The following is a 143,584-nucleotide window of genomic DNA, read 5'->3' as shown; positions in this document are numbered from 1 at the left end:
TGGAAGAGTGGCTCAAAGAGGCAAAGGCTTTCGGAGAGCACGACAAGGTAGTTGAGTGCTTCGGTCTCGAACAGTTTTACCGCCGTCTACCAGAAAACCTGAGACTCTGGGTGCAAGATAGGCCAGGGGTAAATACTATGGATCATGCAGCTCAGCTAGCCGACGAGTTCGTCGCACGTCGAGGTGCGCAGGCGCCGAAAGACGGCCAAAAAGAGTTTAGGCCGAGGCCTAATAAGTCAGGGCCGAAAGGCAGAGCTTCGCAGGAAGACGGTGGAGCTAGCAAAGTTGTTTTCTCGGGTAGTGAAACCGACCGGGAAAACGAAAAGAGCGCAGACGCTGAGGAGCAGCGCCGAAAGAAAGCTTTTGTTTGAAGCGCGCAAACAGGCTGCGTGTTACAACTGCGGCGAGACGGGGCATTTCGCTGCGAGTTGCAAGAAGGGAAACTCGTATTTCACGTGCTAGATCAGAGTGAGGACATCAGGCAGTTCCTGGAGCCGTACGTGCTTGAGCTCGTGGTCAACGGTAAACCGTGCCGAGTTCTTCGCGACTCCGCGGCGACGGAAGCCGCTGCGGAGACCTCCTCTCTCCCCTCTCTCGGACTCAGTGTGCGCCGCTACTACCGACCGCTCACGAACTCTGGAAAGAGTGTTGTGTGTGTCTGTGCCGTTCGTGTCGTGTTCACAATCTAGAGGGAACGCTTGTTTGACCATTAGCGCTTTAGGTATAAATAAGACCCCCCCCCCCAAAGCGCTGTAGTTCATTCCTGATTGAGCAGTAAATCAATGCTGTCACTCTGCTCGAGTCCTGTACTGTAACCTCGCCCGTCGGGGCATTGCTCTTGCCTGGCTTCGGCTCATCTCTCGCCATGAAGTAAACAAGCTCAGTTTGCCTTCGGCTTCTGCCTTCTTCGAGGCCGCAACATTGGCTGGCCGCTCGCTTCACCACGCTAGCACATGCATGCCGGGCGCGACGGAGCTCGGCTCGGGTACGCCTTCCCATACACAACACTGTCTATCGCTCGATTCCGCCGTACAGCCAGTTATGGAAGATGTCGAACGAAACGTTTATATACCCACAGCCATTTATAAGCATCTAATTCCAGGGGCAATGTTCATACATGCCCACATCGTTGAGCCAATACGAAACATTGCGGATATCTGAGGCAAAGCAAATACACCGGTGACATTTGCGTGTTCCCTTAAGAAAACTGACATTAATGCTTCATTGTTGCGATAGGAAATAAAATACCAGCCACTGCACAGGCGCGACATAGAGTTTAATACAATATATGAGGCGCGAGCCACTCCGATAGACAGATACTTGCGGTCGTTCCCTTTAGAGCGGCCGGGAGTCCAAGAAGAAGTGGATATGGAGCCGTCATCTGGCAGAGGCCGCGGGCGCTTTAATTGCCAAGCCCTGAACCTACAACTAGATCGCACCCCCAATAAATGTAAGGAACACACATAGGTAAATATATACCTGACCAATTACATGTATGTGGGTTTTACACGTACGTGCTCGCGCGCGCGTGTTTGTGTGTGTGTGTGTGTGCGTTGTGTGTGTGTTTGTGCGTGTGTGTGTGTGTGTGTCTGTGCGTGCGTGTGCTTGTGTACCTCCATTTGATAAGATTACCATATGACAAGATTGATGATATTTCGTGAATACCTCCCGTTTGTTTGCGATTTTCATCTTGAACTGCGCCTCCCGCAACGAATAAATCGACTACAGCACACGTGGCGTTACTGTCCCTTAACTGGTGGGAGAAGTTACAGACTGAGCTGCCTGTCTCTGCTTAACGAGTTCCACCTAGTTGAACAAAAGAGCTAGTATGACGAAGAAAAAGATATATATATGGTGTAGCAGCTATAAGTCCATCAGACGATGCCCACACAAGCTCTCCACTGATATGTCACGACGCAACCAGTACCCGCCGCCTGAAGAAAAATGTGGGCAAAAAAATTCCCTCGCACTTCCCCGAGGGGGAGAGTGTGTAAGTGCGAATGCACGGTTGTTGATTGCGCGATTACGGTGGATATCGGGATCTTAATGAGTAGTCGAGAGATTACACACACGCACACAACTACAAAGAAAGATATTTCACTCGTTATTGCTGGTACCGTTGCCCGGTCCGCCATCATCGTTATCGAGATGCAGGACCAGCGACCGCTCTCGACGACGGCGCGCGCTCGACTAATATTCTCCCGCGCCACGCGGCCGCTACACGAGCGCCCTCACGCGTCGGAATGCGGAGCGCCCGCTACGCGAGCGAGAGCTCTCCCGCCCGAAGTGGAGAGGAGGCGCCCAACACCCGCAGTCACTGAGCGGAGAGAGGAGGAGAGTAGCGCCCGCCGTTACGGCGAGGGCTACACGAGCGCCCTCACGCGTCGGAAAGCGGAGCGCCCGCTACGCGAGCGAGAGCTCTCCCGCCCGAAGTGGAGAGGAGGCGCCCAACACCCGCAGTCACTGAGCGGAGAGAGGAGGAGGAGAGTAGCGCGCGCCCATCTCCCCCCGTTGCTAGGGAAGACGAGGAGCGCGCGCACCCGCAGCTGTTGCTATGCGGACGACGGCGGCGGACGATTCAGGTTCGCTTAAGAAGTGCATTCGCACTTAAAACCTAATGCACAAAACAGCAACTAAGAAACAAAAAAATTCAAAACTTGACCGAGTCAGTTCTATCGGCTGCTTCATTGAAAAACGTTAAAACATAGATCGTGTACGTTGCTCAAAGTGCGAGAGCTCCTGTAGTCTCCGGCGATCAAAGAGCTTTAATTGAGTGGCTTTATGGGGCGCCTCGCTTTAGTCACTAAAGGTAAAGCCACCGTGCAACAAGCTATAAAATGCCGAGTATAAAACAGTTGATGCTAATAAGACCACGGGTATGCAAGCATGCGCATTAGTGAGACTAACAGGCTGTCGTTACTCAGTCGCTTCTGCGAATTTTTACAAGCCTACATGCAAACGCGGCTTTAACCCATTTTTCCTTTTTTTTTATCTCGTTACGCGTATTCCAGCGTATATATAAATACCACAATAAAATGTGATTTTGCTTGTATTTGTCTGCTTGTCGGTTTTTATTAAAAGAGAACTGTGCAACTGCAGACAGCCGTTGTATGGGGCCAAAGTGTTGAAAACAGAAAAGCAACGTTACATAGTAAAGATCACAAAAAACACAATGCCCTTCTCACCAAATTAAATCCTATTTCAAGACGAGTTTGAAGCGGCACCGATTTCGTTAAACGCGGTTTTTACTTTGTGTAGTTCTTTCTTTTGGCTTCTTTCGTTCAAATATTCGTAATAATATGAGCCGGCCATTCGCGCGCACATTGCCATATAAATTATGATATAATAAAACAGCCGTCACAGTTAAATTCACCGATACAGAAGCACCAATGCTTTGTAAGAGAACCATTTAAATGTTTTAACTTTTCAAATGCAAGCGAAGTTAGTGCGTATCAACACGGTTTTACCACGCTGCGTTATTTCCATCAGTAGCAGACGATGCAAGTCGTGCGACGGCAGCGCTTTTCGTTGACCCCACTGACATTAAAAAACACAAAAGTTACTGCTTAAACTAGTGTGTTAAAAATTTAAAAGTTGAATAAAAAATTTTTATTAATTTTTGGTGGTCTCAAAAAGTGGGTTTTAGAGCCTGACATACAGTTGCCATGGAAACTTCGACACTTCTCCCTGTCGCTCTGTTTTCAAACATGGCCGCTCTCGTCATGCCGTAAAGTACCTGGCTTGCAAAAAGTCCCACAGATGTCGGCTCTTCGCGTACTTTTCCTCAATTACAGCCTCCGAGAGCGGCCAAACTTTTCCCGCTTAATATGACGTCTCCTTTACGCTGTTTCGGATGCCACTGAGGCACCGAGCGTGTTTCGTTCGACGTAAGGGAGCGTCTCTAACGTTTACAGCTACGTGCGACTCAAAACCGCGCACATCACACGTGTCGCTACCGGATGTAATGAACGTGTCGCTCGGCGAAAGTTCACAGTTGTTTGCGAAGAGTGAGAACGAGCGCCTACGCGCACCTGCACGTGTTGGGCGCTTTTGAAGTGATGGCGCTCAGGAAAAGAGGCCCCTTCGCCGGCCAAGCGACGGACACCGGATCACCGCCGCCGTCGCCGGCGAAGTCCGTACTGTCCGCCAAGCGCATTGCCTTGCGTATCGCTCTGCCCATCGCATTGTTGGGCGCCCTTTACATCTCGGTTTGGTGGAAGTCGTCGCCAGTTAAGGTGTTCGCGTCCCGAGATGAAGTGTTGGCGATCAAATCGGAGACCGTGGCTTGCTCCAACGACTACGTCGAGGATCGCCGCCTCTTCAAGGGTGCGTTATCCGCGCTAAGTTCGCAAATCTGTTGGAGTGGCGCCCTTTCGTCCTAAGTGTTCCGGGTTTGGAGGAAGTGTTGGCGATAATCTGCGCACTCCGGAGATGCATCATTGAGGTCTATCTGGAGCGCAAGCAGTGCAAATGCGCTGGCTTTGTTAGTAGTTCTGTGCCTACCTAATATTAGTTCAATCCCCACTCATAAATTCACGCTGTGTCGCCTCGCCCACTTTTAAACTGGCCCGCCTCAGTACTGGACTACGTTCCGCTGTTGCAACTTTTCGAACACCTCAGCAGCAGCTATTATGCTCAACACAGCCTGTTAGGTTGACACTTTAACTAGTCTAGAATCTTTGCCAAGTTTTGTGAGCTAATGAATTACTGCACTGATTCTCACTTGGGGAATATTTTAAGCTTAAAGCCAGAGCACCACTGGCAGATAAGTTTTGTAACGTTGGTTACTTGTCGGATGGACAGTAGATCGAGTAACTTGCATATCATCAGTGGAAGTTTCGAATGGTGTTTTAACCAAAACCTTATAACAGCTGTTAAAAAGACGCAACCTCGATTGCCCATCTCCCTGGTTACATCTATGAATGTGTTGTATTAGTCTTCCTCTATTTCTTGTGATGTCCACCAACTTTTTTGGTGTGAAAAACATAAATGGCTCAGTTAGTACAAAAGCCGGCATTGAAAGCACAGAGACCTCTCCCACGCGACTGCAAAGCATTCTATGCCGTGAGCTTCGTAGTAACAGAGACACTGCACTGCTAAACAATACCTGGGCTTCCGCAAAGACGCGCAGAAAGTGGAGTGTGCACCTGTGGCTGTCAGCACAAAGTTTGACGGCAGCGACACATCATGTCAAGCACAAAGTCCGCTGACCTCACGCAGCGGCACAATAGTCGCCATTACTCGCAGCGCAAAGCTGGAAGTCTGGATTTTTTCCTTTTAGATATCTCGAGTTGTACTGCAAGACCTTTTTACACGAGGACATATGTGTACAATGCCCATGGGCGTTTGTTTTATGACGGGGAAAGCTTGCAAATTTATTCATTTTAAAACGAACAAGTTTTTTTAGGTTTTCTCAAGTTTTCCTTTTTATGTAATATACATTGCAGCTAGTTAGGCACCATGTATACACAACACAATGAGCACCCTACACTGCAGGGGTTTTAGGGGAAACTAGCTGTCATGGATTATGAGGTATAGATTGCACAGTGGGTGATGGCGCCATTAATGGTGCGTCATTTGAACTGTTTCGTGTGAAAAGGTTGTAGCAGTCAAGTGTTGTACGAAACTTCAGCTACTCGGAGTTCATATTTTGAGGTGTAAAGTCACAGCTACTGACCTAGTTAAAAACAAAATATTTTAATGGGTCGATGACTGCGATTTTATGCTTAAAGAAGTCAATAGCTTTTGTCGTGACAGCGTCAGGGGTTTTTGTGTTTCCCTGGCAATGCAGGTTGTGCGCCTCTGAAATGTGGACGGGTGGTTTCGGATGGCGTTGTGACCGCTGAAGAAAGCAACGCGTTGTTAAGGTAAGCTCCTGTCACATTTGACAGTCTTAGCAACTCCATTATGCATCAAACGAAAGGGAAGCGATGTAATGAACGCGTGATTCAACTTCTATAGAAGTTAAATTGATGCTAGAAGCGTCGTCATTGAGGTACACGCAAGAGCAGAAGTTTACGGACCACGAAAGCATCAATTTTGAGTTATTTCTCTGCCGCGTGGCAGTCTGGAGTACTATGTGCAGTAGTTTTCATTAGTTCAGTACTTATACGACATCTTGTGTGCATTTGACAGCTTGTGGGGCTGCTATAGGGAGAGCAATAACCTAAGATTGTCATTTCCTTGGTCCGTAAAGTTTTTATCGTGGCTGTACATACATGCGTCATGGTCCTGCCTTTAACGAATGAAGAGTTGAGTAGAAAGCCCCCGATAGCACATTGGCTGTTTTGCATCAATCAGGCGAGGTCGCGGGTTCGATTCCCGGCCGCGGCGGTCGCTTTTCTGATGGAGGCGAAAAGCAAGAATGCCCATGTGTACGAGATTGCGGCGCACGTTAAAGATCCCCAGGTGGTCAAAATTAATCCGCAGCCCTCCACTACGGCGTGCCTCATCGTCTGCGTTGCGTCGGCGCGTTAAACCCTACAATCAATCAATCAATCAATGCATCAATCAGGCATTTATTTCATTCTGAAAGGCCTGTAGTGCTGGAATTTGCTGATGCCATTAACCCCCTTGTAAATGTGCATTAGCAGAAATCAAATTTTACTTTAAGATTTTGTCTCCTTGTTTGTGGCGCTGTTGAGATTTTTAGATTTGGGAAATGAGACGAGCCACTTACTGCAGTTACTGGTGGAGAAAAAAATGCCTAAAGAGGATGGAGGCAAACAAGTGGACACAAAAGACAAGTATTCTTGCTCTAGGCAGTTAGGCTATCCACATGGCCATACAGAAACTTCTTTTATACGGCTTTTTCAGCTACAGTAAAATGCGAACAAGACTGGAATGCACATATCTATTTCTAGGGGCTGCAAGGCTTGTTTCGTGTGTTTTGAGCGCCAACTTTTTTTTAGTTTTTGTTTGGATTTGTGTCACAAAGGCACTGTAGTGTGCTTAAGACTCAATGCGTGTTTGTATCCTTTCCTCGTCTTTATGGTTGAATGGCCAGGAGGTGCAGAGATTGCGTTTCACTGTAAGAAAACTGGCGAAATATGTGCGCTGTTTAAGCAAACCTGACAGCCTTTGCTTTTATTTTGTCATGATTTATCCACGAACCCTGCACTAGTGATGCGATGCCACATTGTCTTCTTTCTTGTTTCTTATGAGGGCTATTTAATTAGTGCAATTATATTAATTGTGTTTGTAAATATTGATCAATTACTGATTGCAATGATTGATTAGAACCTTGCAGGTCTGATTTCCCTTCTCTAAAAGGCCTGATTTAGAGCTTCTTTAATCTCAAATGTGACTAGGCATACTGGTTGATAAGCTGACGTCACAAAGGACTTGCAATTTTTTCACAAAAATAAAAATGAATCCGGACGCTCTTAGGTTCTGTTTGTTTAGTTTGCTATGAAAATAACGTAATAACAGTCGGGATGGCCTTTTTGTTTTTGTAGGTTTGCGAATTATGGAAAAAAGTACAAAGCAGAAGTCAGTCCTGCCATGTGTAGCAGAGAAACATGCACAAAAAAAAAAAACTACCAGAACTTACCTGATTACAGCAAGGTTAGGAATGTTGGCTCTTGGACATTGTGAGCCTGCCTTCGCAGCTTGCTGCAGGTTTGAATAGATACGTGACGACATGAGTGAACTGCACCACCACTACTCCATAGAACCGTCATAATGTGTAGCTGCACAGTAGCACCCAAGCAAAGCTGAAGGCTGCCATTGCATAAACTGGTTTTCGGGGGTATGCAGTCAGTGTCTTCACTGTTTTTTTTTTTTTACATTGTCGCTGTTGCTGTTTTGATAGAGAGCTGGGCGGGTAATTTCACACTGCTTGCAATCAGTCATTGGGAGTGTTTTTTATTAAACCAAAGCGTTCTATGTCTCACTGATAGCATACTATATCGCATCGGAAATGCACTGCAGGAAAGCCAACTTTCCATGACGATAATGATGATTGTGGGTAAAGTGAAAAAAAATAAAAATGCTTCTTGTGGTTGGAATTGAACCTGGTTCCCTCGTGTTATGAAGCAGTCCACCTAATCGCACCATTCCATCACAGTCGAGGCAGTTTGGTTTTGGGAAGGGGTGCATGGACGTTCAGAATGAGACAAAAAATCATGCACCCCTCTGTCTAACGACAACAGTGGTTGAACGCAAAGCTTTCTTCTGCGAAATCAAATGGTGAAGGGTTAATAAAGTTAAAGCCGCTGCAATCAGAAGTCCATCTGCGAGTCAAAGTCCAAACTCAGAAGACAACCAAGGAATCCCTCTTGAGAAAGCTTCGCGTTCAACCGTCGCCATTGTTAGACAACGGGGTGCATCATTTTTGACACGCATTAGATTATGAGGACACACTGTCAATTGTGCTTTGCAGTCTAGCCAAGAGGGGGCTGGCCTTGAGTCATTCCACTGGTGGAGCATCCATTCTGGACTTGCACTCCGGGTCCATTTCGCTCGGGGAGAAATTCGTCAACGTCTACAGGTGAGTTGTGCTGTACAATGGTACAAATTTTTCGTGGCGGTTGCCTGGTTGTACGTGCGGGAAATATTAACTTGTGGTTGCAAGAATATGTGTACGTGGAGTGTGTGAGGGCCACGGAGCAGGAATAAAATAGGAGGGGAAACTGAGCTTCCTGGGGAGCCTGATAACGTCACAAGCACTTGGCGAACGTCAAGTTTCCGGCATCTGGCGGCAAGCGAAGGAAGTGCGCGGTCATCGCCACGGCCGGCGCACGTTCTGTTCGTGCTCGCCCAGTCCAACCCGGCCGCGGCATCGCGGTGACATTTCGCCGGGCCGCCGAAACATTCCGTTGCCAAAGCAAGAATGTGCGCGCTCTTCTGCGCTTTCGTTGGCTGAAGAGCCCGCCTTCGCGATTAATTTTCTGTCAAATTTAAACCGGCAGTACGAGCGAATAAAAGGGACATTTTCTTTTAATGCGTAAGCAATCTTGCGCGAGCACCAAGCCCAAAAAATATAAAACCTGTAAACGCACGGCCTTATCTCGCGTGTGATACGCTTGAGACGAGTTTAGTGCACTGGCCAATTTATGACGCGCGCGCGCTACGTTCAAGATGAACGCGCGTTCCGTCACCGCGTCGCGCAGCAGCTCGAGCGCATACCGATTCACGCCTTGTGGCGAATGCTGCAAACAACAGTATTGCTTTTAATACATTCAACCAGGGGCCGCTGTCAAATTGTTCGCCGCCGCAGCTGCGGAGCTCCGTAGGTCGCCGTAGTTATCATTGTGACATTATCTGGTTGCTCGATCGCGCCGGCCGCAATGGGCGTTTCCTCTCTTATCTATTCTTGCTCCGTGGTGAGGGCACATGTAATAAATTGAGACTGTAGGCTGATAGCGTTGATTTTGCTTTGGGATACAGCACCTAATTCTTGCGTCAACTTGTGTGGGTTTTTTTTTTTTTGTTTTGTTTTGTTTTTTAAACTGGTTTTTCTGGTTCCTATGCACCAGTTGCTTTTTTTGTCTGAAGTGGCCAGATACAGAGATGTGCTTTCGTTCAGCTTTGTAGGTCTTCAGAGATGGGAGGTATTGGTCTCCTATGTGGGTGGTATAAAACACACGAAGCCGAGCGGCAGAGAATCAAAGTAAGAAGAGCATATGCTGCCTGTTTGGGGAATTTATAGGGATGTTACTCCCTCCTAGGAGATTCTGCAGTGGCACTTCCCTACTACTTTACAGTCTACCGTGACAGGCATTCTGCATTCATGTCCCCAGTGAGCCCCGGAGGTCTAAGTAAATCTTTAGCCCACAACAAATTGTCCCTCATGGACCACTTCGCAGGTAAAACGAAGTGGTTTGCCACTTTGATGGCCACAATGCTTGTATTGCTTAGTGCCAGACCACTGGGCAGGTTTTTCAAAAGTTAAAAAGGATAAAAACAACAGTTATGACATCATACATCGTAAGAATCTCGGTAAAACCCCGCAGTTTATTTCATCTTGCCTTCACGCACTGGCCTTTACCTACTGCACTGTTACAGAGGTCAGTGGTCTTTGGATCCTCTGCTCGGTGGCCAATCCCTTAACGGAGCTGAGGGATAGTGTAACCCAGTGCTTCTCAATCAACCATGGATGTGCCGAGGACCCCTTTCGGGTTTGCAAAAGTGGTGGGGGACCCCACGAGAGTGGTGTAGCCAAAATGATGTTCCGAAAGGGGGTGGGGTGTATATGCCATCAGTAAAAAAAAATCTTAGAAGGTAGGGAGCCTGTCTCAAACATTGTTTGAACCATTTTTTATGCTTGTCATTTTTGTCTCGTTTTTGCATATTAACATATCGATTCGGCGTGTAAAAATGAAAAAAAAAAAAAAGAAAGACTGAAAGTGGTGGAGATGCGCCGATTAGGGATGTTCTGACACCAACATAACCTGGCACCAATATAACCCCCTCCCTCCCCCCGCCGTCTTGTTTCTTGCTACGCCCGTGCCCCACGATGAAGTGCTGTTGAACGTCTCATAATGTCAAACAATTGGCATTTGCAGCTAGAGTTGCCAACATACTTATTCAATGCCTGCCTGTTGTGTCGGACTTCTGTGCTTATGCGCGTAATATTTCCGAACAATTTCCACTCGCAACCAAAAGACACACAGCTTTTCACGTGTCTGGCTTTCCCGCATAGCTTGCATGTCGTGAAAAAAGCCAACCTTAAAACTTGGCCTACGCGGAGAAACTAAATACGCAATTAAGTCATGCAGTGGCGGCACCTTGCTGCATTTCCAGCAAGGTTTAGCGAAAAAAAAAAAAAATGTGGTGGGAGGGCTGTGGGAGCGCACTGGGGAGGGCTTCACAGACGCCTAAAATGCCCTCGCGGAACTTCTGGGGACCGCGGACCCCTGTTTGAGAACCACTGGTGTTACCATTCCTGGCAGCTTGCGCTTTCTACTACTGAAGCTGGCATCACAACTGCCGTCTCACTCCTACAGAGAATTATGGGAAGGAAAAGTATCGTTATGCACCCTAGCACCTGCCTTTAACCCTTTGTTGTCCGTTGTTGGGCCCTGCCAGCAACGCAACACAACCGTAGTGGTCCGCTGTCGGGCACCACCCGACAAGTGTGTTCAGGGATAAATTTCGTGGTTTCTCTGACTGCAATGCGGAGGCATTTTTTGTATACATGATGCACCATCTCTTGAGGGATAAGTGAACTTTGTTTGTAGAAGTTTACTTCTTTTTGCACTAGGGTGCAGCGCAGTGTGTTCAGCACGGGCTTTTGGTTTCCAGAGCATTCTCTGCTGAGGAGCATGGCTGCTTTTCACCGCGTGCGTGTTGCGCTGATGCAGCAAAAGTGATGTTGACTTAAGTGAGGGAGAGAATTCATGCTTCCACCAGATAGTGATAAGAGTGATTCGACAGAAGCGAGTGGCGAAGACTGTGACGGCAGTGGAGACAACACCTCTGTTGACAGACGCAAGAGAAAAAATTAATATCCTGGGTGTTTTTCTTGCACAGTTTTTTTTTTTTTTTTTTTGCAGTGCCATAAATGTCGAAATAGTTTTGGACCGGGGCAGCCGGAAAGTGGGTAAAAGTAGCAGACCACGAAGGGTTAAGCAATCAGTGACCAAAAACGGAACTGATTTGAGCTAATGCCATAGTAATATGTCACGTGTGACTCTCTGGCAAGTCAGAAGTTGAGCATTAAATGTAACTTTCCACTTGCAATGTTCTGGCTAGCAATAGATTTTTATGCCAGCTAACACAGATGAGATTAATGTTTTTCCCCCTGCAGGCTACTCGAGAAGAAAGGCACCACGCTGTTTTCCGACCGAGACCTGAAAATTTACAAGTAAGCTCAAACTCTGTTCATCTTTTTGAAGTTGAACCTGGTTTTACGCTTTCGTACACGAGGAAAATTCTGTGTCTGGGGAGTTTGAGCCAGCGCAAGTGGCACACATGCACATCTACTGTACCATTGAAGGAGAAATGTTTGGTATACTGCTGCTCCCTGCTGCATGCTGCTGGTGGCAAACTTTTTACAAATGTAAACTGCAGGTTGTCCTAAAACAAATCAGTTATTTTTATGAGATAAAAATGTCAAAATGAAATGAATTCAAGAGGTGACGCAAAATGGCATGCCAAGAGATAATGAGTGTTGTGAATAAAAGGTTTGCTCTGTACCATGAAGCCACAAAAAATGTTTGGGGTAACCAAGTCAGCATATTTTTGAAAAGCGGAGCTGTTGTGCAAGCGGTGAATTCAGTTTGCCATTGTAGAAATAAATACCGAGAAAATGCGGAGCACTCGTGAGCGCGTGCCTCACAGCGACCGCCGAGCGTTCTCGGCACATGCAGTGGTGGCTTTAGCAAAAAAAAAAAAAGTCTGGCAAAAGAGTTGAGGAGCAAGAAAATGGCGAGCGCTCCTGAGCACGTGCCTCTCGGCTACCGCCAAGCCCCCGGCTCTCGCAGTGGCTTTAGCAAAAAATAAAAAATCCTCCAGTGCTCTCGTCAAGGGCTACTGCACATGTAATGCTTGGTATGAAGAACACGACATTATCGATGCATATGATGGTGACTACTACTATACTCGGTTACAACTCAAGAACGGCACCAGCTCATGTAGTGTATCACTCCGCCAAAGCGCCGGACCCGTGACGTCAGTGCTTGCGCGTTTTGAAAGGGGTTTGCTATGAATCCGCGATATCGTCTGCCTTGTCTCACGCAGTTTGTTTGTCGTCACTGGAGTCGTTTATAAGCATATTAGGTCCAAAAAGTCACGGGAACGGCTCACGCCATATTCAAAATTTTCCCAGTAACGCCCTACTTGCGCCACGCGGGGAAACATCCGGCTACGGTGATAAGGCACAGCGGAAACTTCCGGTGCCGTTCTTAAGTTGTCACCGAGTAAAGCACAGTGCAAAGCAAGGACGGAACTTGCAAACAAACAATTTCAAACTTGTAGATACGCGTGGTGATGTGTTCGTCAGTGTTTAAGTATAAAGAAATCCTGCAGCTTCGCTATGGTTCAAGCCTTGCGCGACTTAGTGCAAGCTTCGCCGGTTGAGCTGGTGGGAGTCAACAACGCTGAGGATGACTTTGCATCCACCACTCTCCACGAAGAAGACGACGGCCTCTTCGATGCATATGACGACGATTACTAGCACCAAACTATGCGAATAAACAATGATAGTGAAACTTAACTATGTCTGCGCCAATGCTCCCCTACAACAGCGTCGCCATTCAAGTTTTGCGCGAGTAAAAGCTTCCCTGAATTTTTTGAACCTGTGATTGCGTGAAGGGCTTCCTTCAAAATTAGCTCACGTAATAAGTGAATGATAGCAAGAGTGGAAAAGCGATGTGGTTTGATTATTTAATCACGACATTACATTGAGCGGGGACAGTAACGTTACGTTAGCTGCTGAGCTATGCGCATTGAGTATTGTTGAAGCCCCCTCACATTTTTGCGCATCTGCCCGCCAGTGGTTAAAAATCCTTCCAATTGCTCTTTAGGTTTGCCCTGTACAGTCAAACCCATTTATAGTGAACTGCAATATGCACCGCGATTAGTTCGATATATCCAATAGTTCAATATAGCCGAACCCGCCTATAACGAGCTTATTGTTACGAATTCGCAATCCGCGGGAGCCCCCCCCCCCCTCTTCCCCCCTTTTCACCAACTCCGCCATCCGCGTATGCAGAAACAAACACAGTACAGTAGCCATTATCATACCAAAATAATCCATTTATTGCTAGTAATAAAGCTACTTTCCGCCTTAACTGCCCACGTTGCAAAACAAAAAAAGCGGCTATTTTTGTTTTCACTTTCGTTTTGGCGGCTTCAACTAGCAATTTTCTACACGAAACATTGTTTGCACCAGTTTTAGTCCGCGTCCTAAAAAATCTAAGAAGCATTGGCGGAGCACATCGACTGCCGAAAGCGCTTCATTATAGGCGTCGGACGGATTTCACTCGCGACATCATCGGGAACGTTGGCGAACTCTTCCCGCAGTTTACCGATGCTGCTGTCTTGGTCCGGACTCGCTGACTGGGCGCGTTCCATCACGAGTCCCACGCGTCGGAAACAGTTACGGAAAGTATTGGGCGTCATGTCGCTCCGTGCGAGGCGCAATGTCTCAGTCACGGCTCTTGCTCCGTGGTCGCGGCCAATCCACATCTCAATCGCCGCTCCGAGATCATGCATTTCGGCGGCCATTCTAGGCGCCCAGAGTTCGATATATCGGATGTGAACTTCGTTATAAGGAATATGTTTCCCATGTATTTCCGAAACTGAATTATTTTTGTTCGATATATAGCATAATTCGCTCTATCCGGGTTCGTTTAAGTCGGGTTTGACTGTATCCAGCTGTTGATCCATAAAAACAGTTGCGTAAATGTTTACATGTCATTGGGTTCTGGCAGCAAACTGGGCGAGTTGGCTATTACTTGAATGCATTTCACTAGCGAAAACAAGAGGAGGATGAAGAAAGATGCGCACAGGAGGCTCACTAGACCTCAACTGCAGCTTCAACCTCTCAACCTTCCTTCTCTGGTGCTGTGTGCAGGCAGGTGAAGGACAAGATCCGCAGCCTGATCGCCTTCCAGTTTGGCGTGAAGCCGGAGCACCTCCACCTGACGCACCCGACGTTCTTCTCCGAGATGACCGTGCGGCCGGCGGTCACGGTGCACGACGAGTACTGGCACACGCACGTCGACAAGGTGACACTCCCTCTACTGGCTTAATTGAGTGACTTGTCATAGCAAGCAGAGTGTAGTATTGGGTGAGTTGGTGATTCTTCTTGACAATACAGCGCAACAGAAACAAAGATTTCAGCTGAGGCTCGCAGGACGTGTGCTGACTTCCAACTGTTGATATAGATTACTTATCGGGTCAAATGTTTTATCGTAGGTGCGTGCACGCGTATTTATAAATACGACATGTTTCTGTAATAAAAGTTCAGTTGGAAGTTAGAAATAAAGAAAGGTCAGGGCGAGGTGGCGAAGCAGTGTAAAAAAATGAGAAAAACGCTAGTTTATTCCCGCCAGGGTCCGTCGTATGAAGCATACCACGTGCGCCCGAGCTTTGTATAATCGGGGTTTTTAATGCATTGTTTCTGTGCGGAGTCCGCCAGGACCACAGTGATCCATCGTAAGAAGCGGGGCGTTGTAAGACCGGGAAACGTGTCATCAGGGTTCCACTGTACTACAGGTCAACTACTAATAGCACACCACCGCTTGCCACTCTTCCCCCCCTAATTATAGTTTGATTCTACCTTGGCTGCCAACAGTTTTACATCTCAAGTGTCTGCTCTACCTGGTTTATGTCCGCATATTGATCGGGCCTGGTCCAAGTGCTTTAAAGGGACCCTGCAACACTTGCCATCGACTACTAGTACTGTATTTTGGGATAAAGTCTATTGTCCCAGAAATCTCCTCCCGCAAGAATTATGGAAATCCGTTCACAATTAACGAAACTACGCGCGATGAGAAATCGCGCATAATCGTTCCCTCTCAACTCGAGCGCGGACAAGGCGACGAAAGCTGCGCGCTCTCTCCTGGAGAGGGGGGCGGCTCGCGGCGTTTTTTTCGGCGGCCTTCGATATATCACATGCCGGGTAGTTTTCTCCTTTTCTCCGCAACGCGGAGGGGCCTATTTCCGGTCTGGTGCCACAAAAAAGCAGGTATGGGTGCCTGCTCGCAAGTGCGCGCTCGGGCTGGTAGGGCGTTTTTGAAGCAATAAACGTTTGTAGTCGAGTGGCCCCGTTGAAAGGGAAGTATTGAGCTCATCACTCAAACTCCGCGTGCACTCAAAACACAAAATAAACAGCAAAACTGTGCCTACAGGTTCAGGCATAGAAGAGGTTCGTACACAGCGATGACGACGACGGAGATGGGAGAATCTATCCGCGAAGTTGACCAGTGACAGCTGATCGGGCAGCCATGGCCTATGTGACGTCCCTTAGTCCATGCATAATGAGGACAACTGAAGAGAGAGCGGTTTGTTTTTCCGCGTCTTTCACATCGATTTGCGCGCTCATCGCTTCCCGTGCACGTGTAATATTTGGCTCAGGTATTCCTGGCAGTGTAATCTAAACGTCGCGCAGGTTTACTTGCACTGCTCGAAGAGTGTTGCAGGGTCCCTTTAAGTGTAAAACATCAATGGCATCAATTTCATAACTTCGTGGTTATTTTTTTTGTTGATGTCGCTGGCCGGACGGGCCGTAGAAAGCCTTGTTAGCAATGCAAAGATGGCAAGGTTGAAGATGTTTGCCATGTGCTGCCACAATACAGGACCTCGCCATGTGGTCTCACCAAGAGAGAAAACAGTCCAAACTAGCCTATTGTGTTCAATTTCACACCAAACAGAGTACTTGCTTTGCTTCCTTTCTTTTTTCTTCACGAGCAGATTCAATTACTCGTTAGATTGCTCAAATGCAGGTGCATAACTGCCGCGCAGCAGTCTTGAAGGTAGCACAGGAGCAACACATGTGTAAATAGATGTATTGTGGAATTTATTTCTCCATTTACGTCCCTGCTCTGATAGCAACTTATTGATTAGAGTTCGAGTCATTCCACTGCAAAGGCTGGGTGTTTGTTACCTGAAGGAAGTGGTAGCAACGTTGAGTCCAAGACTGACCGACTTCTGGAGCCTACTGTGTGTATCAAGCGATCATTGAGTTGCTACAAATGCTACAGAACCAGGCACATCTTCTCACCCATTGCCGTTTATCTACTTTGAGGGGTGAAGTTGTGTAGAAACTGCATTTTAGACATCGGACATTCTTGTGACATTTGAGGTATAGTAGCATAATGTTTTTTCCTTTACATTTTAACACGAAAGTGTTTTATGCCCGGGTACACCAAGATCTCACGGGCATCATATCCGTCACGGAAATGACATCGCCAGAAAAAGTTCCACTGACGCGGCTGCGCCCGGATTCGAGCCACAAACTCTCTCGCCGCAAGGGGAGGTACACAGCGCTTGGCCCACTGCGCTACGAATTCAAGCACAAGTAGGTCTACGAACGCAGCTTATATCTTTCCCACTACCTTATTCATTCAGATGGTGCTGCCGTCTAGGAGAGGCGAGGCGAAGTAGTTCATCATGACGCTAATGAGCGCTGACTGTTGGCGCCTCAATGCCAGCGTCTTCGTGTACGCGGGACACGGGTGAATTGAGGCACCCTCCGCCACCTACTGCTTTCGGTTTCGGTTTCGTTTGCATGGTTTTCAAGGGGCTGTGGTTTAAGTCGGATTTACGCAATGTTCCGGCACGTGCAATCCAGTATCTAACGTTGATGCATCTAACGGTGCCATACCGACGTAATATAAATAGCGATGTGCAAGTTCATATCAATGCACAGTAAACATTCAACTGCTCCTGTGAAGGCGCATTCCACTTCGTGTTTTACCGATTCCTATGAAAGAGGCATCAACCACAGTTTTTCATCCTAACACCATATCTGTGCATGTCTTCCTCCTTGCCCACTGCAACAGGAGCAGTACGAGTCATTCCACTACACATCACTGCTGTACCTGTCGGATCACGGATTAGATTTCGGGGGAGGCCGACTGTTTTTCGTTGACGGAGACAGAGGCAATGCTACGGTGGAGCCCAGAAGAGGTATGTGCTTTATGCCCGCCATAGGCTTGCTGTTTTCTTGTTGTAGGATATGGAATGTGCTTGGCTGAAAGCAGCGATTTATTGGTACGTACGTGTGTATGCCAGATTTCATCATCATTACCATCACTCATGATAAGAGGTATCACAGTCTCGCTTCTCATATGAAGCAGTGGCTTCTCAGAACACTAGACGGACAGGCTTTACCACATTTACTGCAATGCAGATCACTGAATTCTTGTTTAACTCTTCTATACGGTGCCAGTTGACCAACGGCCCACTAGCAGTCGATTCAAACCACAGGTTGTAAAACCACCTGCAGCACTTCCAGGCCCATTACACCATCTACAGTTGTCAGTTGTTGTTGCTTTTTTTTAGTTTATAGTATTTTGAATTCACCAGTTTGTGCTGCAGCATTCATTGCTGCACAAGCAAGTTGGCAGATTGTGTGCAAACTGACACTTCCATGCTGGCAAGTTCTCATTCACATGGTGTGTACATAAGCACCAACTGCATGTGGGCACAGTGCCAAATCAGCTAACCCTCGGCCTGGTGCGAAACACACTCTTGTGACACAAGAACGAGCCAGGCAGGCTTCAAAGAAGGGGGGGGGGGGGGGGGGGGGGGGGCGTTCAACCACTTTGTACGCCTTGGCTAGAGAACGTCATTATTCGAAGCGGTGCTGGCAGGCTTATTTGATGCATTTTACAGCCGACAACATGGCAGAAGCGCAGTATGCCAACACTGAAATATCGGAAATGCCTAGCCAATGATAACACTGGATGCCAAGCATGTTGTTTCACAGAAATGATACCGAAACTGGTTTGAATCCCATTCTTAGTCATCGTCCAATCACGTCACTGCCGTTAGTTGTTGCGACCACCACAAATGTCACACGGTGTTTTTTTCTTCTTTCAGGATTTGTAAATAAATACTCTTTTATCGAGCAGATAAGGGATGAAAAGTGTGCTTATTTGAACCAGTCTATGCTATGCAAACAAAAACAGGTTTGACGAATTCACTTAAGGAAGCTTGGTATACAATGCTGGTAACGAGGGGTACAAGAGGATCATACGGAGGTATTTAATAAAAGGCCCTAGGGTGTTTGTACAGCTCAGGATTTAGATATATTTAGATAGGAGCTCAGTGTATTACAGAGCAGAGCAGCTCAAGCATTTATTCGACAATTCCCACTTAGAAGTTTCTGCAAATGTTTTTTAAGTGACATTCGCTTGGTGGTCAGATCAAACACCTCGTATGTGCACAACATTTTCAGGTCGGGTGCTGGCCTTTACTTCTGGCTCCGAGAACCCCCACTTTGTGGAGAAGGTCAGCAGGGGTGTCCGGTACGCACTGACCGTGTCCTTTTCCTGTGACCCCTCCAAGGCCATTCGGGACCCCGGAAGGCCACGACCAGCCGGGTTTGAGTCGAACACTGCGGCCACATCACCGTGATATAATTACAAGTCCCCCCCCCCCCCTCCCCCTCCAAAACAGCTCCTATACCAAACATACCAGCTCCCGTATAAGCTCCCGTACCAACCATACGGGTCTTTGGGGCTGCTTTCTTCTCCCGTATGCAGAGATTCATGCGCAGGCCAATCTGCTTGGCTGCGGTGGTAGTTCGACATGTTTCATCACTCGATTGGCCGTTTACTTTTTTGTGGAATTGAGATGAGTGTGTTCATGTTCCTTCACGTGTACATTGTTCCATACGCTACATTCATCAAAGTTATTGTTCTCAGGTTATCTTGTTTTGAAGACAGCCCAATTTGTTTGTTAGGGCTTTACTTTTGTGAAGCGATAGTGACACAGAAGGTTACACTGTGTGACTTTTTTTTTTCGTGATCTTGCACTGTGTAGGACTGTTGTCGTCCCGCATACTGCACAGCAAAATGTGTTGAGTTTGTTATTAGTGCTGGAGTGTTTATTCATTATATAGCACTGTTTGGGAGAACAGAGATGACATATACCAGGCTGTGCTTCGTGTCAATTCTCTGAACCTACATTGGACGTTAAATTGTTAATGATCTCTTAGTATTAACTTAGTATTGACTGCTTTATTTTTAGTAAGCCAGGGATTGTAAGTGCAATATGCAAAGGGTACAGCGTAATGCAACCTGGAGCTTCAATTACCTTAAGCAATGCAAGCACTATGAAACTGATACCGGTTACCGTTTGTGTTGTTAATCTGTCACTTTGTTGCAGCGGCATCTCCTAACCCAACCACTGTCTCAATTCGTTGTGACTAGCAACGTCGCACTGTAAATAATGGCGTCCGCTTTTGCCAAAGTTGGCGTAATCTTATGCCAGTTGCAGTAAATTTTTGTAGTTACTCCGTAGAAAACAATTGAACATATTGTAGAGTTAGAAGCATATGTGCCATGGGTTTTCTGCCATGCTATATGACAACTGAATTGAACTCGTTTAGCGTTTTGTACAACTAGAGATGTGTGACCTTGTAAAGAAAGTAAAGACACCGTTTATGTTTACAATAAACGCATTACAAAAAAATCGACTCTGTCTAGTTCGTATGGAAGATGTTTGACAGTTCATGGTGAGTTGCTTTTGTTTACCGTACAAAATTGGCTCTTATGGTCAACTCTTCATGTTGTCATTAAGGTATTTTTAGGTAGGTGCAAAGAGCTAAATGGCTAAGGAACATTGCTGGCAGCATGTTCTTTTTTCACCTTTATTAACTAGACTGCTGAACAAAACAAAAAGTATTTACTGTCTTAGAGGCAAAGCCCCTTAGGGGCTCAGGCTGTCGGCATCATCATTTCATGTAGTCACGGTAGTAAAACAGCGGGACACTCGTGTTCCAACGCCTCGGGTTGGAACGTAACGCGTACTAAAGAAACACACCCGGACACTCGTTCTCCAACACCTCGAGCTAGAACGCTTTTTGCTTCAAAGACACGAGACTTGCAGCAAAGCTGTATACCTCTACTTTTCAACAGTTTCGTTTCCGTGGGCAAAAACGTCAAGGCACCAAGAATGCACTTGTACACTGCATGCTTTGCCCCTCCACAGGTTCCACATTAGAAGAAATGACCCGGGATTTTTTTTTTTTTTTCGTCTTTCAGCAGCGATGTGGCTTTGTGTAGTTTCCTGCTGTAATTCTGCATACAGCTCAGTGTGCAACTTTAGTCATAACAAAATTTATTAATTAGAAAGCACTGTACCTTCTAAAATTTCCTCCCACTATTTTTACACCACTGATGGTATCCCAGCTTGCTTAGTCTGAAACTCAGTTTTAATGTTAATCAGATGTTTCAGCTCATCGGACGCTTGTGAAATTAAGGCTTGATGTGCGTGCTTTTTGTTTTCTCTTTTAACAGCGGAGCTGTTTTAGGACTGGCACTGATGACAGTCTCTGCTGGTATCGTGTCACGCGCTCTCTGCTGCAGGTTCCTCCACTGCGCAAGACTGGTTCCCAGTATAGGAAAAATTCATAAAAAAAAGGACACCCATGACGAGCGCTGCCATCCTGTTAGTCTTCTGTCTTTAGTCGAGTGCTTACCGCTTTGGTTCGCCGGATCTCGCTACATGCATCACAGGGCCAGTAGGCCAAAACATCCCCCTCGCGAGGGGCACGATCAAATGCAAAGCATTTCCGGGGGCGCACGACGTTAAGTAGTTTGCGTTACGTTAATGTTGTTGCACTTGTGGCAACTGCTGACGAGAGAGCGCTCGTCAGCAGCAATTTGAATGAGTCAAGGATATAAGGCGCGTGCGTAGCCTCCCATTCTGTGTCGGCTTTGTGGCGCAGTGGGTAGAGCACCATGTACATTGCGTTCTGCCCGCAGGGTCGAGGGATCGAAACCGGGCGCCGGATGGTTTTTTTTTTATGTAGTAGGGAGGGGTGTGGTGCGGACTACGGACGTCAACGCGGGTGACATCGTGAGTGACTGAAATGCTCTGCATTTAAAATAAAAAAGGTCCTAGGGCCTTCATATTTTAATATAAGGCAGCTTATATTGCCCCTGAAAAGTTTTCTTGTCAGCAATGCCTTTGTGTGTAGAGGTAAAGCCGACTTTAAAGAGATGGGTGTAAGCGTGGAGTTCGTAAGCTGGCTTTTCCACATTGTGTGTTGCGCAGTGAAGTACGGCTATCCACGGAGGGAATATGATAACGGAAAACGACTCTAACTTTTTTCTTACCGAAAGTACTCCAAAACATATTGTTACATGAATGTTACATGAGTGTCCACCGAGAAAGCTACAAAGCAACACAGAGACGTCGCGTGACGATGTAGATGTATTTCCAAATGGTAAAGCGATAAGAGGTAGTGTCGCAGCAAGCGGTTTGCCCAACCGAGCACCCAGTGTTCTCTTTGTTGTCGTTTTCGAGCGATCACCGCACGCACTTCAAGATTTCTTGTCTTCGTTGTCTGCGATGCTTCCTCCAAAAGGGTATGTTACAATATTGTAAGTTTCATTTACTTATCATAATTTTTTAGCCCACAGTGAAGTTGTAAATGTTGCATAATTGTACTGTCTGCTGTCAATACATGTCCACCTACGGAAGGAGCATGGTTACAGAAAACGGCTGTAATTGTTTTACTGAAACTATCCAAAAAAACGATATAACAATTAGCCACTTAGATGACTCTAAAGTTATGCACAAGAAAGAAGCCGAAGATAAATGGAATCAGAACACCCACAGCTCCACTGCTCTGGCACTGGGTATAACTTCTTTTCTGATTTTCTTCATAGTAATCTACTTCCTTGGCTTACCTCATAAGACGTCTTGCTAGAATGCTTGCTGTGTTGCTTTTAAATGCAACATGCCAAAGACTGCAAATTTTTTTCGAGGGCTTGTCGAAAATGCACATTGCGAAATGAACCCGAAGAGGTTCCAAAGTAAAATCTTTCAGTTGTGTTCTTGTCTGGCAACTTGGTCGAAAACAGCCTGATGAGCAAGATGGACCACAGCTTGCCTTTTTTTTTTTTTTTTGTTCCCCGACGCGGTTTTTTGTTGTTGGAGGTGAGATTAAGCCTTTAATGTGGCAGATAATACAGCCACTGAGGTATCTGAGTGGGTATGGCACTGGGCCCTACCCTGGGTGTGTGTTTTTCTCCACTTCCGAATTTTTCAAACAGTGGCTGTCTTCATCTGAAAAAGAGTCCCAGTACCTGCCCTATGTTTTCCTGAGCATGCACGGCTGCTGGCTTCCCTTTCTGCGTTCATTTAATGAGTCCGTCGTTCCTGATTATTAGGCACTGAGTTTTGGTCTCAGAATGGACATGAAGCGAATAATTTAGCTTGAATATGTTCAGAGCAAAAACTAATGAACGGTATACTTACTCAAGCAAGCTTCAGTAACTAGCCCATAGAAAAAAAAAAGGCTCATTTACAAAGGTTTGCTGAAATATTTTGTGGAGTAACACAATCATACAGAGGCTATAGTGATGCTTCTAGCTTTATTTATGACACAATATTTAATGTCGGGTCAACTTTGATCTTATATAGTGACCTACCCACAAATGTTTCACCAGATATTCACCTGCAAGTACAAGGGCACACTATTCCTCGAGTCCCGTGCATCAGGGTACTAGGCCTCAGAATACAAGCTGATGGCTCCAACTCAGAAACTATTCGAGCACTACACTCGAGCGCGACACAATAAGTCACCTCATCTCTCGGATTGCAAATAGGCATCATGGGCTCAAAGAAGTAAACCTCGTACGGCTTGTACAGGCATTTATTATCAGCCGAATTACTTATGTCGCGCCATTTCTGGCTCTCAAAAAAGCTGAACTAGATAAACTTAACTGCATTATTAGGAAAGCTTACAAACAGGTGGTTGGGATTCCCATCACCGCATCTATTGAACATTTCGAAGCAATGGGTATCCATAATAGCCTTGAAGAGCCTCTTGAGGCGCACAGAATAGCACAACGTCAACGGCTCTCCAGTAGCAAAACGGGGCGCACTATCCTTCAACAGCTCCACATTCCTTATGCCTCCCAGCATGGGGAAAAAGTGATTCTTACTGACTCACAGCGTACATCTCCCCTTCCTCGAAATATGCACCCGGTATACAACGTTGATCGGCGCCTAGCTAGGGCGGCCGCGGAATACCCAGACAAAGTGGCCATGAGCATAGTGGCAGTGGATCAGCAGGGTAATTCAACTGCCTCTGGTTCAGTTTGTACAATTCACCCAGAGACCGGGGAGGAAGCAGCCATTGCACTTGGCATATCCTCCACACCCGCAAAAATAATTGTGACTAATTCGAAAACAGCCATTAAAAACTTTGAGAAAGGTAGAATTTCACCCCAAGCGCAGCGCCTTCTTCAACCCTTTACTGGGTCTAAACTCCGCGAGGTCCTTATATGGACGCCAGCACATTCGTCATTGCCAGATAATGAGCATGCTCACGAAGCGGCCCGAGGTTCCAGCTACCGGGACCGCCTCGATCTTGATGAGCAATCGCTACATACGGGGGGCAGGGACGTACAGGCTTGTGACATATAGGGACATCACCGCTCACTATCGCTAATACCCGGCGGCGCATCCCTCCCTCAGTCGGTGGCAGTCCAACACCTTTCCGAACCCCGCAGCCTACAGCTGTAGCAATGTAGATGGTGCTCGGAACGAGCAAACCTGCGGCACATGGTATGGGCCTGTCCCGAGAAACCACAACACACATTACAGACAATAGTGATCAGAAATCTGGAGCAATGGGAGGCCGTGTTGCTCAGCTCCGACCAATTAAGACACTCGACGCAGCCTTGTCCAACTGGCCGAAGATGCCGCTTGGTTCACGGCATGGAGGGAAAAAAAGCTTTTTTTTCCTCCATGGTTCGCGGGCTCCTGGCCGCCATCTGACGGGGAAGGACCGCCGAACGCTCCCTTTCGTCGCCTTCCCTCCCCCAGTTTGAGAAAAGTAAAGTTTTCTTATCATCATCACTGTAATGAGGGCTGTAAGCTGGGATTAATTACGTATTTCTCCTTGGAAAACGGAAATGGCAGTTATATGGGTGGTCATGTCAGTTCTGAGAAGAAAACTCGATGTATAGGGCAATGCAAAGCACAAAAAAAAAAAAAAAGTCGCCCGTCATGATATCATCTTCTCGTTTCACTTGCTCGCAGGTTCCTTTCTCAGTACAAACGATGCGTAAAGTGTATTAAATTTTTAAGAAACACGTGCGCCGTGAGTGTCCAATATGCACGCACAAGAATATATGGGTTCCACTTAATTGAGGCCAAATGTGCAAGTATGGCTCAAATGTGTGACATTACGTTTGGCAAATTATCTGCCCGACCGCATGGCGTCAACGTCATTTTGTCAGGAAAATTTTATCTCGGTGTTCAAAAACACGAAGCTAGAAAAGGTCTTTTTTTCTTTCAGTGCTGTATGTAAACAGCAGTACAGGTTCTTAAAAATATCCATTTCTCGCATCATTCCATAAGAAAACCGCGTACTAGGGGACTATTTCAGCAGATGGCTAGGCTTTTTTATCTAGGTAGTGTTGACCGGCGCAGCTTGAGCGCAACCACGTATGAGAATCCGAAAAAGGAAGCCGGTGGAGGGCCGAGTTGGACGGTTGCCAAGGGGGATAACTTGTGTAGCCCCGTAAGATACCTTCCTCTGGTATCTTCTATCCCCGTACTGCAAAAACGGGCCCGAAAGGACGATAATACGTGAAAAGTGGCGCCTACACTGATGTCCTGTGTTCCGTGCAACCTTTTTGTGGGAGAACAGAACCCCTTCCCTCAACGCCCGTCTTTTGTCAGCACGGAAAAGAAAGCATGCTTTTGTCGCACGTCACCGGCGCATTGCAGGAAAGCCAGTCGCCGCTAGCTCAGGAAGCCAATGCCTGTGAGCGGCGCTCAAAGTGTGATACATACGGTGCCGAACTAGTTCAAACTCATTATATACAACGCATTTTAATTTGCTCCAGCGGGGCAGTTCTCGTTTTCAACAAGGCAATTTTATATAACAGTCCGTTGGAACAACTGTAGGCGCTTTAAAACTTCGGAATGTTTCAGAAATATTTGGAGTTTTGAAATTCCTCGCGCGTTCTTCTCTGCTGCCAATGCATAATCTTCGTCGGCCACAATTGCGGAGCACTAGAGCATGCACCGTGTTTACCACCGCCGCGCTGTAATAAAATGTCATTGTCACTACCCACGAATACTAACCTTAGGGAACTGCAACCACTTCCCGTCTACCACAGTGATCGAAAGGAATTTATTAAAATGGTCGAGAAACAAATTATGACAATGGGGATTTTTGAGAGCGCGGAACAGGGCTCCGGCTCGAGCTGCGCCTCGCTCGTGTTGTTTTTGAGCCCGTTCCAAATGCCACGAGCTAACCCGCTTTGCCTCGCTTCGTGTCTCCCAATGTGCAGTTAGACATCATCTGCTAACCGTACAATAATCAACTTATAATTGCCAAATTCAACATAATCATTCCCCACTATAGCTAAACCCCAACAGAAAATCCCACCAGAGTTCGCTTCCCAGCCACGGCAGTTGCTTTTCTAATGGAGGCGAAAGTCGAAAACGCCCTTGTGTTCGAGATTTCGGCGCACATTAAAGGTCCCCGGGTGGTCATAATTAATTCGGAGCCCTCCACTACGGCGCGCCTCATCGCCTGTGTAGCATCGGCGTGCTCACAATCAATTAATCAAATCCCACCAGAGCGCTAGACTCCCCTCTTAACAGGGCGGAAGGGCTCTGGTTTTTAAATGCGAATGCATTTCTTAGTCGGGGGTTGTCGTGCTCCGTCGGCGTGCGCCGGCAGGTGTTATCTCTCCGCGCGACCTAGCTCGTGTCGCGCCACATCTTCCTCTTCACCCGGCACATGTCCATCCTTAGGGATTGTCCCCCGCCACTGTTGCCCAATTACCACAAGCTATAACTTTAACTTCCACGCAGACTCTCCCATAGCAACAGCTGCGAGCGCGCGCGCTTCTCCTCTCCCCTAGCAACCGGAGCAGGTGGTGCGGGCGGATCAGCGGCGAGTGAGTGGAGAGGAGGAGCGCGCTCGGGCGTGTGAGGGCGCTCGCATCGCGGGAGCTCGCCGGAGCTCCCGCGTGTGTGGGAGAGTGTAGGCGAGGGTAGGCGCGGTGCTTCGGTGCTTCTCCTCTCGACGCTCGCCCCACTCTCCCACGCCCGCATGCTTCTCAAAGACCCTTTGACTGTGCACTTTACCGACCACAAGGCAGTGATCGTGGCCGTCAAGTACAACGACAACACAAACAGGTGTTAAATAAATGGTTACGCTACGAATCACCGTCTCCTCATTAATTATAAATTCCGCGCACTCTCGCGCAAAAGAAATGCATTCGCATTTCCTCACGATTCCCTTCGGGGAGGTGGGGTGATTTTTTTGTGTCCTTGCCGTATCGTTCGGAATAGGGTCTGGCCCCAGAACTAGGGGCATATTTAGCGCGAATGTGTCCTATGCCCGAAAGCAGAGTAACGCATTTTTTTTTTTCTTCCTCCGTACAGCAAAAATGGGCCCCAGAGTAAGCAGTTCCGTACTTCCAAAAAGCGGTCATACGGATGAATTCGGTCGAGCAGCGACTTTAAAAGGCAAAATCCTTATATCTTTATCGAATAAGGCCGAGTTGTGATGGTAAGGAAAGGCATTGTGAGGAACTAAACATAACGCGCAGAAAATCGGACCGCGCTCCGGGAAAGGGAAACAGCGCCGGAGGAAGGTTTTGAGAAATGGCGACAACCGTAGCGTGTTCTGGACGCTCCGCTTAGCTTGTCCATTTTAAAATAATTTTCGCCCTTAAGGGGTCTCTTCTCTGTCTATAAATATTACACCCTAGCAAAAGAAACAAAGGGTGTTTTGTCGTTTGTAACACCCTTACACCCTCGCAATGACACAAGAATACACCCTTGTAAATGGAGTGTTTACTTACAAGAACTCCGCCACACTTTCGATTACGCCCTAGCAAAAAACAAAGGAAACACCCTTTTAAGGGTGTTTTGTCGTTTGTCACACCCTTACACCCTCACAAAGACACAAGAATACTATACCCTTTTAAATGAAGTTTTCACTTACACGAACTCCGCCACACTTTTCGATAACACCCTAGCAAAAACAAAGGAAAACACCGTATTAAGGGTGTTTTGTCTTTTGTAACATCCTTACACCCTCGCAAAGACACAAGAATACACCCTTTTAAATGGAGTTTTCACTTACACGGTCTCTCCTACACTTTCGATAGGCGCTTTTACTCTTTCCTTCCTGTCTGGAAGCACTGCGAAAGCTATAGTTATCGCCAGCACGGAGCGGCACTGCGTTATTTTCTCGTCGCTGCAGGTACGCCTTCCGTTTCTGCTCTGCCTTTGAGGCGATTTTCTTTAAAAGTGGCCATCGAGTCTGCGCACTGCTGCAGCTGAAGGAAAGCCGGCCAATAGCCGTTGAATAGCTGAAGGCTGCGCTTCGTTAAATATGCGCCCACTCGCGCCCTATAGCAAAAACCAGGAAAATTAATGAAACCACGGAAAAATAAATGGTCTGCAAGTCTAAAAGAAACAGAATAGTTCGTATACGGGAATTAAAAAACCCAGAGCAGCTTCGGAAATGCTAGAAACGTTCGCAGCGAAATCAAACAATGAACGTTTCAGTAACCACACACACAAGCTGCGCGTTCACTTTTCTTAGTTTTTCGACTTCAACGCACAGCTGATCACTCGGTGGGCGCATTTTTTAAAGTATACAGTTGAGATATAACGTGCCGTTGGACGAATGCGGTACAAGCCCCTCTGATTTCAGTTTGTGCTAGATTCTGCAGGTTCCCTGTCTCATATGATAATGTTTCGAAGAGGCGTTTAGTCGCGGACGCGGATTAATTTATAAGCCCGTCTCCGCGCTGCTAGCGGAGGATATATGAATGTTTGCGAGCGCTCACCTCGCGACAAGACCACCCAGAATTAAATTTTTTATCGTGTGCTGATTCCCGAGTATAATTTTGCATTATCCAATCCACTTCTTCCGTAGAATGTTCGTGAAATCTATGCCACATTGGCTTGCCCAGGGTAGTGATCAATATCTGAAGTATAATATTGGCAAGCGTAACTGGCGTGCTGTCAGGTATATGAGTGCTCCGCTCGATTATGTAAGCACGCAAAACGATTTACATCGTAGTGTATAGCCGTAGCATGACCAAATGAGGAAACGCTGCTTACAGAGACACCGTTAGTAGATTTCAGAGCACTGGAATGACAATCAGCTCCATGCATATGCCGGTTTCGCGACACCGGCCTGTGACACGCTCCTGGCTCTTATACAGACCGAGTGTACCACACTAAGATCGCGTCAGTGACATTTACACTCTCGTAAATACACTACATTTGCGAACAGAGTGACTGCTCCACATAAATATGTATTTCCAACCTGTACAAGCGGTAAATCTCAGTCGTGAACGTTCAGCAAAAGCAGCGGCGACAGTGGGGAGCGGGCCGGAGCCTCCCGCGGCTGCTTTCGAAACGGGGCGCTAGGGGGATTTCAGTGGCGCCCCTTCTGAAGTTCTAGTGACGTTAGCCCCTACAGGCAACGCTCGAGGAGTATAGATGAAGCTTCGGCGTAGGCCAGACGAGGGAAACGTGCAAGTTCAACAGAAGGTTCAACAGGAGGCTTTCCAATCAGGCTTTCGCCTTCGCCTTTACGCATCCTCCGTAATATTTAACTGAACCCTGCTTCTTGAGGTTCGTTTTCACAGACAGCGATTCTGGTGCCGACTGAACGCACCGACGTATGACCCAACAATAGAGAGCTTTAACATTTCTTGTGTTCCGTACGTTCCGTACCGTGCGTATACCCGACTGCGCCTGCGCGCGCGGTCACGGCGTGGAGGGCCGCACCCCACCAGAACGAATGCTCAAGTTCTCAGTCGGGCCCCGGTACATACAGTACACACGGATCGTAATGAACACACCGAATGCTAAAACTCCTTAATACATCGCTCCCACTGCTATAATTAAAATATACTCCATGAGTTAACTAAAACTTCATTATTCCGATCATGCATGCGTTTTCCGTGACACGTAAGTCCGGAAAATGATTCTGCAGCATTGACTTGTAAAAACGCAGCGTCGTAATTACAGTGAAAAGAGGAGGGGCCACGGAAAAATAAAGGACATAATATAAACCCTTATCGTCAGCCGCTACGTAGCAGCGCGGACAATGCTTACTTTCGATACCAGTGCTCCATCGCACCTCTCCCGGAAGTTTCACCAATAATGTCGTATTCCGTCTGGTGCACGCATAATGTGAAAATATCTCGACGGTTAAAATGTAAAAGAGGGTTGTTCATGACGATACAAAGCGAAAGGTCTTCTGCTTCTTTGAGGTGTTTGTTCTGTTAGCGTTTTATGCACGCAGTTTGAGCAATAACAGAAGATCTCCAAATGCGCACAGTGGGAGACACGAAGCGAGGCACAACGGGTTAGCTCGTTCGTTCCGCTTGGAACGGGCTCAAGAACAACAACACGAGCGAGTCTTCGGCTCGGGCCGGAGCCCTGTTTCGCGCTGCCAACACAACGCACAGTCGCTGCCTTTCGCCCTGAATCGTTGTCTTTGAAACGGTCCTGTAAGGCCTGACCTATATTTGCCTACCACGTGCGTGTCAAATGACAGCCGACACTACGGCGCGCTCCGTACAGACGACTTCTAGCGTATAAGAGCCTAATGCATTCACAGAAGCGCGGTGTTACGAGTTATACTTGTGCCGTCCGAAATCCCGAGAAGGAGCTGTGAAATCTCAAAAGAACCTCCTGCTGCTCTCAGCGCACTTTTTCGGTCCTGCGCCCCGTGACGTCGAAATAAACACGAACGACTTCCCGCGCTAACATGGCAGAGAGAAATCTCCTGTAAGGCTAGGAATAGAATCAGGATGCGTGGTGCTGTGTGCTCAATGGGAACGGAAGCGGAGTCCACGAGACATTCGTCGAGATTTACGCAGTATTCGTGGTCAAACTGGGTTACTTTCTCCGAGCCTGCCTGTTGATTTACCACACTGAAGTACTTAGGGGACCCCTGTCAAACCCGTCACCGCCGGAGGACCGTTGAACACCCCGTTCCTCCGAGGACGCATAATAATAGAGAGTTATAGCAGAGCGGAAAACCGGTCCCCGTACGGTACCTGGTACATCTGCGCGCACAAGTTTTTCCGTCTCTGCACACACGCAGCGCTGAGTGCAGCCAGTCGTGTATACCGTATGGAACTAGTCCTTCGCTCTGCTTGTCTATATTAATAGAGAGTTATAGCAGATCGGAGAACCGGTACCGGTAAGGTACCCGGTAGGCAACCGCCGGTACTGCTCATGCTCAGAGGCGGAAAAACTGTTCGTGCGCATGAGCAGGTGTGCCGGGTACCGTACCGGGACCGGTTCTCCGATCTGCTATAACTCTCTAATAAGCAGAGCGAAAAACCGGTCCCGATATGGTACCCGGCACGCAGGTGTGCCAGGTACCGTACCGGGACCGGTTCTGCGCTCTGCTATAACTCTATTGTCGGGGCTCGTATTTGAGTCGCTGAATAGTTTATCTCTCTCTCTCTCTCTCTCTCTCTCTCTCTCTCTCTCTCTCTCTCTCTCTCTCTCTCTCTCTCTCTCTCTCTCTCTCTCAGCACTTCTTGCGAGTTGTGAATGCCCAGTTCAACGCCCAAAGCGCCTTGCTTCCGCCTCGCGTTGTCCAAGAGCTTTATAACTTTGCCGCTTGAAACGCTTCGCTTTGGGATTTGCCTAAACGCTTACGAGTGGCTTCGATCTGCCTCCTACTGGTTGCGCCGCTGCTCGTTCATGACGCCGTGTAATGGTTAAAGCTGACGACGACGGTGGACTTTGTTGCTTATGTGTTCGCTCGTTTCGCTGCGTTCCCACGCTCCTTTCATCTGGGGTGTACCGGCATGGACGGTCACCACTAGCTCTCTCGCTGCTAAAGAGGAACGCCTCGTGCTATGGTACGTTTCTGAAGGAGCCGTTTTTCTGTGCCAGACGCCGATGCTGACGCCGGCTGTCTTTTTTTTTTTTTTTTTTGCCCAACTGGGCATTTATTGATTTCGCAATAAGAACTTAACCAGCCTTTCTGAAGAAAGTTTGAGAGAAGCGCGAAAGAAAAGTCAAGAAAAGTCAACAATCCAAGAAAAGTGCTTTAAAACGATAGTAAAACCTTCAAAGGGCGAAATAGCAAGCGAAGAATAAACCCATGCAACGATTAAGTTTTTGCACACTAAGTAAACGCGCCTACGAACGGTCTAAATTTATACCGATACGTTGTTTCTGAAATAAAGGTATACTGTTGTACTCCTGCTTCATTATTGACGCGTGTGTTGTCTCATCTAGAACCGCTCCTTTTTCGCGATGTTAAAGTAACCGTTTTGACACAATGGAAGCCAGATTTCACGCATGCGCTGTGTGTCTTTTCGGTCGACCAACCGGTCTATGGGGAAACGCATTAGTTCTTTGACAGGACGCCATCGGTCCCACGTACAAAGAAAGCTTTCGCTTTAAAAACGTTGTGCGGCATCACACTGTGACTCATTCCTTCGCAAGCAGATTGAGAGGCTGCAGAGCACTGGCGAGAAAGTTGGCTTTGCCGCCCTACGTATTCTGCTGACGGACCGCGAAACGAAGAAATCCTGAAGAGTGAGCCACGTACAACTTTGCTCTTATGTTTGGCGGCGTTTACACTGCAGGGACAAATGCGCGGCGAATACAGTTTGGGCAGCGTCGACGTAATGAAAACGACAGGATTTGATAAAGGAAGGTGTGGCGCGACCACTGTTCCAGCGGCCGTTGGGAGGGCGCAAGAAGCGAGAGGCACAGATATAGGAGTCCTGGATGATTTATTTATCACCATGAACAACACAATTTATCAATTTTCTACCAGAAGCTTTAGTAATTCAGAGATTCGTCCTGAAATGAACGCTTTAAATTCGTCTTCATTTCGTTCAAAGCCTAGCTATACGGACCGGTTCTAATGACGCGTACCACGCGACGATTTAGGGCGGTTGCCTCCACAACCGTTTGTTTCAAGGATTCATTACAACCGCTTCGTTGGGCACCAGCACATACTGTGCGAACGAGTGTTTTATGTGCTGGGTCTGGACAAAACCTACATCAGTGCAATTTGGCTCAGTGACCAGAGGCCCGACTGCGCAGGCGCAATTGCATCCAGAATTACAGGTCCGCCCACGTGCTGTCGTGTCTATGAGGCGGCAAGTAAAGAAAATTAGAGCGCGTTCAGCGAGCCCGTTCTGCAAAAAAAAAAAAAAAAAAAAATCGGGCCATTTTCACTAGCATGAAGCCTGGAGAGGGGTGAAGCATGCAGTGTATAAGAGTATTGAAAGATGGTAAGTCTCTCTCTTGCCAAACGGTGCGCTCGGATTGGGCACCGGAGAAACGCCCGTGGGAGGAGCAATCGCGCGCTTACTGAGGCGGTGGCGCCCTCTGTTACATTGAAACGGATTTAGGCAATTAAATTATAGCATCCTCGATTAACCGCACCGGTGCACACCGGGGCACACCGGTGCGCCTTTTCATCCTCGATAAACCGCACCGGTGTGCACCGTCCGTCCTCGATAAACCGGGGTGCACCGTCGCGGGGCAATTTTTGGTTGCACCGCCGCGCACCGAGAGAGTCGACGGTGCGCCGGCGTGCAGTCCCGAGATGCATCGCGGACGATGCCGGCGAACATGCCGGCGAAGGAGCTTCCTCCGCCGTCTGCTGCAGCCATGGATCCTCCATGGCTGCAGCGACGGCGCATCGCCGCACTCGTGTCAAGGCGGACGGAGCTGTGTATTGTTGCTGACAAGGATGGCGTGCTTGTGAATTCATCGGGCAACGATGCGACAGTCTCCTAACGGGCGGTAACAACGGCCAGTGATTGTAAATGAGGACGCGAACTTTGTGTACTTCAAAGGCGGCTGCATGCATTGCCAGAAAGTTGGGGATTGACATTCGTTTCGTTCGATCGAATTATCATGAACTGTTACCGGAGTGCCTAGACGATGAAGACGTACTTTTTTTGCTGTAACGGAAGGGCGGAACAAAACAGGCACTCGCATTGTGGCTCAAACGAAGATTAGAAGCAGTTTGTATGTAGCTGTTTAGTGGAAGCGGTGGCAGTACGTTGTTACGCATGTGTGACGGATTTAAGTTGTGCGTACATATAATCATTGGCCTTCAATAAATACCACTTTCAAATAGCGCTGTGTCTCATTACAGTGCTGTATTGTTACTTGTGAACGTTTTTATGAGTTGATTTCTTAGATTAAGAGATGGCGCCTGGGTAGAACCGCCCCGTTTGTCCTCGATCAACGCTCCGTGCCGGTACGCACCGTCGTGGGGCACTGTGCACCGCGCCGGTTTTGGGGGCAACACCGGTGCGTGTTTATCGAGGACGCTATTAGAGACCGACTGGCCGTAAGTCATCTTCGGGTCACACGCCGCAGCATGCTAAGAAGTATGCTTCACAGGAAAACACCGGGCGTTTGAAACCAATGTCGAGACAGAATTTTACAAATTTCTGTTATTAATGCAATTAAATCCTAATTTTTCCTGTGCTTTTAAAATTAATCAAAATCCTTTCAGTTTATTTTGAGCCGGTTTTATCCGTTATACCCGTGTTTTTTGACCATCGTTTTACAACTTGGTTTACCGTGACGACAGGAAACGCTGACAGCCCGGCCCCTGGGGTGCTTCGCCCCTAAAACGGGCCCCGGATGGAAGGGGTCCCGACACTCTAAACAAATTCACTGCTCAAACTGGGTGCTCACAATACCCGGAGCTCCTTGAAGCACAACGCACACCTCAAATCCATCGCCTTCGGCGTACTCCAACAGGACGACACCTGCTTGATCTTCTGGGACATGAAACCCCAAAAGCTCACGACAATCCCAACCCGATCCCTATTTCCGTACGTCAACGAATTCGCATTGCCCCTATGCACCCAACACACCAACAGGGGCAGCAGACTAGCTCGTGTCCGAACGCTGCAATGAAGACTTCCGATATACCGACATTGGTTCGACGGTCAACATGAGCGCCGCACCACATTGGGGCTCTCGACACGACGGGTATACCACGATGACTGCTACCATGTATCGTGGAATCTCTGCCACTACCGCGGAATCCGTCGCCATAGCTCATACCACGCACCGCAGTCAACACCCCCTCACGATTGTTACCGACTCTCTCCAGGCCTGCCTACACAGCCACCGTAGACAAGCTCCTCTCGCAGCGATTCTCCTTCTGCAAAACTTCCCGCTCAATTATCCACGACAATTAAATGGACCCATACTCACACCGGCCTGCTGGGGAGCGAAGCGGCCCATGCGGCCCGCGAGATCCGCAATCCTCAGCATCCGAATCGTCAGCCACGGAAGACATCACCACCGACCCCCTGACCACCACTGAAGCATGCATTCTCACGCACTACAGGCACCTACGCTACGAATATTCTCTGCTAAACGCCTCCCTCATGCACGCCCAAGCATAATCTTAATTTGGGAATCCAAACCGATGCTACATTCATTGACTTTTCGAAAGATTTCGATACAGTGCCCCACGCAAAACTCATCTGCAAATTAGAAGCCATATTAAAATGCACAAAAGCCGTTAACTGGATCGCAAAATTTCTCTCCAACCGCTCGCAGTTTGTCGTATTTAATGGCACAGAATCATTAGTATCCAGTGTGTCGTCCGGTGTTTGTCAGGGGTCAGTGCTGTGACCTTTACTATTCTTACTATACATAAACGGCTTGTTAACAATATTAACTCGAAGATTCGCTTTTACGCGGATGATTACATCCTGTACGATGCAATTACGTCGCAAGAAGATCACCGTCGTCTTAACGAGTCATTTCCTGCATTTTGCGCACGGTGAAAATCAGCGCAATTCTGTAGTCATGTCTTTTACAAATAGTGCATCCCATGCAATTCCCCCTATCGTTCGCGTAATATTCAACTGCAAAATGTTCCGGAATTAAAATATCTTGGAGCTTCCTTCACATGTAACTTATCTTGGTGTAAACATATGCATTACATTTCGGCTAAAGCTAAAAAATTGCTTGGACATCTGAAACGTACACGGACCCATGCCCCACAAGACACAAAGCTACTCATGCACCAAACACTAATACCACCGACACTATACGTCTCCGTCGTATGGAACGCACACAAACAATGCGACTCCGCCATTCTCCGCTATCATTCTCCGCCACGCCTTGGCGAGTCACTGGTCCCGCCCTCACAATCGTCATAGAAGACTACACCGCCTGGACCCCGACTGCAAGTTTCGGTTACCTCCTGGTATTCAGCGAAACTACGCCACGCTGTTTCACCGACTACGGCTTGCCGTAGCCTTTACCCGTCGCTACAAGCACCTCATTGGCTTTACGAGTGACCCCGACTGTGAGACATGCCATGTACCAGAGACTATTTCGCATGTTCTCTGCCACTGTGCACGCTATGCGCATCCTCGAGAACAATTAGCGAGAACATTGGCCCATTTGGACTGTCGTGTGGTGTCGGAGGAAGTGCTGCTGGGACCTTGGCCAGACTCGAAGCGTTCCCACAAGGCATTTGAAGCTGTGCTGACATTTCTGCGCAGCAGCGGCCTCTCAGAGATATTTTAGTTGAGGCCCGTCCGGCTTAACTTTAACACATGCACAGTATCGGTATAGGCATCTTCTATACATAGCCCTGCATTTATTTCTCCGCCATCTTCATCTCTCTCGTCCTCTATCCACACTCTTTCCTCCCCTTTCCCTTTCCACACACCGAATAGCTGGCCAGATATACTACCATCAGGCCGACCTTTCTGTGTTTTTTTTTTCATTTCAATAGAATTCCCTCTCTCTCTCTTCCCCAACTTCAGCCCTCTCATCGTTGTAACAAACAGACCTTTCTGCGCGCCGACGCATCGAATCACTCAATTTTTTCCACCGCATCATTAATTCTTTGTATCGCTTATCATCTGCCGACTACATAACACTAGCTAAGCCGTCAACAACAAGAAGCAATCATCACTTGAACGTCTCCCCTTATCACGCGCGCACTGATACATTTAAATTTAGTTTTTTTTTTTTCGCGCACAATAAACTTTGGAATTCCTTCCCAGGCCACGTCCGTTCCCTCCCATCGAATAAACTTTTGCCTGCGCTTCGAAGGGCTAACCAATGCCCTATTTTTACAAGGATTTTGTATTTTTAGTGATTTCTGCCTGGTCTATATCTGATATGTGTGGGCTCTTTGATGTGCCTGTACCAACTGCACAGGGTATTTAGTCTATGGTGGATAAAACGTGCTTGAAAATGTAGTATAAAAACGCATACTTTGTTTATTAGGAAACGAGCATATGTCTGTTTTATTTTTTGTTTCCTTTGTTTTTTGTGCGAACGCTGTACACCCGTGCACGCACAGAAACGTTGTACAGTCTCCCTACTCGTGCTATAGCCGCACAGGGGCTGCAGTATGTTCAAATAAATAAATAAAATAAAATACTCCTAGCGACGCCTACAAACAAATACCTACTACAATTGTACACGACTCCACCACACTGCTCCTGCGTTCTACCCTAACACCTGCCAACCACGTAATACCCCACTAGGGCGTCGTATACGGTAGAGAAAGGAACGAGCACTCTGGTGGGGTATCGCATGGTTGACAGGTGTTACGGTTCAGCGTAGGAGCAGTGTCCCAATTGTCCCGAACGCTAATTTCCCGATTTCCTGAACGCTAATTCTCCCCAGCGCATTGTATTTACTCCTGCCTCATTGCAATTCAGTTCCCACATTTTCGCACCCTCCTTCTTCAACATGGCAGACTTGGCTATAGCCTCGGACCAGCTTCTTCGACCATGTCGGAACGCCGCAATCGGATAGACGTCGGCTTCATAACGTGGGGGACCCAGCTTCGATACCGACAACGGGAATCGTTTTCTTTTCCTTGGAGCGCTTGATGTGCTTTCACTTATCATCATCATAGTTTTGTGAAGACCATCGTTTTAATATTGGCTTTTCTGCAGTGCGTTTTCGCGTTTTGACGCCATCAGGCATAGAAAGCTTCGTTTTAAAACGCGCCGTCCCCTCCGCCGCGGTTGGGGGTCGAACCTACAACCTCCTGCTCCATTGCCCTATAGACAATTTCATGTGTTAATCTTTAATAAGATCAGAGCATGTCCTGGGCTGTATTGCGCATGCGCAGTTTCATCTTCTGTCGACTGCGCCAATTGTAGGCCCGCTAGCACAGCCCACTGGTAAAATGGTTGCCCCCAGGACGAAGAAATTAAAAAGGTCTCTAGCCACAGCAAATTTCAACGCCTGACGCTGCCAATGAACGGGGGCTTTTTTCAAGAAGCCGTTCAAAACGCGCTGCGGTCAGCCCGGATCAGCAGATCGGCGCCACGGCTCCTTGAAGAGCGCCCGGAAATAGCAGGCCGGACTGCCGACTTGGCCAGCATTGGCCGACGTCGGCAAGTCTGATGACTCAACGGGGCGCCGTTTCCGAGAGTCCGTGTGGGAGCGCTTAGAAATAAGACCGATAGGTGGTGAGGGTTTACTGACAGAGGAAAGGCATTGACGCCGCCGTTTCGCGGCTCGGGCGCTCTGAAAATACACAGCCATTGTTTTGAGTTCAGCAGCTATAGGCGCCGATTATCAACAAGAAGGATTCCGGGAGGCCTTCCTTTCTTTTGTCCGCCTGAAAAACCCGCAGCGAAATAAATGGCAACGATCGAGGCCTGGTGCTGCAGCTCCTCCGAGAAATTCTCGCCTGCTGGGAGGCGCACTATGACAGAATGATGAATAAGGCCGTCAAAGAACTCGCGTTGAACGAAGGATTGGTACTGCAACGGAATCTCTTTCACGCGATAACGCCGCGTCATAGTGATGTATATATATATATATATATATATATATATATATATATATATATATATATATATATATATATATATATATATATATATATATATATATATATATATATATATATATATAGTTATATATATATATATATATATATATATATATATATATATATATATATATATATATATATATATATATATATATATATATATATATATATATATATATATATATATATATATATATATAACACAGAAATAAAGTAGTTTGGCAGTCAAGAAAGCAGATAAAGAATTTGGAAAGAAAGAAAGTGGAGAAAAAATGCCCGCCAGGTGGGATCTGAACCCACGACCTCCAGAATACCGGTCTGGAGCGATACCCACTACGCTACCGGCGGGGCGATTTTCCCCTACACTTTCTGGAGTATTTATGTTAAGATATTTTTGTTTCCTGTGCTTAGGGGTGGTAGCCAGTGCCACTCGGACTACTCGGGGTGAAGGGGAACTTCTTTTTAACCCCCGGGCCGTGACTTGAGTGTCTACGACATGTCAAGAATGGTCGACCAGCGTTGAACGCTTCCTATGGCACCAAGACTGCCAGAACAGAGGCCCTCGCTATGCATGTAGCGAATCAGAATAGGAAATGAGGGGCTCGTTGAAATAAGACAGAAACAAGAGTTGGCAGTCGAGAAAACGTCGGAAAGCAAAGGGGAGGCTGGCTACCACCCCCAAGCACAGGAAACAAAAATATCTTAACATAAATACCCCAGAAAGTGGAGGGAAAAATCTCCCCGCCGGTAGCGTATAGTGGTATCGCACGAGACCGGTATTCTGGAGGTCGTGGGTTCGGATCCCACCTGGCGGGCATTTTTTCTCCACTTTCTTTCTTTCCAAATCCGTTATCTGTTTCAGTGACCTACCACATCCTCCCCTTCGCTTTCCGAGGTTTTCTTGACTGCCAACTCTTATTTCTGTCTTATTTCAACGAGCCCCTCATTTCCTATTCTTATTATATATATATATATATATATATATATATATATATATATACATATATATATATATATATATACATATATATATATATATATACATATATATATATATATATATATATATATATATATATATATATATATATATATATATATATATATATATATATATATATATATATATATACATAGAAAATAAGGGTTGGCAGTCAAGAAAACCTCGGAAAGCAAAGGGGAGGTTGTGGTGGGTCATAGAAAGAGATGAAGAATTTTTTGAGTCGAAAAGAAAGTGGTGAAAAAATGCCCGCCGGGTGGGATCCGAACCCACGACCTCCAGAATACCGGTCTGGTGCGATATTTCCCATTTTCTCATTTCCCATTTTCTGATTCGCTATATATATATATATATATATATATATATATAGTATAAGTAAAGAGTCGGATACACAGCAAGAACAATAACAAACAATGTTTACTTACGTAGCGGCAATGGGACTTGCCTTCATCAGAGTAAAGTTACATGATTACACCATAATCATGTAACTTTACTCTGATGAAGGCAAGTCCCATTGCCGCTACGTAAGTAAACATTGTTTGTTATTGTTCTTGCTGTGTATCCGACTCTTTACTTATACTATTTCTGCGCGCTTTGTGAGTTTATCTTTCTCTAGATTTATATATATATATATATATATATATATATATCTTATTTAGAAAGACCGGTTCTCTGTCGAATCGTTAGAGTAATCTTTTTTGGCTGTGACTATAGAATCGTAGAAGTACGGCGAGTGGGCAAGTTTAAGATATCTTTGAGGTGAGTAGCGGTTCATTTTGAGTGAAACTACGAGAACTCTATTGCAGTAACAGATGGCTTGGGGGCTTTGAATGGGGCATCTATTGAGACGGCTTATTTTACTTATCGTAACATGTGGAGTGAGTGTGAGTAACTTTGTGCATTTCCTCCTTGATCTTCTGTATGTCTTGTTTCAGGGTGGTAAATTGTCCCTGAAGATCTGCTAAATTGCTGAAAGCCTTTTTGCCATTTCTTGGATGGTTCAAACTTTCGTTGTGCTTCCCGTTGCGCCAACACTCGTTGGGTAATGAACGACGTGGAGCTGAAACCTGTCGACTGCAAAGATACATCTGCTTTTATGCGTGAAATGCGAGAGCGGCTCTGTCGGGCAGCCTTAGGTCCAGATTGTGAAGCGGAAATAGTAAATAGATTGACGGCGCGTAGCTGCTCTTCGGAGGATGGCAAGCTCTTTGCGCATCACCTCGAGCTCCGAGCGAAGCTCCTGAAAGTTTTGTTTTAGCTATGATTTTTCCAGCACTATGGGATGGCCATTCGGTAGCGGCGTTATGTGGTTATGGTCGGTTTTTTGGGTGGATCCTGTGAAGGTGGTAGCCCAGAAGACAACCAGCCCATGAGGAGTGAAGAACACGCGTACAGAGTGGGAGGGAGAGAGAGAGAGAGAGAGCAATCTTTAATGAAGTCTGGCGATATTAGCCGGGCGCTAAAATGCCTAACTTGCTACGCCAGTTGATGACGTGATGAAGATGATGGCGATAATGTTCAAGAACTTGATGCGCACAGAGACGGCGAGCTATTCACTGCGACTGGTCTAGACCTGTAAGTTGAAGGTACTCAATCGGAGCTTCGGTAGCCCGTAAAGCACGTTTGGGACAAGCCCATGGTGCTAAAACGATTCAAAGAGTGCCCCTCGCAGTGGCTTTGGGACTGCCGCTTTCCAGAGTAGGGACTGAAATCACGCCTTGCGATTAGATCTGGGATGCCTCGCCAACCCGGCTGCCTGGGCGACTGGGCTCTCCGTCACAAAAGGCGGTGGTCGACGGGCTTGCAAATGCTATCTATTTGAGTTCTGCTGGTGCGCCGCCGCACAAATTTCTCCCCTCATTCCCGGCATCCCCCAACCATTGAGCGCTGTTCAAATCTCGCGCGTCATCTCGGAGAAGCCATGTATGGCCCGGCGTACACCCAATCATCGAACGCACTGCAAATCTTGCGCGTCACCACTGGTACAGTGCGCAGAAATATATCAGGGCCCATTGTGTCGTCAAATTGTCTTAACGAAAAAATACATGTTGTACACATTGACATCGCGACGCTCGACTTCCGTTCTGCGCTAACTATATTCCTGCGCCTAGAGCTCACAACTTCAGAGCTCACAATCAGAGCTCACAACTTCAAAATGACTTTTTTTCCGATCTGCTGGAATGTTCCGCCTTCCTCATGACACCGGACAGGCGCCATCGTCAGCGATAGCAGCAACGTGTCTCAGTAGAAAGCCGAGAAATCTAATCCAATCCAATCCGCCTCAAACAGCGAGCAGCAGCGTTCCTCAGTCGCCGCGTTCCACGTGTCCCTGCACTGTCAAGCTGCGTTGCACTTCTTCGGCTGCTATTCCTCAGCCCTACCAGTCGTATATCCATGGCTAACGAGCGCACCTTCATTATGATCAAGCCCGACGGCGTGCAGCGCGGTCTCGTCGGCGAAGTGATCAAGCGCTTCGAGAACCGCGGCTACAAGATCGTCGGCCTCAAGTTCATGGTGGCCTCCGAGCAGCTCCTAAAGGAACACTACGCCGATCTCGCGGGCCGGCCCTTCTTCAACGGGCTGATCAAGTCCATGCAGACCGGACCCGTGGTGCCCATGGTCTGGGAGGGAGCCAACGCCATCCTCACGGGAAGGGACATGATCGGCGCCACTAACCCGCTTCAGGCCAAGCAGGGAACGATCCGCGGTGACTTCTGCATACAGGTGGGACGCAACTTGATTCACGGCAGCGACAGCGTCGAGAGCGCCAAGAACGAGATCGCGCTGTGGTTCAAGAATGACGAGCTTGTCGGCTGGAAAACCCCGTTGCACCCACTCTTCTACGAGTGATGCGGACTCGGCCTTGTTTTTTCTTTTGCGTGCTCTTAATTTAATCGTTGCGACCTGCTAAGCGCGGTTCAACAAACAAAAATAAAGTTGATCTTTCATTTCACGATGCGTTGCGTCTCCTTAGTGACAGTTTTCGCTGTAGGCTGCCAGCGGACGCGCACGTCGTTACTCGGCCTGTTGCTTCGGGTGCAAGCGTCTCATTTCACTGTTTCTTTGATTGGCAGCGTCCGCGGTATACGCGCAGTGTCTGGCTCACGCCGCGTATTTCCGTCACAGCCGAGTAGGCGCTGTAGGCACGTGCAGGATGGCGAGAGCCCGGCTGCTAGTTTCGCGCTGTTTTCTTTGCAGCGCCGTCGTCTTTTTAATTTTGTTTATTACCGCTTATTTCTTTATCCGAAGGAGCGCAACCCCTTCGGTTGTCTGGTAGACTTCGTAGACGAGGAGGGCGCGAAGATGCGTTCTTTCGTGGATGATCCTAAAGTCACTGAAGTTTATTTAGTGACACTAGGTGATATTATGGCCTTGCGAGGCTGTGCCTCCACATCGAGCCCGGTGATAGGAGCGCATGGCGTTGAGAACAGAGCTTACATAAAGGGCGGCGACAGTAACGGCAGAAGAGGATCCCCTGACGGACTACGGCGGAATCCTCAAGTGGCACCGCGAACAGCGACGCGGCTTCCCGCCCCCACACCGGGACTTAACCAGGTGGGAGGCGGTGAGGCTGCGCCAACTGCAAACAGAGGGTCTATTCGTTTCACCTGCACCGCGTGAACCAGTTCAGGCGGTGCCGCACTTCGCCGTTCGTTTCAGCGGTGCAGCTCGCGGCACCTGAACCGCGCCGTTCGATTCACCGGTGGTGCCGACGGGTGCAGGACGGGTTCATGGTTTTGCCTGCACTCCCTGCCGAGGAGGTGCAGAAGCAGACGACAAAAGTGCAGGGCTGGTTCCGCCGATGGCGGAACCCGCTTTGCACCACTGTGAACTGGTTCAAGAGGTGCAGGCTGAATCGAATAGACCCAGAGACGGTGTTGACCCCGGCGCTCGCGCGCCACGTGTGCCCGGAACTCTTCGAGAGTGAGGTGTGCAGCATGTGTGCGCGGGCGACGGCTACCTTGGCCCACATCATGTGGGGCTGTGACAGTGTTGAGGACGGTGCGTACCCGCCGCGTGTGAGACAGTGTGTGGGCTCTGCGGAGCCCAAGGACCAGAGATGGGCCGTCCAGCAGCTCGAGGCAGCTCTGGCCCTGCAGAGACGAAAGGGAACCCCTAGAGGGAGCCCGAGTAGTCCGAGCGGGGCCGGGGCACGGTAACCTCGGGATCTAGGCCCGACACACGCCTATAGGACTGTAGACGTAGTGTAAGACGGGGGAGCACCGCGCCCTGCGTGGCCGGATTTGCTCCCTCCCATGCAGGACGCTTTGAATAAAGTCTTTTCTCTCTCTCTTACATAAAGGGTACGAACACGTTTGCTGTGACTTTTTGTAGCGTAAGCTACACTGGCCGAGGTTGAGCAGTTTCGCGTGAACCTTTCCGTGCTGCGCAAGCGCGAGGAGTATTGGATTGGATTGGATAGGACTGGATTGGATCCGATTGGATTGGATTTGGAGTACGGGTGTGTAGAGAAATGGGTCTGCACATTCCAGAGGAGTGACGTTATAGCCGCGGCATACGCACTGGCGCCGGCGCGTGCCCAGCTGTGCACCTCCGTTGCGCAGTATCCAAGTCTGACGGTGCGCCGGAGCCGCTTGATAGCCGTTTCGCATGGCTCCTGGAGAGCTGTGCTGCGCATGCGCGAGGAGCAGTGACTGGACTGGACTGGACTGGACTGGACTGGACTGGACTGGACCGGACCGGACCGGACCGGACTGGACTGGACTGAATTGGATTGGACTGGACTGGATTGGATTGGATTGGATTGGAAATCGTGTTTGCAGCAGTAAGCATGATAATCAGCTAATCCTAGACAACCAGGAATCCTAAGAATAACCAGGTGAACCTTAGCTCACGCTACATATATCCTAGCATAGCAGAGCTAAGCCACTCCTAATTTATTTTTATAAAAATTGGCACAGCTTGCACTAGGTTTTCAAGGCTGGAGAAGCAGCAGAGCTGAGGGCCGAGCTAGCTTCTCCTCACACTGACAGCGGATCCCAAGAGAGAGGGAGCAGAAAGAGCAGTTATATGCACGTTCCTCGTACGGCAAAAACTGCGCGGGGTGACGGCGAAGTGTTCGGACGTGTCTTACGCGGCCCCGCTCTTTCTCCTGCTTTCCGGAAGCTTTACTCAACCTGCCTGAGTTGCGCATACAGCCACAACTCTGCTGCGAGCGCGGCAGCCCTTCTGGGGGCTCCTGTCGCTGTATTCTACCCAGCATGGAGCCACCAGTCCGAATCGGCCATCGGCGCTCAAGCAGCTACACCTGCTCACGCTGCCTCCAGCTACTCGTCCAGTCCTGTGACCGCATTATCACGGAACAGGAACGTGCAGCGGGCTTGTTGCGGGACTATCACCGTGGAGGGTCCCTACTGGTGGCTGGCTTCCAAACACCCGCCACCTGCCACGCACTTTCCTCGTCGCCCCAACAGATGCCGGCCGTTCAGCATACCCTCGGAGGTATGACTGCGTCCCTGAACGCCTCGTATGAACACGTCAATTTCTAGCCCTCATCATACCCAGGAAGAGGTTGCTGAAGAAGAAATGGATTTGACCCAGCTACGTAAGCGCAGTAGCAGCGGCAAGGCTGGGGATGACACATGTGCTACGGGTGACGACGTCAGCGACGTGGACATTTCCGACTGGCCAGCACCGCCTCCCTCTCCTCCGCGCATAAAGCAACGTCCCAAGCGCACGCGCAAGCTGCAGACAAGCCAGGCCACGGCGCCCGGGTCAACAGTGGTATTCACACACGAGACTTTCGCCTCTCAGGAAATGCTTCCTCCTTTCCTATCCTGAACAACCTCGGCATAAGCTTCCACGAGCAACAAGGGGCGAAAAGCTCGATTCCCGACGACGTACGACGAAACCTCAGAGTAGAACCTATTCCAAAGGATGTACACCCGGAGTAAACAAAGGCAGAAGAAGAGCGAGAGCCAAAGCGCTAACAGACATACACGCCAGCGACACCAAGGCCAGATACGTGGACGCGGCAGAGTATGCCGGCCGCAACGGTTTCGCCGTCGCCGTGGTCGACGCCGACGGAAACACCCGCACGGCAGCCAGCACGTTATGCACTCAATCCGAAGAGGCCGAGGAGATAGCAATCGCTCTGGCCATCGCAGACCGGGATTGCCAGACCGTGCTGAGTGACTCCAGACAGGCTGTAAGGAACTTTTCCAAGGGCAGAATCGCACCGACGGCGGTCCGCATACTACAAGAAGTGAAAGGAAACAAGAAGGTACGCATCAAGTGGTTCCCGGAGCACTTGGGCGAGGCGTCGGAAAGAAACGCAAACCGTAACGAAACGGCACACGCTAAGGCGCGAGCACTAACCGACCGGGCCCACGGCGACCGTCCGCTATGGCTTAGTACACGAGACAGGATGACAAACTACAACGAGATAACCAAGGCCTTCCGTCTGACCCGCAGACTTCTCCCGCCGCCCTGCACGGTGCTAAACAGGTCGCAGGCCGTTGGCCACCTTTGCACACATGTTGTGGGATTGTATCAAGAATCCAGATGAGGCTAAATCAGGACGCATACCGCCGCGACTAGAGGCCGCGACGATGAGCAACAACCAAGAAGAACAACTACGGGCCGTCCAGCAGGACCTCGAGGCGCTGGCCAGGCAGGAACCCGGGGAGCCGGCAACGGCCAGCGGGGATCCGCGCCGCACGCCCGCCACGAGGACGACGTAGGCCCAGTCTACGCGCGAAAGCGCGCACTGCAGGCATCAATAAAGTTTTTCCAATGCAATCCAATCCTCCTTTCCTGCCAGTTGAAACTGTTGCGGGCACGAGCCAGCGGAGCCAGCTCGCGAAGAGCGTGCCTCTCCCAGCCACCACTGACCGCCACGGCGCGGCTGAACAGCGCATCCCCTTCGAGTCGTCTGCTGCGCCGCTACTTCACGCCCCTGCTTCGTGAGGCGCTGCAGACAGGAGCGTTCAAAACTCGTTGTCGGCTAGCGTCGTTCCCACTGCCACTGCTGCTTTGCCCAGCACTGCGGCCGCTATGGAAGTATCTAAAGGGGCTGGATCAGTGAACAATGGCAGAGAAAAACAGAACTATCCACGCAACCGTAGGCAACGCGCCCGGGCTCCAACTTTTCAGAGAGCTCACAACATAGTAGGGACTGCACTCTTTCGACCAACAGACAGAGGTACGAGCTTCCCAGCCTCTCAAGAACGGCCATCGCTCTGGAACTGTCAAGCATACCTGGTGTAGTAGAGGTCCGTGTTAACACCCGCCCAAACATAGTTGCGGCCGACGCTGCCACTGCCGATTGCTTGGCCAAACTTTTAGCTACCGCACACATCTGCAGACCCGAACGTGAGCCACGGGTTCATGTACGGTGTTGATTCGGAACTACAAGTGTCCCAGATCTTGGAAGGACTGTATCTCTCCGTACAGTAGAAAGGAGGGCAGAGCGCTCCATACTGCTGCACTTCCTGGGCCCGACCCCGCCTCCTACGATGTACCTCTTCAGGATTCGGCTATAAGTGAGACCATGCCGGCCCCGCCCCGTATAATGCAGTCGTTGTGGACGCCTGGACCACGTAACTTCGTGCTGCCAAAGCCCGTCGATGTGCTCTCGGTGTGGTGGTGGCGGCCACGAGCGCGCGTCATGTTCAGCTGCTGCCCTCCACTGCACTAACTGCGGTGGGAAACACGCTGTGGACAACCCGCGGTGCCCTCGCTGGCAGCAGAAGCGTCAAGTGGCAACGGCGCTACTGCAGTCAACAGAAGACGAGCCTAGGCTGGCAGTGCGTGCAAAGATTCGGGCAAAGAAAGCTGCAAAGCAGCCCATGATTGCACCAGCAAGCAACAGGCAAAGAAGAAGCTATGCTGATGCCGCCAAGCAACGAGGATCCTTAAACAGCAGTCTATGAATGCCGAAAAGCAGGGCAGCCAGTCGGCAATGGGCACCGCTAACGCAGGCCAAGGCGGGGCTTCAATGGATCTGCCCGGAACCACTAAAGTGACAGGCGCGATGCAGTGCTGCTTCTGCTGCCAGACCGCTGCTTCTGAACACCGGGGCACCCACCTTTGTCCGTCGTAGTACGCGTGGCCCAACATGTGTCGACCTCTCTCTTATATCGGAGTGTTGCAATTACTCGTGGTCTACCGCAGCTGACACATGGGGATCCGATTACTACCCCGTCTTACTCACTCCAGAGGAGGCCGTGCGATCTAATGCTCGCACTGTTATGATCTTCAAGTGGCCGCTCTTTAGGAAACTGACCAAAAACATGGATCAGAGTGAATATTTCCTCGGACAACTCGCCGGGTGTGCCACCGCAGCTTCGGTCCCTTACCGGGTGAACTTTGCACAGCCCGTACCAGATATGAAGCTTCTGAACCTTCGGGAAGCCCGTCGACGTGCGCAGTGACAAGCCATGCGCACAAACTCTGCTGCCTACTGGACAATGTACAACCGACTGGATGCTGCCTGCCGTCGCCACACCAAGAAACGCCGACGATCTAGTTGGGAGTTCATCTGCCAGTCGTTAGAAACCCAACGACAGCCTCGACAGGCTTGGGGATTGCTGAATGGACTACTACAGCCGCCATTTCCGTGACAGCCAGTGCATGCCGTTGTCATTTGAGAGGGTATTAGTGCAAAGGAACTCGTGGAACTGCTTGCAGATAGGTTCGCTCCACCACCCCCTGCATCCTCGCAGCAGCCTCTACCCCACGCGCTGAGAGAACAGCTGCCATTAGGACCGTATGGTTCTCAGATCTGAGCGCTCTGCCACGAAGACCTTTCAATGCACGAGCTTAGGAATGACCTGCAGAGGACTAATCGTCGTAGCACTCCTGGCGCTGATGACATCACCTACCAAATGATGCGGAAATTGGACAGCCCGGAGCAACAACGCCTTCTAAGCGCCTTCAACATCGTGTGGCACTCGGGGGTACTGCCAATTTTCTGGCTCCTCGCCCTTGTTGTCCCACTCCTAAAACGTGAACACCACCAACCGCAGCCAGCTCATACAGACATGTGTCCTTAGCTTCGGCTGCGGGGAAGCTCTTTGAGATGATCATTCTATCTCGCCTAGAGTGGATCGTCCGAGCCTTTGGAGCTATTGCCGAGATATCGACGAATTTCGTCAACTCCTCTGCACTGCCGACAGCATCGCTGATGTTGTATCTGCACTAGAAGAGGCCCAACACATGGACGAAGTGGCATTTCTGGTTTTGGTGGATATTGAGTCGTCCTTTGACCGCCTGCCAGACCCAACCATCGAAGCTGCGCTGGACCGCATTCATGTCATTGGAAGATTGCGGAACTACATCCTGGCTTCTTGTCGGGTCGCCAGCTCAAAGTTCGGGTGGGCAACGTCCCCAGCAGTCCAAGAGGTGTCAGTGCCGGAGTGCCCCAAGGTGCAGTGCTTAGTCCGCTGCTCTTCAACCTCGCGCTGTCGGGCCTGCCTGACAGCATACCAATAGACCTAGAACACAACGTATGCATTTCCGTTTATGCTGACAATGTTGTGCTGTGGACCCGGGGACCAAAGCGTCAGAGTAGCCACATCAGTAAATCTCTGCAAAGAGCCCTGGACGCTATTTTGGAGTATATCACGGCAATCGGACTGAAGCTTTCTACTACCAAGTCAGAAGCTATGATATTCCACCCCAACCCCAGAGCACGGTATTGAATCCCCCCTTTGGAAGTACACGGATCACAGCTCCGGTGGAAGACCCAGGTCAGATATCTCGGACTTACTATTGACCATCGCCTCACCTGGGGCCCAGAAATCAAACGCTACTCGGCCGGTCCAGTCGTGTCCTGAAAGCCGTCCGTAAACTCTTGACCAAGGAGAGTGGGTGCTAACACACTTGGGCACTTCGAATTTACGATGCTATGGTGTGCTCCGCAGTCCTCTACCGCTATGTCCCTTGTCACCATCAAGCCAACATGGTGGAGGAAACTGGAGACCGAGCACAGGAATGCACTTCGGACCGCTCTAGGCTTGCCACGCTCGTCGCAACGCGCGGGCACTCTAGCTGAAGCCGGTGCCTGGCCCCTCGCACTCCGCGCCCTACAAACTCCACTGTGTGAATTATGGAATGAAGCAGCGGCCTTCTTGGAGAACCTTGAGGGGCACGTGCTATTCACCGATGGGTCCGTGCTTCCAGAGAGAGAGAGAGAACAAGACTTTATTATCACTATCCGGCGTGTGAGGGAGTGGGTCATGCCGCGCAGGGCTTCGCCACCCCTCTGTCTCGCTAGACCTCTATGTTGCCTGACTCATCATTGGCTACTAGGAGGAGTCTCCGTTCGCCTCTGCCGGGCCAGCGCAGCATCGAGCCGCTGGATAGCTTGGAGTTGCATCGCCTGATGGACGCACTGTTCAATGTCATGTGGAAACGAGTCCCAGGTATTCCCCTGCACGGGAACACCACACCCCCACATCAAGTGGGCTAAGGTAGCCGGTCCGTCCCCGCACGCACTGCACATTACACTCGCAAACAATCCGGGGTTCACATGTCGAGCGAGTGCCGGTGTGAGGACAGTCCTGGTTTGTAGTTGTCGTAGAAGGACACCTTCTCTTCTGCTTAAACCTGGATGAGGCGTGGGTAGTTGTCGGCGGGTCTCCCGGTACCAGCCGAGTATCTTTCCGAATTCCATGAGTGGTTCGAAGTTAGCTGTGGTCCAGACAAGAGGGCGGCCGCTGCAGCATCCATCGCGCCTACCTTCGCTTCAGTCAGGCAATGTCGCCTACCAGTGGCCAACAGCTCCACAACGGCAGAAATCGCGGGCCTTCACTTGGCTGTGGGCATCATTGAGGAGTGCGAACAGAATCTCATCAACCGGAAAGTAGCCATCCTCTCACATACGAAGGCTGTCCTCCTGAGGTTCGACCAGGCCCACCTCAGCCGTCTCGCTGTACAAAGTCTTGCCAGCAAGCTGCACATCCTCAGCGCCAGAGCCCTCAGCATCCACCTGCAATGGCTACCTGGTCACGAAGGCATCAAGGGAAATGAGAAGGCTGATCGCCTGGCAAAAGAAACGCATCATCCATCCACTTAGATGAGTGAGGCAATCAGGCCCCTGGACGTCGCGCAGTATCTTATCCGAAGGGACCTCCAGGCCATGCACCCTGACTCCCGAGTTGCATCCGGCAAGCCACCGCACGCGCTTCCTTCGAGGGGACTGACCCGAGCTGACCGTGCTCTCCTTCTTCGTCTGTAAATCGGCTGTCAACGCTGCGCCGAAACAAGTCACAGGCTCGGCATCGCTAGTTCACCCGCCTGCTCACACTGTCCTGCAATAGGGACACTCACGCACGCACTGTTCGAGTGTCCACAACATTCGCAGGCTCAATCAGCGCTGAGAGGGTCGTATGCGACACTGGGACTGCCGTCATGCACCTCATCAAACCTGTTGTTCCCGGAATGTCACACATCAAATCGCGAAAAAGCGTTCCGTGCCCTGCTGGACTTTTTAAATGACACTGGACTCTCGGACCTGCTATGATGCTGCCAGTGCTGTCCATGCTGCGCGGCTTGTGAACCGTCATCTTATTCTCCTTTTCTATCTTTTTTTCTGTCCATCCTCTTTTCTGTCTATCCTCCCAGACTCAGTCTTGATTGAGGTGCCCTCAACCCGAGAGGCAGTTATCGGCTGAGTCGACTTTCGTTTCTGTTTCAATAAAGCAACCCTCTCTCTCTCTCTCTCTCTCTCTCTCTCTCTCTCTCTCTCTCTCTCTCTCTCTCTCTCTCTCTCTCTCTCTCTCTCTCTCTCTCTCTCTCTCTCTCCTCGAACGGCGAGCGGCAACCTGAGACTGTCACCCTCGACATTAACGGTCGCCAAGACGACGTCGCCGCCGACCGAGTAAAGCCCGCTTTCGTCGCCTCCATCCGGCTTACCCAAAGCTTTCCTGTCTCAACGACCCCGCCCCGGAATTCCCAATCTGAACCGACTAAAAACGTCACGTGGGCAACACAACGAGCTCCGGATCTGCGGGAAGGGGGGGGGGGGAGCCCTGTAACAAAAAGGAGGAGGAACAACTTTATTTCGTCAGACTAATGATGGGCTTCTTCTTGACTCAGTGAGGTGGCCAGAAACCTTGCTTCGACTTCCAAAGTCCAGTCCACGGCCTGGATTTGGTTATCACGCGAGGAGCTGGTCACCGCAGTCTCCCATTTTATTTGGTTAGAGAGGGGCCATTCGGCTTTAGGTTGGAGCTCAGGGCATTCATATAGGATGTGGGCTATGTCGGCTTTTCTGGCCCCACACATTCTGCATTTTGGGGCGTACAGTCCTGGATACACCAGCGTATGGGATTGGAGTTGACTCCACGTCGCTTGCTAGATTTTTGTTAGGGAATAATGGGGAGCAGGGTAAACTAGCCTTTCATTTCTGTAGGGATATGCAAGCTCTCGGTAAGTAACCATGCGTTCCTTAGACCCTCACAGGCACGATTGGCCCACCGTCCGGTTGACGAGTTCGCGGGCAGAACTGTGGGCAGCTTCGTTCCCTTGATAAGACGAGTGCGCAAAAATCAAGAACTAATCTGTATCTGACGGGGGGCGAACTCATTTCTTATTAGAATTGTTTTATTATTAGGCTTATTAGATGCCTCTTCGTGGATTTTGTTATTCGCAAAATTACGCACAGCCGCTTTAAAGTCGCCGATGATAAATTTTGCTTTGGTACTAGTGATTTCAACAGGGGTGGCCGCCTCTTCCGACCGGATGCCGTAACCAGTGGCTGCGGTGATGCTCCTGAGTTTGTTATCGACGACTGCAAGTGCAAAGGCATCCTGCACTTCCTATTCGGCTGCATCCACGTAGACCACCTCCTCGCGGTGTTTAAACAGTTTTTCGAGTGCTTTGGCTCTGGAGTTCTTTCTTTCCTTCTGATGAATAAGGTGCATTCATTTAGGAATTTTTTAGATGCGACGCATCTCTTGCTTTGAGGCATGTCCCTCCTGCGTCGGCGTCGGCGGCGTCCGCACGTCACCTGCGCATGCGCGCCTCTCCTCCGCTCTTCTCTCCGACAGCTGTTCGGAACACTCACTCCGTCTCATTATCATAAACAACAGCTGCGTGCGCGCGCTTCGCTCGCTTCGCTCGCTTTGCGCGCATGCACGACTCTCCTCCGCTGTCTCCTCTCCTTCGGGCGCTGTGGAAATTACCCCCATCGTCCCGCGTATGAGAACACCCTCATGTGATGGAAAGGCATCCTACGCGTTCACAACACGTTTCACCCGATTTAGAGAATCAACGCAATGGAAACGCCAATTGAACCCCCAGATGCGTCGCATCACACCAGGGTTCCCTCGCGGGGAGATGGGGGTAATTTTTCCTTGTTTGTGTTCCTATGTTTGTGTGCTCACGTGCGCTCGGTATTAATGCCTAGCATTCTGTGCCGGGTACCCCCACAGCCAGGACCGTGCAACGCCCTGCATTTCCACAAAAATGCATATATCGCGGAAGTTCCACCCGTAATCATTATAATAGCGTAAATAAAATCGCACGAAATTTTGAAAAACTAAAAATAAGAAATATCAAAAAACACGGAAATTGGCGAATCGTGTGACGCCCTGCATTTCCACAATAATGGATATTTTGTAAACGTTCCTCCTGTAATAGCGTGAATGGAAATAATTGGTCAAACGAAATTTTCCTAAGAAAACTATAAAAAATCACGGAAAACGACGAAACGTGTAATGCCCTGCATTTTCACAATCATGCAGATTTCGCGAAAGTTCCACGTGTAATCGTTATAATGGCGTAAATCGAGAAAAACTGGTCGAACAAAACTTCGGTCGAAATTTGGTCGACCTCACGGTGCTCAGCATTTCCGAGTGCGAACTTGTCTCCAAGCAAGGGATCGCTCTGATCGCGGCTCATCTACGGAGACTGCGCGCAATCTACCTGCGACTCTGCACGGGTTTTGACGAACGCTGCACTCAAGCAGCTCTCGCGGGTGCCCGGCCTGGAAGTGGTCAACTATAACTGGCCGGGGAATGGCGCTCATGGCCGCTGGTGAAAGGTCATCCAGTGTCTTGAAGGTGGACATAAGATTCACCAATATCGGGGACAGCGGACTTCGCCACATCGTGCAGGTGAACATTGCGTAACCCTAGCCTTTCATAACCCTTTCAGTCACCGTGTCTCCATATAGAGACGCGACTTTCTTCGTCGTTTCCCGCGTGAAAAAGAAGAGTTCATGCTGCAGAGCGGTGCGGCTGATGTTATAAACCTACGGAAGTGAAAGGTAGCACATGCGATGCGGAATGGCGGAACCGCACTCATAAACATCGTTTCAAAATGGACGCCACCAAGTTTTGTGGGAGCTCCGGTGTGTTGCCGTCCCAAGTTCTCTTTTACTGCGGCATAAATTATTTGCAAAGGCTAACAACACATCTGTCATGTGCAGAAATTATTTCACCTCCTTGTTTGTAAGCTGCCTCAGGATATTTATTATTTTTTATAGAGAGTGAGTGAAACAACTTTATTGACGATCCGGCATAAAGGGGGGAAGGGGTAGGGGAATTAAAGCGAGACACTAGCGTGCTCGGACGTCCCGGAGCAGCAACCTACTCGCGTCAAACCCGTGGGGGCGCCGCTTTCGGCCGCTGGCGTTACAGGATGCTAAGCACGTGCTGGACCACGTCTCTTTGGTTGCCTAGCTCTCGGCTGATGATCTTGCTGCTGATGGCAGTTGGCATTGCTTCTTCTTGGTTAACCGGCGGTGGCGCACAGTCCCAGAGGAGGTGTCTCTGGGTGGCTCGCGCCTTCTTGCAGTGTTGGCATATATCCGTGGTGTATACCTCCGGGAAAACGTGCTTTGCCCAGACGGGGGTCCATATGGCTTGTACTTGCAACTGCCGTAGTGTGGTTGCTTCGCTGCGTTGTAGGTCTCGGTGAGGCGGTGGGTAGAGGCGTCTGCTCGTTCTGTACCACTGCAGAACGTCGCCGTAGGTTGTGATGGAATACTCTTCGTCTTCGGCATCGGGTCGTTGCGGCTCCAAGGAATGCGTTGACGGAGACCCGCGGCTAGTTAGCGCGTGTGCCTCCGTGTCTGCCTCCTCATTGCGGTTCGGGCCCGCGTCCAGCTCACCGGCGTGCGCAGGGAACCACTTGACGGTAACGTTGGTTTCCGGTCTGGCTAGCGTTGAACATACTCTTGCAGTGGTTCCATGGACGTTGTTTGTAGCAAAGTTTACTATTGCCGGCTTCGAGTCGCTGAGGACCGTGCGGCAATCCGGGATCGCTAGTGCCAGTGCGATTGCAAACTCCTCGGCTTGCACGGGCGACTTGCACCGTATGCTTCCCGACGTTGTGAGTACTCCGGTGTCTGCTGCGATGACTGCTGCTGCGTACGTGTTTGGCCGGTGGGGATACTCCGCCACGTCCACGTAGTACGCGCGCGGATCGTTGGCGTGACCCTTTGTGAGGGCCGTGGCTCTCGCCTTTCTTCTTTCTTGGTGTACTTGCGGATGCATGTGCTTCGGTAAGGGTGGAACCCTCAGTCTTTGGGGAACGTCCCGGGGTAGCTGCTTTGCTACCTCCGGGGTCGTCGCTGGCGCGTTTATTCCGATGCGTTGTAGTATCGTTCTTCCCGTCCTGGTCTGAGACAGGCGGTGATACTGCGCCGTTCGCTGGGCTTCTGCGACTTCTTCCAGCGTGTTGTGAACGCCCAACGCGAGCATGCGTTCCGTGTTGGTGTGGGGGTATAGGCCCAGGGCCGTCTTGTACGCCTTTCTGATCATCGCGTCAATCTTGATCTTCTCCTCCGCTTTCCAATTGTGGAACGACGCTACGTAAGATATGTGGCTGACTGCAAACGACTGGGTGAGTCGTAGTAGACTGTGGTCTCCGTATGAGGACGCGACGCCATTTGCGTAATAAGTATTCCAGAGAGACTGAACTTTTTTTTTCTTACCTCTAGACACTTGACACTGCTAAACCTCCAAGTATGGAATTTTTCTGCAGTGAATATAATAATTCGTGACTGAAAGGGATAAAACGCCGAAAGCTGGAATTGCTTTGCGACCTGCAGTTTAACCTTTAGGTGCGCTAGCATAATTGAGAGGGGTGGCTCTTTAAACGAGGTTTTAAATGTATCGTGGATGCCAAAATGACGACTGTGCAGATGAGTTAAGAAGTCATAAAAATTTTTGGATCCAGCCAGATTAATTCCCGTTTTCCTTTTTCAGGCGAGATTACGCACTTCAGGCTTTTCTTTTTAGAACCTAAACTCTCAAGACGTGAAACTTAGCAGCTGATGGCCTCCGAATATGTCCGAGCAAGCGAATAACAAACTCTGCTTTAACAACAAACGTGCTCCTGGACTCTTTCCGTGCCATAAGCAGCGTTAAGCTATTTTATAAATACAATTTGCATACCTTTAGCAGCGTGGCACGTTTTTACTCCCGTAATGATCGCACTTTTTTTTCCAAAAAAATTGACGCAAATTTCGGGGTGCGTTCATTACGCGGGGTAAATTTTTCGCGAAAAACTTTTGAGCACAGCCAGTTGGGCAAGCAAGTTGCGGGTCAAAATTTTTACGGTAGGTCTCATGAACATAATAAAAATAATAAATAAAAACATAATAAACTTCTGCACACCACCGCCAGCCGCTTTGCAAGGTGACTCAAAATGCAGTGTTTCCATGAACGCGGCGCAACGAGTTTGCTGCGAGGTGACAACAAGGCGACCTATAATTGGCTGCCGCTGTCACAGTGCGGGACATCAAAACAGAGATGGGGGCCGACGCAGCAAGCTGAGCGCATTTTTTTAAATGCAGAGCATTTCAGTAACTCACGATGTCACCGGCGTTGACATCCGTAGTCGTAGTCCGCACCCCTCCCCCTACACTATATATAAAAAAATACTATCCGGCACCCGGTTTCGATCCCTCGACCCAGCGGGCGGAACGCAATGTACATGGTGCTCTACCCACTGCGCCACAAAGCCGACACAGAATGGGAGGCTACGAACGCGCCTTATATCCTTGACTCATTCAAACTACGTCAAGAAGCTGCTGACACAACGCATTCACTACCACCAACTCCCCAAACACTAAACGTTAACGCAATACACCCACCCCCTATGCGACGCATTTACTCGAGTCCCCCTCGCGGGGAGATGGGCCAGATTTTTTTCTTCGTCGTCTGAGTACATTATGTGCATTTAGTGAGAGTTTCTTGAACGCAATATTGAACGCATATTGAACGCATGCTTGCCGATATCGCTAATATCGGCAAGTCTGCGGCAATAACATAGTCATGTCCACTTGAAAGGGAAGGAAACAGAGGTAAGCACGATCATCATCAGCTAGACTTGGCACACATATGAGATACTGCTGCGTCAAGTTCAGGGCGCGTTCATTGCGCGGGAAATTAAAAAATCGAATTTTGACGACAATCTTCAGGGGTGCAATCATTATGCGAGTAAATACGGTAATTTACGCGGACTTGGAGAATTCAATGCATTCTTACTGGAGTTCTGGTACTGGAGTACTAGAGTACTGGAGAAAAATACCGGTGTATTCTTACTTGATTGATTATAGGGTTTAACGTGCCGACGCAACGCAGGCGATGAGGCGCGCCGTATAGTGGAGGGCTCCGGATTAATTTTGACCACCCGGGGATCTTTAACGTGCGCCGAAATCTCATACACACGGGCGTTTTTGCTTTTCGCCTTCATCAGAAAAGCGGCCGCCACGGCCGGAAATCGAACCCGCAACCTCGTGCTCAGCAGCGCAACGCCTTAGCCACTGAGCCACCGCGGCAGGTGGTGTATTCTTACTATGTCACTAGCTAAGAAAAAAATTGCTGCTTTTATGGAATAAGTAGCCAATTTCATTTGTAATGAACCCACTTTGAACGTGTCAGAATGACGCAATCGGATCGACGCCTGCTTCATAACGCGGGGACCCAGGTTTGAATCAGGCCAGAGGAAGCGTTTTTTTTCCCCTTGAGGAGCTTGATGCGCCTTCACTCATCAGCATCATCGCGTTGTGAAACCTATTGCGTAAAGGTGGCTTTCCTGCAATGCGTTTTGGCGTGTCAGCGAACGCCATCGATGAGGCACAGAAAGCTTTGCTTTAAACGTTCCACTGCGTGCAAGAACACAAAATTCTGAAGGACAAACATTACTTGAACGGGAAATATTTTATTGGGAAAGAACTCCACGAAACGGTCCCGGCTGACGTGCGCGGCAGCAAGCGCGTTAATTAGTATCCGTTTGGGTTAGTTGGTTGCATGACATGTCGGTGAAAACAGCGCAGAGCAGGGGACGAAAGAAAAAGACGGTACAGGCGCTAACTATGAATATTTATTGCGGTCTTCATTATATAAAAGAAACACGCATGACGTCACAACCTTAACATAAAGTAAAGATCGTAAGAAAGAGCTAGAATAGAACACGATGTTAACGATGCTGTAGGCAACACCACTCCGATACTGCAGTCACTGTCGTGCGCCATTAGTGTGTTCGAGTTTCTTCTGAAGTGGCGCAACAGAGGCTGACTAACGCAATTTTCGCCTTTCTTCGCTATTATGAGGGCTTAGGGGAGTGGAGTGGAATAAACGTTTATTTAGCCTGCGAAACCGACGCGACGCGAGCCGTGGCCCGCGTCACGCCCGTCGACCGGGCCTAGGTCACCTTTGAGGGAGCGTCCCGATCCTGTCGAGCCGCTGCCTCTCGGGCTTGCTAGACGGCCCAGAGCTGGTCATCTTGATCGTACGACGACAGCGCTGCTTCAAGTCACGGCGTCAGAGTTCGTTTTTGCCTCTTCGGCATGCTTCTTGCAGTCCCACAGCATGTTCGTGAGAGTCACCGTCTCCCTGCGGCAGACCTTGCACTTGCTGTCGGGGTAGGTTTCGGGATACATCTTGTGCAGGAGTAGTGGTGTCGGGAAAGCCCCGTTTGCAGTTGTCGCAATTTTACCCAGGGCTCTGTCCAGCTTTTCGCTGGGTGGAGGGAGCTTCTTTCCAGCCAGTCGGTACGCCTTCGTGATCTCGTTGAAGGTGACCATTCTGTCCTTCGTGCTGTACCAGAGTCTTTCGGCGTCTGCCTCGTTGCCGGCGGCGCGGAGAGATAGTGTGCGCGCCGCGGCGTGGGCAGACTCATTTCCATTTTCCTTTTTTTCCGACACAGTACCCTCGTGTGGTGGAAACCAGACGAGGCGCTTCTTGAATCTAAGGTCGGCCCGCTCCAGGATGCGGGCGGCGGCGGGTGATATCTCGCCTTTGGCGTTGGCTTGTCGAGAGTCGCTGAGCACCGTAGCGCGGTCCCCGTCTACGAGCGCCAGGGCGATGGCCACTTCCTTTGCCTCTTGCGCTCTGTTGCACTTGATGCTTGCGGCCGTTCTCGTGACTCCGTACGCGTCTACCACCGCGGCTGTATAGCTTGAGCTGCTCGGGCATTCCGCCGCGTCGACGAACCGTGCGCCGGGGTCCTCCCCGAACTTATGGCTCTGGCTCGGCGTCTGCCCTTGTTGTGTTCCTGGTGCACGTTTCTCGGGATTGGGTCCACGCGTAGGGCCCGACGGACGTCTTCGAGCAGCGTGGTCTTGACTCCTTGCTGATTGTGGTACCCGATTCGTAGCTTGTCAAGGATGTGGCGGCCGGCCTTCGTCCTCTACAGTCGCTCGAGCTGGGACCTCTGCTGTGCTTCGATGATTTCTTCGAGCGTGTTGTGAATTCCCATCTCAGGCAGTTTTTCGGTGCTTGCCGTGTCGGGAAGACCGAGTGCCGTCTTGTACGTCTTTCGTATGAGAATGTCAATCTTTTTCTTCTCGCTCTGATGCCACTGGTGTAGGCCGCCACATAAGTTACGTGGCATATCACGAAGGCTTGTATTAGACAGACGAGGTTTTCCTCCTTCATACCCCCTCTTCTCGAGGTCACTCTTCTGAGCAGCCTGCAGGCGCTCGCTCGCCGCTTTGCTCGTCAGACGGTTGATCGTCTCCGTGTTTCTTCCGCTGGCCTCTATCATCATCCCGAGTACCCTTATCTTGGGTACCGTGGGTATGACGGTGCCGTCCCCAGTCCGGATCGTGATCTGATCGCAGTCTGTGTGTGTGGCGTCGTTGCATTATCGATGGTTGGTACACGAGCAGCTCGGATTTCTTTGGCGAGCACCTGAGCCCCGTGTCTCGAAGGTAGCCTTCTATCTCTTCGATCGCTCTCTGACGGGTCGTCTCGATATGGCCATCGTTTCCTTTACACACCCACAAGGTGATGTCGTCGGCATTGATCGTGTGTTCGACGTCTTCTAACTTCTCAAGTCTTCGTGCCACTCCAGTCATGACGAGATTAAACAGCATCGGGGAGATCACAGACCCTTGCGGGGTGCCTCTGTTTCCCGTGCTACGTTCGCCCATCTTGAGATCTCCGGCCAGGAGTTCGGCGGTTCTGCCCGAGAGGACGTCTCTCACGTAGTTATAGCTTCGTTCCCCGAGGTCGAATTTCGAGACTTGTCGCAGGATCGCGGCGTGGTCGACTTGATCGAAAGCGCTCTGTAGGTTCAAGCCCAGTATGGTTTTGCTGCCGACAGTTTGGCTGTCGATGACTTGGTGCTTGATCTGAAGCATGACGTCTTGAGTGCTGAAATCCTCCCTGAACCCGACTACAGAGTGTGGGAAGGCCCCCGTTCACTCTAGGAACTTCTGCCATCTGTTGAGGAGGACGTGCTCTAGGGCCTTGCCGATGCAGGACGTCGGCGAGATGGGTCTCAGGTTGTCTGGGTCTGGCGGCTTTCCCGGTTGTGAGGGCCTAAAAAATCTCACGCGAGCGCGAGTACAAGTAGCGACAGAGTGCTTTCGTGCTCTGAAACCACATCGATCATAGACCACGTTGTCTGCAGCGACAACGTGGTCTACGAAATCCCCCTCAGATGCGGTGCCGTGTACATTGGACAGACGGGAAGATGCCCAAATGAACGCCTACGAGAGAACTCGTATTTTTGACGTGTCGGCGCTAAGGCCTGTGGATGCACACCAGCACTTTCCGCAGACAGTGGAGAGCCCACGAGGGCTTTAAAGAAGTCGCTCCTGCGAGAGGCTAGACTATTACGCGACCCTCCAGCCTGGCGCTACAAAACGAAGACACGCATTCTTCGTGTCGTTGCCCTGCACAGTGACGGTGAGCAAGGCACTCGACGTCCGGGTTCCGCCATTGCTTCACCGAGCATGCATTGAAGTGTCACATGCGTGACAACTTGTGGTCCTGCACGATCTGTGATGTGTTTTGAACGCCCATCCGCCATAAAGAGCCTTGTGTTTTGAACGCCCATCCGCCATAGAGAGCCTTGTGTTTTGAATGCCCATCCGCCAATAAAGACTTCAACCTTGTGTTTTGTACGCCCATCGGCCATAAAGAGCCTTGTGTTTTGAACGCCAATACACCGTAGAGAGCCTTTTGTTTTGAACGCCCATCCACCATAGAGAGCCTTGTGTTTTGAACGCCCATACACCGTAGAGAGCACTGTGGTTTGAACGCCCACCCGCCATAGAGAGTCTTGTGTTTTGAACGCCTATCTGTCATAAAGAGCCTTGTGTTTTGAACGCCCATGCACCGTAGAAAGCCTTGTGTTGTGAATGCCCATCCGCCATAAAGAGCCTTGTGTTTTGTACGCCCATCGGGCATAAAGAGCCTTGTGTTTTGCACGTCCACCTGCCATAGAGTGTCTTGTGTTTTGAACGCCCAGCCGCCATAAAGAGCCTTGTGTTTTGAACGCCCATCGGTCATAATGTTCACCCGTCATATATATATATATATATATATATATATATATATATATATATATATATATATATATATATATATATATATATATATATATATATATATATATATATATATATATATATATATATATATATATATCTTGAGAGGCTCTGGGAGTCGCCAGGCGGGAGACTTTATTCGTGCGGTCACAGCGCCAGGAAGGCCCAGCAAGAAAGGCGATGTCGATGACACTGTCGCCGCCGAGATGAAGATGATGCGATGATGATAGGGTGTGCACACCCAGAAGAGGGCAATTGTCCACATGCTAACACATAGCCTGTACCGCTTCTCACACTTGCCCTCTTCTGGGTGTGCACCCTATCATCATCGCATCATCTTCATCTCGGCGGCGACAGTGTCATCGACATCGCCTTTCTTGCTGGGCCTTCCTGGCGCTGTGACCGCACGAATAAAGTCTCCCGCCTGGCGACTCCCAGAGCCTCTCAAGTGGTAGAGGTGCTGGGCACTGTAGTACACGGAGGCTGGTGGCGGTTGTCTGGGGGATTGTGCGAAACGTGTCCTTCAAGCTCCTCGCGAATGATCAGCCGAATCATGGCGCGCAAGTCGAAGTCCTTCGAGAAGCCTTCGCCAGAGATGGCTGGCTGCACCCTCATAGATTGCAGGTCTTCGAGTCGTTTGCATGCGGCGATGACGTCCTGCACGCGTGAATGGTTCTGCAGGGCAAGTGCCTGAAAAGCAAACGGGGCAATTCCCTTCAGAATATGCCGAACCCGGTCTTCTTCCGACATGCTGCCGTCCACTTGTCGACACAGGGCCAAGACATCCTCAATGTAGGACGTATAGGTCTCCATAGGATGTTGCACGCGCTCATTTAGTTTTTTCTTGGCTGCTTCAGCGCGCGTGGAGGATGTGTCGAAAATTCGATGCAAGTCAGTGGTAAATTTGTCCCAATCTGTGAAATCTTCGCGATGATTAAAAAACCAAGTTTTAGCCACCTTGGTCAGACGGAAGGGCACCTCCGCTAGCTTGTAAGAGTCATCCCATCGATTGAAAGCACTCACGCGGTTGTAGGAGTCGAGCCACTCTTCGACGTCGTCACCGCGGAGGCCAGCGAAAGATGGAGGATCGCGCTGGGGGCTGGTGATAGTAAAGGTAGGTTGGATCGGGGCTGCAGCGTTGCTGCCCGAGCGGCTGCTCTCGTGCTGCATGGTGCTGGTGGGCAGTAGCAATCGACGACCTGATCGCAGCTCCAGTGGTGCGGAAGCGAGAGGTAGACTGCGGGATCAAAGCACCTTCCACCACTTGAGAGGCTCTGGGAGTCGCCAGGCGGGAGACTTTATTCGTGCGGTCACAGCGCCAGGAAGGCCCAGCAAGAAAGGCGATGTCGATGACACTGTCGCCGCCGAGATGAAGATGATGCGATGATGATAGGGTGTGCACACCCAGAAGAGGGCAATTGTCCACATGCTAACACATAGCCTGTACCGCTTCTCACAATATATATATATATATATATATATATATATATATATATATATAGATAGATAGATAGATAGATAGATAGATAGATAGATAGATAGATAGATAGATAGATAGATAGATAGATAGATAGATAGATCACAGAAATAAGGGTTGCAGCCAAGAAAACCTCGGAAAGCAAAGGGGAGGTTGTGGTAGGTCATTGAAACAGATAAAGAATTTGGAAAGAAAGAAAAAAAAACGGAGAAAAAATGCCCGCCAGGTGGGATCCGAACCCACGACTTCCAGAATACCGGTCTGGTGCGATGACCACTACGCTACCGGCGGGGCGATTTTCCCCCCCGCTTTCTGGGGTATTTATGTCAATGTAATTTTTCCTGTGCTTGGGGGTGGTAGCCAGCGCCACTCTGACTTCTCGGGGTGAAGGGGACCTTCTTTTAATCCCCGCGCCGTGACTCGAGTGTCTACGACATGTCGAGAGTGGTCAACCAGCGTTAAACCCTCTTAAGCTCCATATGGCACCAAGACTGCCAGAACAGAGGCCCTCGCTATGCATGTAGCGAATCAGAATAGGAAATGAGGGGCTCTTAGAAATAACACAGAAAGAAGGGTTGGCAGCCAAGAAAACCTCGGAAATCAAAGGGGAGGTTGTGGTAGGTCATTGAAACAGATAAAGAATTTGGAAAGAAAGAAAGAAAGCGGAGAAAAAATGTCCGCCAGGTGGGATCCGATATATATATATATATATATATATATATATATATATATATATATATATATATAAGAGAAGAAAAACCTCGAACAAGGTAAAAGCACGATTGTGGCCTACGTTTCAGCAAAGAGAACTTGCTTTCCTCAAGTATATATATATATATATATATATATATATATATATATATATATATATATATATATATATATATATATATATGTATATATATATATATATATATATATATATATACTTATTTATTTTATGTATTTGTTTTTTTTTGTATTTTCGGTATTTTTTTAGGTGCGGAGTACATTAGAACCTCCCAATGTCCGTCCGCGTCCATCCGTGCGCACACCACCATCAAGCGAAAATCTGTGCGGAAACTACCTAAAAGGGTACAAGAACACCCCAAAAGACTCGAAAACAGGCACAAACATAACCTAGCAACGAGAAAACGCGCAAAAACACCGGTGTAGTCAGGTTGTGATCAAGTTGTAATACACAGTGACTGCATCGAACTACGCTAGATGGCGATACGCTTAAACACGAGATGGCGCCCCGGTGCACCGCGTATATAAGCGGGTTCCGGAAATCACACACCCTCTTCCCGCCATGGACGGACACGAACGTAAGAAGCGTCACGCTGCTGCTCGACGTCTACGAAGACAACGAGCTTCCCCGAATAGGAATCATCAACTCTCACGGCGCAAATCGAATGACGTTCGGGGCGCAACTTGGATGTCATTTCGAGTCCTCGTACTCCGCACCCTCGCCATCATCCACGGAGTGGAGGTGCTGCCATTTTTTTTTTGTTAGTTGTTTTTGGATTGCCCCTGCTGGTTGGATTGCCCCGGTGCGCACAAGTGCTTCTGCACAAGGCACGGGCAGGTGCCGCGCTAACCGATAATACGTGTTGGCCAAGTGGCGTGCCGATGTGCCAAAACGTCACCAGCATGCCGTCCAGGATGCGCAACCTGTGGCCGCAGTTGCCTGCACCTCTTGCTCCACAGAAGCCACGCCCACAGTACGCAACGCGTTGTGGGAGTGTCCCGGCCTTCAAACGCTCCGTTCGAAGTGTCCCCCGCCCGGCGTCCAGCGGCTTATGGACTGGACAACGGCGCTGCAACCCGCCACTATACACGGCAGACGCTGCTAATTCTCTGTGGTAGTTCGTGCGCTCCTCAGGCGTCGACCGCCGAATGTAACCTTTAAACTCCACCCCACCCCCCACCAAAACTTCCTTTGTTCCCCATGACGACCGACGTGTCTACCTTCTGTAATAAAGTTTTGTTTTGTTATTTATTTATTTACTTACAGTAGAATCTCGATAAACGGAAATCGCTTAAACGGAATTGCCGCTTAAACGGAACAGTTGCCTGGAATTTGGTTGGTTTTGTATTCAGATAACGTAAAAAAACTCTCGGTAATCGGAACTAAAACTTTCGCATCACCGTGTAAACGGAACCAGAAATGAAACTTCTTGTGAAATCCACTGGCATGAAAATCAGCTTTTTACGGTTCCAGCTGTTTCGTTCTTGTTTTTTTGTTTTTTTTCCTCCATGCTTTTTTAGCCTTGTTGCCCTCGTAAGCCTTGTCTCGTAAGTGGTTAGCCGTGTTAGCGCAACGAATGCAACATCGCAGTTCTTGTTCCAGTCGTTCGGTCTCGATTCTAGACGCCGAGGCTACAGGGCTCACCTCCTGTCGCCTAGTTCGTGCCATCGTTGTGCTATTCGTCCTTCATTACCACGTTTCCGTCTTCTAAATTCGGTGGCTCGTAAGCACTCGCGAAGTTGAGGCCTCTAGCCTCCGTGAAGATGCAGTTGCAAGGACTCAAACAAAAATGATTGACGCATTTTGTAGTGCACAGCGACTCATTGCTGCCAAATCAACTTTGTGAATGCTGTGCCTGCGCTTCTTGTAGTTTTCTTGCTTTCTGAAAACTATCAGCTACAGTCACTTTTCTAGTGGTTAGAGTTTCCCCTTAGAAGTGTGTACACACAGAAATTTGCACCTTAGAACATCTCTCTCAGTAAGCGGAACTCCTGTTAAACGGAATTAATTTTTCCGGTCCCTTGAAGTTTCGTTTATCGAGAGTCTACTGTATTTATTTATTTATTTATTTATTTATTTATTTATTTATTTATTTATTTATTTATTTATTTATTTATATACAGGCGGCGTGCTATCTCATTAAGGCATCTTGCTGTGCTGGCAGAGACCACCACATTCCCCTTTCGCCGAACAGGGGTCGATCTGCAGCTAAAGTGTCCATGACTCCGGTATTCCAGCGCCCCTCGTCTTTCTCAAAATAAGCCGCTGTCGTCGGAGAAAAGCTTTAAACATGCAGTCTCGTAGCAGCCTAGTTGCCTAAGGGCGCGGGAGGAGGGAGTGCGGAAGAAGACGCCGAAGCGCCAGGAATCTCCGGCGCGAGCCGAGCCGAGGTGCGTAAACAAGGAAAGTCGGAAAGTGGATCAGTGCCGCACCACCTGAAAGAGACCGGGCGAGTCTCAGACAACGGTGAACCACCCATAGCGGCGCCTTTGGCGCTGGTGTGTTGAACAACATCACTACTCCGCCGAGAAAAAATAGGAAACCACTACTGAGTACCTGATCTGTATAGCGAACGAGTAAAAAAAAATATTAGCAGAGGCTTAGCGCGGCTATGCCAGGATATACGTAGCATGAGCTAAGGTTCAGCTGATTATTCTTAGCTTTCCTGGTTGTCTAGGGTTAGCTTGATTATCATGGTTTCTGCTGCTTCAATGACACACTCACGGCATACGCATTATGTGACACGTATATTTATCAAGCGGCTCCGGTGCAGCGTCACCATTCGCCCCAGAGCTAAGCTGGTTTCACAGGCGCACGCCGGTGTCGGTGCGACGCACGAGCCATTAAGACCTTACGAGCCATCGGTTTCACACCCGGCCACCCCTCGCATGATCATCAAGTGGACCGGGCCGCCACATGCGGAACGGAGGTCGGCGAAGACGCTGGTCGCGTGGGGTGTGTGAGAGACGCCGGGCAGCGAGCAACGTTCTGTGCGCCGTGTGACGTCACTGCTCCGCGCGCATGGCTCAGCACGGCTCTCCAGGAGCCACGCGAAACTGCTCAACCTCGGCCAGTGTAGCTCACGCTACAAAATAAGTTCAATGCCCTTCCACTCTGTGAAGAAGGATGACGAGCGAAGCTGTGGCGGGTAATGTTATAGATTCGTTTTAGCAGCTAATTGCCATATCCCTTTGCGACACGGCGGGTGAAATTGTTCACGTGACTTTCAAGAGCATCTTTTTGAGCTGCAATCGTCGTCATCTCCACTTGAACCGCCCAGCCAGCATTCGCATTTCCCACTCTATACGGATGCGGCGCTGCCATCTTCTGAATGCTGCCCCTTTACCATCCACCAATGCTTTACCAAAACAAGAGAGCAAGATGGACGCCTCGGCGTTCTACGGCACGTCAAGTATGTGTTATTGGTGTTTCCTTTTCCGTCTAGTTAAAACGTTTATTAAAGAAAAACTGGGACTGTTACCTTAATATATAAGGGCTACAGATCACAATAATGTGTATACTTTTTCTTATTCTAGCAATGGTTAGGAAACGGGGGTCACGTTTACGATGGCGTATTTACGATTAGGACACGACCTAATTTATTAACTACTTATGAGAACGAGTTGTATACAGTTTTGAAGCGAAATTTTCGTTATCAAAAGCATACACAGTCAGAAACAAATGTTTCTGACGGCTACATCGTAATCCTTGTCGCAAAGGGATATAATTCGTTTGCAGATAGTTCCGGTAAAACAACAGTTACAGCCATTTTCTGTAACCATATTCCCTCCGTACATGTGCTGACAGCAGACAGTAATTCTGTAAAGTTTACAACTTCACTTTGAACTAACTAATTGTTACAAGTAAATGAAACTCGGCTTAATGGTAGAGTCGTCCTAGCAGCTAAATGTCATGTAATTTGTTTCGGCATACTTTCGATAACACAAGAGTTAAAGCCGTTTTATCTAATAATCATACTCCCTCCGTAGATGACCATGCTTGAATACATTTGCAAAATGCAATGTGGGAAAGACAGCTTACAAAAACAAGCTGACACTGATCCCCTTAATGACGGCATCCCCTCTAAACACCAATGCATTGTTGGGAAGACGTTTCTCCAGGGACAGTGCAAGCCGTTTTCTACCGAAATATGAAGGCTATAGGACCTTCCTTCTATCTTTAACAAATTTTTAACACGACAGTGTTTTATTGCCGGATACACGATCTCGCTGACGTCATATCCGTCACGGAAGCGACGCCAGTACAACGAAGCAAGCGGCCTGTAAAGGGTGCACTCCTGCACACGGGGTCTTCTTGCGGGGAAGCAACCTTTAGTACTAAAGAGTACGTTATACATAGGGTTGTTCGTTATCGAGTTTTAAATTTTAACACGAGGGTGTTTTATGACGAGATACACCAAGATTTCACTGACGTCATATCCGTCACGGAAATGACACCAGGGGTGGAATTCTTGAGTTTTGTCCCTTTTGCGCCCCTTTCAAAAGTGTCCCTTTTGGCGAGCCCTGATTGGCTAAAAGCTAGCAACCGGAAGTGACGTAACGCAAGCGCGGCAAACCTACTGCCAAGGAGGTCAAACCTCCTTGCCTACTGCCAACGCCCACTGCTTAACCGGAAGTACGTCACGATGAAAGGGACGCAAAAGGGACGTTTTCAAAAGGGGCAGTTACGAGAATACCGCCCCAGTACACCTTCGCCGAAGCGACCCGCAAACAGGACGTTGCTCGCCAAGCACACCCACAACACAGCCGCTGAGCCACAAATCATGCTCAGCTGCAAATTTCGCTGCACATTTCACTTTCGTGTTTTACTGATTCCTATGTCAAAAGAATCAACCACAGTTTTTTTGTTTTTTTTCTATACTGGGAACCGGTTTTTGCGCGGCCGAGATGTCTGCTCGAGAGAGAGCGTGGCACGATACCCGTCGAGACTGTCGTCAAGTCCAAACCTAGAGCAGCTCCGCTCTGAAAAGGGGAGGAGATAAGGCAAGGCCTTAGTGCCGGCTTGAGTACTACACGTAATGCCACAGTATAGCTCTGACCTTCCATGTATTATAGTTTGTATGGACGTATGTGTAGTACGTCTTAGGGCTTTTGTGTATCCTTGAACAAATGTTTGTTTTGTTCTGTTTTCTTTTGTTCTCCGGATTTTCAAGATACAGGTTGTATCTGATGTTGCTGTAATGCTCTCCGGTGTTTGCGGCTTGCAGCTCTGTCAAGCTGTCGATTTCTGAGAGATTTTACTGCTCACCCCACAGCATCATGTACTTTGTGCAAGATGCAAATAAATACAAAAGTAACGCTGCAAATACTATTTAAGTGTTGATGTTTCGCCTCAAAACGTCCTTTTTTTGCTGAACAACGTTTGCAAGTATGCAATGTGTTTCCAGACTTGGTAGTGGGGTAAAGTTTTGCCTATATAAAATTATCATTCAATAATCCTGTTAAGTTTTGGCCGGGTGGCTGAATCAAGGGACAGACAGACAGACAGACAGACAGACAGACAGACAGACAGCAGAGGGACGAGCGGACGGTCAGACGGACAGACCAAAATTTAGACAGACAGACAGAGACATACAGACGGACGGGCGCACGGTCTGACGGACAGACCAAAATTTACCCCAAGAAAGACTATCGGCTTTAAAAAAAAAACTCTACCATCCCTTCGTAAAGAAAGTTGAGAGAATGGCAAAGCCTTTCTCACATCAAAACTGAGTCAAAAGTTTGTCAAAACTTTCGCTAAAAGTGGGTACAACCTTCGCTAAAAGGGCGTCCAATCGATCGTCAAACTTTCGAAGACCCAAATCGCAAACGATGAACGAACCCCAAGAGGAGTTTTCGCGCGCAAAGTAAACGCACCTACAATTTATCTAAATCTATACCGATACGTGGTTGATGAGATAAAGGTGTATACTGTTGTACTCCTCCTTCGCGATCTACGCGTGTATTGTCTTCTTATCTAGAAGCATTCCTTTTTCGCGATTTTGAAATAACGTGTTTTGACAGAATGGAAGCCCAGTTTCACGCACGCGCCATGCGTCCAGAGATCGTATCAGAGCTTTTCGGTCGACCAACCGGTCTACGGGGAAATGCATCAGTTTTTTTTTTTTGACAGGATGCCATCGGTCCCACTAAAAACCTTTCGCTTTAATAAACACACAAACACGCATCAGCGCTGCCTCCCGGCCCCGTGACGTGAAGACAGACGCACGCCGGCGGTTCCGCTCCTCGCACGACCGGGCTCGCGGAACCAGTGAGCCGCGCCGGAGCTCAGACCACACAAAAGGGGCGCCGGGCGGTTGGCCTCGATTCCAGCGCTCCGCGAGGCGCGCTTGTCTGCCGCCGCGGCGCTCGCTATACGGCGCCGCCCAAAATAGTGGGCCACGATCCCGGGAGTCGACAAGACCCTGCTCCCATCAGTGCTCCCATCGCCCGCCCCCGACAACCGCCTCTTCTTCTTCTCTGTGCCTGCCGGCGTGGAAGGCACGTACGCGCTTTCCGGTCGCCGCCCGCCGCGATGATGAGAACCCACGTGTTGCGCGCTATCGACACCGCCGATTGTCGGAGCTGCTGCAGAGGCACCGCGGTACGTGCTTGCGGAGATACTCCGGCGATCGAAGTCTGACCACGTTTTCTGTGCTCTCTGGAATTCATTTGCCGCCGCTTGGGATCCAAGGTGGGTGGACTCGTGGTTAACCCTTTACCGCTGGTTAACTGTCCCCTTTGTGTGCGATTAAATGCGTGGCGCGAGGAACCAGGGAACGGCGCTCAGCGTGTCTCGACCTGTGGGTGTCGGCAAGAACGTGCACTACAGAAGAACTCTGGAGCCCCCGCTAATTTAGACTCTCGCAAGACGACACCAAGTATGGGGACGAAGACCTCCTCTTTCCGGTGGTGAACCCTGCTTGAGGCCGGGAGCGGGTAGGATGAGTTACCCAACGTGGGTTCCGTTTCTCGTGCTCGCGGGACTGGCCACGGCGCTGGCGTACAACTGGGGCAGCATCCGCGGAGACCGGCTTAAGGCGGGCCTGTGCCCCGAGTCCATCGACGACCTCTGCTCCAGCGGGAGGCCCGACAGTTCTCGGCTCTCCTGCAAGTGCGACTACGCGTGCGCCGAGTTCGGCGACTGCTGCCTGGACGCGCCGCGCAGCCACAGCCGCGAACCGACGCACGTCTGGCGCTGTCACCCGAGCGGCTTCTTCTCCCTGAGGTCGTGCCCCGACCGATGGCCGCCCGACGACCCCGTGCGGCGCCTCTGCGAGGGCTGGGAGGACCGGGGCGACATGGAGGACATTCCAGCGGCGAAGTCCTACATCGAGGACGTGCCGGCCTTCTCGGCCGACTCGGAGCGAATGTACTGGAACGTGTTCTGCGCCGCGTGTCACGGCGACGCGAAGCGGCTCGCCACGTGGCCCGCGACCATCGACTGCGACAGCGACCCGCTCGGGGGCAGGGGCCCCGGGCCCGTGGTTATCTTCGACGAGCGGTCCCTGCGGCAGTTGGTGGCCGTGGGCAACCTGACCTACACGGGCGACAACCGGTTCCTGGTGACGGACCGAAATGAGAAGCACCGCTGCATGCTCCGGGTGCAGCACTCGGGCTGGAAGAACTTCTCCCAGGTGCACCTGCTCCGGTCGTGCGCCGCGGGCGCCGACTCTGCGCCACGGTGCCGCAACGGCAGCGCCGAGCTGGTGTCGCGCTGCGGCGCCTACACGGCGTACGTGAACGACCCCGTGGTGCGCCGGAACTACCGCAACTACCACTGCGCGGTGTGCGACGTGACGCAGCGGCACCGTCTGTCGTGCGGCGCGTACGCGGACGAGCTGGAGCCCGAAGGTTCCGTGGTGTCCTACCAGTGGCAGATCGAGTTCCGGGTGTGGCGCAGCCCGGAGGACGCGCCGCTAGAGTGCACCGACGACAGCCACATGAGGGAAGACCTGACGGGGGCCTGCCTGCCCGTGGGCTGCGCGCCGGGCCACGTGCCCGGAGGACCCGACGGCATGTGCGTCCGCGCAGACGTGGCCCCTCCGGACCCGTTCGACAAGCCGCCGCCCGAATGCCCCGTCGTCAAGTTTGGCTCCAAGTTCGTCGGTCTGCTCCGCAACAACTCGTTGCTGCTGAACGTGAGCCGAGGACAGGTCTTCGCTCCGGACCAGTTCATTCTGGTAGCGCAGGTGGGTCGTTAAGTGTGGAACAGGTCTAGTGGGGCAGAATTCTGAGCTGTGTCCGTGCCAAGAAGTCCATTTTGCGTCCGCTTAATGTCTTGCGGGGTCTCTAACCTGTACCACAGCAGAGAAGCCAACGCCTTGTTTGTCTTGTTTCACATGCGCGTCGTCTGCTCAGTCAATAAGATCTCGCTTGAAGTGGACGTTTTGAGGTGAACATGAATTGGGAAGAAATTTATAATTCCGCTCCTGGATTCTACATTAACACGAAGCATGTAGAAAGGCTGTGCGACCCTTCGTGAAAATGGCACATCACTGTCATCGCAAGCTCGAAGCGTTTGATCATCGTGGAGACGAGCCCTTTATCCTTGCAACGATCACAGTGTATTCGGTTTGGAAGAAAATTATTCTATTATCAGCTGGAAGCAACTGCAATTATGTGTGCTCCGGTTATATGTCTGCCGACACAACGCAACACACGCATTCGGCAACGCGCAAGAACACTAGTTACGTACCCCTGTTTTGCTCGCTAGGCGACTGCTTCCCTCACTTATTCTTAATTAATTGAGACCATTACACCGTCTCTCACCTTAAATAAGTGCTTGTAGGCGAGTTGTTGTTTGGAGCCGGCCCTGTTTTGATGCGCTATCGGACGCTGATGTTGTCTTAGTGTACAGAGCTGTCAGCAAAACCATTTCGGGTAAAGGTGTTTTACGTGATGCCCTTTCATTTAAGATAGAGAAAATATACTCGATAAAAGCCGATTGTCAATCCTTTGCGCATCTCTATAAAGGAATATAAACAGATATTGTGGTCCATACCAGCAACGGAAAAAGCGTATTTAGTATTTTTTTTTAAATAAGACTGCTTCAATTTGTTTATTTAGTTTAGCCGTTCCCAACTACGCTATTTGGTGAACGATAAAAACTGACGCAAGGCTTGACCTTTACACTGATATGGCCGAAAAAAAGCTTTCGAACACAACTGTGGCTTATATGTAAGCGATAGCCCTTAGCTCATCGACCCACAACAAATGCGCGGAAGAAAAATTAAATTGAGACTGGCAGTCTCTTCGTAATATAGGACTCAAATCCACAATGTTCAGCTGTTTGTGGCAATTATAAATAAACTAACGAACTAGTCAGCTCTCTAACTAGCTAGTTTAGTAACAGTCCACTGAGCCAATAGAAGGTATCTCCGTTGCGAACTTACCATAAAAAAATAAAAAGCTTTTAGAATTCGTATAACAGTGTGCGACACGAATCTTAGCCTTGCTAGTCTTGCTTGATGTACCCGACCTTTCACAGCCAATGTACCTAACGTAGCTCGATACAGGTTATACTGGGCATATCCGACTAATTTTTCGCAGAGTTTCGCGAAGCTAGCTTTGCCACATACTTTCAGTGTGCACGGTGCTGCATGCTTTACGGGAAGCAAACTTCGACAACCATTATCAAGCGGAAGGACAGCTGCTTATTACTCTCCGGATCAATAGCTCACGTAAAATTAAGCCTGCGAGAGCATGTACAGGGTGTTACGACGATAATTGTAACACTTCAATTTTTTTTTCCTGAGCGAACCGCTGCTCTGTTCGCGCTCAAACTTCACACGAAGGTCGCATTTTGTGGTTTATTTTGTTTGACCCCGCGGGAGCAACGACGGCACTTGCCTGTTTATTCTGAAAATACATAAAAACTATTTTCGCCTGTGGGAAAATGGCGGCCGATTTGGACGTGTGAGCCAGCGCAAGTTGATCTTGGGATGACGGCGCCACCTGGGGTATGCAAGCGAAACGCACGTTTGGGATTGACGGTAGGAAGGAGCCAAGTGGAGCAGCAGACGATCAGAAAATGCACCTAGGAATGAGCTAGCAGACTATCAGAAAACCCGCTTTCACATTTTCTGATCGTCTGCTACACCATTTGGCTCCTTCCCACCGTGAATCCCACACGTGCGTTTCGCTCTGCATACCCCAAGTGACGCCGTCGTTCCAATATCAACTTGCGCTGGCTCGCACGTCCTAATCAGCCGCCATTTTCCCATAGGCGAAAATCGTTCTTATTTATTTTCAGAATAAACAAGTAAGTACCGTCGTTGTTCCCGGTGTCGAATAGACAAAATAAACCACAAAATGCGACCTTCGTGTGAAGTTTGAGCGCCATTGAGCGGCGGTTCGCCCAGGAGAAATTTTTAAAGTGTTCCAATTATCGTCGCACCACCCTGTATATGTAAGCGCCGAGTAACTGTCGCCTTCACCTCGAAACATTTGGCGCTTTGCCACCGTGACATCCACGCCTATAAAATTTGTTCTAAACTCTAATTCAAATTCTCTTAAAATTCACTACTACAATTTCATTTCTCTCCGTGTTTTTCTTTTAATCTCAAGCATTAAACGAAATAAGTCATACGCGTCACCCGCTAAGACGGCCCTCGTAGTTATCGTTTTCTTTTCAATACATTTTTTTACAAGGTAGTACTGGCGGCCTTCGGAAAATAAGACCCTGAACAAGATACAGGAAAAAAACTGTTGTTGATTCATCTGTCATAGGAATCGGTAAAACACTAAAGTGAAATGTGCAGCGAAATCTCCAGCTGAGCATGATTTGCGGGTCGGTAGCTGTCTTGTGGGTGTGCTTGGCGAGCGACGTCCTGATGGCGGGTCGCTTCGGCAAAGGTGTACTGGCGTCATTTCAGTGACGGACATGACGTTAGTGAAATCTTGGGGTATCGCGGCATAAAACACTTTCGTGTTAACATATGAAACCCGAAAACGAACAACCCCAGGTATAACGTACTCTTAAGTACTACAGGTTGCTTCCCCGCAAAAAGACCCTGTGTGCGGGGGTGCACCCTTTACAGGCCGCTTGCTTCGTTGTACTGGCGTCACTTCCGTGGCGGATATGACGTCATGGAAATATTTGCGCATCTGGGAATAAAACACTTTCGCTTTCAAAAAAAAAAAAATTGGCCGCATATCTGCTCACTTCGCAGCCAATGTCCTCGAAAGACGATGGTCTTCTGCCGCCTGTGCCGTGTAAATACCCCTCCTGTCCCCCGGCCACCTCTCGTGCTGTTTCCCTCCCCTTCGATCCTCCGACTAAAAACACGGAGATTTGCTTAAGTCAGTTTAATTTTCCCGCGTTCCACTGCTCGAGCCATCTACTGCAGCTTTTTGTTACTGTAAAACTTGGGACATTGCCACGAAGTCCAAGCTCGCGTGAGCTCTTTTTGTATTTTGGGCCAGAACATTGTTTTCAACGTGTATTTTTTTATTTGCTACCGCAAATGTCAAGTCTACGTCTATTTTCAATTAAAAGGACACTGCAAGAACCAACTGGACATTGGTATTTTGCCTCAAATATGCCCTGTGTTTTCTTTCTGCTCAGCAATGTTGAAAACTATAAAGTGTGTTCCCAGATTTTGTGGTTCAGGAAGGTTTTGCCGACAAGCTTCTCGTTGAAGAATTCTTTAGCTTTTGGACATATGGATGCATCGAGGGACAGACTGGCGGGCGGACGGACAGGCAGAAAGACGAAAATTTTCGGGTTTAGGTACCCCAAGAAAGACTATCGTGTTTAATGAGTACTGGGGGACTGTTCGCGGTTACTAGCGGATTGGCAAGATTACTCTTTAACAAGGGACATCTCTAACGATATTTCGTAGGTAGCGCAAGTCACTGACGGTACCAAAGTGCGCAGCTCGTGTGCTGAACTGCAGCTATATTCTTCTTAACCTTTTTGACCCTGGTGGTGTCAACTGACGCCATCACATAAAAGTTTCTTTAGCGCATAGAAAACGAAACCAAAACTGCTAGTTTTGGGAGGAATTGTTCTTAAATGAAACCTATTGCGATAGATATCACTATTGTTTCATTTGAGTGGATCTGCACGCTACAAAGAACCTCAAATGGAAACGAAATTACGACATCGAGGTTAAAAAAGTGGCGTTCGGAGTTTTATTTCTAAGCATGTAAATCCATCAACACGTGCACTATAAAGCTCATTTTTTGTTTGTACGTACATGTAGCCATAGCGTTTTGGAAAATGTGCAAAAGTAATGTCTCTACTCAACATAAAATGTTTAATTGCGAGATGTCCTAATTAATTGCCTCATTAATAAATATACTGACACTTCCAGCTCTATTTTTTTTTTGTTTGAGGGCTTATGAGACCCAAAAATTAAAGAAAAACACAGAAAACGTTGTTTTGCTTGAAATAAAAAAATCAGGGCTGAAAGGGTTAACTAACTCTACAGGCCTGTTGGGGGAAGCGGGTTAAATGATGGAACCAGATGAAGTGGACTCAGATATTGTGCGGGGGAGTCAGTAGCGGGAACCGAGATTGTGACGGGAAAAGAAAGGTACAAAAAAAAGGCCGTACCTGTCACTGTTAAACAAATAGTAACATCAACGGCGGCCGCTAAAAAGACTCTACAACGGGGCCGAGTTTCGCGTATACTCCTGCATAAGATTACTTCCCAAGTAAAATAAAAAAAAAATTCCATGCCCTTCCACAGTGTGAAAAAGGATGACCAACGAAGCTGGGCGCAGAGAAAAATGTTCTAGTCCGACTTCAGCTGGTCAAACTCCAGCTTTCGGGTATGGTGGCTAGCCCGGGTTCTCTTCCTCGAAGGTTTCTACCGGATGGATGAGGTGATGATTTTTAGATCCAAACAGCTGATTCGGCTGGCGACGCAATTCAGCGATTGATTGATTGATTGATTGATTGATTGATTGATTGATTGATTGATTGATTGATCTCTAGTCCGAGATGTCTGGAGCGCAGATGGCTGTCCTTGTCTTCAACAGTTCCTGCTGGGTGTCAAGGTCTGGGTTGGTCAGGTGGTGTAGAGTCACTGAAGGCACCCAATATTTCTTGTAACGACTACTATGGGTCTTTCTGTGACATACGTAAGGATAAACTTAATTCGAATCCAGGCATATGCAGAGTGGCTCTGATGTGCGCTACTTGGTACATTTCTTGGTGGACAGCTGAAGAACAGTATCAAAAAACGGAGGACAAGAAAACAAAAACTGTGGTTGATTTCTCTGTCATAGGAATCGGTAAAGCATGAAAGTGAAATGTGCAGCGAAATCTGCAGCTGAGCATGATTTGCGGGTCGGTGGCGCTGTCTTGTGGGTGTGCTTGGAGTGCGACGTCCTGTTGGCGGATCGCTTCGGCAAAGGTGTACTGGCGTCATTTCTGTGACAGATATGACGTCAGTGAAATCTTGGTGTATCCCGGCATTAAAGCACTTTCGTGTTAAAATATAAAACCCGAAAACGAGCAACCTTAAGTATAACGTACTCTTTAGTACTACAGGTTGCCTCCCCACAAAAAGACCCTGTGTGCGAGGGTGCACCCTTTACAGGCCGCTTGCTTCGTTGTACTGGCGTCACTTCCGTGACGGATATGACGTAAGTGAAATCTTGGCGTATCCCGGAATAAAAGAGTTTCGTGGCAAAAAAGGATGACCAGCGAAGCTGGACGCAGAGAAAGGTGTGCTAGTCTAACTTCTGATCGTCGAACTCCTGGTCAAAGCTGGTCAAACTCCAGCTTTCGGGTATGGTGGCGAGTTTGGGTGCTCTTCCTCGAAAAGCTCTACCGGATGGATGAGATGATTTTCAGATACAAACAACTGATTCGGCTAGCGACGAAATTCAGCGATTGATTGACTGATTGATTGATTGACTGATTGATTGATTGATTGATTGATTGATTGATTGATTGATTGATTGATTGATTGATTGATTGATTTGTCCCTAGTCCGGGATGCCCGGACCACTGATGCCTGTCCTTGTCCTCTTCACCAGTTCTTGCTGGGTCTCAAGGTCAGGGCGTGTAATCACTAGGAACCTAATATTTCTTGCAGCAACTGCTATGGATTTTACTGTGACATGCGTAAGGATCAACTTAATTCAAATCCAAGCATATGCAAAATGACTCTAATGTATGCTACTTGGTACATTTCTTGGTGGAAAGCGGTAAAACAATATTAAAAGGGGGGACATAGAAAAGCACCAGCCGCTGACTAACGACTGAATGTTTACAGAAAGAGAACATATATGCTATATACATAAAAAATCCGTGTACGTATCGGAAGGTCACAGACAAAAAAATTATTGAGTTCTGTTAGTCAGCGGCGTGTTGTATTGTTGTCCTCCGTTTTTTTTTTTTTTGGTATTTTTCTAGCTGCTTTCCAGCGATCATATGCCTCACATTCTGCGATCTAATAGTCTACAACGAGACTATTCGCACGCAGGTCAACGAGCAGAACCGCACCATCGGATGGTACGCCCTGGCCTGTGCCGGCCATCGGATCAGCTTCATGTGGACGCCCGGCCTGCTGTTCGTCGCGCGGCTCGGGCTGGGCGGCTCCATCGTGTGCCTCGCCCTCCTCCTCGCCATCAGGCTGCTCGAGCTGCACGTGCGCCGGCACAAGATGGCCGCCTGCCTCGCGGCGAGTGCCATCGCCTCGCAGTTCACCGTGCTCCTGGGTCCGCACCTGGAGCCGTTCGGCCGCGGGTGCGCGGCGTTGGCCGTGGCCTCCCACTACTGGAACATGGCCTGCATCGCGTGGACGGCCGCTCTGGCCGGCGACGCCTACCAGGCCCTGCACGCGCTCAGAAGCATGCGTCCGGACGGGCGCTCCATACGGCAGCTAGGCCTACTTTGCTGGCTCGGTCCCGCCGCCATTGTTGCCGGCTCACTCGCCCTGGATCGGCTACAGCCGGATTCGGCTCTGAGGCCGCTCTACGGGGAGCCGCTCTGCTTCCTCAACGGGGCCCTGGGCACGGCGGTGTTTCTCGTCGCTCCCATCGGCGCCATGCTTCTAACGGCGGCCACGCTGCTAAGCCTCGTTGGTCCTAGGTTGTGCGGAGGCCCAACGCCGCAGACGAAACCCGCCAAGGCCGAGTTCCGGGCGGACCGGGTACGCTTCTTTCGACTCGCAGCACTCGTCCTGCTCGCGATGGTCACGTGGACGTCGCCACCGCTCGCGGTGGTGCTGCAGTTGCACGAGCTGTGGTACGTCTTCTTCGGATGCTTCGCTGCTCAGGGCGCCGTGGCGCTAGCGGCGTTTGCGCCGCACGGCCGCCTGGCAGCCAGGCTGCGCGGCACGCGGTCTGCGGGCGTGCTCGTGTCCAGCTCGTCCGTGGGCCACTTGTCGGAGCAGCAGGTGCCGCCGATGGCGACCACCACTATGCCGCCGGACCCCGGGCCGTACCGGAAGCACTTGGCGCAGACGCAGAGTTCGCCGAACCGGCGCTCGTCGGTTAAGCCTAACTTGGAGCGCCGTTTCAGCACTAAGAGGCCGCTGGTGATTGAGGACGAGATGGAGAATAACGGCAAGCCGTGACGTCGAGAAGGCTGCAACATGTCCTAATCGGTCTTCCGTGCCTCGGCTAAACGATTCCATGCCGTCCCCCGCACCATGCAGAGATAGGCCTATTCGTCTTCGAGAGGAACTATGTTGCAAATCAAGAAACACCAGAAATGGCGGTTGCCACAAGTTAGTGATGGCCCCTCAATGTGCCACCGCGGCTAAAGTGCACGACGCTTGATGACACTGTTCCTTGGAAGCCCACGTGCACTGGACATCGAAAGTGTGCCAATGTAACAATTCTAGCCGCCAATGAGGACAGAACCTTTGTTCAATGCTACTGAATCCGATTCGCGCATAAGCGAATGCTGAAGAAGAGGTCAGGCTCGCGTCAAGTCCTCAAGTGGGTGTGAGTCCTCAAGTGAGTCCTCAAGTGGGGATACATGAGCGTAAGTGCGTAGCTAAGACCTACAAATTTGAGACAAGAAACTTTTCTTCAATGCTGAACACTGGCACACGACTATGGAACTCATTATATTCATGCCTGTGTTGTGATCGTGGATGTGTTCTTATTGTTGTGCTTTCAAGAGCTTTGAAATCAACTCGATCACCTGCCCCCGCAAAAGCCGCGAGAGTCTAATGGCGGACCAAAGGAAACAGTCCAACATTACGTTTTGAACTTATGTGTGTGCTGTCGGCAGCAGTGTTTGCGACTATATGTGTTGCGACTATGTGCTTTTCCTTACAGACTTGGTTCTTGTTTTGTGTTTCTTGCACAGACGTGAATTCTGCGCGGACTTCGAGCTGTACGCGCCGTGTGCCTGATACGTCAATATCCGACCCAACAGTGTTGTGTAGGGGGCAGGTTTTGTACTATACGCGCGAAAGGCCAGTGTTTTGACCGCATGCATCTAGCGAAATCGCTCGAAGGACGCTGCCGGTGCGTGGTGCCGTGTAATTCCGGGATATTCGAAAGGAATACTGAACGGTAATGCTACGGGGTGGCGTAGTACACTGTCGTTGGACAGTTAATAACGTCAAGAAATGATGAACGTCATGGACTAGCGGGCCTTCCATAAGTGCAGAACGAGGCAGCAGGTTGCTTCGAATTTACCGGGACTTGCGCCCTTTGTTTGTTGAACAAAGCAGAATAGTAAGCGCAACTCTTTCACAATTACGGCTCGAAAAAGTGCACATAGATTTATCGCATCCTTTCACGACATAATAAAGGAACGGCACGACGGCACTCATGGTATCGAACCATATCGCCCTCGCTAAAACTATCTTCGCTAAGGAGCGCTTAGCAGAGGTGGAAGAAAACAAAACGCACGTTTACGATCTGCTGTGCCGACTACCGCGGCACAAAACCAGTTTTTGTTCGTTTCCGCGCCTGAGCTCCAACGAACGGGTTCCGTTCTCCCTACAACTTGCTTACGGAAGAGGAATAGCGTTCTTCACCGCAACACTCCAGTGACCGAATGTGCAAATTTGGCGAATTAAAATACGAGGCCCACCATGCGATTAGAACAAAAAGTAGTATATGCGCCGTGACAACAGCACGGATACAGATACTCGCTGTCCGTTTCTCACGGTCCTCTCCGCTCCGATATCAAGCGGGAGCGCCATTGCGCATGCGTGGCGCGCTTGGCCGCGAACCACGCGACGACATTCCGGATGTGCTGAGCGGGCCGCCGTTACCGGAGCGGCCCGTCGAAAACGGTCAGCTATAACTCTCTACTATATTTTGCTCTAATCGCATGCCAAGCCTCGTCGTCATTCGTCAAATTCGCACATTTGGTCACGATGATTTATCGTTTTGGAGTGTAGCGGTGAAGCCCACCTGCGGGGATTTTTAGCAGTGGTGCACGTGCACGTGAAACATAACGAACGCACGTTCGTTATGTTTCAGCTTTATTCGCGTGCATATCTACCACTTTAACTACGAGACGAAACGGCGCGTTTTCTTCCAGATAACTGTGAGAGGGGCGCCGTGCGACGGCGCGAAAAGTGTCGATTCTCGAGCGGTGTTGATAAGCAGTGACGCGCGAAAGAGCTGCGGCGCGGTCGACCGCCACCGACGGCACTGCCGGAAACCGAAGGCAAGGCTCTGCCGAAGGCCACCGAAGGCTAGCCCGTGGTTCCGAAATATACACGCGTTCACTGCAGCCATTGAGTCCATGGCCATCAGTCACGAAAAAAAGTGTCCCGCCTCCTCGCCCTCTCCTCCCCCCTAAAATAAAGCCTGCGCGTTCGCGCGCGACCGGGTCGGATGCCAAAAATGTCGACTCATCTCTGTCTTCGCCCGCGACGCCGAGTCAGCGGTGCAAACACGCCGTGCGTCAAAAAAGAGGGCACGGGAATGCTGAGCCCGAGTTGTCACAGCTCGTGTCGATGACAAGTCGCGCCGTTTCGCGCTACCGCTGTGGTCAGTTCCAAGTTCCACCGTGCATACGTGCGTGCGTGCGGTGCTTGTTGGACGTTTCCTAGCAGGACTGCTTTTGCAGGTTGCTTACGACAAACTCGAAGGGACCGCGAAAATGTGTTCGTATTATCCGAAATTCGTCTTACGCGGATGTTTTCTTGCATTGTGGACGTTACAAGAGAGCAAGTGTTCAGCTTTACTGTGAAGCTCGTCTTAACCGAGTTCGTATTGAGCATAGTCTACTGTATTTTTATTTGTACTCTGGGCGGGTACGAATGAATGGTACGTTATTAAATGTTGCCCCACTAGGCCAGTAGGCCTGTTCATCAGTCCCTCATGATGGCACAGCAAAATAAATCTAACAACCTCGGCGTTCGTTTTTTCCCTGCGAAACCTGTCGCCCATCAGTGTGAGCACTCAGACTGCTGGCAGACTATTCGGGACTGGTAAATCAACAAATCAACCCCCCCAGCTTACCCAAATGCAATTTTTTTAGTAAAGAAAACAAACACGCTATTATTGGCACGAGTGGTTCTTTCATGGCGCCTTTTCGCCAGCATGTGTCGAACAACCTAAAAAGGCCCGTTCACACTTGCGACCAAGCAATGAGCAACTCGAAATAACTCGTGGTCGGTGTCCTGGTCTTTCTTTCGAGATTTCTGTCGCGACGACAAAAATTGGTACAGACCAAACGGCAAAAACGATCGCCGTGCGACAAAGCGACAGGATTCCCGTCGCTTTCGCTTGCTTTTGTCGCAGGTGGGAGCTGGCCTTTATTAACAATTGAGCAGGACTTGTTTTATGGGCTTTGATCTTTGCAAGTTATGCCACCTTGTTAGTAGTGTGCAATGCACAACTTTGCTTTGTAGATGTCTGGTACCAGCTGTTTCATCCTCTCACTTCAAACTAGCCCAGAACTGTTGTCGACATAAACGTGATAAGCCAATTTCTTTTTTGAGCTCTGCTGGCCCAGTAAGGATAGACAGCTCTGAAGTTGAATGCGTGCGTAATAGATGGCATATGTTAGGGAAATTTTCGCATACATCTGTCGACAGACTCAGTGATAGAAGAGCACAGGTTGAAGTAGAGAGAGAGCTGCCAGCGAGAAAGAAGAGATGTGCCTTTGTAACAGTGCCAATGTTGTCACAGTGATTTCAAGCCAAAGAGCGGCTCGTTGCCTGCCTCTGCGCTGTCTCGGCAGGTCCTGTGACTCCCACCACCACTCGCACACGCTGTAAAACAGTGCACAGAGACGCTGACGCATTTTTAATATCCCTGCTGCACTGGCGTCTCGAATGCCTTCCAACCGAATGTCATTTCACTCAAAGGCGAAGTCATGCTGCTCCACTGGGTTTTGAAATGGCATTCGGCTCAAATGACATTAGAGTCGAATGATCACCCAGAGACATTTGACCCCGCGGGAAATCAACCCTGCCGGATATCTTCCGGCACTCTTCCAGAGGCCTTCCCGCACCCAGTAGAAGTCAGCCCCAGTGCAAGCGACAAACCAGTGTGGCCAGACAGTACAAACATGCACCCAAAAGTATAATAAAACCTTATTTCGATAAAAAATTAAGCAAAAACTGCGTCAAAGCTTGCGTTTTTTATAATTTGATATTATCTTACTGCCAAAGACTGCTGATAAATTTTATTGCTGCATTATTGCGCAAAAACAACTCGACAGCAGCAGTGCCATGCTGCACAGCAAGCGATTGTTAAAGCTTTCAAATGCAATCGAAATTGTAGTGGAGAACGGTGGATTCTAAATGGCATTCGAAGACTGGCATTCGAAGACTGGCATTCGAAGACCCTCTTTTGGTTCAAATGACATTCGCTTGGAAGGCATTCGAGACTGATGGATCTTCCATTCATTTTTTTCTCCAACACTGGCTGACAAGTGTGCATAGCAGCAGCATATTCCACTTGGCAACACGTAGGTATTGTAGGGTGTAGTAAACATGTTGCCGATAGAGTGCAAGCCAGTGTTTATGCTAGCTTATGTGGTGAAAATTCAAGGGTTTTCAAGGACTTGCCTTGTGTACAGATTTTCAAAGGCCCCACTGCCTATTAAAAATTTATGTAAGGGTAGTGTTCAGGGCAAGGATGAAGGCTTGAAATGATGAGACAGGTATAGTCAGAAATTGGCACAGTTGCTGGAGCCAGCCTTTCAATAAGCAGACCTATTTTCAGACAAATCTTTGTTGAAACAATGGCTCCAGAGACATTCCCTCCTCTGACGATTTCTCATAACTGCGTGTAGAAGTGTCACGGATAAGAAATTTTAGTGTGTTACGAAATTCAAATTTAATTAGCTAAAACGACCGACCAAGCAACAAACGCTCACTTTATATTATGTAGCCTCAAGTTGATTTTGCGATTATTAAAAATGCACCTTCACGAAATTCGAGGATTCTCAAATCGGTCAAATTTCCAGGACTTTCAAGCCCTTAAAAACAAGCTTGCCAAATTCAAGGGTTTTCAAGGACGTGCATAGACTCTGGAAAGCCAACCCACATCCCCAGGTCTTGATCATACCCCCTGTAATCATGTTCGAGCTTCTCTGACCTAGATGGACAAATGGACAGCTCGTAAAAACCAGTTGTTGCTTACGATTTTTGCACAATACCACCATGCAATCCAACAGCTGCCCTGCCTGCCAAATGTGCAAAAAAAAAAAAAAAAAAAAAACACACACAAAATAATTCATTTTTTATGTACATAAATCCTCGTTTATTAATAAAGAAAATAGTATAACATCAAGCAAGTCGTTTGCGTGGCTGCAGCATCTTCAGCTGCACAATCCCTTACAGTGCGAACACGTGTGACGCTGGTGACAGCAATAGCTTGAAGAACTTTTCTTGCCTCTTCACCAAGCAGTAGATGGGCAGCGGGTGCGTACACCGAGAATGAATTGGGTTTCTGCAGGCCGCCACAAGTGTTTCTACATCACGGCGACCGCAGCTGATATTTCACCAGTGCGGTACGTACAACAGGGCAAGAATGTCAACGCCCTTCTTTATTTCTCGTGAAATGTGAACACTAGCGGTCATTCGTAGAGCACCTAGAAGCGTCACGGCTGAAAGTGGCCCCATTGGCCCAGCACGCTGGCATCGTGCCAATAAGAAAAACCTACGATAAGATCACGGTACAAGTCATCAATTTCTTCGAGCCAACCCTCAGAGAGTAAGCTCATAAATTTACTATTTAAGTCGTAACTAGAAGCATTTTCTTCCCGATGAACGTCGCATGCACTCATCTCTGAGGCGAATTTGAGGCGGAAGCAAGGACTGCCTTTCAGGAAATCCTTGGCCCAGAAATGATTGAAATGACCGAGCCAGTTTGCAAAGTTTTACTCTTAACGCGATTTCAATAAATTATCAATCGTCGATCAGTGGAGGAGCGAAGGGTCATAACGGAAAATTTGGTGGCCGGCCAACGTCACTTGAGCACTTTTTGCTTGCTGCCCAGCAAATGTCACAGCCGAGGGTTGAGGGAGAAGGAGTTGGGGAGAGGGGAGAAGAGAAAAAAAAAGAGGGAGGGAGGGTTTTTCGGTCGCCGCTGCCACGCCTTCTCCCTACTGGGGCAGCCCGCACATCTCGCATGCATTGCTGCTAACAGCGTTGAGAAATGTGCAGTGCTGGCAGGTCCACGACGCGGCCTGCGGTCCGTCCCGGTGCTCGCCCGACGTGCCTGCAAGGGGAAAGTTGCAGTAAGGGGATACGGGAAAAACACACTGGCGCAATGTAAGCAGGGCACGCTTATATGAGATTGCAAGAAACAGCAAAACGGAGGGGGAGAACCAATCAACTGCTAAACCGTGACACGTTGGACCGACGTCAGAGGAAAGCCTCGTCTTGCATTGAGAAAACACAAAGTAACGTAGAACCCCGTTGATACGTTTCCGGTTCATACGATCTTCTGGTTACAACGCTCTCAATTGTGAACACTAAAATTACCCATAGTACGTTTCTCCCTCGCGATTTTTAGGTGCGGAGTACCTTAGGACCTCACAATGTCCGTCCGCGTCTGTGCGCATAGCATTTACAATCACAAAAAATCACACAGGCACCGGCAGGATTCGAGCCTGTGTCTGGTAGACCAGACAGAGTTAGTGTCAGTCGTCTTACCCATTGGGCTACGACCGTGAGTTAGTACCCGAGAGTCAAACGGCTTACTCCCTCGCCTGTGACGATGCGGAGTACGTTAGGACCTCCCAATGTCCGTCCACGTCCATCCGTGCGCACACCACCATCAAGCGATTTAGGAAATGGTGCAACTCGCGGCTCGAATCGAATGACGGTCGGGGTGGAAATCGGATGTCACTCGGGGCGCAACTTGGATGTCATTTCGAGTCCCCGTACTCCACATTCTCACCATCATCCACGGAGTGGAGATGCTGCCATTTTTTTTAAACGTATCAGCAATGTTCTACTGTACTAGGACCTTCCCCATTTTAAACTTTGAACTCCAAAACAAAGATGTCATATAAAGAGAAAGAGTCGCCTTCGCCTACCTTGGGAAGCCAGTATCTGCTCGAAGGTCTGCCACTGGTCGTTGCTTATCCATTGCTTGGCCATTTCCCGGTTCTGTGTGCGAACGGCCTCCAGAAGGGGGGCCATGGTCTCCTGGAAACACAAAGACAAACACTTTCTGAGAAAGAAAAAAAAGCACACTCTTCATTGTAACACTGCAACAAACAGCTCATCGAAGCTAGCACGACAACCTTGAGTAATACAGTCATAAAGTTTCATATAGTAGAGGAAAATCTATTGCTGCAATTGCATACTCTCATAGGTGTAACCATACCAGCTAGCCCCGCTCCTCTTTTACTTGGTTTGGCTATCCCCATGGCTACTTTTCACTCCTGAAGCCAAAGTCAACAAAAGTGGGTAACATTTTTTTTTTGTTTTCCCTCTCCCGGGAGCTTCTAAACAATTCCTGACGAATAGATCCTTTCAGGCTCCACTTTTTAAATGACAAAACAACATTAAATAACCTTTTGCAATAATATTGTGTTCTTTTCGTTGCCACAGACAACTTTTCAGCCTGTTCATTAGCCATGCCTAGGACAAATGTAACGTTCCTACAAAGAACACAACAACATGCTTGCTGAAGTGCAGCTCATCTAGAGAGAGAGAGAGAGAGAATAACTTTATTTAGCCACACAAAATTGCGGCGACTACGTGCCGGATGGAGTGGTTCCCTCTTCACGGGACCCATATGCTTCCACGGCTGCCTGGCCCCAGGAGATCAGGACGAGCTGGTCTTCCAAGGCGGAGCTGGTTAGCAAGGTCTCCCATCGCTCGTTAAGGGGTGTGGGAAGGGTGATGGAGGGTTGGGTAAGGGGTGGGGGGATTGCCTCGGTGAAATCACACTCTCCGATGACGTGCCGGAGCGTGCCCAATTGCCCGCAGAATCTACACTCTTTCTCGTATATCTCGGGGTACATTCTGCTTTGAAGATAGGGGTGCGGGAAGGATACATTAGCACCACATTTCCCATCTGTATATACAGTGTAGCCCATTTATAACGAACCCACTTACAGCGATATAGCGGTTATAACGAAGTGATCTTGATTTCCCGTCCCAATTATAGCGGTCTTATAATAGTCCAGATATAGCGCAAAAGCGGTTATAGCGAAGAAATTTCAGATTCCCGCTTACTTCGTTATAACCGGGCTACACTGTATTAGTAAAACATCGTCACAAGAAACACTCAAGACTCAAGGGACCTTGTAACCAAGGTCTCTTGTATGCAATAAACCAACCAAACCACTTTCATTCAAATGTCTCTCATAACCACGTGTCTCTCGTAACAGTGCCTTTTGTGACGACGTTTTACTGTACTACGAAACTATGGGTACGGTGCCTTGATTGGTACGGCACCCCGGGTGGTATGGCACCTCTAGTGGTACATACCCCAAGTAATAGTACCCAAAGTGGTACGGTACCTCAAGTGGTGCAGTATCGCAAGTGGTATAGCACCTCAACAAGGCACGGTATCTCAGGTACCCACAGTGGTGCGGCACCTCAAGTGGTCTGGTACCTGAAGCTCTACGATACCTGAAGCCGTACGGTATACCCCAAGTGGCACGGTACCCCAAGTGGTAGGGCCCTCACCTTGAGCGGGACAATGTCCTGCGAGGCCAGGTAGAGCAGCAGGTGGAAGTCGGAGAAGGCCTCCAGCGCAGCGTCGGCGCTGGTTGCCCCGCCGGCCCCGTTGGCGGCGCCCGAGGTGAACTGGGCAATGTGGGCGGCCACGGCGGCCAGGTCCTGGATGTGTCCCTCGAGCAGGCGGTTCTCGACGGGGAACCGCCTCTTGCCCGGTGTGGCGCAGAAGGTGTACAGGGGCTCCATGGGCGTCGACACCGGCACGTCCACCAGCAGGTACTCGATGGGGAGCGGACGCGCCATCTGGGTCACCTCGTTGCCGTAGCTGTCCGTGTACTGCAGGGACAAGAGAACTCCCAAGTCAATTTCTCTTGCAAGGGAGAACCGACTTCAAGCTCCCCTTTAAAAATTTCCCTTTAATCAGAATGGCATGTTGTTAAGGGTCCAGATGACATTCTCACTCTTGTACCACCAACCAATGTATTTAAGCAAATAAAAATGAAATTAAAAACGAACTAACGAGAATAGCAGGTCATAGCAGAGCGGAGAATCAGTACCACTATGGTAACTCTTGGCGACTGGTGCCACTGTGTGTGCAGGGGCAGCGAAACCAGTTGTGCGTTAACCGCGTACCACGTGCCCTGCTGGGACTGGTTCTCCCCACTGCTACAACTAGCTAAAAGAGAAAGATCATAGAGGTGTGCTGCTTGACTTCACTCATCCGGTATGGCTTCACCCATGAGGAATAGCATCGTGACTGCTCTTCTACTTCTGGTTTCTCAGTAAGTAGGGAGCACAGCGTGACGACAGTGACAGTAGGGATGCAATACATATGTAGATTGATTGACTGATTGTAGGGTTTAACGTGCCGACGCAACGCAGGCGATGAGGTGCACCATAGTGGAGGGTTCTGGATTAATTTCGACCACCAGGGGATCTTTAACGTGCCCTGAAATACTATGTATGCGAAATAATATGTATGTTGAGATAAATTCTTTGCTTGCAGCAGGGTATTCAACGTACTCTACCGTTAAACATAGGGTGACCAGACGTCCCATTTTAGCCGAGACAGTTCCGTTTTCGAGGTCCGCTTCTGCCATCCTGTCTTTTTGCCCCAATAAACACTCATGTCCCGTCTTCCCATGACGGCATACTTACAAAATTAACGCCAAGCAAGTTGATCAAACGAAAAGTGTGCCGACTCGTGTATTTCATAAATATGACCTTAATTACTTCAAGAATTTGCCAAGAGAGTAAACTTTATTTCTCGAAGACTTCAAAGAGCGCTTTGAAGTTTCTTTGCGAAGACGGACTTTCAAGAGGCGTTCTTTGACCACTAAGTCCTTGTCAAGCAAATCACGGAAACGAAACTAGAAGATTGGACATCTTCAGGTATTTCAGTCTTCTAGAGATGGGTGCAAATCTTCGAAGAGATGACCACAAGGGTTGTATGCTGCGCCGAGAGTTCTGTCGTCGCGGAACTGGTGCTATGGTTTCCGGGAACCACTGCTCTAGTGGACCACGTTTTTTTCCACTGTGGACTCAACATGGACATCAATCTGTTGTCAATATTGCGCACAATGTATCTTGTGCGGCTGGACTTTCTGTATAAGCACGTATAATTTTTCAGTCGAGTCTTACTTAAAAAATTTAATTTTAACCTTTTTCCCAATCTCAACCTCTTGCCTTTTGTATGTTTCCCTTAATCCCCCCCCCCCTGCAATGGTGTGTCCGGTTTTATACATCCAAGAATATAGTCACCCTAGTTAACAGCAAGAATCAGCCCTGTAAAGCTTTTCCGCCAGCAACAGCACTGCTTTTACTGATCTCAGCAGCACCTCAATAGCATGAGAGCACTGCGAGACGTGGGGCCATTCATTCTTGCTGTAGCTCTGGGCCGTGGTTTAAACTCAAACTAGCAGAGTTTGGCCGAAATATCTGACAAGGTACATCTGTCTAGAGGGAGGTGTGATCATTACAAACAGCAATAGTCAAACCTGCTTATAGCAAAACCAGTCATACTGTTTCAGGTTTAACAGTGCACAAGCTGCGTATGCAGAACACAATGTGCTAATGATACTATGATGTTATGCCATTCGTTATGTTTCCATAAGCCGACGGGAGGGGGGGATCATGGGTCTTGAAGTTTTTTTAGCTCCTGTAAACTGAATAAACGTTGTAAAACTTGCCAGTCTTGATTTTTTTCTTCCCGTTTTAATTTCAAAGCATGCAATCATCCTGCCAATGCGTTTTCAAGACAAACAAAATCTGCAATTTTTCAAAAAACAACACAAAAAAAAGGGATGCTAAGAAACTATAGTCTGGATATGTTTGGATACTATGAACACTGGTGAGTAATTATAGCAGACTGTTTCTTTTTTTCTTCTTTTTTTAGCTACCGAGGCAGCTGTGTTTCCCATCCACTTTCTTGTACATTTATGTACAGTCATTGATAAAAGTTTCTGGGCCAAGCCGAAAGCAGCAGCCCGCAAAAAATTCAACGTACAAGCTTATGTCTCGAGTGAGGCTGAACCGTTTTATGCCGCAAAGCCAGAGAAAACACCTTTCTTTCTTACTGTCATAAAACAATTTTGTCACATTTAAAGGTAGAGCTTATTCCTTGAATTCTTCGTGGTCCAGAAGGCTTAGAATTGTCCCACAAAATTTCGACAAAGGGTGTACACGCAGAGGCATTCATCCCCTGGGGGTGATAGCCACAATGGGTGTGTAGTGTGTGCCCAACCTTGGCTCGGAAGCCATTTTGTGGCAGCCCCCCTTTCAGAAGACGTACCTTGTAGAAGACATCGGGCACGTACTGGGCGTTGGAGGACTCCCGGACGTAGCCGAGCTCGGGGGCGTCCCGGGTGGGCACCAGGCAGTTGTCGCGCACCAGCGCCATGCACTGGTTCGACACCTGGTACCCCTCCATGTGCACCCGGTGCTCAGAGTCGCCTGCACACCAGCCACCACCACACAGCAGCACTTGTTACGCAATTACCCCTTTGTCACCCTTACCATACACCGTGCCTGCAGCTTCCAAGTGACAAATTTAAGCTGGGGAACCCAACCTGATACAGTTGTGGCGCACTCCTCGTAAAAAGGGAGCAAGAGCACGGTGATGTTTATCCAGCATAAGACCTCCATGCACTACCGACTTCAGCCTCATCAGCGCAGTCTTTGTTGCTCTTGCACGCCCAGAGTTTTCTTGCCCTCAGGACCACCTACAGAGCTTGATATGAAACGATGCTGCCACTATTGCTTTGGAATCACTCCCCAAGCCTAGGTCCCACACTGGGCCAACACTGACAGTGACGCCCACTTTACATGCCCAGCATCGTTGATGCAACGCTGTCACAAGCCGTCTGAAACGGTTGTTGAACGGCTGGTTCAAACAATCACCAAGAGGCGAAAAAAAAATTGACATCTACCTCCATGCAGCCGTACAGCTGCAAAGGTGGATGTCCTGGACCAGGACGAATTTTTCTTCAACTGCCAAGTTTCTGAGAAAGCTGTGCAGCTTTACTTTGCAGCCGCACGGCTGCACTGAGGTGGATGTCAAATTTTCCTTCACAGGAACTTACTCTCCCTTGGGGATTTCCCCTAAATCTGACCGTTAATCAAGAGGCTCGAGGTGGCTGTGCCAAGTCTCCAGGGATCCCAACTACCGTACTTGTTCGAATATAAGGCAAGGTTTTTCCAAAATCCGTAGTCTCAAAGTCTGTGATGTGATAGGGTGGAAAAAAATCAAGCCTATGGCCAATCCACGAGGTTTTCGGTGAACCAAAGAGATGCTGGTCGAGAGTCATTATCAGGATACCAAAGAGGCAGAAGTGGAGGAGGACGTTTTGGGCAGGACGGCCCAGTGGACTCGCTGTTATTGGTGAGCAAGTCGTTAGGTTCTGCGGCCTGTCGACAGGACTGTCAGGCACCATATCCCCGTTATCTACAACGACCTAGGTTTCGCCACCGGGCCACAATTCTCCGTACCCACTACTGGCTTGAACCACAGCCCTCATGGCACAACGACGATGCGTCCATCGTGCCTTCAACAGCCTACCGTCATCTTCTTCTTCAATCCAAGCCAGACTTTCAATATGTAAGAGCTGAACAACCTTTTATTTGGTTTATTGAATTTAACTTGCACTCTTCCGTTGCCCGCATCATTTCCGCCACCTGAACATTTCAACCGTCCTCTGTATCCGTTTGTGTGGCGCCTTCCTTCTATTACATAAATGTTCTTCCACGTATTATTCCAAAACCCCGTGTGGCAGTCCTTCAGATGTGCATCCGAGTACCTTGTTTGAGTCTCCGAAACCTCATAACATCACAAAGTCATACCTCGCCTTATATTCAAAGCTCAGTATCTACATGGCGATTTTTTTTACTCTCCGAACTGCACCCTTGCCTTATAATCGTGACTGCCTTCAAATCGAATAAATACGGTAGCTCCGTCATTTCTCCTTGCGGCTTCTCTTTCGTGCATGCCGTCACATGACACTGAGAAGCGTCAAGGCATCAATCACCAACCTTGCAGTGGCCTGGGTTGCTAACAACGCAGTTTTCAACCAATCCACCTTTTCTTCAGGCAGCAAGAGTGCAAGTTTCTTAGAAAGACACTTATCCCAAGGCCAATTTGCAGAGGGCCAACAAGAGTAACTGGGATGCGCGTCTTGGTAAATCGTGCCAAGGCGTGCACAACCAACTAGCCCTCGTTTTAGCTTTGCCGACAAAGAGTAGTTGGCTCTGCAAGCTGAGCGTCTGGCGGTCCACACTTCCTCCCATTTTTTTAAGCTCAAACCCCAGTCAACGCGGCACTCGCCCGTGACGCAGACTGTGACGAATTTGGAGCCAAAGTAGCCGTCCGGAGAGAGCTTGCACGGGTTCGGGTGCTCGTTCTGGAAGTGGCCCGCCATGATGCACTCCTGGGCGCTGAGGAAGCACGACTCCTGCAGCAGAACATACAGGGAAGGCAATGCGCGCTCAGGGTTGCGACACGACTGCCAGTGTAAAATTCAGTCACGTCTTGTTAAGGGGGGACTCCGGCCTTAAAACAACTTATTTAGAATTTACAAGTAAACTCTGTGAAAATTGTCAGTGTTGCTGTTTTTTCCCCACTGATTTCAAATATGCCTTCATTTTTTTCAGTTGGTCAATTGGTTCTTGCGATAATTAGAGAGGATTAGCCATTTTTGGTGGAAGAATGGACAAAACAGTGCTCGTCAAAAAACTGTAATCTTTATATTTTCCAATACTATGAACCCTGGTGAATGCAATAATCGAAGCGTTTTTTTTTTTGCAGCTCACTAAACCTTGGGTGTTCGAAATGGTTCCTTGCCACTATGTTCCTTGCAATATATGTTTAAGGACCCTATCTAAGATTTTATCTGGGATTATTTTTTACTTTTTAAACTTACTGCAAAAGCTGTTGCATAGCACAATACCTAATAACATTAGCCCACAATACTCAAGTAGGTGCCAACGATTTCGTGAAAGCTCTCCGCCTTTATTTTTTATTTCTTGGTTGGCGTTTCAATGTTCTTTTTCCTGCTTCTGCTGTTTTTCTGAGGCTGTTTGATTTAAAAATGCAGGTAATATCGCCTGCATCTCCTGCACTGTCAGCAATTGTGCCAGCTGGAGATATTAAATCAGCAACTCTTGCTGCAAGCTTTGCCTTTGTTTTTCTCGTGTTGTCAACCTCCTACGCAACATGGCTGCCTTGCTCCTGAGAGCTGCTCTTTTTCCGATATTTCAGATTTTAGAATACATATTTGCTTCAATGTACCGTATTTACTCGCGTAATCCTCGCACTCGCGTAATCCTCGCACCCCTAATGTGAGCCACCAAAACTTGGATTTTTTGGTTCCTCGCATAATCCTCGCACCCCCAACTTTGCAGCGGCGAAAGTTGCCTGCTCGCGAAACTCGCATGGTGCACGCGCTCTCTAACGCGCGCCCTCCCCCGCCGCCTCTCCGTTCGCCGGAGAGCGCTGTGTATCCAAGGCCATCCAGGCGCCCTAACAACCTGCATGGCTACACCCTAACAGTGCTAACAGGCGCCTTAACACGCTACTCCCACTGTCCTTGAGCCGGTTTCGCGTGCGCGCAACTAGACGTTCGCGTAGCCCGCTGGCGTGTCGTCGTGTCGCCGTCGTGGTCTTGTCGTTGAGCAGCAGCAGTCAGTGAGTCACTCGCGTCAGTGGTGGATAGCTCGCTGCCATTTTGAGAACTTTTTGATCTCGTTGTTTTGTGCTTGGGGCCGCTTCGCCATGGATAAGAACGCTAGCTACACTGCCGCTTTCAAATTGAAAGCGCGCAATCGCACACGGCAACCGCGCCGCAGGCAGGCACTTCGGCGTCACCGACTTCAACGTGCGTTACTGGAGGCGACGAGATATGACGACGACGAGATAGGGCGCGCGCCAGAAAGCAAAGGCGGCAATTTCATGATCGCTGATCGACGGAAGACTGTTTACGTTGGAAATAATAAAATAAAAAGAAACAGCTGCTGTTGGCAACACTGAGCTTACATATACAAAAAACTACCGCTACATTTAGCGGGATAGGCAGAAGGCAAATTGGCAACACTGTGCACCGGATTTTTTTTTTCCCCGCATAATTCTCGCACCCCTAACTTCGCATTGACTTTTCCGAAAAAAAAAGTGCGATCATTATGCGAGTAAATACGGTAAGTAATCATTAGCAGACCCACCAAAGAGGACGACATAACTATCAAATGTTTCTATCTCCCGCTGCGCGGATGACAGAAATGAAGGAAAAAATGGCACAAGACCATGACATGCCGCGTAAGCACAGTTTTTCCACAACAGAAAGCTTTCACAATTCCGCTATTTGGGAACATTGTATTAAAGAGGCAACCAAAGGTGGAGCAAGATGTTACCACCTTTCACGTCTGCAAAATCTGCAAATCTGTCACCAACTCATGTGGCTTTCTTACGGTAACTGTGCAGGGACTGCATGAGGAGCCCGTCTTCATGTTGCCGTGACTTTCTTGTACAGACTCTCCCATTGGCAAGATGTCGTTTTTTCGCATGGCTTGCATTTCACGCGATTTACAAGACGTGGGTGCCTTTCTTTTGGAAGCAGTGTCACCTGGCTGCCATGCCCAATTTTCGCACTCGGGAAATACAAATTTGCATCAGTTCTGTCGCCTAAACGGAAGCTAAACTGATTCCAAAAGGACGTTTCCTCAGCTAATTACAAGGTGGCTCTACTTGTCTTGTGCAGTAAAAGTGGGGCACTGAAATCATCAATCAACATTGTCAATTTCAAATAGGCGTGGTACTGAAAGAATTAACAAGCATTTTGAACTAAATGCATCGTAGAGTGCCTTATTGAAGCGATGGTAGGCGCAGTACGCAATAGTCACCATTTGTATAGGGTACTTACTTTTTAAAGAATGCACAAATTGTAACCGATGTGTTACCAATTGTTACCACCAACAAAAAAGGATAAAGAGTCAGCAAATCTGCTCCCACAAAATCCATGTTTCAATTCATCTCTTGTTTTTGAAGGCCTGAGCAGAATTTTAACCGCAGCATCTACCCCACTTGTTTTTTGCCTTTGCTTGAACTTCATTAGTTTGGAACCAACGAAACAGTGCAAAAAAAAAGTGGGCACGCAAGGAAGAGAAAGCCGCACTCACAATGTTGCGCAGGTGCTTCACCGTCCCCTTTTGAAGGTCTTCCGGAATAAGGTCGGTGAAGATCCAGCCAACACGCACCAAGCCAAGCCGAGACGCCAGCTCATCCACTAGCTGTTTCTTGTCGTCTGGCAGGAGCTGGATTGAGTTGACCGTGCTCTCCTGAAAGGCACAACACGCTGGTCTCAGAGGCATGTATCAGAAAATTTCCAGTAGCTTTATAACGAGGAGTACTCCCGCCACATGAATACAATGCCCTTGAGTACAGCATGGGCAGCAATGTACCACTGTCCACAATACGTGCATAAATGAATGTCCCACAAGCCTTGTACAGAACCCAACCGCCAGACAGTGGGTGCACTCAAACTGCATTAGGCAGTCCATAGCTAGTCCTGGCCTGTACAATGGAAGAACGCCTTTCCCACAAACTTCCACAAAACATCTCCATGGGGGCGACTACCCGACAGAAACCGTGCTAGTGGGAACTGTCCAAAATACAGTAGTTAGGAAATTTCTACAACCGAGAGGGGACCGAAACATGGGTCATAAAAGAAAACAGGTGTGTGCAGCAAGCCCGTGTAATCACATTACTGAGATTGGTGGTGGGCATGCAACGGGTGATGTTACCCCTAATGGTCACAGGAGACAGCCACCACTCCACCACACAACACTTATTGCACTTGTGCATTTAGGGCATGGTTGCATCTTGATGCACGATGATCTCAAGGTGATCATTCAGATTGATGTGGTGGGGTATCCACCAGCAGTGCGGCTTTCATTTTTTCTGTGCGCCCCTGGCTTGTGGCATGCGCCTGGCAGTCATGCAAAGGAAAGTTTCGCTGTTGCCGTACCTCGGATCAAGCAGGGGGTACTGCTAAGTCCCTTCTAGCTCCCAACATGACCCATAAAGGGTTCGCGCTCAAATGCTCTCGCAATGCCCTCTGACGGAGCTCTGCACTTTGCCTCCGAAGTTGTGCTGCCACCCCCCCCCCCCCCTTGCCCCAGTCAGCAGAGAGCCACACGTAAAGTTGTACCTACGGGGTCTTCTGCATACCCGTATACCTGGTTGTAAACTCGTGCAGTAGTACCTGCGGCTGTATACCTGCCCGTAAACCCGTATAGTAGTACCTGTGGGGCTCCCGTATACCTGCCTGTAAACCCATATAGTAGTACCTGCAGGGAGGGGCTCCTGTATACCTGCCCGTCAGCTCATATAGTAGTGACTGGGGGGGCTCCTGTATACCCGTATACCTGCCTGTGATCCCATATAGTAGTACCTGCGGGGCTCCTGTGCCAGTATAGCAGTACCTGTGGGGGCTCCCGTGTACACCCACCCGTCCACCCATGCGGCAGTACCTGCGGGGGCTCGTAGATGGCGGCTACGGTGGCGCGGATGCCCAGGGGCACGTCCTTGTGCGGCTGGTAGCGGCCGTAGAGGAAGCCCACCCGCTGGTGCATAGTCTCGCGCCAGTAGTCCAGGAAGTGCTCGACGATGGAGGGGTTCTCGAACATCACCATGTCCACATGCCGGTACGCCTGCCGGTTCAGCGTCACCGCACTCGGCTGGCACTTGGTGCAGATGCCCCGGGGCCAGGGCGCGTGGTCCCGACAGCCCGGGCGCAGCTGGCAGCTCACGTTCTCCAGGCCCGCAAACTTGCCCCTGCGACGACGCATGAGGGTGAGGACTGTACGAAGAGGCAGGCCACCACGTGGAACAGCTATGCGGGGCCTACGGATCGTTCGCTGGCATGCGGACTGCATGAACTGGGGACCTTGCATATTTACAAAATTCAGTATTTTTAAATAATTCGGGGAATTCAGAAAATCTGAGGTTGAACTGTCTGCTCTAAAATACTTTTAGGGGCAAAGCCCCTTCGGGACTGAGGCTGTTGGTGTCTCCTGCCGTCATCGTAATCGTTGTCTCATGTAGTCATGGTACCAAAACACCAGGAAAAACACCAGGACACTCGTTTACACCTCACGCTATAGAGAGCTTTGTGCTTCAAAGACAAGAGACTTTTCCAGCAAAGCTGTATACCTCTACCCCCCAATGGTTTAATCTCCACGGGCAAAAAACGCCAAGGCGCCAATAATACACTTACAGGTGGTATTCATTGGAAAGTTTAGCTATCAATTTCTGCGCCTGGCAACACTGAAACGGACATGGCACGGCTTGTGCCACTGCACCCGCACTCCGAAGAAAAAAAAACACCAGCGTGCGTCGTCTGCTCCGTCTCAACCCGATTTTTAACGGTGGTGTCAACAGAGAGGTTATTAATCGTGCGCACATTGGACTCGGGGCATTACTTTGTGTTCAGTGGGGTAGAGTTTGGAACGTCCAACACAAATCATGTGCTTTAGCACGGACAAGTACCACCATCCAACGGAGCCCAACGTGACAGTGACAGCGCACTCACATGGTTGCCTGCCTGCATGGCTCGCCAGTGAATACAAGCTATACACTGCACGCTTCACCAGGTTTTACGTTAGTGGAGATGGCCCGGGAATTTTTTTAGTTGTGCGCTCAATGTTGCACAAACTGTAGAGAAACACCAGTTCCCAATTTTCTGCACGTACTGAACTTTGCGAGACCAAGCGCATGAGAAAAAAATGCATTAACCTGCCTGAACATGCTAACAGTGACTGGGAGACACCTTCACACAAGATATAGCCGTCAAACTCTACATGCTACTTGAGAAACACAAAGACACGAGGCGATGTGTTGGCCCACAGGCTACCTGATGGTGAGAATCAGTCTGGTTCACAAGCATAACATTTTACGAACACAGTTCTTGCACTTTTCACACACCCAAAACAGTACTAAGCTGATTACAAAAAAAAAAAAAGCAACGAAGCAGGCTTTAAAGAAAACTTTCCTTCAGCTGCTATTTGGGGGAAAAATGGAACATTATGTTTTTGGCTCCGAAGCGCTGATGTCTAGCTCAAATATAATGTGCGATCTGTTTCTCATGAATTCAGAGAAACGGTGTTTCTCATGAATTCAGAGTACAACGATTAGAAACCTGCAAAAACTAAGTTGTGCATGCTGTCAGCACACGGAGACACAAAGGCAATTCAAATCAGCTTCACCTTCACAATGCACAGCAAGACAATGATCGCCTTGAGCGAAACTACACTGCTCGCCAAAAATGAACCCCCTCTTGTGTATGCATACATCGAGCAAAGTGGCATAGGAGCGTGCCAGTACCAACTGTTTGGAATTACGATTTCAGATCTCCACGCCCATTTGAAACAGACTTTTTATCCCCAAAAGAGCAATTCGAAGCTTCTTAAAACCGCAGCCACTCACTTGTCAAGGCCCCCGGTCATCTTGCGCAGGTAGGAGTGAAATGACAAGTGCTTGATGCTGTGCTCGCGAAGGTAGTTCTCGTCGTACGGCTGGAAAAAAAAAAGAAAATAGGGGAAAAGCGAGCATTAGAGGCAGGAAGCTTCCACAACCTCCACAATAGATAAAGCTACCCACCTCTAGTGGAGTGCAGTGTACGCACTTGGCATTGGCCCCATGGTGACAGCTGCAAAATAAACAAATTAAATAAATAAAACCAGGGCCATTGCATTTTCAGGAAAAGCATTGTAAAACGTGATTTCTCACGCATGCACATGATGGCGAAACTCGTTAAAATTAACAAAAATGAGCCTGCGAGTTTTCCCCAAGCAAGATGCGTTCAACCTCAGTGGACACACCAGAAATCATGCAGTGCACATCGGTTGAAATGTCCGCAGGTGTCCGTCTCGCACAAATTCCTCACTGCACCAATGATTACATGTGCAGTATGTCATTTATTTGTTTCAGATTTTAACATGCAACCATAAACAATGTCACAACCTGTAACAACGTGCGTTCCCAAATGCCAAACAATAGTAGCCGTTGACCTGTCTCAGATAGTGCCAATAAATGCCCAAGATGAAAGTGTGTTTGTGTTCTTATAGGCTTACATAAGTATCGTAATCATAAGTATAATAATAATAAGTATTGTATGTATAAGCATAATCATAATAAGCATATAAGTATAAGCATAATCAATATAAGCATGATAATTGTAAGTGTGGGATGGGGCCTTTCTTTCTGTACGTAGGTGCATTTCTCCCATTCGCATCAAAATAAATCAATTTTACACCAAGGCGAACACATAAAACGCATCGTAGCTAAAATTTCCCAGCAATTCTATGACTAGCAAAAAGAAAAAAGACCCCATGGAGATAATGGTTCCCAATGTGATCAGAATAATTTAAACCTGACATTGTAAAAAAAGAGGGACTTGGGCAACCAGCAGTGCCAAATGCCACGCCTCTAAACAAAACATGACTAGACCATGGACAGCACTTGAATACACACTCGCAAAGAACAGCTTACATGCCTGCATACACGTGTATGTACCGTAATTACCCGATTCTAATGCGCACTTTTTTTCCGGAAAAATAGATCGAAAAATGGCATGCGCGTTAGAATCGGATACGAAACCGAAACTGCAGAAACAACGACAATTTTGTCCCGCCCATCGCTATCGCCATCTCAAGATGGCGCCAAAGCTTTTAGCAACAATTTTTCGGACGCAGGAAGCATAGGCGCCTAGGCTTTTCCATCGGCGTTCACACAAACCGTCAAATTGTTCCACTTGCGCGCTTGAAAACAGCGGTGGCAGCAGCGGCTCTCACGCGTTCAAAACGAGCGGTCGGCTGAAGCATGCGCCTGTGGAGAAGCTCGCAGGATGGGCGCGCGAGCCGTGGGCCACGATCCCATCGACCATGGTTGAACATCCGTTATGAAGTGTGGCATCGTGAACGCGCTTGATGCCACCAAGGACGAGATGTTGTGTTCAGCGGAGAGCGACGACGAGTGAGATGAGTGAGATTACTTCGAGAAATAAATCGCCCGTTTCTCTTGCATTCGTTTTTCTTGCTCACAAAGTTCTGTGAGCGTTACAATCGGAGGTGCAAGTTTTTTCGGTTTTTTTTTTTGCCGGGAAAATTGGGTGCGCGTTAGAATCGGGGGCGCGTTAGAATCGGGTAATTACGGTATATGACTGGGGGATAAAAGCCTGGGGGAAGTAGGTAATTTCAGCTACCAAATCAACTGCCACAATGTGTCTCCCAGCTGTGTGGTGCGAGTTCGTGTGAGACGTACTATGGAGTTCACACTTAAAGGGAACGCAGGAGCGATGGCAGCAGCTACTACCACAGCATCCTAACAGTGTCGCACAGAAACAGTGCGTCTGCGCGTCGCGGAAGCCAGGAGAGTATGCACTGGATTTTTATTAGCTTCAATAAAGAACTTTACAACAGCAAGCACGGTTTCGACGTGTCGGAGGAATGTCGCGGCGCACAATGCACCTGCTGTCAAGGGTCGCTGCATACGCCAAGCAAGCGTAAACCAGGAAGCTTACGTCGTCTCCATTCTTGCGCGTAACTAATATTATCTCACTTTAGCGCTGTCTCCTTGTAAATTAGCAAAGGCTAATGCTACCGATCGACGCAAGCAGCCCATCCATCTTCGTCTAGTGAATACGAACGGTTCCTATCTGCGTCTTTGTACGTGGGAAACACCGTGCGCTTTCATCTAAAGATACAGCGTGTTTTTGTTCGTTTAACGTCTCCTTAACGAATTTAGCATTCAGCTGAATGATATGCTGCGTCTTTGTACGTGGGAAGCACCATGTGCTTTCATTGTAAAGAAAGAGCGTGCTTTTGTTCTTTTAACGGCGGCCTAATGAATTCAGCGTTCAGCTGAACAGTATGCTCAATGATAAAGACGTTAACACCGCGCGGACATCACCTTGAAAGGCCTGACTACCGTGTTCTTTGGGTGTTCCATTGTACCGTAAGCCACCAGGTGCAGGTCTGTCATTACTACTTGCAGCTTTAAACATTGAACTTTCGCTGTCAATACTAAAATGCTGGGGACATGCTCCTCGAAACAACTTTTTTATTATTAATGAGGTTAGAATGCTGAAATTTTTGCAGCTTGTAAAGATTGAGCTCCTCTTGTCATATATGCAATCCGATTTAAAATATCTGCTCCGGCTGAAATCAGGTTGAAAAACATGGCTATTGAGCAGGCCTCAAATGCGTGAGTGACATTCTTTTGCTATCAATGTCATGCTATCAATGTCAAAACAGGTTGCTTGATGTGATGCCACGGCTATGCTGCCGCGAGGTAGTTCCGCAGATCGGTGCATGGTGATAGCTCGGGCTGCAACATGGTGACGCATGTCGTAGGAATGAACAGTAATCTGTTCTTGCTTTTTGCATCAATCATCGATGGTACAAGAAACACTCAATCATTTCAGCACCGCAGGGTTTGTTTTTGTCATTCACGGCTCTGGTGATGTCGACAGCTTTTAGCACCGGCAGAACGCCGTTAGCAGACAATGCACGCCTGCCCCCAATGACGTGATCGGCATGATGAGTGTATACTGCCATGCGCTGTGTTTGCATGATGCTGTTAGGATGCTCTGGTAGTAGCTGCAGCCATGCGCTCCTGTGTTCCCTCTAAGTGTGAACTCTATCGTACTCCCCCCTTGAACCATTACGTCCAAACGCATAGCGGACGCTTGCCGCCAAACACAGGTAAAACGCTAATATCTCATTGCATTCCATCGATTTCTGTTCTCAATAGTATGCATCTATGTATGGGGGTATGTATACACACAAACATGCACGCACACCATATAACGGAAGACAGCCCACCCAAAACCAGCAGCAAATAATCTAGTAAACACTTTCTGGGTGCAACCAGATAAGGATTATGCATTGCTTTTGTTGCAAATTCTGCGCCGACGTCACCATTGCGTTGCGCGCATCTTTCGTTACGTCGCGGCGGCAGCTATCGCCGCTCCTCTCCCTCGTCCCCCGTCCTCTCTTACGTTCGAAGTAGACATAAGCGAGCCTGGCTTTGACAATAAATCGACGCTCTGCTCTCTTGCTGACCGGCGTGAGCTCTGTTCTTCGGCAAGCCTTTGGGCGGCCCGTGGGATGCTACAGCTTTGTGGCAATTTAGGTCACTGGGGGAAAACGAGAAAGAGGCCGCTCAAAGACGCAAAAAGCAAGAAAAAGTCGAACTGCTCACAGTTTCTCGTCCCGCGGTCGGTCGATCAGGCCCGGCTGCTTGGAGAGGAACACGTCGACTTCATCCTCGACGACCGGTGCGGGAGACTTGGCCGCCGGACTGGCGGGTGACCTGGCGCCTTTCCTCCCGGAGCCTTCCGAGCTGTGGATGGCGTTGCTGAATTTCTCCACAGCACCTTGGCTGTCTTGCCGTGGAGCAGCCTGGTCTGTCCGCACCACGTACAGCATGTCACCATGCCTGAAAGGCAAGGACGAAAACAAACAAGAGAAGTTGTGTAGAACTTTGTTTGGAACCCTTTTGGCTGGTGCTTACACAATGCACTGCAGCCAAACCATTAAAAAAATGCAATTCTTTCTTTAAAGTGCAAGCTGGCCTTAGAGCTATTTTTTTTTTCATTTACCAACCAATTTTAATGAAACTGCACAAAATTATGGAGTTTTTGTGTTGGTTTCAAACCTGCAATTACATATTTTGCAAGTTGATTATTTCTTGGGATAATTAGGAATTAATTGTCATTATTTTGGGTCACAATTAAAAATAACCATTCCATACAGAATGGAGATGACCACATGGCTAGGCAGACAAATGACTAAAGAATACAACGTTGGAAGAACTTTTTTGATTTAGCTATTTATGGTCATTTTACAAAAGCATACTGAACTTCACTCCTCCGGCGCTCTGCCAGAAATTGCTACAAGGTGATGTCAATTGAACACAATAATAATTTCCCCAAGTCTCCACTTGAAAATTTGTTTTCGAAATTGTATTCTCCACACATTTAGGTATCAGAAGCAAAAAAATTACAGTCGTACCTCTTCTGGGTGCCGAGATACTATCTGTCGGCAAAACACTAGATTTGCATTGCATGAAAAGAGCCGCTTTACCATCAAATTCTGCGCCAACTTAGCTGTAGAGTGCACTTTAAAATGCAATTTACCATAAAATATGGCGCCTATTGATGAGAAAATTTGCAGACTGATATAAAAATGGCCATCGATGCCAAAAATGCCATTTTTCAGGAAATGATTTTTTTTTTATCATTTTCCAGCCCCAAAGGCTCATCTGCCCCCATAAAGGACCCCTGCAATGCTTTTTTTTTTTTTTTTTTGCAGGCACTTTTCAGGCTTAATTTCTGTTTTTCATGTCACACAGAGATAGGTGCAAAAAGACTGATCAAGATCCATGCACAAATGAAAGAGCTACTCAATTTTTAAATTTAAAATACTAGTAAATTGGACGTTGCTCCCTTTCCACTGTCCTTGATGACGTCATATTGCGGGACCAAAGATGGAAGCGAAAAAACGCCACGCTTCAGTAGTTTTAAGCCCACAGCTGTTTGATTTGGGTAGCTTCTTTGCGGGGTCATTCGGCAGCACCACGCCAACCGCGACCTGACGTTCAACGCCGACAAGTAGAAGGTGGAGACTGCCGATGTCACCTGCCCTTCACTGCGTTGATGTGTGTTGCTAGGCTTATTTTTCCGAACTCTACCACACTCTTCAAGCTATTTTTGGTCAACAGGGTGGCTGTTTACAACAAGACCTACCTTGAAGTTATGCCCTGGGAGCTTTTTTGAATTAATTCTAAGCGTGAAGTGCGTACACTGCCTTACTATCGAATCTTGACGTGAATGAACTCCACTTGTGTGTTCATAGAAAGGCTAAAGAAGAAAAAAAATCCTAGGCCTCCGCGGGATCAAACAACCGACCTTTGAAAGAAAAGCCTGGAGCGGTAACCACTCAACCATTCCAGCAACGTGGCGGGTTGCAAGAATTTGGCATGGTCTCCCTAGGCATCAACGAATCTTTATGCGTGTGTAGTTTTTGTCATTTATGGTGGGTAGAAATTTGCAGAAATTCTGGCAGTGATAACGTGTGTTTATCGTGAACCGATCTTGCAGATTAGCCCCGTCGTGCTCGTTTTAAAAGCCTATCGCACAGCCGCAATGTCCCCCGGCGCAGGCCAATTTAGTCATGAAAGGAGTGCATAATTTGAATTACAGCATAACAGCCCTCCAACAAAAATAGCTTGGTTGAATTTGTCTCATGGCAGCCAATTGCTGCTAGAGAGAAAAAGTATTATTGTTTTTCGGTGAACGGAATGGCGCTTCCAAGGGCGAAAGCACGTGTTCAAACGTCGAGACTCTTGAAACGGATTGAAAACCCCGAAGCCGCCGTCCGTTTTGCGATTCTCGCTGACTACTCCACTTGTAGCATTGACGCTGATATCTGCTGAGGATAGACATCGTCATATGGAATTCAGACCGACGATTTGGCATGCATTTTAGCAAAGCGCACAGACGCTGGGCTATGCTGAGAGCGGTTCATGGTAACACGGCTTGAAAGTAAGGCCCCTGTCTTACTTGAAAGGGCACACAAGCCCTTCGAGGGCAGCAGTGTCTGCCCTCTGTTACTATCTGAGGTTACGATTTTACGCTCCCTTTAAAAAAAAAATACGACCTAAAGCATCATTTAGGCTTGTTTTGGTCGATACAATGACATATAGAAAATACTGCAAACTCAGCCAATCGTAAGGTGCGCAGGGTCCCCCTGTTGCGCTGTTATATCCGGAGGCTTCGGGTATAATGCCGCATTTGTTCATATTTGTAGACGTAAAAATTAAATAACTTTCTAATTTCACACCAATCCTGATAATGCTTTCTGCATCTGTATCAAAATCACATGAAGTACATACGTAGGGCCAGAAAAGCACACCCTCCCAAATTTTGTTTATAATATCACAGGAGCGACAACCGATCGGCATGTCAGCGCCTTATCACAGTGACCAGCGGTGAAATAGGGGAGAGCACGTGGAGGTGCATAAAATTGTGTGCGCACAAAAGTATCTGCTGAAGGAGTTTCGTCTGCTACGCTGATCTCCTTAGAGCAACACACCCCCGTTCATTCTTATGTTCGATGGCCACTTAGCTACACACTAACAGTAGCTAAGCAGCGTAAACATTCCTGATGCACTTGCCGGGAAAGTGGTACAAAATAAGAATTGAACGTGCATTGTAGATGTGCATGTGCTTCAAATAACCCGAGTTTCAAGTAAACAAAGTCGTGCCAATACCGTGGCGAGGGGTATATCACTCTGAAGGAAACATGCATGCGAGTAGTCTCGCCTATTTCGCCAGTGGACACCATGATAAGGCGCTGGACATGCCGATCGGCCGTCGCTCCTGTGATATTATTAAAAATTTGGGAGGGTGTACCTGCTAAAAAGGCGTTGCCGGGGTCCTTTATTGTATGTTTTAAGTGTATTAGATATGAATATCATACAGGAATTTAGCGGATTTGGTAATGTTGCCATTGCGACATATATCATCGCGTCTCTCTCAACCATTGGGGGCCTCCATAACGTCCATCAGTCTCTCAGGACAATTTCTGTCCAAGAACGCTCGACATGCCAAATGCTCGTATACTAATAGAAAAGCCCGTCTGTAACCAACGCTTACGAACGATTCAAAACAAGCAGGTTACTGGGGCTCTTCGATTTACAGTCGCGCGGACGCACCCCAGATAGTCAACCCGCGGGCAGCCAGAGAATTCCCACCACGTCTGAACATATGCAAAAAAAGCCGGATTGATTCTCGGGTAGTTCGCGGCGAGTCCTGGATTGATAATCGAACAGCCCCACTTAATCCGTGAATGCAGAATGAATGACTTACTTGAGAGTGTATAGGGACAACCTCTTGGCATTTTGCAAGGGAATTTGTTTCGACTTTTCTCTGTTCAGATATACGGCGAAGCACGTCACGCTGGGGAAGTTGAAGGCACACTGTATCTGTAGGAGGAGCAAAACAGGGCTGTCGACTCGTTCGCTCAATTGAATGTCGCGCCGAATACGCAAGAGCGCTTTCAGCGGGCGGATGTAGCGTTCATACCTTGTCGTACAAACTAGCTGTCGTGTCGTTTGCCTCGCACTCTACTCTCTTCGTCCCCTCGGCAGACTGGACGCGAAGAATCTAGAAACATCAAAAGTACACGGGAAGAATTTAGATCACCGGATGCGTCGGTGACGGCCACGACAGCCGAAACAGCGGTCACTGGCGTTTTGTTCCCGTGTTATGACTCAGCCCAGCACAGTAGTACATTTTCCGTCGCTAGCAGCGACGCAAAAAGCCCGAAATCACTGACCATTGTGAGACGATTTGGAGCGAATCTTTCCGCTACGAGCGACGGCTCCCCCAAAAGCGGCGAAAGCAAATCAGGCACAGCGCGACGAAACGAAGGGGATGAATTTCATTTTTTGGCTCCGCTCGCCGTCGCGGCCATTTTGTGGCCTCGGACGCAGGCGCCAGGCATGTAACATGTGGTGCTGCCCCCTAGGTAAACAGTAAAGCAGAAACCGAAACTAAAGCTCACGCGTCTTCACCAAGGAGACTCAGCTTTTCGTACACTCGGCCTTTTATTGTCTTGGGCTACATTAATTAATAGGGGACCCCTGCACCACTCTAAAGGCTAAGCAGGTTACTTCTGTTCTCGATATTAAAATTTTCGATTCGACAGTTTTCATGTAGTTTAAAGCGCGTTTTTCAAAGTACTGCATGCCAGTACTACATCTGCTACGGCTAGCTCATGCTTATCTGAAATACTTAGAGCATAGTACCCAAGCTTTCAAAGCGAATGAACTCTTGTGTGATGCAACTCTGCAGGGAAAGCCAACTTTAAAGCAAACCCTGGTACCTCCGGTGATAAAAATCAATGTGCAATTTCTGTGGTCCAATCTCCTCATGCGACCAACAATGTTGAGCTGGTCTCTTGTGTGATGCAACTCTGCAGGGAAAGCCAACTTTAAAGCGAACCCTGGTACCTCGGGTGATAAAAATCAATGTGCAATTTCCGCAATTTCTGTGGTCCAATCTCCTCACGCGACCAACAATGTTGAGCGGGTCGCAGATAACGCAGCCTTAATTTGCCGAAGGAAGGCCTCAAGGTCATTGTGGTTTAAGAGGAATCCGAGAGGGATGGGTACAAGACGGAAGGATTCCTTAAAGAAATCAGTTCGGATCAGATGAAGAGATCATCTCAAGGATACATGCAAGTCCTCGTCTCGGAGTGTTTCTTATCGGCGGGGGATGACACAGGTATATTTAGTGTCAGGCGGGACGTCTAGATAGCATCATTAACATCGCTAATAGCAATAACGTCACCTGGGGCTACGTGGGGGCGCCACGTAGCAATGCGAAGTTTTTGAAAATGCCAGAGATCTGACGCAGTTTAGTTATTTTGGGTGGGAAACTGAATCTAAAACAAGCAACCAGGACAAACATACATAAAGCACACTCAGCAATTATAAAATACTACACCCAGACCCACAGATTCATCACCCCCTCACATGTTTAAATCTTCTGGGTGGTAAACCACTTCGCGCCATTTTTTGCTTAAGCAAGCCACGGACAATGAAGTTCAACCTACAATATAGAAATTCCAGCCGAGGCTATGCTGTCTGAATACATGGAAACTCTTCTATATTTTGGTAGTACCGAGTCTTTCAAACTGCAATGGGCCTTCCCAACAGTCTTTGATAGTCTGCACTGACCCTTTGAGTAGGTGGGGCCAAAAAGGACACGTGAAAAATTAATGTTGGATTGTACCCTACAAATACAATTCCAAACTGATAGTTCTACGACACTCCTTCACTTTAAAAACGTCACTAGTGCGCAGACAGTTTTGAGGCAAATTTGCATGGGTACCCCGACAGGAGAAGACACCGCAGGAATGGTGGACAATGTTAAAACCTCTCAAGAACTTCAGATCGTTGAAAAGTTTCATTTGCTTCTGCTCTGTGTCAGTGACAAACTCTTCGGGATTGATACTAACACTTTCCAAATACAGCTAGTTCACACGAGAAGAAATTCACCTTTTCCTTACTCATTAACTGGGACATGGCAGTGGTGATTTTGCGAGCGGGGACGAAGGGAGTGCAGATAATGTATTGCTTAATATAGTCTTTGAAGTGGCCAAGAAAGGAGGTGGACGACATGGGGTTTCTTTTCAAGTCCACTACCTGGAACACAACGAATGAAGACAAGAACCCACTTCTACAAATTTTCGACAGTTTTATTATTTTTTTTTACTGCCAACACTGATCGAGGATGTACTTACAGGGTTAACAAGATACAAAAAGACGCTTGCCCGTTGTATGTACAGCCTTTTGAATCAAGCTAAGCAGCATAAGAGTGCAAATCTCAAGAACATACATTACATACTTACTTTAAAAACGCCCGGCATCGGTGAAGGTGGTTCAAAACCCCTTAGCACTGTTCCGAGCATCGTTTTCTTTCACTTCCTCTGGGTATACTCGCACAATGCTTCCCAGCATGCAACAGTCGCATTGCCGTCAAATACGCCCGCATCCTTGACCATTCACACGCACAGGCGTCCAAGTACACTCGACACAAAAGGAGAAAATAAAAAAAAAAAAACTCCCAGCACTTGATCCCACGTCAGCTGGAGCAATAAAATACGAGGGGAAAAAAATACACTCGACAATTAAAACATCTTCTCGTCATCCAACTGCAGTCCAGTCTAAGACACGTCCATCAATTTTGATGACTTCCACGCGCCTCAAGATAAGGCCGGTAAAAACTCCAGTCAGTTGAACGGCCGATGTCCTGGACACCGGCGGCAGCAGCAGCAGCAGCGTCATCTCCACGAGAGGTGTAAAAACAAAGGAACAGAAACGACAACAGCAGCACAGCAGCTGTGGCAAAACTAAGGACCGTGCTCCCTGCGAGTTGAGTGGGTTGGTACTTCCGTCGTGGACACAAGTCGGTGGTTGTCTTCACTTGTCTGGCAAAGGTTCTGCAAAAAGCAAACGAGAAACGAAATCCGCACAACAGATTACCCGAACAGCCAACAGGGAAGTTGAACCTGAGTCGAGCCAATTTAAAGGAACAAGGCCGAGTTACTGCTCCGGGTTGACTCAAACCATTGAGGTTCCTTTAAAGGGGCCATGAAGACAAAATACAACTTTGTTCAATCTGATTGATTGATTGATTGATTGATTGATTGATTGTAGGTTTTAATGTGCCAGCGCAACACAGGCGATGAGGCGCGCTGTAGTGGAGGGCTCCAGATTAATTTTGACCACCTGGGGATCTTTAACGTGCGCCGAAATCTCTGCCATTTTTGCTTCTCACCTCCATCAGGAAAGCAGCTGCCGTGGCCAGGAATCGAACCCGCATCCTCGTGCTCAGCAGCACAAGTTTTGTTGAGTTTGAAAGAACTGCCCTTCGGTAAGTCACTCACCTCCATTCCAGTCATGAAAGACATTTTCTTAGCCAAAAAATTAAATGAAATATTAAAAACTAACAAACTTTGCGCTACAAGGACGTAATATAGACAGGAGTAGCGTAATAAAAAAATAGAGTCAAGCGATATGATCAAACGGAACAAGGGGTTCCACTACAATCGCTCTGTCAGGTTTCTCGGGTGTGGCTTATATCAGTGGCCCCCAGTCGCACAAACAAGACTCTGATGTCAGAGAAATCGCCGTCAGGTGGCTGGGAGTGTCGCCACTACTTCCTATGTTTCCTTTAACATCTAGCGTATACCCCGGCTACACTAGGGTCCGAATCTCATCTAAACTAAATGCCATTTGACTCAACTGGGGTACTTCAAATGCCATTCAGAATCCGCCGTGCTCCACTACAATTTCGATGGCATTTGAAAGCTTTAACAATCGCTCGCCGTGTGGCATGGCACTGCTGCTGTCCGAGTTCTGTTTTTACACAATAATGCGACAATCAAATTTAGCGGCAGTCTTTGCCATCAAAATGATATCAAATTATCAATAACATAAGCTTCGACACGGTTTTTGCTTAATTCTAAATCGCAATCGAGGTTTTTTGTGCTGTCTGGCCACACTAGTTTGTCGCTTGCTCGCACTGGTGCTGAGAGTACGGAATTATTACATCACAACGTTTCACAATTAAGAATATTTTGTTTGTTTTAATTGCGCCAGTAATGTATTATGCTGACTTACGCGCGAGTGCTAGAAATGGCATTCGAGAGCTCCAAATGTCTCTCTGCGGGCTCATTTGGCTCGAATGCCATTTGAGCCAAATGACATTTCGAAACCCAGTACAGCAGCACAACTTCGCATTCGAGTCAAATGACATTTGGTTCAAATGACATTCGGACGCTAGTGTAGCAGGGGTATTACTTCGTTGAAGTTTTCGATGAAATTCGTGTCCCGATTATTGGGACGAAGCAGTCTTTTTAAAGGAGCCATGAAGAGAAAACAAAAGTTTGTTTTATTCGAAAGATTAGGTGTTTCATAGTACCCCAAGCGCTTTCCCGGAAGCAAATGATGCTTTATTCACTGAGAAATAAGGAAATTTAAGCCAAAATTTTAAATCTCCCGCTAAAATTTCACATTTCGTCACGTGAACAATGGCGTCATACGAGCCGGTCCATGAAACAGATACTTAGTATGTCGACTCCATGTAGCACCCACACGCGGGAGTCGACCGAGACGGCGGCCATTTTAAAAATACTAGTAAAACCTAGTGCACCCGCAGCCCTAGTCATGGAATCGCCTGATCCGGAGAACAAAACTCTCGCCGAGGAGCTCGGGCTTGCATTTAACAACCTCACATCACTTGAACGCTCAATGCTTCTAAGTGCACGAGCGGCCAGAGTTGTGGGATACGCGGTGGACGGGAAAGCGACCATTCCGCGATAGCCACAACAGACGAACGCCCAGCCGTCGGCACCGCTGCCTCGTCAGCCTCGTCGCGACGGACGAATACAGACTGGTACGTATGTGCCGTATTTTCAATTTCAGTAGCAGTATCGCTTATGCCAGTTGGCCGGTGTCGTGCATGGAAAGCCGTTCGCTCGAGCTCTCTGCTCCGACCAGAAAGATTCGAGCGTCAATGCGCGGTGTGTACGGCAATTTTTTTCCCCAAGGTCAGAGCGCGTTAACGGCGATTTGACGAAGTCGGCGACGAGCGCCAGCATGTCCGGGTTCCTGCCGTAATCACTTCCTCGGAAATGAAGCGAGCACACTCGTACTTCCTTCAGCTCTCTTTCTCCTCCGTTTGCAAAGTTCACAAAACGTAGCCACTTGCTTCGCCGAGGTTCGTCGTTGGGCAGCACATGAAAGGAGATCTCACCGGCGGGGATGTCGCACTCCCTCGACGATTTGCCCGTACTACATGGGCATTTCAAAACACAGCAACGAAATTTCATTGTAAAGTACTCGAACAAACTGAAGTTTTCAGTGGTTGTAAACTGTAAACGAGCTCGTAACGACAGCAGCAAGCCAACACGACCTCCATACCGAAACCTGTGCGACGAGTGGCACTATCTCGTCGCTGCTCTGTGTTCCTTACTCCCCTTGTTTCTATTTTTACCTTGGCTGGTTGGCGATATGACAGCCAACCTCCTGTGAAGGGATTACGATACCAAGCAAGGTCGCGGCTGTGCGTGCTGGGACGGTTCGTTGGCCCCGAAGAGCCTTGAACCCGAAAATTCGTCTGCGCGACGGCGGCGACGGCGAGATGTCGAGTTAGGCTGGCGGTAGTTTCGTACGCATTGGCATACACGCTTGCGTGTTCGTTCGGAACTTCAACTGTTTACTCCACCGTTCTTTGTCATAAAAAGAGTGTGCAGTATGTTTCACGGGCATTTAGCTCGCTATGCAAACTGTAAGCCCTGCCTAACATGCGTTTGCTTTTGCCGGCCTCCGCCAATCGCAGAGCATTCTCGAGTGACAACATAGGTTCTGTTGCGGAAAATGAGCTGGTGGGTCGCATGGTCATTTCCTTTTTTCCTAATTATGTAGCTTATTTGAGCGAAGTTTGCGTTATAAGTGGTGTCGTTATGGTTCTAACGAGGCAATCTTTCGAATGAACCAAACTTGTGATTTCTCTTCATGGCTCCTTTAATGAACCAAAGTTGTATTGCGTCTCCATGACCCCTTGAAGTGGTAACCAGACGGAACGGTTTCTTCAAGCACCAGAAATAGGGGCTCGCTCCAGGCGTCCCCATTACTCGCCAAGGCAATAACATGCAAGTGACTGTTAAAAGCACTAAAACAATGTGATTTCAACGACGATACAATATCAGATTTGGATGCTGAATATTTACAGGTCACTCGTCAAAGAGATGCTGTAAACTCTTAATGAAGTTGGATACTTTAAGCTAAAAAAAAAAATTTGTCAAGTAACCACAAAACATCGTGCAAAATCAGCACAGATTTTCACTTTTTAAGCGTCTAGTTTATTTCACCGGCATGTGCAACTCTGTGGTTATGGAACACTTAACTAGGTGCTGTGATGTCACTTGTCATTAACATCTTGTAGGCTTTTTTCTTTTACATCTGTTCTTTCCGCACACTGTTAGCGTGGCTAAGAATCTTGAAACATCAAACTCGCCGCACGTCAAGGTGTTGGTACATGTTTAACGACGTTAGACCTCGAACCATGACATTAGGCTTAACATCCTGCCATCACATGTCCACATACACCCCTTTTCACCCCCCTACACACACACACACGCCCCACCCTCCTCCTCCGTGCACATACCAAGCTATTTCGTGCTCATTATGTATTGAGTTCTGGCTACAACCGGTACTCTGCAGTTCAAAGGATGCAGAAAGAAGAACAGCACTTTCTAATCAATTTTTATACCAAACAAATCCACTTAATTAGCACCCAGAGTGGTCAATACACGGCCTCAGGACTCGAGACTTCAACCAGCACAAGTACTAATCTCACAATGTCTACCTATCTCTTCAGTGTCCCTTTAACATTGCCACTTTATGTTCACTTGTGTACACAGCGAGGTTTCCCTGCAGAAGACAAAGTGCATATGCAGAAACGGAAAAAATATCAACACGGTTTGAAGCAGGGAGGCTTCATGCAACAACATGCCGCTTTTGCCAGAGGGCTGAGCACCAGGGGAGGAGAATTCGTTAGAAGGAGCAACGTGCCGGCTCATCATGCAACACGTCAGCCAAGGACAGCTCTGCGCACATAGCAGGGTGCCACACTGATGCAGAAACTTGTTGGTATGGCGCTGCCTTAACTTGTTGGCTTGCATGGGAAGCGTATCAGTAGTTATTTTGAGACGTTGTAGGAACTACGCCTTGTCCCTTGCTGTTACTGCGCTATGTTTTCAGCATGAAGGCTAAGTCAAAATGACTGCTTGCAGTTCGCAACCCTTGACAGCATAGGGTAAATGATACGAAAATTGCCTCTGTAGAAGCAAGCATTTCTTAGTAGCTACCGTGACGAGACTCGCAGCAGTTTACAGACAAAAGTGGATCAAAGACAGTTAGGAACGGGGCGAAGTTAGGTTACTTTGCCAAGAGTGGTGGGTGTCGGTCGAGACGCACCGTGCAAGTGGTGCGAGTGGTAGCGGTGGGGGGCCTCGTCAATCGCACTTCTGCGACACCGGCGGGAATTCGGAGTCATCGGTAAGGCGCAAGCCCGCCTTGGGCGAAGACGCCACGTCCACCACGCCAGCTGCATCTGTGCTCGCCACGTGCAGAGAGACAAGAGGTCACGGGAAACCACACTGCATCACACACACCGCGCCTCAGCCCACTGGCTGCATGTCGGAGACCCAGCCGAGCCCCGAGCAACTGTCCAAACGAAATGAAGCTACGAGAGCATTCCACGTGCTACTCAATATCGGAACAGTTAAGGCCGACCTCCATGCAGCGAAATGTAGGCGAAAAGGCGGCCCGGCGTCGAAAATACGGCTGTTCGCCGGCAATCTACGTGAGCTAGATGTTGGCGGTGAACGCGACCGGAAGCGGCAAACTGCATTTTGAGGCCGCAGCCAATCACAGCCTTGTACTTCCTCGTACTTCCTGTCCTGTCTTCCATCGGCGGCGTTCGCCGCATCACGTTGCATGGAGGTTCGGGTGGACAAAAACTGAGCGGCGCGTCAAACCGCGGCGTCCGCCGCGCCAAGTTCGCCGAGAAACTTCGCTGCATGGAGATCGGCCTTTATATCCCTGCTACACTGGCATCCAAATGTCACTCGAATAGAATGACATTTGACTCAAATGATAGGCTTCAAATGCCATTGAGAATCCACTGTGTTCCACTTCAATTTCGATGGCACCTGAAAGCCTTAACAATCGCTCGCTGTTCTGCGTGGTGCTTGTGCTGTCGAGATCTGTTTCCACACAATAATGCAACAATCAAATTTAGTAGCAGTCTTTGGAATTAAAATCATATCAAATTATAAATAACGCAAGCTTTGACGTGGTTTTTGTTTAACTCGGAATCCCCATCAAGGTTCTTTTGTGCTGTCTGGCCACACTGGTTTGTCGCCTGCTCGCACAAGTGCTTAGAGTATGGAATTATTACATCTCGATATCACGGTATACGTGAATCAGAAGTGAACAAAAACCCACAATTAAGAGTATTTTGTTTGTTTTAAGTACGCCAGCAATGCATTTGTTTATGCTGACTTGGAACGCTGTGCACGAGAGTTCTAGAAATGTCATTCGAGAGCTCCAAATGTCTCTCTGGGTGCTCATTTGGCCTCATGTCATTTGAGCCAATTGGAACAGCACAACTTGGCATTTGAATGAAATGACATTTGGTTCAAATGACATTCGGACGCTAGTGTAGCAGGGATATATTAGGCTTACCTGAAGGGTTTCACAAGCTAAACAGTGAGCATTTTGTGCCCCCTGCTTCTTCCCCTCTATACTCGGACACAGGTTGAGAAGGGCAATAGCTCAAGTAGTGTGTCACTCCACCGAAGCGACGAACCCAGATGTAAACACGCGCATTTTGAAAGGAGATTTCGCTTACCGCGCTACATCGTCTGCTTTTTCTCATGTAGTTTGTTTCTTGCCGCGAATGAAACGACTCGCATCACGTTCAAAATGCTCGCAGTAATGCACTCCCTGCGCCGTACAAAGGAACAGCCAACTGCGGTGATAAGGCACAGTGGCAATTTCCGTTGTCATTCTTAAGTTGTGCCCGAGTATATCTTCTCTATCTCGCTCTCTCCAACTATCTCTCTGGGAGCTCAGGAACACAAGGACCAAAGTTGCAAGCTGTGTGTTACCGCTACGCCCGAACCCTGAGAAAGCTTAGGAGCCCTGCGGGGTAGAGGAGAACATAAAGTTCCAAAGTTCCACAAACAGAAAAACAATGCCATGCGCCGCTCCATTCGATATGAAGTAGAAATGCTGACCGTTTCAGCAGGGATCAAACACAGGCACATGTCACTGGCAATTTATTATATATGTCCTTCTTGCCTTTGACTCGCTATTTAACGCGTCGTTTGCAGCATTCTGTCCCAATTTTTTTTTCTTTGTTTCTGAACGAAACAAAGGCTTGCCTGAACAATGCACAAAGGTGTGCAGCCTGCATGGATCATTCGTGCACAGCCCATCTGCGAAGTATGCGCCCGCAAAGTGGAAAATAAAATAAAATGGAAAAACAAAATCAACCCACAAGCAATTCAAGATGATGGGAGCTGGCACCCCACCCCACTTCCCGATTCCTGCGTTGCATTTCCTGGTGCACAAATTGCCGCTACACACATAGCCAAACGTGACGATAAGACTGGTTCAGCTCGTGAAATCTCGGCAACACACATGAAACAGTGCCGTTGCTTAGGCCCCACCCCCCCCTTCCAATATGCTACACATCATTTGGCTTCGCACTTCTGCGCACGGTCGCGAGCCAATCTTGGTTCATATCAGTCATTCAGACCCTCTACACGCCCTCCAAAACAAGCTCAAATTTTTCACAGCACCTAGTGACACAGACTCCACCACTGCTCGAAAGCGAAAGCCAATCTGCATGTAAAACAGTTGCTCGGGGCCCTGCCAGTCCTTTCTCTCTCCTTTTCCTTTTATTGCATTTTTATTCGTCCAATTTCCGCGTCCGCAAAAGCCAGAGAGACACTCTGTCCCGTGTTAGGCGCCGCCATCGCCGTCGCATCCTCTGCCGCACGCACACGCCGCCGCCGGCCGCCAGTGTCGCCCCCTGGGGGAGGCAGAAGGTTCCACGGGGGGCTCGGAATCTCTGCCGTCACACCCTGGGGCCCACTTGCTGAGCTGCTGTCAGATACGAGGCAGCAGGACATCTTTCCGGCAGGGTCCGGGGTCGGGGGTCACGGGAGGGTGAGCGGCGGCAACAGTGCAAGCAGTGCAAAGGGCAGGCAAAACAAAGCGGTGGCGGCGGCAAGTGGCTGGTCACGGTGGCCCCCTCTCAATTGTGGGAGTGAACGAGCCACGAGGAAAACCTGCAATCTTTTCATGTGCTGACGTCTAAGGGTTTGATGGGAAAACGCCTTTCATTAAATTTTATGCTTGGTTGTTACGAACGGCCCGTTAAAAAAAAAAAAAAATAACGGATTTCACGCACCAAAGCCACACCTTCGCCGTAGTGAAGGGCTCCAGATCAATTTTGACCACGAGGGGATCTCTAATTAATTAATTGTAGGGTTTAACGCGCCAACGCAACGCAGGCGATGAGGCGGGTTCCGGATTAATTTTCCGGATTAATTTTGACCACCTGGGGATCTTTAACATGTGCCGAAATCTTGCCCACACGGGCGTTTTCACTTTTTGCTTCCATGAGAAAAGCAGCCGCCGCGGCAGGGAATCAAACCCATGTCTTCATGCTCAGCAATGAGGGGATCTCTAACGTGTGCCAAAATCTCCACACATGGGCGTTTTCTTTTTTTGCCTCCATCAAGAAACCCACGTTCTTGTGCTTAGCAGCACAGTAGCTTATCGACTGAGCCACCGTGGCGGGTACAACCGATTCCAGTACACATTCTGAGAGGAAACGAAAGCTGGAAACAGAAAGCCAAAACAAGTGCTCCCTAGTTTCGTTGGGGAAAATTGTAGTGCTTGCCATGAAAAGGTGGCACGAATGCTACCACTGAATACAAGAGAGAAAAAAATTTGGTGTTTTGGGGGGAAAAAAAAAGATTAGTCAAATTTTTCTACAATCTGATGCTAGAGGGGGAAAAGAAACACAGCAAGCTATGGACCCCAACACACAGGATTAAGATATAGCGTCCACATCTTATCTGCGATATAATGACGAAACTTGGCAGCAAATCTGAGACTTTTATGGAAAGATGTCAATGTAACTAATGGGGTAGTCAAAAACTCGGATGAGAACAGAAAGTACAGGCACTGACCATCTTCCAAAAGTGGCATGCTCCTTTTCCAGTACATGGAAAACGGCTCTCTTTGGAAGTGACAAGACGTGCAGGAAGGGCCCAAAAGCTGTTCACACATGCCAAGGGATTAAAAGCGCCACGAGGACAAAATACATGTTTGTTTTAACAAGATTTCTGGCGTTTCATAGTACTCTCAGTGCTTGTCCGGCAGCAAACAATGCCGTATTCACTGAGAAATAAATAATTCCAGCCAAAGTATGAACTCTCTGAAGATTGTGTGTTTCGCGACGTCACCAATGACGTATTGTAAGCAGGTACCCGAAACAAAAGCTCGTATGCTGACTGAGGTTGCCGCTGACTGCAAAATTTGCCTTTGGTTACCTTGGTTACCATTCGTTTTCCCAGATGGCGCAGCGATACCGCTCAAGGACTGCTGTTTGCACTCAGTTTGCTTCTGACTGGACTTGCATGTCTGCCATATTTTTGTTACAGTTGATAGCAACCATTCCCATAAACATTGGACGTGACTTGACAAACAGGGTCACGTAACTAGAAGTGGCACTTATGCCAGCTGGCCAATGTCGTATCAGACAAGCCAACGTGCCCCACAGCTGCGTTAGGCAGTGTCGGCATATCTTCCATTGTTTATTCCACCATTCTCCTGCTGTAAAGAGAATATGCACTAAATTCAAATGCAAATAGCTTGTTGCACAAGTATGTAACCCCTGTTTAATTTGAATTGGATTTTGTCGGCCTCGGCAATCACAACAAGCGGTCCACAATATGTTACAAGTTCAGTGCAGACAAGTAACTGGCAAAATGCATGCGTCTTCTCTGGTTTCCTGATTATATAGCTTATTTTTTACATTCCTTTTATAGCAGTAAGAATGGTGGGATAAACAGTGTAAGTTACAAAAGGCCATGTAAACATAGAAGTACCGATGTGTACTGCTGTTCGTACTGCGTGCACTTGGCTTGTTTTAGCGCACTATGCTTGTTTTGTTTTTTTTTTGTTTTAGTGGCAGCGTCTTATGGGACCATATTTGTTGAGTGAGCACCATGTTTCACGAAATGATTATTTTCTCCCTGAACAAAAACAAGCCAGGTACGAATACGGTCAAAAACAAAGCAAAGGCAGAAAACGGCACGCTGCAGTATGGTGGCGCCATCTAGGTTGACTAACAGGAAACAAGCCTCAGGTTGACACTAAGCTTAGCTTGAAGACCCGTTGTTATGATGTCATTGCAGACGTCATTAAAGCACACAATTTGGTGGGAGAATCAAAATTTCAACTTAAATTGATTACTTTCGCAGTGAATAAAGCATCGTTTGCTTCTGGACAAGCCCTGGGGGCAATATAAAATGCGAAATCTTTCGAATAAAACAAACTTTGTATTTTGTCTGCTTGGCCCCTTCAACAAGCAGGGCTATCTCAAGTGCTCCAATGAGTGGACTAATAAAAGCTACAACGAAACTCTTACCTCGAACTTCAAAAAAGCCGCTTTGTTACTTGGGAGGCTTACTACCATTTGCAAGTGTTTTTCAAAGAAAGAGTTCACTGCATAGTGCCCCTGAAGGTTTATCATTCCTGCCGCACATCATCCCCACAGAAGTTCTCGCCCAGTTCAGTGCTCCTCCTTCACAAAGCATCCATCGCGATAACAAATAGTAACAAAGGGCAAAACAAAACGATTAATCTTTGCAGAGCATAAAAGTTGCGGCTCATTGATGAGCACTTCAAACTGACAGTGTGTCACTGTTACCTTTGAAGGCCACCAAGTACCGACCAGCCACCCCAAGCAGTCGAATCAGCACCCGAAATTCCCGCAAGGGGTAGACCTAAGCACCACTTGTACCAGCCACAAACCACCAGTAGTCGTGCAGGAAAACAAAGTGAGCCAAGTGAACGAGAAGAAGGAAAGTGAGAAGAGGGGGAAGTGACGAAAAGGCGGGGGAAACCCAACAGGCAGCCCAGGCAAGGCAAGAAGCGAGGAGTCGAGAGGGGGAGGGGGAGGAGGAGGAAAAGAGCCTAGTACAGACCTGCCGGAGTTTGGTCCTGATAACCTCGCACTACGGCAGCGTAGCTCGACACCCCTGCACGGCCGGAAACACCACAGTAGGACCGTTACAGGGCGCCACCCCCTCTTACCCCGCCCGTCTTCGACGCAGCAGCAGCAGTCACGCACCCAACATCACACACCACAACAGTGACCCACCCCACCCTGCACTACTACTACCACGACGGATTCACTACCCCCTCCTTTTCCCTTTCCCCCTTCCTGCCAAAAAAAAGTATTTTCAAACACCTGCTAAGTGAATCAGAGCTGCCCTTTTCTGCTGTGCTTACAGGCTTATTCAATAAAACAGCAATATGGTTGCCTACAAAATTGTCTCTTTTGAGCATCAGTGTTAAAACCAGAAAGAAAAAAAAAAGCATTCACTAACCTATGCTCGTACTTCACTATAAAAATAGTGCCTGCCATTTTTTTCTCTTAAAAAATACCACAATACGTACATAAAACAAAATGCAAATAGAACTACAAAAATGACTGGTCACTTAAAGTAGATATTGCAAAAATATTGATGTAAGTCATTAATTATTATATGCGAAGACAGAATGAAGCTTTTTTTTTCCTCTTTTATAAGTCAGCCTGCACTTTAAAGGCAATTAAAAATGTCGCACCTTTTTTTTTTTTTTTTTTTCATAAACCTCATTATAGCCCTATTTTGTGGACAATGGCCTTTACTGGAGGAAGCCCAAGGCAACCTTGCAGTTTTTGATTTTCAGTTATTGCAATAATTGATGCTCACTTCAGGTCCCCAACTCCCGCAACAAAGCTTCAGCCATCAGTCACACAGCAAATCTGCTCGTAGAACGGAAATGACAACCGCATGAGGTGGGCTACACTTTAAATGCAATTAAATGCCGTGTAACAGTTGAAGCTTGAAATTGTGAAAAAGAAACAGTGCTCCAACGACATGATAAAAGTGAGGCGATATATTTTAGAAACCTGACAGGAATTGCAAAATAGTTTGCAGAGTCCTAAATTATTTGCAACAGTGGAACCACTTCACTTATTGAAAAAAAGAATTTGACAAAAGTTTTATAAATTCAGGTTTGAAGTATGCTTTGAAGTCAGTTTGAAGAATACTTAATACTAACAACTTTGAAGCTCCTTTGCTAGGTATAATAGTAAATTAGCTCAAATTTGCAGGCAGGCAAGCAAATGGTCTATGAAAGGCTGCACCTTAAAAAAAGTTTAAAAAATAGCTTGAGAAAAACATAACTAAAAGCTACAATGGTTAAAACAAAGCAGACTGCTGCTTTCATGCTGGAAAACCTGAACACAAAACAGCTTTTTTAAGGTGCAGTTGCAAATTTATATGCAAGTAACAGTTAAGCAAAAGGGCCAACTAAATCACGATGATTTTGACGAATTGATTAGATAATGTTGTTCTATCTGTCGCACACTTCAAACTACAAATGTTAAGTGGCAATCCATCTGCAAGGGCGGCTTACAATCTCACTATAAAACCAGTAACTGAATTTATGGATACACTGAGAAAAAACAAGGAATTGAAGCCTTCACAACACTTGCATAAACGCAGACTTTTACATTTGAACCATTCAGACAAACAGAAAAACTGGCTTAAAATACAGTTGAACCTTGTTATAACGAACACTGATATAGCGAATTATTGGCTATAGCGAACTAAATACAAACTCTGGTTGGTCGCACCTTATTTCAATGGCAGTTATTCTTCTACAATGAAACTGAAGTTGTGATAGCCACACACGATATCAAATATAACGAAGAAATATTGGACCAGAAGTCTGAGAAGGTGCTTGGAAAAAAAAAACAAGAAAAAAAAACCATCATCTGAAACTGAAGTATAAAGGGTTGTGGACACTGAAAAACTTCATCTTGCTCAGTGCTGTGAGTAGCCACCAGGCAAAGATCACATCCTTCATCAAATCAATAAGGACACAGGCCTGTTTTGTAAAGCGAACTTTGTTTTGTTGTAATTTCATGTACTCATGTTCCGGTTCATAGAGGTTGAAATGCAACAAGGAGAAAGGTAAGGGTTAACCTATTTACAGTGGCTTCGAAGCCAAACAAAATGCATTCTCATGTCAAGTATTTTTGCTCGAGCCGCATTGTCGATTTGTTAGAGCCGATTGTTACCCCTACTGTTACAACGAATATCGGATAAAAGAACTAATTTGCTGTCTCGATACTACTTCGCTATAACAAGGTTCAACTGTACTCAATTATCTCAGTGGAACAGCACAATTCAAAAAGCTATTTTAAAATCTTAGCTGTCTTCGCTATGCTAGAGTGACTGCTTACTTAACCTAAAGCTACGGCACCCATGATCCCTGCAATTTCAACGAGTTTATCGACCACCTATGGTGTTGATTAGGGGTGTGCGAATATTCGAAACTTCGAATATTCGATTCGAATTTTTCGGTATTCGATTCGATTCGAACGGCACTTTTATTGTTCGAAATATTCGAACCATCCAAAACTAAAAAAAAAAAAATATTCAGGACGTGTCTCAACAGCAAAGTCGCGAAGCATATACACGGCGAACGATACGTGCTTTCGCAGACTGTATCGGTGTTTATTCGTGGTTACAGTGGAATCTCGATTATACGATTCTGGGTGATACGAATTTCCGAAAAGTTTCGGCGAAATTGCATTGTTTGCAATGTGAAAAATGTCGGCTGTACGAACGGACCTGCGCGGCCCGGCGGGTACGAACGAGCAGGCGAGGCCACCCGACTGCCGATCGAGCAAGTGATGGCTCTCTCTCCCCTGTTTGTCACTCTTTCTCCAGAAATGGCCGGGCTGTTGTTTTCTGCTCGCGAAAACGCGCCGCGCACGCCCCACGCGCGCTGACACCGCCGCGAAACCGGCGAAACCACCCGCACGCTGCGCGCGGCGCGGCCGGCGGCGGCAACATGGCGTCGGCTCCGGCCGTGAAGTGGCGCGGGAACTGGAGCGCCCGCTTGTAACCACTCTTTAAAATAAGGCTCAAGGGAGACACGAAGTTGCTTGTGCGGTAAAGGAGCTGATAATGCATGCGAAAACGGTACTATAAAACATCATCCCCACCGCTAGTGAAAGCGCCCATGAAATATTTGTAGGGGTGCTAAGCCTAACCATCTCCGGCGGAGCCAAGCCGGCTGTCTCGATCGCTTCGCAAGTCGTCAGGCTCCTCCATTCTGCCGCGCGCGTCGTGCGTCATTTTCTGACCGAGGTAGGCGCGGGCGCGAAATCGTCGATGCGGGCGTGAAAATGCAGCGTGCGCAAAGCCGTGGTGAGCGATATCGCGTGCAAAAACGCACCATGCGGTTCACGCTTGACTGTTGCGGCGTGTAGCGAGCTTGGGCCACTTGGGCATCGCGAGTGAGGAGATGAGCGCGAAGCTTTCCGTGCTCCAGAAAGGACTGCTTTGCGACATGGGGGTTAAAAAAAGCAGAAAAAATCAAGAATTTCCTGACGCGAAAGCAAGAAAAGAAATAAACGAAAACTTTTTTCAGCGCTCACTTTTTTGGTCTGTGTTGGTTCATACGAATTTCGGATGATACGAATATTTTTCGCGGTCCCGCAAGATTAGTATCATCGAGATTTTACTGTATCAGCGCGCGGTAATGTGTACGGATGCTGGCCACTAGTGTCTCAAGTGAGTGGCTGTTTTCGGTATCTGGTAGAGTCGTGACGAGCAGGAGCTCACTGCTCCTGGAACAAGTTGAGCAGTTAACCTTTCTTCATGATAACATTTAAGTGAGTGCAGACCTTGACCTGTTGAGTGCAATGGTACTGTGCAATTCCTAATTTTACTTTATGGGATTTGTTGTGCAGTTTTTGTGTTTCTAGATGGTGAAAACTTTAATTTTACAAAAAACAATAAGTATTCGTATTCGAAAAATATTCGAAAAATATTCGATTCGATTCGAACGTTGTTTTCATTATTCGTATTCGCTTCGAAATTAAAAAATTGATATTCGCACACCCCTAGTGTTGATGCTTTCGGCCGATGACAGCTAGCTACAACTTTGCAGTTCTTATCCAGCTTTGAAATAAGATACAAAAAAGAATTTTCGCACAACACCTGTGCTCTTTCCCAGAATGCAGTGAAGCATTCTTCCCCAGTTTAGCCACCAGTCCAAATGGCAACGAGCTTTGTAACGATTTTGCAAGTGGCCTAGACGCTCCACAAGCTTTCGACCTGCCCCTTTTTTCCTATCCACCATCATTTTCGTACTATCGGATGGCTCAAGAAACTAAAATGCCCTCGTAACCCTGCTAAACGTGTGCATCTTTTGCTCCCAAGTCTTCTTTTTCCCTTCTCTCTTTGCCTTCTTTCCACAAGAAAAACGGGAATCATAGTTGTTTACAGGGGGGCAGAAATTCATATAGAGAAAGTAGCAGGCTACAAAACCCACTTGTCAACTTTTAGTCGCCCCAGCCAAAACGGAAGATGATGAGAGATGAGATCCCACTCGTCAAAAGCAAGAGTCTCAACGTGTGAAAGAGAATGAGGAGCCAACCACCCGAGAGGGATGAAGTCACTGGGAACACACAATCAACTGGGTGCACGTACAACCAAAAAGGAACCTCCACCTCCACCAAGCTCACAAACCAAAATGCATCACGAGGCACACAAAAGAGATCACAAAGTACAGGTGGCCAAAGAACAAACTGGCTGGACTGCTTATCAAGCACGTAAAGCGCAGTCAGCACGGTGGAGCGGATAGGCGGTACAAAATTTTACAAAAGCTTGGCTATGATGCCAATTTTTAACAGAAGAGGGATGACATGTCGCATTTAGCATGGGCAAGTGTAATCCCAAAATAAGCAGAATATGAAATTTAAAAAAAAAAAAAAAAACAGAACAAAATCGTAGTCTATGAGGCTCACTACAGCCTCCCAGAAAACTATTGCTGGGGTGCTTTTCTCTCGTTTTGGTCTACTCCTAAATGACGCAAACTGCCTCACAGAACATGGCATCAACTTGTTTGGCTACTACACTACGCAAAACTAGCTACTTTGCTAGTCACGGGCACTCTCACTGCCACTGTTCGCAACAGGCTCTAGATGCACACAACAGAGAGAAACCGTTTATAACAAGCAAATGCGAGAAAAAGCAAAAAGACAGGCGTCCAAGGGCAGCAAGTGGGGCAAGGTCCAGGGCCCGAGCACTCGGTCATTACCCTGCAAGTCCGGCTTGCGGGCAGCGGGGGTTGGCTGGGGTGTGGCCGGCGCTTTGTCGCCGCCCAAATCTCCGCCGGGCTGAAGAGGAGGCGGCACTGCAGGGTCGCGCCCATCCAGCCTGCAGGAGAGAGGAGGCCATACATGCATCGGGGCTCTCGCACTCGATCACTACCGTCACTGCTGCCAACCCTCTTTTCTTGCTTTTTTAACAGCACAGGCTCAGCATCTACGCATTCTCAGCATCTACGTAGACGTCAGCATCTACGCATTATGCATCTACGCATCTCCTCTGCACATCTCCTGCGCATCCTCTGGTGGCAACGTGCCAAAGTAGCACAATGGTAACACACTCGGCTCTTACTCTGGAGACCAGGGTTCAATTCCGGTACGAACTCAATGTGTGTTCTTCATTCTCTTTACAGCGGCAGCCATTTTCTGTGCTAGACAGCTACAACAATGCTGGTTTTTCACATGACAAAAAGAGGCAAAGGGACACCAAAGAAGTTATCGCTCAAACTGATTGACCGATTCTGAGGTTTTAACGCGCCGACACTACACAGGGGATGAGGCACACCATAGTGGAGGTCTCCGGATTAATTTTGACCACCTGGGGATCTTTAACGTGTGCTGAAATGTCGAACACACGGGCGTTTTTTTTCTTTTCGCCTCCATCAGAAAAGTGGCTATCACAGCCTGGAATCAAACCTGCGTCCTTGGGCTCAGCAGCACAACTCCTTAGCCACTAAGCCTATCGCTCAAACTGAACAATTTTGAATAGGCAAGGTAATGAAAGAGTTAAGCGAGGTCCTGGGCACAAAATACGTGCTGCGCACTTTTCTGCCATCTTTGTGCAAGCCATGCATAAACATTTTATCCTTGCAAGCAGCGTGATGGGGGGAGAGAGAGACACGGCCGGCGAAAGACAAACATCACAGCAGCAAAAGCAAGGGCGGCGATCCCATAAGCAGTGAAGTGCCGATTCAAAGCCCCGTGATCTACAGACACGGGCTTTCCAGTCTCACACAGATAAAATGCACCTGGAGAAAAAAAATAACAAAACTAAGAATGCACTGTATTCTCCCTCCCCCCCTTCCTGTGATGTTTGAGGGTAAAACAACCAGCCTGACGGAGTTTATCACCGACCGCTTATCACGACACGCAAAGCACTCCGCAGAGCCTTATCGGTGTTTTCGTTTCCTCTCCACTTTATCACTTTGTGTTGACCCTGCCAGCCGTTTTTGAGTGTGCACCCTCAAAGCTCAAAGGCGCGGTAACCCTTGGTCCCACCGGGTATGCTCACAATGCAGACACCAAATGTAACAAGAGCATACAACGTCAATGTAGCTGATAGGGTTATGGTACAGCCGCGAGCCTATGGCTTTATCGTGTCGATGAATAGCACCAGTATTCTGCTCTGCGACCATCAAATTTAAGCTGCCCGCAACCTTGCCAACGTTTCGAAGCAATCACACAACCACATTTCACTGCTCTGCACACTATTAGCACTTAGAAACCACACACATACAACACCTGTGCTTCATTACACGGAGCCACTCAAAAGAAAATCAGAATCGCAGATTACTGGTCATGAACAACCGGCAATTACGGCAAGAAGCTCTGTTTTATGGAGACACTTGAAGGCTATACAGAGCTTTCATTTCACTGTAAACATTTGTGCAGTGCAGACTGAATTTGTTTTGCTTAGAACTGTTTCAGGGGAGAACAGCTGTCCAAGCAGCCAAGGAAAAAAAACTAAAGGAAGGAAAAAATCAATAGTGCATACTCTTTTTATACCCCACAAGTTATAAAAAAATGCTCCCTGTGGCCAGAATCGAACCTGGGTCCCTGGCATTATGAGCCCGACGTCTATCCAGTTTGGATTTTGGACTTTCACCCACGTTGCATGGGAGAAAGCTTCGAGTTTTAAGCATCTTTCTCTTAAGAAAAGAGCTTTGATTATTTCCGGGCTAGACAAGGAGGCTGTTCCATCAAGAAGTGTTCAGCGAGCTCAAAAGTGGATCGAGAGCAGCCCACCTGTGCTGCTTGTACAAGGTGCAGTCGCCGCCTTCGACAGGATCCAGGTTGTACACGTACAGGTAGCCGTCCTCGGTGGCCACGAGCACCCGGGGGACTTTCTGAACACTGCGGGCGGAACAAAAACAGACTGACCCCAACATTCTGGCAGGCGAGCCTCGTTTGTAGTCTCTTGAATGTGATTGAACGAAGAATGAATGTGAATTCACAGGGCTGACGCAAAGACAGCCATCTGAATTTGCATCATCAGTTGACCTTCTGTTCAATTCGCATCATCAGTTGATAACTTCCCCAGCCTACAGTTTTTCCTACTCTTTTCCAGCCATGCAACAATCCCCACTACACAACACACCATAGGCATGCAAGGAAGAAGCCTTCCCAACATCTATAAACATGTACGTTCGCACATCCTACCATGCCCGCCCTGCCATTCTTAGGACTTCCCAGATTCTTGCCGACAGAGTGGAGTACTCGCTCACAAGCACTGAAGCAGAAAGTAAGAACAATGCGGCTTCTGGCCGATGTACTCCTACAAGAACAGATGGCACATCGAGGAAGACGTAAGAAGTCTGAGGCTTCACTTGGCCCTCAAAGCGACCTCCATTTTTTTTTTCTCTCCCACATCTTGTCCCTCCCATGTCCTCTGCAAGGCCAAAGTACTACCCAGTTTCAGCAGGACGTTCAGGATAAGCTACCACTCGACTGAAGCTTGTCAGTTCACGGGTTGAGTCAAATCATTTTGTCAGCTGTTTTACCAAGCGCAGTCCAATCCTCTTGTTTTTGCAAAACCTAAACTATGCTGTACATCCCAAAGTGGCATCAATCCCAAAACCAAGATACAGTCAAGTCTCGATATAACGAAGCATGCGGAACAGCAGAAAATCACTCGTTATTTTGAAATATTTTTGTAACGAAAAACCTGCAGTTATAAGCCAGTGTTCACACCTAGTAGTGAAAATGATGCACGTAAGCAGTAGACGTGTGTGCGGACAGGCGCACACTCAAATAAAAATGTTCCACTCACTTCAAAGCTGCTTTATATTTAAGAAATCAGTTATTTTCTTCTGACGCATGCAGCACGCACAACCGATTAGGAAAGCCTCAACATATTGCACCTTGCACAATACCTATCGGCTACGTCATCGCACAGACAGACTCACAGAGAGAGAGAGAGAGAACTTTTATTGCCCCACGGGCTCATTCACTGAAAGTCTGGAATTTGTTCCTGTGCACTAAAACATCAATGGTCAACACGATCTCCTCTTCTTCTGTGTTCGGTGAACCCACAGTCTTCCTTCTCGTCGTCACTGTCACTAAAGACAATGACTACTCGCGCTACTTCTTTGCTCTGTCACTAGCTGCAGTCATCTTTGGATCTCACACGAACTTCGCGATAAGCGTGAAGAACGACCGACCGGCCATTGACACCCAACAGAACGAGAGAGAAAAGAGACAAATGTGGCTAGGCCAGTTAGGCCTCTTACATAAACTGCAGCTTTGTCGTGGCGCTAGCTGTTGGCACTCCACATGGTGATGATGATAGCTACTGCATCGCGGCAATACACAGAGAAACGGCGTTTTCAGTTTTACGCGAGTTTGCGGCGCTGTTCCTTTTGGCCGAATTTATAATACTGATGTTCCTCGATTATAATGGGGGAAATAAATTACGAGTTTTTTTTAAATATGCGCTATATTGAACTTTGTAGTTCTGAAATGTTTTTACATTGGAAATATAGGCAATCTGGCGGGGATTCTTAAAATATTCGCAAATTTGAAAAATTCGTTAATGTGGGGTTCGTAGTAACGAGATTTGGCTGCAGTTCACGCTGCAAGACAGGAAAACATGAACAGACGTAGTGTCAAACAACGGACTCACGTGCTGAGGCAGCAGACGGTGCGGACACCGGAGAAGGGCAGGTGCACGGAGGCGAAGGAACGCCCCTGGCTGAAGACGTCGGTGACCTGGGTGGGCAGGTAGGCGGCGCTCTGCATGAGGGCCTTGCCCAGGTAGCCCATCCAGGTGCCGGGCTCCTCGGCCGCCGCCTTGCCGCCGCTCGCCTCGCTGCCCCTCGGGTCCTCCAGCTTGAAGATGTGCACCGTCTCCGTGTTGCTCGACGCACACAGGAACAGCGAGTCCGCGCTGAACGCCAGCGACCAGATGCTCGCACACCTGTCGACACGGTAAGAGGTGCATTTATACTCTTACGTCGAACGCGGGCGCCCTCTACACTCCCAACGTCATGACCGCCACCGCATTCGGCAGAGCCTGGCACGCTTTGACAGTGCGGGTGACAGGATAGGACATGTCTCTTGCTTGGCACAGACCCAGAATGCCAACCCAATATCCCAAAATGCACCTTGCCAGCCTGTCCAGACTGGGAGTACGTGCACCCACCTGCTCCGTTTCGTAAATTTCATGAAAGTCGACACGCTAATCACAGAACCTTCTGTGCATGTGCCAGCCGAAGCTTCGCTGTGCTAGCCGGATTGCAAACAGGTTGGAATTTTTCACTGGGGCAGGTTAGCTGATGTGCCATCACCAACCACACTGCCGCTGGCCAGTGCACCAGAAACGGAGTATAAATGCTTAAGAGACACTTGCCGGCTCCGCATCCACACCTAAACGCCACTACTGGCTTCCAACACTCATTCTCTTTACCCAAAACGGATTGTTTTCCTGATAAAAAAGAGATTTCCCAGTAATGCAGTGCCAGTAGCAGACTCCAGCAACAGTTTGCTGGAAGGTTTTATTCACTGTTTTACTCGCAATTTAATATCGAGCTCAAAACCATGCCTCGGGTGTTAGGAATTTGTGCCTAGAGACCTAGGGAACAAAGTCCCTAAAGCATTGCACGTTAGCACCTAGGTGAAACTTCACCTCTGGATCTGTTGAGTGCTGCTCGTCAGAGAGGTACTGTCCATATAAAGAAAGCTTGAATACATGATGAGAGTCAATACGCAAAAAGATACCACTGGGAATAGCCAGCAGGGTAGCTAATGAAAACACCTGTGAAATTCTGCTTGAACTGCTACCCTTCACAACGCAAGCATAGATACTTTGGATAGCTTTAGTCTGAAAATCACCAGCACTGGAGCATCTTCACTCTTGGAGCATTTGGCCAGAGTACTCTATCAAAGGGATGCACTCACTTATTAGCGCCTTCCACAAGCACCTTTTCTTTTTTTTTTGTCATAGGGCATTGCAACCAAAACTGGCGGCAATGTTTGCCTCACTTCAAAAGCGAAGCTTCGAAGTCCATAGTTGAGCCAACAGCAAAAGCGCACAGTCAGTTGCAAAGTTGCCGAGCCTAGGTGCCACCTCTGACAGCTCTAGGGACAATTCTGAATTAAATTTCCAAACCGCGGATAAAACTACAGCACAAAAAGTAACAGCAAATGGCGCCTGGGATTAGATGATGCTTGCATCTCGAACTAATTCACTTGCAAAGCAATCGAGCCAAAACTGGGAATGATGAGCCAGTACATCTTGAGAGAGAAATTTTCCAGATACGCAAACTCTCAGTATTTGAACAGGCAAACTTGCACTTCACTAAACCCGTCGTAAAACAGGGCCCATACCCAGCAGTGCGCAGCAAAATTAACTGATCACCCCAAGGGTGGACTCAAAAAAACTCTCTTCTCCTTAGATTGCGTCGAGCAAAGCTGGTTTGTCGCCAACTCACCGCTTCATGCCTCGTCGGAACTCGTAGAGCTTCTGTCCGTCAGCAACGCAGAAAACTCTTATCACGGTGCCCTGGAAAAAAAGGCCAGAGAACAAAATTTTCAAAACCCTCATCACTGAAAGGTCACTGGGGAGTCTTGAACAGACCTTTTCCGAAGCAGTTGCGATGAGGGTTCCCGCCGCGTTGAACGCGAGGGCAGCCAACGGGCTGTCGTGAGCCGGGATCATCACCTTGGCTTGCTGAAAAAGAAAGGGAATGCTCCGTTTAGCACTGGGTTTACAAAAGCCTGTCAAAGAGAAGAATGATTCCTTTTGTAAGTTCTTTGCAAAGTGGCAGCCTGAATAGACTGAACGCCTAGGAAGCATATAAATTCACTGGCACTTTCTTCTGTCTGTCGCCGTGCCTACATCCAGTGCCTGGCTCGATACGTAGAAAATGGAATAAATGGGCATGTCATGCCACTGAATGCAATAAGAAACCTGAGATTATTATCTGCTGAAAGTCTTGTGCAAGTGACAATCTAAACGAGGTCAACTTTTCAACTCCAATAAATATGAGTGTCTCTCTCTCCCTCCCTCACCCCCCTTGAACAAGCATGTTCCAAGTTTGAACAGTATTGATTGATTGTAGGGTTTAACGTGCTGACGCAACGCAGGCGATGAGGCGCGCCGTAGTGAAGGGCTCCGGATTAATTTTGACAACCTGGGGATCTTTAACGTGCGTTGAAATCTCGTACACGCGGGCGTTTTTGCTTTTCGCCTCCATCAGAAAAGCGGCTGCCGCGGCCGGGAATCGAACCCGCCTCCTCGTGCTCGGCAGCACAACGCCTTAGCCACTGAGCCACCGCGGTGTGTGTTTGAACAGTATTACGGGAAGAGCTGCAAATACTACAACTAATTACAGCAGTTCAGTGTCAGTCTGCTTGATCAAGGTTGTTTTCCCAAGAAGTGGGAGGGGAAGTGGCGAGGAGGCAAGGAGCCGAAGAGCAGGTGTGGGGAGTGCACGTCGCAGCGCGGATGTTGGGGTGGGGAGGCACCCGTCAGGGACTTACTGCGTCTAGTGATGACATAAGCTCTAACGTGCCGGTGTTCTCCAAGTTGAGAGAGACTGCGTGCGCTGGGTGGAATCAATGTCCGACCCACCAATAAAATGGGCAGACCTAAGAAAAGCCAAGTTGAAGCTAGTGAAGGCCACCATCTCTGCTGTTTTCTCAGTCTTCGCGTCTCAATCGCGAAGGTGGCTGAATATTTTCCCCTTAATTTGAACTATAATGTCTTCCACCTAAGTCTGTTCTCTAATCCACAGTGCTGTTTTCTTGAAGCGTTACCCCCAGCATTCCGCTTCTCGTACAACAAGCTTCATAGACTACTATGCACTGTGAGAGGGAGGGAAGGAGGGAATCGATGAAGAGGAATCCGGTATCAGGGAACACACCAGGTTGAGCGCGTCGAAGATCTGCACCTCGCCGATCTTGTCCGAGCCGGGGTAGGCGAGGTAGCAGTTGTCGCTCGAGGGCGACAGGGCGCATAGGCCCTTGGGGTTGGGCGGGGTCTCCCGGATCGTGTGCAGGACCTGCATCAGGGTGCTGTCCTGTCAGATTAAGAGAACCGGTTGCCCCGTTTCCATCAATCGCTCTGCGCTTCCGCCGGCGAGGGACGTTAGCGGTTATTCGATACGGGTTAGTTGCCAGGCGAGAGGGGAGGAGGCGTCTAGGAGTGAAGAGCTCCGTGGCAGCGCACAGCAAGCTTGAAATGTTGCGCCAGCCAGACTGGTGGTGTTGGTTCATACAGGGGGTGCGACAACCGGCCAGCTTGCTGCAAAGGGCAACTGCTCTTCATGCGTTCAGCAGCATCTTTGAGCTTGTTCTTGTTACAATCCACACGCACAATTTTAAGTAGTCCCGAAAGCGAGAGCGAGGAACATGCGAAACCGCAAGCAACGTGCTTTTGCCTCGCTTTAAGCAAACCTGCGCGGCCAAAGACAAGACAGCCTAGGAGCTACTCAGCCCTGCGTTGTTGAGTTTTTTGAAGCTTGTTAGTCTGCGCTGTACTTACTGCTCAGCAACAGTTTATCAGCAACGTATTCAAGCCATTTTAAGTTTTTCGCAGCCTCGTAAGCCTACTCCTGTTAGCAGGAACAAGCCCTCACCATTAGGTATCTGGTTATGGACTATGGTTAAGGACACTCAAGAAGTGAGGACCAAAAACAAAATTCTCAGGATATCGTTGGCACGGATCATAATAAACACTGCAGGTAACAAAGCACTTGGGTACTGTTTGATGCTACACTGTGAAGATGACTATGCAAGCCTTTAAACCTGCACACTGCATAATCCTTATGCAAAAGGCCTACAAAGGCTAGTAGTTCATAGTTACCAGGATATATACGTCTCTTAGCTCGGTACGGTGTAAAGAATGCCACTGAGGTAGCTATACACAACACCAGCATTAACACCTATTTCATACAATGCAACCCCTAAAAATTTCCACAAATTAAGTTTAAAATTCTGCAACACAATTTTCACAAGTGAGGCTAAGGAAAGAATGAACAATTCTTCCCTCAATGCATTTTCTGCTCTCGTGTCCCCAAAAATTACAAAAAATTGAAGCGCTAGGACAACAGGGACCAGCGTGTCGACACACACAAGGTGCTAACAAGTCGACTTGCTTATCCCCGTTGTCCTAGCGCTTCAATTCTTTGTCATGTTCTACCAACAGGACTAAACCAGTACCCTCTAAATTATTTGCAAATTACCCTTTCTTTCTTACAGTCAACAATGATCTTCACAAAAGCATACTGGTACTGCTAATCCCTTTACCCTGGAGCCCGGCATTCACACAAGCGACAGCCGTCTACGAGTGATGCGGAGGAGGAGAGGAAGAGGAAAAGGAGGAGGAGACGTGCCTTCATGTCACGGATGTTGTGGATGTAGAGGGACTCCTCAAGGCAGACGACGAGGCGTGCGCGGTTGAGCCGCACAGCCAGGATGCTGTTGGAGTAGGAGTAGTTGCAGATCTCCGAGGCCTTCTTGAAGTGGCACACCTTGAGCTTGCGTGCCGACGACGCCCCCACAATGGACACCAGGCTGGACAGGAACAGCCGCTCCACCAGGCAGATGCTCTCGCCCTCTGCGTGGAGGCGGATCAAGAGGCGAGAAATGGAAACTCCTCCCTCACTCGGCAACAGCAGATGAGGTAACAGCGTGCACGGTAATGTGCGTGCCATTGCTGCGTGCAAATCTTCAGGCGTTTAACTAGTGGATGATGATATATTTGGACGGAAGCACCATGCAGTGCACAGCTCATCACATCTACCGTGTTCATTAAGTATGAGCTACACCACAACCAAACTGAATAAATGAACGATTGTATAAGCTCCACGTTTCACTTCGAGGCGGATCGGAGCTTTTGAAGCCGTAAATATAATGGCTTCTCAACTTGCTGCAGACACCAAACTGGAAAAAGAGAGAGACAGAGAGAGAGAGAGAGAGAATGCGCAGCTTTTTCATTTTTTAAAGCAACCTAGCCCTGCATTGGTGAAAGCTGTATGCAGGGTTTTCTTAAAGGGCCCATGCAGACAAAAGATGTTTTATTCGAAAGATTTCGTGTTTTATAGTGGCCCCAGCGCTTGTCCGGAAGCAAACAATGCTTTGTTCACTGAGAAATTATTCAATTTAAGTTAAAATCTTGATTCTCCTGCAAAATTGTTTGTTTTCGTGACGTCTGCAATGACATCACAAGAACCGCTCTCCAACCGATTGCGGAGCCTCATTTGCCGTTAGTCAACCTAGATGGTGCCACCATACTGCAAAGGGCCGTTTTCTGCCTTTGCTTTCTTTTTGACCATAATTGCACCTGGCTTGCTTTTTGTTTTTTTTTAAGGTAGAAAATAATTGTTTTGTGAAACATGGTGTTTGCTCCACAAATCTGGTCACGTAAGACACTTACGCCAATCGGCCAGTGCCGTCTGAGACACCCCAAAGTGCCGCAGTGCTGTGCAGCTAAAACAAGCATAGCGCACGCAGTACCCACAGCAGTACACATCGGTACTTGTGTGTTTACGTGCACTATCTTCCACTGTTTACCCCACCATTCTTACCGCTATAAAAAGAATGTGCCCTTAATTTAAGCGCCAATAGCTCGCTCGGCAAGCTTGTAAGCTCTGTCTAATTTTCGTTTGCTTTTGGTGGCCTCCGCCAATCGCAGAGCTGTCGCATAAGACATCATAGGTTCTGTTGCGGGAAATGAGAGTGGGTCGCATGGCCATTCCCTTTTTTCCTAATTATGTAGCTTATTTGAGCGAAGTTTGCGTTAAAAGTGGTGTCAGCTTGATTCAAACGAGGCAATCTTTCGAATGAACCAAACTTGCGTTTTGTCTACCTGGCCCCTTTAAGGACTTCCTGTTGAATGTGGAATACAGCAATACTCGATCCAACACCCCGCTATATGACTGGTGGGAAGCAGAGCAGGGTTTACGATCACTCCCTATATGAGTGCAAGATGGGAAAAAGACGCAGGGTCACAACCCTGCTACTTCGAAAGGATGAAGATACCATGCAGATGTACACCTTAGATCACTGGAGCCAGGCAAAGTGTTCCAGCAGAAGCAAAAGTAACCTTTACACGAGTGCGTGCTTTATGTTGTCCAGAAAGCTTGGGATCACAATGCACAGGCATTTGACCTGAGGACAGTAGCAAATAATGCTGCTGGCCTCAAAACGCTCACTTCAGGCATTATGAAGGTTTTGAACATAAATTGAATCCACATAAACAACAGGCAAGGGGTAATAAAATTCCAAGCCTTTTCATTTGCCCTTGCCAAGTGAACAACAACTGGATATGCACACGACTTACCATTTTCGTATATTTGCTCGAGTTTGTCGACGTTTGTGAGGGAGAAGAACTTGTACCCAGTTTGCGTCCCGACAGACAGCGACCTTCAAAACAAAAGGGGAAGGGGTCGGTCAACTTTCCCATGAGCCATTAACAGCCACCTAAACGACACTTGAAAGAGAGCAGATGTCGTTTTAGTTTTTTTTTATTCCCCTTGTAAGCTTGCCAAACAGAACACACCAGACAAACTTTAGCTCAACCAATTTCAGCACTCACAGTCAGTCCTGTTGTCCTGGGACTGTATGCATGCTCATACAGTATAAGTACAGATTGTTTCAATAAGGGCCTGCCACTTATGTGTCTACGGTCATACTGAACTAGCCAGGAATTGAGATGCATTGCCACCAGCACTCACAAATGCCACAGGTACTCCATCACTGCTTGAAGTCTTTATAATGTACAGATGCATTGCAAAAGTAGAACGCCTCAACCACCTTAACCTTCGAGGTGCAGTAATGGAAATGGCAGTGAAATTGGCCTGTCCGACTCGCTCCTGTACATCCGAACATTGTAACAAACAGCCACAAGGCTTACAATGAAATGAGCCTCGGTCTTCCCAACCCACTTTGTACGCGACTGTGCACATTGAAGTTGAGGCGACCACAATCTTGGCACTTTCAATCGCCCCAGAGTTTGATCACAAAACCTGCCTTTGATAGAGAGGAATCCCAATAAAGAGAGTAGCCAAAGTGGCCACCAGGGCTACTCCCTTGCTGTGCTCTTTGGATGGCACGCCACTTACTGACAGTGGCAGCCTTCTCCCCTGCAACAGGCCACAGAGTGTTCCTACAAGCAGTACCGACAATCTGCAAGTCTCCAGCGAAGGACAGTTTTTATTTGCACTGATTACTCCCATTACTCCCAGAAGGGAGTAATTACTCCCAAGCACATACTCCCAGAAGTGTGCTGCAAATAGCAGCGCGCTAATGATTGCACCAGTCCCTTTTTTTCCTTTTTAACAGGATTTTACCAAAAGAGCAGCCAAAATTAAAAACTGCCATCTACCCGAGATTTGTGCCTAACTGAGCCAGCATCCACTGCAGCAAAGGTAGGAGGAAGCTTTGCAGCACAAATGTATCGTTTGAAGCAATCCATAATTGAGTGCTCCCACAAATTGAGTGCCCCCTCTTAACGACACCATTCTTTTACACAAAACACACTTGGGCCCCTCTCCCAGCACATTGGTGGTGCACGGTACATGGCAGACATACTAAGTTGAGAATGGCAATATCTCATGCAGTGTACCACTCCACTGGACAGCCCTGGATGTCAGCGCGCGTGTGCGTTTTGAAAGGAGATTGCGCTTGATATGCAACATGGCCTGCTTTTCCTCACCTAGTTTGTTATCGTTGCTGCAGTAATTTACAAGCAGGTTAAGCCTGAAAAATCACGGAAACGACTCGCGCCATGTCCAAAATACTCGCAGTAAGGCTGCATGGAGTAACAGCCGGCTGCGGCTGTTACTCCATGCGGACTAACTCGTGGAGTTAGTCCCAGCGTGAAGTTAGCTGTTACTCATGGAGTAACAGCCGGCATGGCTGTTACTCCACGAGGAACAGTGGCAACTTCCATTGTTGTTCTTAAGTTGTACACGAGTATAGTTCTCTAGTGGATGGCAATGGATTATATCATGGTATGTGGTACACGACAGCTTGTCCTCCAAGTGGATGGAACTGGACTGGGTTAGATTAATTTATAAACATGTTGCTGGGCTTTATCCAAACAGGTGCAACGAACTAAACACCATCATTAGCAAAAACATGCACTTAGTGAAAAAGTAAAAAGGAAAGGACAAGAAAAGTGCAAGACTGTGCTCGTCCCTTTTTTTGTCGCAAAGCCCATGTTTTCTTCAAAGGTGCGCCAACTCGCCCAAGAAGTTCCAAGCACGATTGCTTTTAGCCGGCGACCTAGCATACTTGTGAGTGAATCAACATACTGAAACCTGGTAGGATTATAGTGATATCCTAGCGTACAAATATGGGGCTTGTAAACTTTATTTCACAGCAGTTTTGTCAAACCTGGCATAGTTGCTTGAACTGCTTTGGGAAGCGTCATGTATTGCCGTTGCCAATTACCTATGATACTAACAAAGATAAACGTCTCCACGTTTATGGAGTTCTCCCAGCATTTAAAAGCCCTGAATGCAAGGGGATGAGTTCATAATCTGCTTGGATGGAATTGCATTGTGGTAGCAGGGGGTGTGAAATCACTGCAAAACTGCAGTAAGCCACAAGTGCTATCATGATTAGACTGTGTTGCATACGTCTTGCATATCCCACACAACTGCTGACGGCAACCTGCACAACCTTTATTTTATTCGACAGAGTGCCCTTTACGTCCGTTAGCTGCCAGTTTTTTCTGTAATTCATGATGGGTGATTTCTATCATTCTGTTCGTGACGCAAGGTCTTTCTTTCCATGGCTGTTCCAGACAAATTTATTTTACTGGTGCTTTGCAAGGCGCCATGTTTAAGACCCACAAGTGAATGCCCCAAACACAGAGCCCCTGGTGTTCTCTGAGTTGCATCGAAATCTAGTGCACAAGCATGCTGGTATTTCAGCTGCATCAGCCTCTGTGGCCACAGACCACTTATCTGCGTATTCCAGCAAGTTTGTAGCCACGTTTTCATGTTGCCAGGTGTACACCGATTACATTTTTGTTAATAACACCACACTTGCAATGGTCTAATTAACCTAGCCCTCAAACCAGCCGAGATCCTTAAACTTAACCCAGCGATCCGCCAAGCATACAAGACAGCCCTGGGTGTCAGGCTCAGTACCTCAGGCATTAGTATTTTGGTTTATGGGACTATTTGTTCTCTTCTTTAGCGAGACAGGATAAAAACGGACTTTTTTGTAGCCTCGACATGTCATCGGTTTGTAATTTTTATTGCCGATGGCGGTTCACGTATCAAAATATCCCCGAACGTACTGGTCAAATGGCACTGTTAGACCCGTATTTGACAAACCACCGAACCGTCCACGCTGCGGACACGTCAGAGCGAACTTCGCTTTTGAAAAACCATCCAGCTCGTCCGCTGCTCTCACCCTCTCAAGGTCTCGGAGGGACATTTCAACAGTGTACGACCCGCTTGCGATGCTGCGCTGTGCTCCCTTCCACAGGATACGCCTTCGAAGGACAAACCAACTAGCTGGGGCCGCCAACCACGAACGACGGTACGCAGTTTTACGAAACTGGCGCTTCAAGTCACGCGATACCGCGACTGCTGTTACAGGTTCTGGGGGCACGCGCAGTCCACGCAGACCACAACAAACCCGCGCCCCGCTGGCTGCAAGGGCAAGAGAGAGGGAGGCGATAACAGCTGACCGTTCGCTGACGCATCGGAACGGGAAACAACGCTCGACGACAGGGGCAGAAGAGAACGAAAAAAAGGGACAAGCGGCCGTCTTACATCATCCGCAAATCGTCGTCGGGGCGCTGACATGACAGATTAACAACTCGCCCCGGACACCACTGTTCATTCAAGGCTAACGCAATTTTTGCCCGCTAGCAAGTCGGGACCTTGAGGGGGCAGGTGCGCGCAAGACGATCGCGGCTTGGCGAGGGAAATCGGAGAAAATCACCGCAGGCGTTGGCCTACTTACCTTGGCCAGAGCCTGGGGCAGGGATTGCCCTTCGCTTACAGATCAGCTGCGCGCAGCGAGGGTAGGCTAACGGGCGGGCAGCCAGCGGCAGTGCGCGGCCGTGGTTAAACGCGCGGGTCCGGAACGGATGATCGGAAGTTACGAGAGGCGGTTGCGCTGTGATAACGCCGTGCAAATCGATCCTGGTAACAGGGAGGAAGTTTTCTACCCGCCAGGCGTTCAACAGGGCGGGTGTTTTGACGACAAGCCCCCTTCGTCGGGGTCGTGCGAGCCGAGGGACACCAAATAGGGAGACAGCGCGTCGGAGAAAACGGATTCCGAACCTCCTAGCGCTTCGCGTGAAACACTAACGGGTACATAGAGCCCGGGAAAGGCCCCACAGACACCCAGCGTGCGTGGTTGCACAAGCGATCACAGGCGCGTTGAAGGAGAAAAGAAAGGGCTTCAAAACTTACGTGCCATCCTGGTTGAAATTCACGTAAACGACGTAAGGGGGGTGGTCACCCCCTTCTGCCGCTAGATTCATGAGTCCGCCGACGCCGTGCTTGACTCCTTTGCTGAGATGGTTGAGGCTGGAAGCTAAATTTTGCATGGGCGTGCAATCATTGTCGCCACAACAAAGGTGCGCGCTGGGCAGCAGCACCACCGTCAGCTGAGAGTTGTATGGACGGCCAATGGCTACGCCACAGAATGCCAGCCCGCTACGCGGACGCCCATTGGCCCCCGCGGCGGTGACGTCCGCTCGGCGCATAAATGCATAGAGAAACGTAAACGTCACTTTTGCCGACTGCAGCGATGTTAGCGTGGAAAAAAAGAACGAAAATTTTTTGCTTCGTTCTGTCGGGCACAGATGGCAGCACACAAGACAAAAAAACTGGAAAACTTATGCGGCGGGAATTTAAATGATCTACCCGATGTTTAGCGCGTTACCGCATCGCGGCAACCCGCTGCCTGCAGTCCTAAGCTTTCCCAGAATCCACCGAAGTGACAAACGTTTTCGAACGGTTTGCGTTTCAGAAGACGCACAGACCAATGCTTCGTGCCCTGGGATTATTTTTTTCTTTGTTTTGTAGAACTGTACCTTCCCATGCTGTGCTCAAAATCGTCTCTTCTGTGGTCGTTGACCCACGAGCTTTTCCCATGCTCCGACCTGTTAACCGATTACTGTGAACCCGTTTCCGGGTCCTTTGAGCGCACTGTCGCCGAGCTGCGCCTTGTTGTTTCGTTCCTTTCCGACGGGATAGCATTGCCGCCTGGTTAATTCGGCACGCTTTGCTTCCCTACGAACTCGGTGGAGAGCGGTGCGCGGCGTCTTGGACAATGCATCCACAGAAGGATGAATGAATGAATTTATTGTTACCATGGAAAGGAAAGGCCGCCAGCAAGCGACGATTACAGTTTGTCTCACCTGAGGGTACACACCGGAACGTCTGCTGGTGTGGGGGGTGTTGGAATTGGGGAACGCAGTTGTACAGGAAAGGGAGGAGAGAGGGAAGGGGAGGATACATGTGTATACATATATACAGGTCCGAGGAGCTCAGTGGACCTTTTTCCGCCGTGTCGCCGGAACGCTATTTGAAAGACTTGCGCGCTCTTTGAAGTTCATGCGCTGAAAACGCATCCAAAAACCGCCCTGGGGAACTTCCGCGGCCCGATTATCCTGAGCGTCTACAAGGATGGACACAGTGTTGTACACGTTCCTCTAAAATATGAACGAAAACTCGATCGTTCCCCGTTCCTTCCCAATTTTGAAACGAGCTCCCTTTACAAGTTCCTATATTGAGAAAAGAACGCGCTCCATTTACACTTCGAACATTGTAACGTATCCGTTACATTAACGTACGTTACATGTGATTTTTTTAATTAAAATCTGGTGTCCGATTATCCTGATTCGAAATGAAGGGAGCAATTAATTTAGCCCCCACATCGGACTACGTATATTATACGAATATAAACACCGCCTGGAGATAAAAAGAATTCATCGAAACTCTCCTGGAGGAATTTTCTTGGACATATTCCAGACATGTTTACTGAAAGTGTGGTGCTTGTTTTTTACAAGTGCGACGCATATGGCGCTTTCCACTTGGGTCTTCAAGTGTGCCTTCAGGATACTGCGCTTCATATGTGCAAATATAAAGTTACTCACATGCACGAACATAAATGTCTTGCCCAAGAAACCGCATAGAAAGGAACAATACATAGGCGTTTAATGAATGCGAATTCAATACTACAGTGTCAGCGAAAAAATAATGTCCAGATTACATACTCGCTACTTAGTGGACTCCTTTGTTTTAACTCAGCTAGAGTTTCATCTCGATTTTGGGGTCGGACAGACGAACCCGGTTTTTCGTCAACACTTCGTTGGCAGTGTTGAAGAGCCGTTCCACCAAAGTTCTTGAGGGTACTACCGTGTTGTACTTGAGGATAAGTTGGTTCAGTCCCTCAGGCTCAGGAGACTCCGCATGCGCTCATAGGCGTGTGCTAGAATACAACCCGCGCTCTGGCCATTGAAACACTCCTTGGTGCCGTGCGCATAACTTTGACCGTTGTGGTTTGCTCTTTAAATTCTCGTACGCGCGAACATCGGAGCCAGTGCGTCTACAAGAAAGTTTCAGAGTGTTACTCTGCCGGATTAAGAGTTCGTGGTCGCCTTTTTGGCGCAGCCTTGCCTGTTGTAACTTTATGCTACAGTTTTTAAAGTTTGACCTCCGGCTTTTCGTTTTCGTAACGGAGGAACTCTGCGCACGGCAGCTGCAGCCACCAGCTTATAGGGTTACCAACTCTTCAATCAAGTCGGGACGGGGGAGGGGGGTGTAGCGTACTGTAACATATAGGGAGGCCGAAATCAGTTTTCTTTATGTCAGTATCTTCTAGACAATCTATTGTTTCTTGATTGTTGCGGCATTTTGAAGTGGTTCTCCATCTGGCTACATGCTACTCTCAACAATTGCTTTCGCAATGTCCTCGTAAATGTAGGTGCACTTCACTTGGAAGTTCAACTTTACCGTATGCTCTGCCTGGGCAAACTCGCACTAACTTTGTGTTCCGGAGAGAGCGTGACGCGCCTTGTTGAGCGTGCTTTGGATCGCAAATAAAATTCCTATCTGAGCGGTACGGAACAAATCCCAGACATATAGCTGTCCCGACAGGGACAGCGCGGGACTCGGGACGTTGTATGAAAAGTCAGGATTCCACTCTTATTCACAAAAAAGTGGTCGCGGCAGAAAACGAATCAAAGGGGCACCGATCTCATGCGCATCTGCAGCCGACGTGGCGACAAGGCCGTGCGCACACGGTACAGTCTGCCCGACAGGCTGCGCGCCCCGCTGCGTGGATTACTCTTCCGTCGTTGACCTTCGAGGAATTACGTTCTCCGGAAGGGCGGGCCAATTGGGCAGCTTATAGGAAGATAAACACAGCAGCGACCTGTGGCTTTTTGCACTTACTTCAGCGCCCAAAAGCCACCAAAAAAAGCCAAATCCTAGCGATGGAACGTTTTCAGAAGGGACGCCGTTCCCTCTGTCGTTCCTTCGTAAACGTAATGAGTTACCGTTACCGTTCCATCCACGCTTAATGGAACGGTGGCGTTCCTCCGTTCCTCACAAAAGGAACTAGTTCCAGGAACGCTGTTCCTTAGAACGCCGTTCCTTAAAACGCCGTTCCGTACAACACTGGATCGGAAAGGCGCTATGGAGAACAAAACATGTGCACGTGTATGACCGCGCGTTTATGCTTTTTGTTGCGCGGTACATTTTTTTGTTGTCGTTGTTGTTGTTACCCCGTCTTTTTCTGGCCATCTCTCCTTACTTCCCGGCATATTGGCGTCCGGTCTGGGTGCGTATGCACAGATCGCCAAGGGAAAATAATCCGTTCTCTTTAAACATTATTCTTACCATTTTTCCCCGAAACAACAGAATAAGAGCGAACCAAAAAGAAGAACACCAGGGCATTCACACGAGAATAAAAATCACTGGAAATTAATCTCAAAATGAGGCACTTTTGGACTACAAGTTTCTTAAAGTGAATTTCGTTTAACTAAATATTCAATTTCGAGAATAAAATGTTGATGCAGTTGTACATAGACCCAGTGAGATCGTTCAAAACATTGCAGACGAATTAAACGCCCCCCAGTTGATAACTACCAACATTGATCGCATTTTACAAATTAGCAAGTGAATTCAATTCCAACATTGCTTGCATGCAGGCAGGTAACAATTTTCGATAAAAATATGTGTTCTGTTTTGTTTTAGTCAGTTCGTCCAAACAGCTATAGAACACCCCACTTTTGCGTTCTTTAACTCTTTAAATTAAAATTAACCCTTTCACGAATGCGTATTAATGTGTGCGCCTTCAAGCGCTGTTGCGCCAGTGCAGGTCTCCCGCCCCGTAAAGAGGACTTTTTTTAATTTTAGCCACATATCATGCATGCCGCATCACGTGTGCCTGGTTGACATGACATTGGGATCTGTACGATATATCCTGTACATCCTTCGGCATTGAATGCCTGCGGGAGAATTCTGCAAGAATTCCCAGAAGTGCTGAGATAATGACGCTGACCAAAGGTTATTGATGAGTAGTCCACTGCATTATTTCCTGGGGACCTTGTGTTGGATCCAGGATCCTATATAAGCTTAAGCCTGGACCTCTTCGTGGTTAGGACGTCAGTATGGGTCATCCTATAGTTCTGAATCTATAATTTGAGAGAAAAGAGGTTCCGGAACAAACGGCCCCGAAGCTATATAAGGTTTCCAGAACAATTGAGTTCCCACCTCCAAACTATAGGACAAAATAGACCG

The 143,584-nt window shown here is 48.5% G+C and overlaps 4 protein-coding genes and 2 pseudogenes across 9 annotated transcripts; 3 read left to right on the top strand and 3 right to left on the bottom strand.

Moving 5' to 3' along the window:
* The first annotated feature begins 3,690 nt into the window (after positions 1-3,690).
* LOC144138306 (2-oxoglutarate and iron-dependent oxygenase domain-containing protein 3-like) lies at positions 3,691-19,738 on the top strand. Its single transcript, XM_077670519.1, has 7 exons — positions 3,691-4,326; positions 5,792-5,867; positions 8,384-8,491; positions 11,753-11,809; positions 14,522-14,675; positions 17,454-17,580; positions 18,854-19,738. Exons 1-7 carry the CDS (start codon positions 4,059-4,061, stop codon positions 19,030-19,032), a joined length of 969 nt encoding a protein of 322 aa, XP_077526645.1. The 5' UTR covers positions 3,691-4,058; the 3' UTR covers positions 19,033-19,738.
* Positions 19,739-41,707: 21,969 nt separating this feature from the next.
* On the top strand, positions 41,708-42,422 carry LOC144139247 (nucleoside diphosphate kinase A pseudogene; annotated as a pseudogene).
* An 11,621-nt stretch (positions 42,423-54,043) lies between these two features.
* Positions 54,044-54,943, bottom strand: LOC144139697 (uncharacterized; annotated as a pseudogene).
* Positions 54,944-69,851: 14,908 nt separating this feature from the next.
* Positions 69,852-82,332, top strand: LOC144138305 (uncharacterized). The gene is made up of 2 exons (XM_077670517.1): positions 69,852-71,634; positions 77,887-82,332. Exons 1-2 carry the CDS (start codon positions 70,387-70,389, stop codon positions 78,979-78,981), a joined length of 2,343 nt encoding a protein of 780 aa, XP_077526643.1. The 5' UTR covers positions 69,852-70,386; the 3' UTR covers positions 78,982-82,332.
* Positions 82,333-84,069: 1,737 nt separating this feature from the next.
* Positions 84,070-106,523, bottom strand: Npl4 (nuclear protein localization 4). Its single transcript, XM_077670516.1, has 13 exons — positions 106,363-106,523; positions 106,110-106,190; positions 105,894-106,009; positions 102,224-102,460; positions 98,621-98,669; positions 98,447-98,535; positions 96,493-96,796; positions 95,140-95,298; positions 92,297-92,423; positions 90,269-90,429; positions 87,487-87,813; positions 85,881-85,992; positions 84,070-85,057 (listed from the first exon to the last, which is right to left on the bottom strand). The coding sequence occupies exons 1-13, from the start codon at positions 106,363-106,365 to the stop codon at positions 84,942-84,944; spliced, it is 1,881 nt and encodes a 626-aa protein (XP_077526642.1). The 5' UTR covers positions 106,366-106,523; the 3' UTR covers positions 84,070-84,941.
* A 1,744-nt stretch (positions 106,524-108,267) lies between these two features.
* Positions 108,268-139,488, bottom strand: Atg18a (Autophagy-related 18a). Of its 6 annotated transcripts, none has more exons than XM_077670510.1 (12): positions 139,244-139,488; positions 135,145-135,227; positions 133,196-133,419; positions 131,726-131,881; positions 130,438-130,530; positions 130,292-130,362; positions 128,485-128,778; positions 126,609-126,716; positions 124,574-124,692; positions 119,392-119,445; positions 113,576-113,711; positions 108,268-109,032 (listed from the first exon to the last, which is right to left on the bottom strand). In XM_077670510.1, exons 1-11 carry the CDS (start codon positions 139,378-139,380, stop codon positions 113,614-113,616), a joined length of 1,437 nt encoding a protein of 478 aa, XP_077526636.1. In that variant the 5' UTR covers positions 139,381-139,488; the 3' UTR covers positions 108,268-109,032; positions 113,576-113,613. The 6 variants fall into 6 exon arrangements, with proteins under 6 accessions (XP_077526636.1, XP_077526637.1, XP_077526641.1 ...); XM_077670511.1 differs by having other exon boundaries at positions 131,726-131,863; XM_077670515.1 differs by lacking the exon at positions 139,244-139,488 and adding an exon at positions 138,231-138,366.
* Positions 139,489-143,584: the final 4,096 nt, after the last annotated feature.

Source organism: Haemaphysalis longicornis, unplaced genomic scaffold (genome assembly GCF_048455015.1).
Source record: "Haemaphysalis longicornis isolate Haplotype H1 unplaced genomic scaffold, Haemaphysalis longicornis Haplotype H1 scaffold_5, whole genome shotgun sequence".
NCBI classification, from domain to species: Eukaryota; Metazoa; Arthropoda; class Arachnida; order Ixodida; family Ixodidae; genus Haemaphysalis; species Haemaphysalis longicornis.
The sequence above is the reverse complement of the archived record's forward strand: the minus strand, read 5'-3'. Positions and strand labels throughout refer to the sequence as shown.

Bases quoted from the DNA above. Each gene is read 5' to 3' on its own strand.
- LOC144138306 (XM_077670519.1), top strand. From the start codon at position 4,059: ATGGCGCTCAGGAAAAGAGGCCCCTTCGCCGGCCAAGCGACGGACACC. The intron at 8,492-11,752 runs GTGAGTTGTGCT...TTCCCCCTGCAG, and splicing joins AAATTCGTCAACGTCTACAG to GCTACTCGAGAAGAAAGGCA. The intron at 17,581-18,853 runs GTATGTGCTTTA...CAACATTTTCAG, and splicing joins TACGGTGGAGCCCAGAAGAG to GTCGGGTGCTGGCCTTTACT.
- LOC144138305 (XM_077670517.1), top strand. From the start codon at position 70,387: ATGAGTTACCCAACGTGGGTTCCGTTTCTCGTGCTCGCGGGACTGGCC. The intron at 71,635-77,886 runs GTGGGTCGTTAA...ATTCGCACGCAG, and splicing joins AGTTCATTCTGGTAGCGCAG to GTCAACGAGCAGAACCGCAC.
- Npl4 (XM_077670516.1), bottom strand. The intron at 95,299-96,492 runs GTACTGCCGCAT...TGTGCCTTTCAG, and splicing joins CCATCTACGAGCCCCCGCAG to GAGAGCACGGTCAACTCAAT. The intron at 90,430-92,296 runs GCGAGTGCCGCG...GCTGGTGTGCAG, and splicing joins CGTCACAGTCTGCGTCACGG to GCGACTCTGAGCACCGGGTG.
- Atg18a (XM_077670510.1), bottom strand. From the start codon at position 139,380: ATGCAAAATTTAGCTTCCAGCCTCAACCATCTCAGCAAAGGAGTCAAG. The intron at 131,882-133,195 runs GCACGTCTCCTC...TTAATCTGACAG, and splicing joins ACAACATCCGTGACATGAAG to GACAGCACCCTGATGCAGGT. The intron at 126,717-128,484 runs GTGAGTCCGTTG...TTCCGCCCGCAG, and splicing joins ACCGTCTGCTGCCTCAGCAC to TGTTCAGAAAGTCCCCCGGG.